Raw genomic sequence first — 124,630 nt, forward strand, 5'->3', positions numbered from 1 at the left:
GTTGAAGTCGTGCGACCCTGCTGCTGTACTGGCTTGTAGTTCCTTTATAGCATAACGTTAGCATTTCGCTTTTGGCGACTAGATTTATGATTCAGAAATTATAAAAGTAGGGTTGACATGTGGAGATTATCCAGCTGAACAAAACGTGATCCCTCTCTTAAATGTGTGTCAACCACAGACCTTATTTCGAGCTATTTTCCAAAATCCTATGGAGAATTTGCATTGGTTTTTCATGAAGGAACCGGAAGAAGTTTACTTCCGGGTTTTACGACGCGTCACTGCGGTTCTCTATGTGCTGCTTCATGAAAGGATCACATTTTTTGGAAGCTCCACCTCTTTTAAGAAGTTTCCATTATGTTGCTGGTGTAATGTGTTTGCTGAACCTCTCAATGAAAGATTTCTCTCAGCCAAAGATTGCATTATAGAGATCAGGCGGGTTAGGACATCTCTCCAGCGCCACTTCTCAGCCTCTAAAAGTGTCCTTTCAGCTTGGTCTATGGTATTTCCGGTTTGTAGATGCAGTTCAAAATCTTGAAGGTTGCCATGAGGGCTGTGTGCTCTGACTACTTTCGTGACTTTTCAGAAGCATGCCTATGTTTCTCCAGTTTGATAGTCCCTCTGTCATTAATTTGTAGTCCTTCCTTGAAAATAACTTGCAGCAAAAGCAGTAAAGGGCATCGTTTTGTCTTGAGATAAGCAGATAAGCCAGGTTCACTTTATCTTTTCCCCATTCACTAATGTTCTGTGGAAATAATGATGGTGAAAGCTCCTACCATCTTCTTCTCTTGAAAAAGTGAATGTTTTATCAACCTGAAAAGGCCCACCAACTAAATCGGTCCTAAAGGAATCGGGTACTGATGGCCAATCAGCTGGATCTGGTGGACCAAAAGCTGGCCGCTCTGCTTGTAAGTCTGCAGGAGGAGCAGATTTACCTGTGGCATGTGTGTGAGGAGGTGATGAGGAGGATGGACCTGCATGTGGCTCAAGACGTGATGAGGAGGATGGACCTGTAGCATATGGCTCTGCTTTCACAAAGTACTTGTACCTGCAAAGACAAAACTCCTTAAATTAGCAAGCAAACTTTGTTGTTGTTTATTTTTAAACAGTCATCATATAATCATTAATCATAAGCATATCACAATGTAAACTTATACAACAGTAATTAGTGACTGCAAAGGCTTTGGCTAAAGCTTATATATCCTCCTGGGACCCGAGGAAAAAAAGCGTCTTCCAATTTCCTTTTTTTTGTGATTTCCTACCTATTTAGGGTTAAAAACACATCTTGCAATTTAGACTTTTTTTATTTTATTTTATTTTAAAATGTTACAGTATGTCCACTGTAGAGGACTTCGGGACCATATTAGTTTGAAAAGACAGCCAAAATTAACAGATAGACTATGTAACGTATTATGGTTATAGAGTGATATTAATACAATAATACATTCACCTTTATTTAAAACATGAAAAAGTAATTCATCTGAACATTGCTGTTTATTTGGTCACTAAAAAACTAGTTTGGTTTTTGGTGAATCTTTCCAGATCTTCAAAGACTTTGTAGTCAATATAGTGGCGAAATTACGGCCTCGCCTGCTGATTTTAATTTAACCATATATCAGCCCGATCGTTGATTTTCTTAAATATCTGATCGGATTGGCAAAAACTTCAGAATTTGTATTGACCGCAATTCAAATGACAGTGCTGTTTTCCCCAAAAAGTGGGCGGGGCCGTAATTTTTGCCCGGAAGTTACATAGATAGCGAAGTCCTTTCCGGGGGACCTCCATGGGACCTTATTTCGGAAAAAGTATGTATTGAAGTCAATGGCGGGAGAAACATTATCTTTCGATCCCGTTTGAATTGTGCCATGAATTACACATATGATGTTTGCCAATTTAAAAGATAATTTTGCCAGTCAAAAAAATAAAAATGTGTCGTAAAACTGTGAAGTAACACTTTTTTTTTTGTGTGTGAAACCGCTCAATGAACTACATCTCGCGTCTCGCACCACACACTAAGACGGCCGTCACGTTGGCACATTTCACTTCTTTCTTTCAGAATGAAGCGAAAAGTATTAAAAGAGGTGAAAATCGCTACAAGTCTGGGCATGTTGACAGCTGTACAAACATCAATTTGTGGCACAATTCAAACGGGATCGAAATATAATCTTTCTCTCCCCATTGACTTCAATACATACTTTTTCCGAAATAAGGTCCCATGGATCGGAAGTAGATGGGCGGGACTTCGCCTCTCTTGAGAGTAATGGCGGTCAATACAAATTCTGAAGTTTTTGCCAATCCGTTCAGAAATGTTTGAAAACCGTGGTTTTTTGGATCTTGAGAGAGCCCAATTACGATGGACAGTCAGGCAAAAAAAATACATTAAATCATTTGAAAATCGACAATAGGGTTAAATAAAATCAGTTAGCCAGCTGTTACGGCGTCTGCCCATTCACTTTGAATGGGGTGACGTCACGTTTCGCCAAACTGCATTGTGGGGGCGAAGCAGTTGCTCGCTGCAAAAAGTTGAGCAATGTTCAACTTTTGAAGCTTCGGTGGAAGCATCAGCCAATCGAATCATGCCAGTAAAAGATCTCACCAATCAAACCGCTGCTTGTGTGTCCGGGGCGGGAGATTCCGATGATTGGTTGTTGGTCTAGCTTCAGACATGCCTGCTGGCAAGCGACAACGCACGCCGCTGTGTGGACGGGCCGTTACTCTCATGAGCGAGGCGTGCTGTGTCGTTTATTGCACCTCAAACATAATAAAAAAATCCAGAGTTACGTTTTTCTTTACTTCCTCTGACAGTAAGGTCCAATCCCAAACTGCCCCCAGCACCCTAACCCTACCCCTCCGTTTGCGAGTTCGCGCGAAGGGTACGCCACATTAAGTGCTGTTCCAAACCAACGAGTGTGGAGCGGTGTGAAGGGGGAGTGGGCTATCAAGCCCTCAAAAAGCGAGTCTGCAGCGGTGCTGACTGGAGACCGGTCTCTACCTGACCGGTCTCACAACACAACACAATTAAAGATGTTTGTAGTTTTATATGAGTTATTAATTTACATTTTTTTTTCAAAGAGATGCTGATTTGAAACCGTTGTTACATAGTTACGGTTACAGTTACATTTCCTGTTTCTGCCAGAGAGAGGGGAGTTTGTCCCAAAGCTTGCCGCTGTATTTACTCCCTCCATCTGACAGGAGGGAGCCTCATGTGTCACTCCACGGAGTTCACTCCGTCACGGAGGGGGAGTGTGTAGGGGTAGGGTGTAGGGCAAGGGCACCCGAAGCGGGGGGGGCCAGGGGGCCATTGCCCCCCCCACTTTACAGCCCTGCCACACATTTTCGCAGCAGCGGATGCTGCGGAACACTGTACAAATCCCGTTTCAATAATTCCCCTCTATAAAGTCGCATCTAAAACGCGATCTTATCTAGCTGTGTATATGTTGTTATTTTTTATTGTTATATTCATCTCATCTCATTATCTCATTAGCTACAAGCATTTTTTAAGCTTGTAACGGCATAATTACAAGCGGAGAACGGAGTAATTTAACGTCACAGCAGGCATAACAACAGCCGGTGTTTCTCGTGAGTGTTTTCCCCGGGAAACAAGCACAATACACACAAACGCAAAAATACACAAACACACACACGTATACACACACACTCGCGAGCTTCCCCCAGACCAGTAATCCAAACGAAAATATCTTCCCTCCGTTACTACTTTGATCATTTGCTCCGCTAATAATCAATCAGATCGATCCAGAGAAGGGGAAACTTTGAAGGCCTTTTTCTCAAAATGATGACTCGGTGACAGTCATTATGTGACATATTTTGCTTAATATTTGGAGTACAAATATAATCCTGATATCATTAGAAAGCTAGGAATCTCCTCTTTCCAGCAGTGTATACAACTCAAAATGTGTCTTCGGGTCAATGCGACTCATTTCAATGGAGCAGGTCACTTTGCATTAGGTAAAATAAAGCAGGCAGACATAATAGGAAGAATGTGTACATTGACATTGTCAAACCATTCAAATGTATCCATGTAAATTACAACCAATACAAAAGCTTAGATGTGTTTATTTGTTACGTTGTTTACATTATTTGTTACGTTGTTCTGTGTGTGTCAGCCGTTAACCTAGATAGAAAGAATATATAGCCTACACCAGTAGCGTAGGCAGAAATTTACTTTAGGGTGGGCCTGTAAAAAATAGGGTGGGCCAGATTTTTCTTCTGTGCATCTGCACCCCACATAAAAAACATCACCCGGACTGCATTCTTTGTACTGTCTTAAAACCTTTCCTTAGAATATGTTATGAATTGTAAGGTGTCCTTGGGTGCTTTGAAAGGCGCCCCTAAATAGAATGAATTATTATTATTATTATGTATTATTATTATCTGAAACGATATAATAACTTTTAAAACTTTTTCCAGTCACTTGCCCCATGCATTCAGCAGCAGCAGGCCATTCACTTTGATTTGATCCCGTTATAAATGTCATCATTTCGACAATAAAGAAATGCTACATAAACGTTATCTTGCACATTTTATCTAACCATCTCCGTTTCTAACTTTCAATATATTTTAAAAGAGATCTCTCTCTCTCATCTGCGTGCGGGGGCAGGGCCTCACAGACACGCTGCATCTCTCTCTTGCTCACAGACATGCTGCAGCGCTGTACAGTGTGCACACAGTTCTGCCGGTAATGAATATTACATTTTGTGAGGAAACTTTTCCACCAATAATTCCAATAAGTATTCCAAAATGTATTCACTTCAGGTTTACAAAAGTAACTGTAATCAGATTACTCGTTTTTCAAATGTAACGGAAGCTGAATACACTGGATTTTTGTATTCTGATTACGTAACGCCGTTACATGTATTCCGTTACCAACCCGGTATCCCGGCAAGACGTGAACATGTGACGATTTACCATGCTGGGAGACGTGAAGATGTCACGATTTCGTCCCTTCAAACGTGACAGTTACACGGTATTGTTAACCCATGTTAACCAGTGGAGAAATAACCGGAAATGCCAAGCAAATGCTACCCCGACGTAATGATTTTTTTTTTATTGGTCACACTCGATTACGCCAACTTTCTTGTTTCCCCAGCTGGTCGACACCTCTTTTATCAGAAACAAAGGCTACATTAATGTATTAAATCGATGTTAATCCATGCGTGTGATTCATAGGTGTGGATGTGGAATTAACTGACGTGACGTTGTGCAATTGAGTTGCCAGGCAACAGCTTCGGTTCATGTTAGTTTACAAACTCTTCAACTACAACCGTAGCTATATTTAAAAATATGTTAGAAGGCCTCACAAAATACTTTAATGCAAATTAAAATGTAAATGTGAAGGAATGTGTGTATAACAAAATACATCGGTGATAAACGAAACCGGAAACAGACGTAGGCAAGATCCTCAGCTCGATGATTGTATGGTTTAGCCGCAATGCATGCTGGGATTTGTGGTTTATGTGATGTGAAATCTGAAAACGTTTTTCAAAAATAAAATAATACTTTATTCCGAGTGTGCTTGCTTTTCTCTTTGAAAGTCATCACATAACGGCATTGTAATACACGGTTTGGCTGCATTAAGTATGACATATCTGCCGTAATTCTCTATTTATAGAGCCCTGCTGAGAGGACTTCTAGACAAACATGAGAACTGCCGCCAAAACTGAAAACGTGACGTGGATCATAAATATATAAGCAATTAAACAACATCTTACATTTCTTTTCACACAATACGTCTCCTCGCAGTATCAACGCTAATTCGGCTGACTTTTATATTTGATCCAATAGGTAGATAGGCTGTATTTACACCATAACGGAGCAGAGCTGATAGAAAGGGACACCTGGTGGTTGAAGAACGTTATTGAATTTTATTATTTTATTATTAGATATTAGGATCCCTATAAAGTATATTCATTACTCGTTATTCTCTACTAATAGTTAATTAAAGACTGTATATAATGACTAGTTTGTACACCCATTTCAAGATTTCAAGATGTTCTAAGCTAAGGTTTATTGACTATCATATTATACACACCTATGGTGTAGTTATGCAATGAATGAAAAACTTGGGTCGCAGGTTCCTCAACAGTGCATTACAAGACATCTATTAATATGTGTGTGCACCTCCACCATTAAACTGTCATTCTGCACATTTTTATATTATCTACATACATCTTATAAGATTATAATACATATGTATAATATCAGTTTAATAATAAACAAATAATAAACAAATAAATGCTTAAACAGTTAACATTGCAGGAAAGCAATATATTAGACGTTAAGTACTTTGTCAGGCTTAATATTTATCTGTAGAGATACAAATGTCACTGTGTGTGCTGTGTGCTCTGCATGTGTGACCATTAAATAGGGTTTCATCCCTCCAGATTCTTCTTCTATACCCCCAAAGCTTTTTTCTTATTCAAAAGAAGACCTTAACCTAAAAGAACCCTTTAATGTTTAAATTAATCCTGATTAGTTTGTATGTTTTGCACATCCTCCTATTTATAAAATATTACAATTCAATAGCGTGCTTTAACCACCAGGTGTCCCTTCCTATCATCTCTGCACCGTTATGGTGTAAATATAGCCCATCTACCAATTGGATCAAATATAAAAGTCAGCCGAATTAGTGTTGATAATGCGAGGAGACGTATTGTGTGAAAAGAAATGTAAGATGTTGTTTAATTGCTTATATATTTATGATCCATGTCACGTTTTCAGTTTTGGCGGCAGTTCTTCCTGTTTGTCTAGAAGTCTTCTCAGCAGGGCTCTATAAATAGAGAACTGCGGCATATATGTAATATTTAATGCAGCCGAACCGTGTATTACAATGCCGTTATATGATGACTTTCAAAGAGAAAAGCAAGCACACTCGGAATAAAGTATTATTTTATTTTAAAAAAACATTTTCAGATTTCACATCACATAAACACCAAATCCCAGCATGCATTGCGGCTAAACCATCCAATCATCAAGCTGAGGATCTTGCCTACGTCAGTTTCCGGTTTCGTTTATCACCGATGTATTTTGTTATACACACATTCCTTCACATTTATTTGAAGCAACGTCCGTTTGTGATGACGCCGCATAGCTGTTCGTCTGACAGCAGCCAGCTCTGTCTCCGTTGTTTTCACACACACACCCGCCTCTGTTAGTACACATGACACAAACATTTGTATCATCTGTTGTAGACCCAAATACAGTAAATAAAATAAGAGCTCATTCTCAAAAAAGATCAACGCCATTCTTAAAATGTATAAACGAAAAAAGCGATCATGAAAATGTTTCCAAAAAATGAATAAAATGATTTTTGACCGCTTTGTTGTTCAGATATATCACATATTTGTAACTAAATTATACATTAATTGAAACAAAACACAGTATAAACTGAGGAGTGAGTCCCGTGAGTTTCATGTATTTTCTTCACTCCGCTGGGAAACTGCTCTCATGTCAGCATCAGATCAGTGCATGCGCTGCATCGTCCAATCAGTGAGCGATACATAGTAATGGGGCAGGGCGAGTATCTGTGGATTTCATCGGAGGATGGTCTGGTGATTCCTCCATTATCGCTCCTCCATTATCGCTCCTCGCTCCTTGATCCTCGGTCTTCCGGCAGAAATAAGCGCCATGGGACGGTACTCAAGATGGCGCCGATTCTTCTTCTTCTTTGTTTAATGGCGAATCGCTACCACTTGGAGCATGTATCGCCCCCTACTGTTGATTTATTGAATCTTCATGTTACATCATTCCTCCTCAGACCAGTGTTTTGAGAAACTTGTTAACTTCATTTCTTGAGTTCTGGTATTTCATTTAACTGATATGTCTTGAATTCTTGTCCATTTGCAATAAGGCTTCTAGCATTCCACTACGGAATGATAGAAACCCTTAAACTATTCACTAATCTGTGAATCATCATTATTGGAGGCTGGCATATCATGTAGCATCTCAACAGTTACATCCTTTACCCCCAAAAATGCACCTGCTGCTTCCACTATTGTTTTCAGTCTGGACCTCTTTTTTGTTTGTTGCAAAGCAACATTCACCACTATTCCAATGAAGGCCATAAATGTGTACTTATTAACAATTAATGCATCCTCTTCTATCATACACTTATGTGAACACTTTGTGGAGCTTTCCTTTGCCTGTGGGAGTTTAGAAAAATCTTTTGAAGAGAATATACTTGCTGCTACTTGTGATTTCCTAACTATGTTTAGTGATACCTGTTCTGTTGCTTCAGCATATGAAACTTTGTTTTGTACTTTGTATCTCTCTACCTCCTTTGCCTTTTTCTGCACTTCGCAGCCCTGATACGCAGCACTATGTTCCCCACCACAGTCACAACATTTTAGCTTAGCACATGCAGCACAACTACCATATTCATGTTTTGATCGCCATTTAAATGACAGTTTTGTTTCCCCCAAAATGTCACTTCCGCCCGGAAGTGACATAGATGTTACTCTCATCTATGGACATCGATCGCCTACTGCCATATATCGAGCCCGATAGTCGATTTCCAATGGCTTAATGTAATTGTTTGCCTGACTGGCCATCGTAATCGGGCTCTTTGAAGATCCAAAAATCCAAGGTTTTCTTAAATGTCTGATCGGATTGGCAAAAGCTTCAGAATTTGTATAGAGAGGCGAAGTCCCTCCCCTTCCGGGGACCCCCATGGGACCTTATTTCAGAAAAAGTATGTATTGAAGTCAATGGAGAGAGAAAACGTATCTCTCGATCCCATTTGAATTGTGCCACAAATTACACATATGATGTTTGTCAATCTTAAAAAATAATTTCCATGTCAAAAAAGTCACAGTTTGTCTTAAAACTGTTGAAATATAAGACTATGAAAAATATGCAACTAGAAAGACTACAAATCCCAGAATCCCGGCCCCGCCTGCAGGCTCTTACGGAACCGACTAACTCCCCTTTTGTGTATGTACAGCTCTCAACATTCCCAGACATTTAGTGATTTTCACCTCTTTAATACTTTTCGCCTCATTCTGAAAGAAAGAAGTGAAATTACATTACATTAGATTGCATTTAGCTGACGCTTTTATCCAAAGCGACTTACAATAAGTGCGTTCGACCAACAAGATACAAACTTGAAGAAAACAGAATCATATAAGTACATCAGGTTTCATAGAGCTAAAACATTTCAAGTGCTACTCAACTGGCTTTAGATAAGCCATCCCTTTATTAGTATATAAGTGCTTTGTTAGTAATTCTATCGCTCAAAGTGGAGTCTAAAGAGATGAGTCTTCAGTCTGCGCCGGAAGATGTGCAAGCTATCTGCTGTCCTGATTTCAATGGGGAGCTCATTCCACCATTTTGGAGCCAGGATAGCAAACCCACGTGTTTTTGCTGATGGGAACTCGGGTCCCCCTCGCAATGCGGGTGCAGTGAGTTTTTTGGCTGATGCAGAGCGGAGTGCACGTGCTGGGGTGTACAGTTTAACCATGTCCTGGATGTAGGAAGGGCCAGATCCATTCGCAGAATGGTACGCAAGTACCATTGTCTTGAAGTGGATTCTAGCAGTTACCGGAAGCCAGTGAAGGGAGCGGAGGAGCGGCGTGGTGTGGGAAAATGTAGGAAGGTTGAAGACCAGACGAGCCGCTGCATTCTGGATGAGCTGCAGAGGTCGGATGGCACATGCAGGTAGACCAGCCAGGAGGGAGTTGCAGTAGTCTAGGCGTGAGATGACGAGAGCCTGGACAAGAACCTGCGTCGCTTTCTGGGTCAGCTGGGGACGTATCCTCCTGATGTTGTAAAGCATGTATCTGCAGCAGCGGGTTGTAGCAGCGATGTTTGCAGTGAAGGAAAGTTTGTAGGATCACACCCAGATTCCTTACAGTCTGAGTCAGGGAAACAATAGAGGTGCCAATGTTGATTGTCAGGTCAAGAGTGGTAAATGGACTGTACTTATATAGCGCTTTATCCAGTCTTTAAGACCCCTCAAAGCGCTTTACATATTACATGTCATTCACCCATTCACACCCATTCATACAGAGCAGTGTACCTTACTCTAGGACCTAACATTTCACACACATTCACACACCGTTGGCCATGCCATCGTGAGCAACTCAGGGTTAAGTATCTTGCCCAAGGATACATCGACATGTTGACTGCATGGGCTGGGATTGAACCCACAACCTTCTGGTTGAAAGACGACCACACTCCCTCACAGCCACAGTCGCCCAGTGGGACAATCTTTTCCCGGAAGGAAAAGCAGTTCCGTGGGCAGAAATGGGCCAACGTGACGGCTGTCTTGGTGTGTGGTGTGAGATGGGAAATGTAGTTCATTGAGCGGTTTCACAGCAAAAAAAAGTGTTACTTCACAGTTTTATGGCACTTTTTTTTTTTTTTTACTTGCAAAATTATCTTTTATATTTGACAAACATGTGTAATTCATGGCACAATTCAAAAGGGATCGAAAGGTAATGTTTCTCTCGCCATTGACTTCAATACATAATTTTTCCTAAATAAGGTCCCATGGAGGTCCACCGGAAGGGGAGGGACTTCGCCTCTCTATAGGCCGCCATTCATATGACAGCATTGTTTCCCCCCAAAAGTGGGTGGGGCCTTAATTTTGGCCCGGAAATGACGTAGGTGTTACTCTCATCTATATTAATATTTTAAAGGGCCCATGTCATGGCCATTTCTACTGATCATAATTCCATTGTTGAGGTCTACTAAAATAGATTTATACTGTGCAATTTTCCAAACTTACATTGGTTTCTCATACAGCATCTCTGTAAAGTATGTGTATTCACCGGTATTCACTCTCTGTCCTAAACGGCTTGTTGGAGCTCCTGCCCCCCCCTCCCTGTGAGCCCAGTGTGCTCCGATTGGTCGGGAAGTTGCGAGGCTCGTTGCCGAGATCTGCGAGGAGCGGACAGGCTCCGGGTCGGCGATATAGCGAGAACAAACAAAACTCATCCTGAGCACACACAAACACTCACAGCCGAAGTAAAAACAATAAGTGTTGCTTGATATTGAGTAAGAAAAAGGTTTATAATGCTGTGAGAATGGGTCTGCGGAGAGCATTTCTCCGCGATCCAAACTTAGCAGCCCGAAAAACGTTTGCCCATTTAAACAGTTGTGGTAGATGCCTTGTTGGTTTTAAACATCATGAATACACAAACAACAATGAATACTTATGTGTACCCGAATCTCCTGCTGGTCCAAACAAAGTAGGAACAGCATCGTTCTTCGGTGCCCTAGCTGTACATCAGTGGCGAACCGTCAGGGCCTTCAAGGTATTCAGAGAATACCCTGGAACACTCAGATAAAACAAACAAAAAATCGATTTAATTATATAAATAAAATGTATATAAAATGAATAAACAGGAATCGTATCTGTGTTGTTGATCTGTAATATTACAGTGTTACGTTGATTTGTTTGTCCTTCTCTGACCATGCACTACGCATTTCAGTGGTTTTGTGTTAGAAAAGAAAGCAACCAATCAGATCTTGTTCTGGGTCTCTGGGTAGAATATCCTTCAACCAAGGTATTCTACATCCTTGATAGAATGCCCTGGCCGTTGCACTGAATGAGAGCGTACGTTTGGACTGACAGTTTGATCAACCAATCATATATTGATTTGTAGCCAATGGGCGTATTCTTTCAGAGTTTCCCTCGGTTCCAGGGTACTCTAGAACAGAGGTTCTCAATTGTTTTTCAGCCAAGAACCCCTTACAAGATAGAGAATATACCAAGGACCCCCTCATTCTGATTTGTGATTTTGGGCTATAAAAATAAAAATTGACTTGACTTGACATGTATGTCCCTTGGAATAATCTGACGTAGCCTATTTTTTACACTTCTATAGTCTTAGTTATCTGAAAGAACTACACAAGAGCAATGTATTAGAAAGATATTAGATATGTATTAAAAAATATTTGCACCATCTCAACACAGAATACCCATAAAACAATCAATCAATTAGCTGCACGTAACACTGTACCTAAACAAAATATCAAAGGGAAATCAAGAGAAAAGTGATAATTTGAAGTGCATTTCAGAACACACACACACACACACACACACACACACACACACACACACACACACACACACACACACACACACACACACACACACACACACACACACACACACACACAGGGGTTAAGGTGGGCCGGAACGATTCAGAACAGCGTTCCGGCACCTTCGATTAATAAGTAAATAAATCTGATTGGCAGTTTCATACGTAATAATGTCAAGCGAGTTCACAGGGCTGCCAACTCTCACACAATTGACATTTTTCACACGCTCTCAGCCACAAGTCAATTTTCTCAAGCAGTGAAAAACAAATTCATAACTGATAATTTCATGGTACGAAAAGAGGACACTACTGCACATTGCGCAACAGCAGCACCAGGCAGCAGACCATCTGAATAGCGAGAAATGTATTATATTGTAACTTATTCCCATGCATGTTGCTCAAAGTAATCTCAGTCAGTCTCACTTCTGCGTCTCTCCCTCTCCTCTCGCGCCAGTGCGATGAGCTCCGCAGAGCCGGACACATCAGTGGACTCATCCAATTGAACCGCGAATTTAGACCCTCTCAGTCTTTCCAGCAGTTGTGATTTGATATCAGCAGACATGTCCTAAATTCGTCGTCTGTTCTTTAGCAGAAACAGACGTAACATTAACCATCCGTTGTTGTTGCTTGCGGTAGTCCTCGCCTTTCCTCTCAAAAAAAGCCCGGTCTTTTTTTTACATAATCTGGATGCTTGGTCTTGAGGTGCCTCTTCAATTTGGCAGGCTTCATCGCCTCATTGGCAAGACACCGCAGGCATATCAGACATTTTGGTTTCCCTTCCACTTCAATAAATCCATATTGGAGATACTCCTCATCGTATTTCCTATCTTTTGTTTTTTGTTTTTCATTAACTTCATTTGTAGCCGTAACCGGTCGTTTTAAATATCTGTCCATCTTCGTAGTATAGATGAGAGTAACACCTACGTCACTTCCGGGCAAAAATTACGGCCCCGCCCACTTTTGGGGGAAAATAACGTTGTCATTTGAATGGCGGTCAATACAAGTTCTGAAGTTTTTGCCCATCCGATCAATTTTTTTTGAAAATCAGTAGGCAAGGCTGTAATTTATCCAGCTGTTACTCTCATGAGTGAGGCAGAACATAATAGTTTTATCATGCCAAAAAGCTGCTGTCTCGTTTATTGCACCTCAAACATTAAAACAAATCCAGAGTTACGTGTTTCTGTACTTCCTTTAAGAAGAAAGGACAGTAACAGAAGATCCCTGTGGCTTCATGCTCGATCGCCATTCAAATGACAGCCGTTGTTTCCCCCAAAAGTGGGCGGGGCCGTAAAGTCACGTAGATGTTACTCTCATCTATGAAAATAAATAGCCTACTGCTATATTTAACCATATATCGAGCCCGATCTTCGATTTGTAATGGCTTAATGTGATTGTTTGCCTGTCTGGCCATTGGAATCGGGCTCTTTGAAGATCCAAAAACCGGTTTTCTTACATTTCTGATCGGATTGGCAAAAACTTCAGAATTTGTATTGACCGCCGTTCAACTGAAAGCTAGTGATGTGTCAGTGATGTGTCAGTCTCAAAGAGCCGGCTCTTTTAAGGGAACGACGGGAGCCGGTTCGTGCCCGCGAACGAGCCGGTTCTTCTTCTTTTTTGCGGAGAGATCGGCATGATCTATGCAATGATCATGCAATGTGCACATTATCCCGCTTATTACATGGCCACATTCTCAACAAAGTAACGACATGAATCCCAATATTAATTGAAATGCTTTTATGGATTTAGAAAATGATTCTATTGATTTAAAAAATAGTTGTATTTATTTAATTTGACATGCATCCGCTAAAGAAAAATAGTCCGTTGTTACTGTTTGAACTAACGTAGTAACGGCAGGAACTGCTTCGATAGTGTTTTTGAGGAGCTTTTTGATTACAGATTTGAAAACACCGTTGCTTGCTTTAAAAGTAGCACAATTCATTATGTCAAACCTTGGAAAGTATCTAGATATCCCTGCTCTAATGCCAAAGTAAATATAAACTGAATATGTGTCGCCGTTTGATGTCTATGTCTGGACCGCATGCGTAAAAAGGAGGGTTTCTGCCCCGTTACTTCTCTTCTTACTTCTATAAGAATAAAACACGGAGGAGGGAGATCTCTTTTTCTCCCCCTCTTCTGAGAGCCCAGCAGCTGATCTCAGAGCACGCTCCCCTCTCCTGCAGGGGGGAATGGTCAGCTGCAGCTCACAGAATCGGCCTTTTCTTTAAATATAATTTCGATGTCGATACAGTAGCCCCTTTTTTAAAATAGTTTTTATAGGTGTTGCTATCTGTTTTGTGTAGCGTGGTTCTACAAGCAAGTCAGTGCATTCATGGGGTGGTATCAGAGAGTTACAAGGGTCTGTAAATGCAATGAAAACATTTTTTTTTTACTTTTACATTTTTACTTTTGAATACTTCAGTACAAAGGATGTATTGATTAATTTAAGTGATATATGTGTACACATAGGCATATACATAATTCATTAGTCAAAATAGGGCTACATTTGATTTAATTGTAAAAGATATAATATGTGGTAAACTGAAGAGCCGTTTGGGAGCCGAAAGAGCCGGCTCTTCTTGGTGAGCCGAGCCAAATGACCCGGCTCACCAAGAAGAGCCGGAATTCCCATCACTATTGTTTTCCCCCAAAAGTGGGCGGAGCCGTTATTTTTGCCCGGAAGTGACGCATTTGTTACTCTCATCTATGATAGCCGTGTTATATCTCTATGATGCTAGCAGCGGCGCTCTCTGACTGACGTACTAGTTATCGATTTTTAAATGTATAGATTTGTTAGATTAGAACATAATCTATGAACTATTTTAGATAAAAAAAATAAAATATTATTTGTTGAACTATGAAGCCTTTTGTAAAAAAAAAAAAAAAAAAAAAAATGATATCATGATCATTTAAATGAATGAATCTGAAAACTTTTCACGGACCCCCTGGCAGAGTGCCACGGACCCCCGGGGGGTCGCGGACCCCACTTTGAGAACCACTGCTCTAGAAGGCCCGCTAGTTAACTGGCTCGAGACAGAGGAGATGAATGCGACGAAGCAATTCATGCTGTTTTATTGTTTTTAACGTTGACATGACAAGTGCAACAGGTGAAGATGAAGTTGTAGCGGAATTGTTGTGAGTACCCTTTTCAAGACGACAATTCAGTGAAAAGACGGACATTATAATGCCGCGAAAGGGGGCGGGGTGGGGTGGCGGCGTGTCTACAGAAGGTCCAGTTGTGATAGACACGGTTCGCCACTGCTGTACATATCCGGCATGGATCGGTCGCTGAAAGGTTTGTGAAACTTTGTTTCGTGAAATGCTGGCAGAGGGTGTGGCCTCTGGGCATTCACACGGTCACAGTACCCAGGAAGTAATCAATGGAAAATGAGAAATCTCCAACGAGGCGTTTTGGGGTAGCATAGACTGTGTTAGAGTTTTACTCGCTACAGGGTGTACTTTGAGGGTTTTTGACTCTGCAGACCATTTACATGCATAAAAACCTTCATAACACACAGGGGGACGGGTAATAACCGGAAAAGCATGACATGGGCCCTTTAACTTCATTTTAATAATTCTTACTTAGTTGGTTGTATTTTCCATCTTATGTTAATCATTTATCTTGTTTTGCCATAATATTCAAGTGTGTTTGAACTCTTATTTTCCATTCATTGTGGTATTCTTTATCCCTTTATAGTCTCATTCGGTCTATTAGTAAAGCACAGGGCACTTGGTGCATTTATTGTATGGATGTTGCTCCACAAAGGTTTTTTAAAGTTATTTTATTCCTTATAATGGCAGATTCTTGCTCCATAGCGTATATTGTTGTCTAAAAGCACTGACTGTATGATTGAAAAAGCCTTCTGCTCTGCGTCTTCATACTTTTCAAACTGACATTTCAAATTCAGAGTTTGAGCACAACGGTGTATTGCCTTTCAAAATAAAAGACGTATCAGGTAACTGTAACATCGACGAGACCATTTTGATAATTATTTTTGCTCTCACAGTGATACATTAATACCAAACTAAATATATGAGATCATACAATTCATGAAAACATGTCACAGACTATTTTCCTCAGCTCTTAATTTAAAAAGTGGACGAAGTTCCCTTCCCAGGGAAACTATTGTGACAGCCGTCTCGCCCTGCTGAACGCTTTTTCCGGTCCGCGGTCAAAAATACCGGAAACACTTCTTGCGGAACCACTTGGTGTCACCTCGCCTGTTGTCCGGACTGAGCCGCCTCTCTTGTCGCTGCTCAGACTCGGAGACTCCGGGGAATGCTGCCGCAGAGATGGAGTTGAATCACAAAAACAACAAAGTGTCGGACAGAGTTTGAGACAAAGGGAGCAAAGCGTCAGTTTTCCGGCTGATGGATATTTGTTGAATACAACCCAGGCGTACCATTTAAACAATTGGTTTGAAAATGAAGCTGTTGAAGCCGAGCTGGGTGAGCCACAACGGTAAGCTTGTGCAGGAATCTGTTGGACCAAGTTGGGCTTTTGTTGTCGGCAGGGGGGTGATAAGGAGGCATGATGATGATGGTGGTGGTCGAGACAAGTTGAAATTGTTTGTCACTTAATATTTGCACCCATACTAAACTTAATCCCACAGCTGCAAACACACATTTGGTGTTTTTGACACTATTCGTATCCCTCCTCACTGTTTTAAATGTATACATGTTTTCTTACATTAGCCATCTAGCTAGCTAGCGAGTTAGCCCCCTGGCTAACTCGGATGCCCAGACGCTAGCTAATTTAACGTTACCTGCCAAATGAAATGACCCATGTCAAAGTCTTAAAGTGACTTCTTGTTTAAAAGCTTTGAGGAGATTCTTTAAGCAACCGCCAATTATTTTAGTGACAGTGAACAAACTCGACCTGCAGCTTAACAAGTGATTACCCAAGCTGTCAGTGTTTGAAAGTTAAGCTTTGGGGAATTGGCCTGAATTTAGGGTGCAGCTAACGATTAATGTCATTAGAGTCAAGCTATTAACTTCTATCATTATTTTGTTCTGTAAAACATCCTAAACATTTGTAAGTGTGTATTACAATATGCCAGAAACTAATGGGCTATCTTTTATTTATTTATATATATATATATATATATATATATATATATATATATATATATATATATATATATATATATATATATATATATATATATATATATATATATTAGGGTGGTCCTTAGTGCCATGTACATTTTCAAATTCATTTATTTTAAGCTCCAACCACCGGAACTTGTTATGATAGTCAAGAAAACTCTCCTGGTGAATTTGATTGAAATTCCAACAACATTTATCCCTCCCTCATCAAAGCCACGGTGCTGTAACTGAGGCTAAACTTCAAGGCTGATGAGGGAGGGGTACATGTTGTCAGATTGAGAAAAAAATTATTGACTCATCGATTAGTCGTTACACAGATTTTTCAATTATTTTAGAATCATGTTCAACAGATACGAAACAATTATGCATTTTAATGTATTGTTTATATCTTTTGGACTAACAAACAATACATTAAAATGCGTAACCTTGGACTTGAGAATACATTGGAGTGACATCTTATAGAATCAATATAAAACTGTCCGTCACTATTTGCAGCACTACTTGCCACTATTTATTAGATCTTCTTAATGCTCATCTGGTAATTATAGTTCATATAACTTGTAACATGTTTATTTTTAAGGAACATTTAGTCTATTATCCGAGTAATGTCAGAGGATTACAAAAATCTCAAAGATTGGAAGGTTGACATATAAAATAAATACTGTACAGGAATAAAATACTGCTTAATGTCATAATACATAATGATGTGGAATGCAAACTGATGATGAATGCTTTGAAGCCATAAAAGCACTTCACAAAGTTCAGTCTTGTGGCCTGTGGGATAAAACTGTCCCTCAGCCTGATAGTTTTCAGATTCAGTAATCCTTTATTTATCCCAAAGCGACGAAATGTTCAGTCGTACAGCAAAAGTGGCATAGCAGGTAAAAAAATCTTGCAATAATAAGGAATAAACTAACTTATTAAATATAGAGAAGAAAATAAAGATAAATAAGTACACACTCATGGCCAAAAATGATGAGCAGTAACTTAAGAACGTAGTGACACATAGTACACTTACATCTCAATACATTTGAATATCGTGGGAACATTTATTAATTTCCGTAATTGAAATTATTTCAAATGTTTTAATCTTGATGATTACGGCTTACAGCTAATGAAAAGCTAAAATTCAGTATCTCAGACAATTTGAATATTGAAAAAAAATGCAATATTGTGGACGCAGTGTCATTCTAATCAGCAAATGAACTCAAAACACATGCAAAGGTTTCCTGAGCCTATAAATGGTCTCTCAATCTGGTTCAGTAGGATACACAATCATGGGCCAGACTGCTGACCTGACAGTTGTCCAGAAGACAGTCATTGACACCCTCCACAAGGAGGGTAAGCTTCAAAAGGTCATTGCTAAAGAAGCTGGCTGTTCACAGAGTGCTGTATCCAAGCATATTCATAAGTTGAGTGGAAGAAAAAAGTGTGGTAGGAAAAGGTGCACAAGCAACAGGGATAACCGCAGCCTTGAGAGGATTGTCAAGCAAAAAGCTGGGAAGCTTCACAATGAGTGGACTGAGGCTGGAGTCAGTGCATCAAGAGCCACCACGCACAGAAGTATCCAGGACATGGGCAACAAGTGTCTTCCTCGTGTCTAGCCACTCCTGAACCAGAGACAACTTCAGAAGCGTCTTACCTGGGCTGGTCAAAAGTCATCTTTTCAGATGAAAGTACATCTTTCATTTCATATTGGAATTAAAAGTCCCAGAGTCTAGAGGAAGAGTGGATAGGCACACAATCCAAGTTGCTTGAAGTCCAGTGTGAAGTTTCCACAGTCAGTGATGATTTGGGGAGCCATGTCATCTGCTGGTGTTGGTCCTGTGTTTTCTGAAGTCCGAAGTCAACGCAGCCGTTTACCAGGACATTTTGGAGCACTTCATGCTTCCTTCTTCTGACAAGCTTTATGGAGATGCTGATTTCATTTTCCAGCAAGACTTGGCACCTGCCCACACTGCCAAAAGTACAAAAACCTGGTTGTAGGATCATGGAATTACTGTGTTTGATTGGCCAGCAAACTTCCCTGACTTGAACCCTTTTGAGCAGGAGTGGGCAATCTTTTTGGCTCGGGGGCCACTATGAGTTTAAAAATTTGACAGACGGGCCGGGCCAGTAGCAGATCGGTGAAAAAATATTTAGCTGTCCACTCCTAATTATACACTCGGCACTCAATGTTGACTTTTATTTTCTTTGGTCCACTCATTGTTACAGGGTTCTTAATTCTATTAGGTCACCAATTTTGATATCTAGCTTTGGTTTATAACAGTTTATATTCATCCTTCTTTCCCTAAACCAGTCCAGACGATGTTCTACTTACCACCAGGGCAGAACCTCACTGTCTATACAAATATACACTTTCTATGGCCTATGTATTTTGTATTAATATAATCAAACTGAATTTGACACTGTTTCATTACCTATATATATATATCATAATATTCCAATGCTTATGTATTTCATGTTGTAAATAATGGTTAAGACCTCAGTAAATTAAATAAACAATGTATTTTATATTAATATTTTGCTTCAATTTTTTTATTTTCATCTAATCACAAAGCAGAGGTAAGAATATATCCATCACTTCTCTGCAGCTTCATGCCTTCTATTATGAGCCGCATGGAATACTTTCATTTCTAAGAAATAGGAAATCAGTCATGTCATTTAACATCAACAGCAGTAAAACAAATATTGTGTTTATGTGTGCAACAAGTAAAGAGAAGCCGCTGTTAGTTAATACATATTTGGAATTCAGACAGACTCAAGCAATGGTCATTAAATATATATGAAAATAAAGGACACAAATAAAACAAAATTCTGAAACTATGACGCAAAATAGTGCAAGATAAAGGGGTAAAATATATACAAACACAATTTAAATTAAATAATATAAATGTGTCAACACTGTATTGCAAATACATAAACTGTTTACAGCAATATAATAAGTATATATACAGTTGGGCAAAAAAGTATTTAGTCAGCCACCAATTGTGCAAGTTCTCCCACTTAAAAAGATGAGAGAGGCCTGTAATTTTCCTAGGTATACCTCAACTATGAGAGACAAAATGAGAAAAAAAAATCCAGAAAATCACATTGTCTGATTTTTAAAGAATTTATTTGCAAATTATGGTGGAAAATAAGTATTTGGTCACCTCCAAACAAACAAGATGTTTGGCTCTCACAGACCTGTAACTTCTTCTTTAAGAGCCTCCTCTGTCCTCCACTTGTTAACTGTATTGATGGCACCTGTTTGAGCTCGTTATCAGTATAAAAGACACCTGTCCACAACCTCAAACAGTCACACTCCAAACTCCACTATGGCCAAGACCAAAGAGCTGTCAAAGGACACCAGAAACAAAATTGTAGACCTGCACCAGGCTGGGAAGACTGAATCTGCAATAGGTAAGCAGCTTGGTGTGAAGAAATCAACTATGGGAGCAATTATTAGAAAATGGAAGACATACAAAACCACTGATAATCTCCCTCGATCTGGGGCTCCACGCAAGATCTCACCCCGTGGGGTCAAAATGATCACAAGAACGGTGAGCAAAAATCCCAGAACCACACGGGGGGACCTAGTCAATGACATGCAGAGAGCTGGGACCAAAGTAACAAAGGTTACCATCAGTAACACACTACGCCGCCAGGGACTCAAATCCTGCAGTGCCAGACGTGTCCCCCTGCTTAAGCCAGTACATGTCCAGGCCCGTCTGAAGTTTGCTAGAGAGCATTTAGATGATCCAGAAGAGGATTGGGAGAATGTCATATGGTCAGATGAAACCAAAATATAACTTTTTGGTAAAAACTCAACTAGACGTGTTTGGAGGAGAAAGAATGCTGAGTTGCATCCAAAGAACACCATACCTACTGTGAAACATGGGGGTGGAAACATCATGCTTTGGGGCTGTTTTTCTGCAAAGGGACCAGGACGACTGATCCGTGTAAAGGAAAGAATGAATGGGGCCATGTATCGTGAGATTTTGAGTGACAACCTCCTTCCATCAGCAAGGGCATTGAAGATGAAACGTGGCTGGGTCTTTCAGCATGACAATGATCCCAAACACACCGCCCGGGCAACGAAGGAGTGGCTTCGTAAGAAGCATTTCAAGGTCCTGGAGTGGCATGGAGAAATGGGCCAAAATACAAGCAACAGTGTGTGAAAACCTTGTGAAGACTTACAGAAAACGTTTGACCTCTGTCATTGCCAACAAAGGGTATATAACAAAGTATTGAGATTAGGCATGGGCGGTATCATTTTTTTCATACCGTCATACCTTGCTGACATCATACCGTGGTATACGGTATATGACGGTATCAGTCCCAATTTAAGGGGTAATTTCTCCCAAAAAAAATTGTTTTTCTCACTATATCAACAGCCCCACCAAAAATATTTTACACCAGCCGCCACTGACGGTATGACTTGGGTCGACTTGAGTGAGGTGGCGTTCGGCGGCAAATAGATGTTTCGAACGGTATATTATATGTTTTGTGTAAAATGCAGCCCGAGCCGGTAGACGCTCGCAAAGTGCCGCAACGTGCGCGCAAGTGCAAAACAAGGGCTGCATACATGACACATTGTGCAAATGGCACATTTTGAGATCGGATACAGGACGCGTTTGTAGATGTCCGACGTTGTTTCCATAGTGAGCTAAGTTAACAATATATCATCATACATAAACATTTTCCGGGAGTAAATACTTGACTTATTGAATAAAGTTTGCTATATTCACTAACTAGTTTGGCAATATTATTCCGTGCATGTGTTAAAAACCTTATTTCCATTTGATTCATTGGATTACTCGCTTGAATGTTTAGCACGTAAATGCTTTCGTTTTTAAAACCGTCCGACCTCGACTACAAAACCATCAACCAGTTGCAAAGGATTAAAAAATGTCAACACTCACTCACCCTCGTCTTAAACATTCCCAAAGAAGTGCCTCTGTCTCTCGTTGTGCTGGATGAAGTCACTGGCGACGAGTAAACCCAAAATAGTCCCAAACAGGCGCAGAGGCATTTTTCTTTTTTACTAGTTGTCCGAGTTCGGGGCCGGCAAATGCTGCCGCCATCTTGCTCAGCTCAGCTCTGTGCTGAGCTCTGAGAGCGGGAAAGACGGACTGCCCTCCCCTGCCCTCTGCTGGCGCGTGCTGTGCATTACAACCAATGTCGTCCCTGTCAAAACTCCGTGTCAGTGTAATAGAATGAAACGCATCTATGATTTGGCGCACAGTCTGTGACGTCACGGTATTGAAAATCATACCGACGGTATTTCGAAATACCCTGGTATACCGTAATACCGTCATACCGCCCAAGCCTAATTGAGATGAACTTTTGTTATTGACCAAATACTTATTTTCCACCATAATTTGCAAATAAATTCTTTAAAAATCAGACAATGTGATTTTCTGGATTTTTTTTTTTTTTTTTTTTTTTTTTTTTTTTTTTCCTTCTCATTTTGTCTCTCATAGTTGAGGTATACCTAGGATAACAATTACAGGCCTCTCATCTTTTTACGTGGGAGAATTTGCACAATTGGTGGCTGGCCAAATACTTTTTTGCCCCACTGTATATATGCATAATGAGAAGTACTGTATTGCACACAGTTGTTTAAAAAAAAATGGAAGATAAAAAAATCTTCAATTTTAAGGCTAAAGTGACAGAAGTGATTAGCTCTAGAGTTCTCTGCTGCTGAGACTGGACCGCCATTTGTTTTGAAAAAATACTCACTTCTCACGCGCGCTGTGCATCCTGGGATATGGGCCGCGAAGGATACATCAGATTTGTCTTCCAAATCCGGGAAAAGAAGGCTGCATTCATCGGAGTCTGGAATTGTCTTTGAATTGAGACAGCCTTCTCTCGACGGAAGTGACGTAAGAGAGGATCATTGCGAAAGGGAATGCAGCAAAATAATCTTTATTTCGATTACATTGTTGTCGTAATCGTTGCAAGCCAAAATCGTAATCAAGATTCAAATACGATTAATTGCAAAGCCCTACTGTACATTGAAAACCGAGTTTCATCCCTGAAGAGAACACCTCTCCAAAGTGCCAGACACCATCAAAGGTGAGCATTTGGCCACCCAAGTTGGGTACGACAACCAACTGCAGGCAGGTCAAGACCCGGTGAGGAGCATGCAGATGAGCTTCCCTTGGACGGTTTCTGACAGTTTGTGCAGAAATTCTTTGGTTATGCAAACCGATGGTTGCATCAGCTGTCCTGGTGGCTGGTCTCAGACGATCTTGCAGGTGAAGATGCCGATGTGGAGGTCCTGGGCTGATACACGTCGTCTGCGGTTGTGAGGCCTTGTGGATGCACTGTCAAATTCTCGGAAATGCCTTTTGAGACGGCTTATGATGGAGAAATGAACAAGCAATTCTCGGGCAACAGCTGTGGTGGACATAACTGCAGTCGGCATGCCAATTGCATGCTCCTCAAAACTTGCGACATCATAGAGTGCCACAGTGACGCGTCCTAAAACCCAGAAGTAAGTTAGCATTTTCCACTTCCGGTTCCTTCGACAAAAAGCAATGCAATTTCTCCATAGGATTTTGGAAAATAGCTCGAAATAAGGTCTGTGGTTGACACAAATTGAAGAGACAGATCACGTTTTGTTCAGCCGGATAATATCCACATGTCTACCCTACTTTTATAATTTTCGAATCATATATCTGATCGATAGATTTATGATTAGAAAATGTTAGGACGCGTCACTGTGGCACTCTATTGTGCTGTGTCATAAAACTGCTGTATTGTGACCAGCCTAAGGCAAGGTACACCTGTGCAATACAGTGCAGTGGATGGATTATCTCAGCAAAGGAGAAGTGCTCACTAACACAGATTTAAGCAAATTTGTGAACAATATTTGAGAGCAATAGACATTTTGTGTACATAGAAAAAGTCTTGGATCTTTGATTTCAGCTCATGAAAAATGGGAGCAAAAAAAAGTGTTGCGTTTTTATATTTTTGTTCAATTTATATTGAGCTAAGTTCAGTGGTATAAAGTAACTAAGAACATTTACTGAGGTACTGTACTTAAGTACAATTTTGAGGGACTTGTACTTTACTTAAGTTTACCATTTTATGCTACTTCGTACTTCTACTTAAGAGGTAAATACTGTACATGTATGTAATACCTTTTTGTTACTTTGCAGATTTGGATTAATGATGGGAAATATAATCAACACTTAAATCAGACTTTACTTACACCTGGATTCAATTCACATATTACCCAGCAGTAAATGAAGCAATTCAAAGTTCCAACATTAACAGCTTTGATAAACACATCCAAACATCAATAATTATCATCAAAATATATAATATAAATGATTGTGAAATTGGCAAATGTGCATAACGAGTTTGCTTGATGTACTACAAGTATATTTTGATGCCAATACTTTTGTACTTTTACTTGAGAAATATTTTTAATACAGGACTTTTACTTAAGAAGTATTCCTACACTTTGGTATTTATGATTATACTTAAGTGCTAGATGTGAGTATTTTATCCACCACTGGTTCCACATCACAACTTAATTGCTTATCTATCTACAGTTTCAGTCTAAAGTATCTGTTAAACTGTGTATGAATCTATACAAAATGTGATAAATATAATTAAATATAGACATTTGTTGTGTTTTACAGGCAAGCCCATATTTTCCGTTGACATCCACCCTGATGGGACAAAATTTGCAACCGGAGGCCAAGGTAAGACCCGTACCTGTGCACATCCTCTGGCGCTGAAGTTGACTTTTCTCTTTTAGATGGTGCCCAATACTTGTTGTAGCACTAAGGCGAAGGAAGTGTACTGTGTTGTTGAATCTGACTACATACTAAAAGTTCGCTTGCAGACTACAGTCTATACAGGATTACAAATATTAAACACAAAGATACATAAAGTCAACAATGTATGGGTTTTCATATTGGATTTGTTTTCAGGAGAGGATTCGGGCAAGGTGATGATCTGGAACATGGCGCCAGTCCTTAGAGAGGAGGATGAGAAGAATGAGAATATTCCCAAAATGCTTTGCCAGATGGACAATCACCTAGGTAACCAGCCTTACCACTATTCGCTTTCCAGATTCTAATAGAGTGGGGCCGAGTCCTAAAATCCGGAAATAACTTTGTTCTCCAACATAATAGACTGCATTAATTACGCCTCTCGCGAATATCCAAAGCTTTTATGTGTCATTTAAACGCCGGTTGCTAACAAGTGACTAAAGTACAAAACGTCATCATACAACACAACATCGCCTTTACAGGGTGCCCGCGGGGTCTTAAAAAGTATTAAAAGTTGATAAATCAATTTAGCGAAAATTAAGGCTATTAAAAAGTATTAAACGGCATTTTCCAAGGTATTAAGAAGGTCCACAGCAACGACAACATGAAACTCTCTTTAATTAGACCCTCCAGAAACACGCGGGCAAAATTCCTACAATGTGGGTTAAATTCCTTGATTATGCGATTAAACATGCGGGATTTTTATGTGATTTTATGCGGTGAAATTGCGGGGAGTTACGAAATATGCGGAAAGTTGCGAAAAATAATAGATTTTTTTTTTTAATATTGGGCTGTCCTATTTATTCTCTCTCACACATAACCTGCCACTAACTGTAAACCCCTTTCCTATTCAATTAAACACATTCAATGTTTATTTATTTTAAAAGCAATTGGGCTATTTTAATCTCTCTCTCACACACACACACACACACACACACACACACACACACACACACACACACACACACACACACACACACACACACACACACACACACACACACACACACACACACACACACTCTTCTCCGCCTCATTCTGTTTTCATTTACTCGTTCGTTATATGACCAGCTTCAATCTTGTAGGCTACTCACTTTGTTTCTTTTAGCCCTCGAAAGGGTTTTGGAGGTTGATGCCTCGGTGAACGTGAGTTGTTTGGCTTTCTTGTCCGCAGCAGCAGAAAGCATTTTCGAATGTTTGAATGAATCAAAGTGGGTCGTTACCGTCGATTTTGCAGAATAGTTTCCCCCCACTTTCGGGCAAGACATCGGGGTACTGCTTTGCCCGGTCTTTAGCAGAAATATTCGTCGGTAAATGAGATGGATCAGATGTTTTCATTTTGGTGTTTTCTCTCTCGTGTGAGTTCCATACGTTCACTCTACGGTGTTGTTTACCTTCTGTGATGACATCGCGTCATCATCATCACTACTTCACGTCAAGACGAGTTAACTTTTTTTTCTCTCAACTTTGTGTGGAAAAATGCGGGGATTATGCGCCCTTTTAATAAATATGCGCCCTTTTTAAAAATCTGCGCCATTTTGCTGATTATGCGTTAAATTATGCGATCGCATAATCGCGATTTTCTGGAGGGTCTATTCAGTAGTCTGTCTGTTTTATCTCTTGGGAACAATGCCTAAATCAAATACTACTTTCTAATGGTTTATTTTTCTAATAAACCTTGCATTAGGTTGGTCACACACTTCATTCTCTTGTGCTTTGTTCTATCTGAATTATGATAATGAGTTATCACAAGCTGTTTAGTTATGCTCTTGCAATAAATACTGTATATAGTAAATGTGAGGTAAAATGTGTCGCCAATGTAACCGGTTAGAACTCTAAGTTGCGATGAGGTCTTAAAAAATATGGAAAGGGTCTTAAAAAAGGTCTTAAAAGGAATTACATTTGACTTCAGGATTCCTGCATATACCCTGCTTTAGCTTAGCGGTGGTGATGCACACCATCCGACCGTGACTTTAAGTTTGAGAAACCGGCTCGAGATACAATTTTTTGTTATATTCCATGGAAAGCACTTAACATCCCGATAGCAATGAATATCTTAAGTGCTTTGACAAAAAATCCATTAAAAAATGTCATCTGTGGAAGCTGTGGCACTGTAAAAAGCACGACCAATCATTTTAGCCGGCCCGGCTAAAATAACTGGATGGCCTACCTACCTGTCAGCCTTCCATCTGTGCACAAACTTATCTCGTGCCCTCATTGGTCATGTGCGCGTTCGTGTGTGTTGGAGGAGGGGCTCTGTAAGGAAGTGGCAGATTTCTTCCGGCTGTGTATTTTGAAATTCTAGCGCACTCAAGCTGGTTTCCCCAAAATTACATTAAAACGGCATTGAAGTGTTTCTAAGACTCTTTGGATAAAAGTGTCAGTTAAATTACATTTAATGTAATGTAGTGTAGCTTCTGGGTCGGTCTATGAAAATAAGGCATCACACTATAAGGGTTTGAATCTTTTTCTGTTTTTATTCAGCACTGACTACTATTGCTGCTCTGAGTGCAGCAGCAGCAGCAGTAGACTGTGTTCATACTTGTGGGGTTGTGTTCCATATAAATGTGTAAGCAGTTAGATTTAATAATCGGAAATTATTGCAGGCCCTATTAATGCCCACCATAAAGGACTGCCTTGTCAGCACAAATCCCCACAAGTTAAAGGGGACCTATCATGCAAAATGCTCTTTTGTACGTCTTCCTACATGAATATGTGTCCCCGGTGCGTCATGGAACTCACCAAGTGTCAGAAAACACAACCATTTCTCTTTGCCTCCATACCCAAATCTCTAAAAACGGGGCTGCAATGGAGCTGATACAGATTTGAATTGTTCTGACGTCACAAAAGGGGTGCTCCGCCTATATGGGCAACCCTCCACCTATCAGGGGGATGGGGGGTTGGGCCACGGCCATTGCCACTCGACAGCGCTTGAGACGCTGTAGTACATATGCCAGGCCTCTAAGTGGCGCTGTAGTCTGCCACAAAAGTAGCGAAGAAGATTTTCGCATGGTTTTCCGCATGGTTGCCATGGTTGCCCTTCTGTTTATTCTCCGCTGTGGACGCTCTGGCTTTTTCTCCCTCCCCGAGGCAAGCGTTTGCGCCTCCTGCTGCTTTAATTCATTGCAATCCCTCCCTCGCTGTAATTCTCTCCGGTAGTCCACCAGCAGATGACAAACAACCACCTCTCCGCCTCTTCCAAGGGATGAGGGGACCGTGCGGCAGAGTTTAAGTTATATTTTTTTGCCGGTCAACATGTCCGTCAAAGTCTAAATCTTCCAGACAAAATTAGAAAAGTGCCGGTCAAAGGTCTTCTTTGTTATTTATTGATCTTTAAAACAAATAATAACGACTCTACATAATCAAATAAGAATAAAACACGGAGGACGGAGCCTCTCTTTTCCTCCCCCTCTTCTGAGAGCCCAGCAGCTGATTAGAGCATGCTCCCCTCTCCTGCAGGGGGGCGTGGTCAGCTGCAGCTCATTTGCACTAAAGCTACGTCACAGAATCAGCCCTTGCTAAAACAGGGCTGAAAAAGAGCAAATAGCGCGAAATGAGGCATGGCTAAAATGCATGATCTGTTTGGTATTTTGAAAAAAAAACTTCACAGACACCCTACAATACATTTGTCAAATATAGCATGATAGGTCCACTTTAAATGTACAACCCGAGTGTTTGTGTGTCTCTGCAGCTTGTGTGAACTGTGTGCGCTGGTCCAACAACGGGCTGTACCTGGCATCAGGAGGAGACGACAAGCTAGTCATGGTGTGGAAGAGAGCTGCGTATGTACACATACACACACACACACACACACACGAGTAAATACAGATGATGTTCTTGCTGTTACAGGTTCAATCTTAGATACGTTTAAAGTATTTTTTTAACCAAATACCCCCTTTTTTTGGGGAGGTAATTAAATGTTAAGACCTATGCCGTCAGTGTTTTTCAAATCAATAATATTAATAATCTATAAAGAATTGTCAATTGTTTGTTGTATTTCTCTAGGTAAATACTACCTTATCCTATAAATTGGAAGGATAAATCAAAGGATCTTTAAATTAGATGTAACGAAACGTGTAATGTATTTATCACCTTTCATAAGCGGGTTAGAAAGTGCTTCAGCAATAATACAAAAATAACCACAACCCCACCCCCATTATAAAATACACATCCAACAAAGTTAAAACAAGAAAGTGATTTCATAAAAATATGATTTTAGTAGTGATTTAAAATAAATCTGTGAGGCCATATTGACAGTGTTTTTTACTATGTAGATTCATCGGTCCGAGCACAGTGTTCGGGTCAAGCAGTAAGCTGGCCAACGTGGAGCAGTGGAGGTGTGTCACCATCCTGAGGAACCACACCGGAGGTAATACACAAAACACAATTAAATATATGTACTCGAACACAATACTTCCAAAAATGCATTAAATAATTGAAGCAAGCGGCGAAAACCCACAGTAACACAAAATACCACAGTAACACAAAATAAACCACATTAAGACACATCACAGACCTTCTGTATTACTCACTGATATCTTAACTTGTGCTGCTGCTAGATATTCCCGTCCTCTGTTAGAAGGTGTAGGTGACCGACGGATGATGAAGAATGGCTGTCCATAGTCTGTTACCAACTGTATTAATTCTTCAGTATGAAGAGTAGGAAATGAACATGTAGAATATGTGTGGTAACTGTAATGCAAAGATAAAGCAGGGGGGAATAAAATACCTTTTTATAGTAAGGGGATGGCAAGTAGCAATGTTTTGGGTTTTCCACCTCAACACACAGTAAATCTGATTGAAAAGCACAATCAGCTGGCCTATGCTGCCCTCTATTGGCCACAGGCCAATATAGAATAGCGGTGTAAATGTAGGATTACTACCCATTACCAATACCTTATTTTGGAAAAATCCTGTATTGAAGTCAATGGAGAGAGAAAGATTATCTTTTGATTCTCTTTGAATTGTGCAAAAAATTACACATATGATGTTTGTCAATTTAAAAGATAATTTTGCAAGTCAAAAAAATAAAAATGTGTCGTAAAACTGTGAAGTAACACATTTTTTTGTGTGAAGCGCTCAATTAACTACATCTCTGGTTTTGCATACGTCACCAACACCAAGATGGCCGTCACGTTAGGACATTTCACTTCTTTCTTTCAGAATGAGGTGAAAAGTATTAAAAGAGGTGAAAATCACTACAAGTCTGGGCATGTTGAGAACTGTACATACACACAAGGGGAGTTAGTCGGTTCTGTAAGAGTCAGCATGCGGACCGGCTTTACAAGGTTTCGGTGAGTAACACGAGTGTAATGTGTAACGGTAATGTACGCCACTCTGGGTTTTGTAGTCTTTCTAGTTGCGTATTTTTCATAGTCTTATATTTCAACACTTTTACGACAAACTTACTTTTTTGACGTGGAAATTATTTTTTAAGATTGACAAACATCATATGTGTAATTCGCGGCACAATTCAAACGGGATCGAAAGATACGTTTTCTCTCTCCATTGACTTCAATGCATAATTTTTCATAAATAAGGTCCCATGGGTCGGAAGTAGATGGGTGTGACTTCGCCACTCTATGGTCATTAACTCACAAGTAATCACACATAATCAAATAAGAACAATGTAGTCTATGGAATGACCAAAATCTGTGAACAAAAATTGGCCCTGCACTTAACTTAGCTATACATTATGCAAGCAAAAATAATATCACTGAACATGTTGAGTCCACTCCCCATGTTGCCTTGTGGTCTGCATGGCATGGCTAGCTTAGTGGCTGTTGCTAACTGCCATATGTTGCACAGTAAGTGCTATATATAGAACGTAAATTCACCAAAAACTCAACTGAACTGTCAATACATACTTTGCCATGAACGCAAACGCATGTCCACAAGACAAAAAACAAAGCTAGTGACTCTCAGTCAACAGTACGACTGTGCATGTATTTGCAATCCAGTACTTAACAGGTGCGGTATGGATGAGTCCGTTAATGCTTCTGGAATGGAGATAATGTGGAAAAGTCCAAGTTTCCGGAACAGCGGGGGGGTTTATACAGTGTGTGTGTTTTTGTTTATAGATGTGATGGACGTGGCGTGGTCTCCTCATGACGTGTGGCTGGCCTCCTGCAGCGTGGACAACACCATCGTCATCTGGAACGCTCGCAAATTTCCAGGTAGGACAATTCCCAGAGCTAACCTCTGCAGCCTCAAAGCTGGAAACAATTTCTTTATTTTTAGGATAATAAAAAGAAAACATGTTCCACAGAGCAGGAAGACTTTTCCCTTATTCTTGTCTGTCTTCTGTGTGTCCCCAGAGATGGTGACATGTCTGCGAGGACACACTGGGCTGGTTAAAGGTCTGACGTGGGACCCGGTGGGGAAATACATTGCCTCCCAGGCCGACGACCACAGCCTCAGAGTGTGGAGGACAATGGACTGGCAGATGGAGGCCAACATCACCAAACCCTTCAGCGAGGTACAGAAACTCGTGAGCTGTGTGTGATGGTGTTGTTGGAGCAGGTGGTTGAGTATGAAAGGTGTACCTTACAACTTATTAACTTGGTTTTTATTTCTGTTTAATTATACAAATAACTATGCCCACTTTTCGCAACAGTTTTCATTCGGCTGTATCTACAAACTAATTCATTGGATGAAAACCTCAAACTTTATTTCCCAAATATGATATTTGATAATATAGATTTTAATTTTTAAAAACAAATTAGGACAGAAAAAGAAAGCGAGCTTGCGTGTGTCCTTGTGTGAGTGCAGTGTTTCCCCTACCATTGTCTTGGAGGGGAGCTGCGCCCCGCCAACGGAGCCCCGCGCCCCCCCTGAATTCAAGGTGTTTAAATAAAAAATTATAATTTATTTTTATTTATCCTTTTTTAATATATATAGCACCAAATTGCAACTAATCTATATCTACTGTCACTTTTCACATTGAACATGTGCTCTTTTATTATATTTGTAGTGTTTTTGACCCTAAGAAACACTGATGCACCCGCCAAAAGCAGGAAACCTAGGGGAAACACTGGAGTGTGTCACTGCCAGTTTGGGAAACCAAAATCCACCCACAGCACAGTCATAATCGCTAGATTGACACCACCTTTGTGATATTTGAAGCATAAATGCATCAGAATAAAAGGCTAACACTAGCCTATAACAGAACTCTATCACAGTTGCATGGCTGCGAATCACCACTGTTAAGCTAAAGGCGGTTATTGTTCAGCATGATAAGTTTAGAAGTCTCAATCAGTTTCTTGTTAGCAACCTCTTTTTTTGATCACACGGAAGCTTCACACAATCAACGGTGGGGTATTTACTGACATATTTAATGTCGTAGAACAAAACGTGAACATTTCTACAGCTTGTGTTAAACACAGATCTTATTTCAGGTATCCAAAAACACACGTAAAAAAACAAACTAAATAATTTCCATGTTTAAGGACTCATTCCTGCACCACTCTATCACATAGAAACACACTCTATTTTTGTATGTAAGTGTTTACCCAATTTGCCTCGTCTGTGCATTCATCCACACCCACAGTTCACCAATGAGGGTTTGAATAATTTTCTTTGGTCTCTCTCTGTGTGTCAGTGTGGTGGGACGACCCACGTCCTGCGTCTGTCCTGGTCTCCAGACGGTCAGTATCTGGTGTCGGCTCACGCCATGAACAACTCCGGTCCCACCGCTCAGATCGTGGAGAGAGATGGCTGGAAAACGAATATGGACTTTGTCGGCCACCGTAAAGCTGTCACAGTGGTGGTAAGGACGTTTTAGACACATGATCAGGCTTTTAAATGTAAACCAATCGTATCTGCAATTTGAAAATATTTGGTTTCTTTCTCTGTAGAAATTTAACCCAAAGATCTTTAAGAAGAAGCAGAAAAACGGCAGCGCTCAAAAACCTGGGTGTCCGTACTGCTGCTGCGCTGTCGGCAGCAAAGACCGGTCGCTCTCCGTCTGGGTATGTTCACACTTTGGTTAATGTTATAAAATGGCAATATGTTTAAATCGGTACCAGGGATGCAGGTTCCTCAGTCAAGCTGCAGATATTTCGGCTTGCTTTTGTCTAGAGCTGCACAATTAATAGATAATTTTTTACCCAATTTGCAGTATGAACAATATTTGGCAAAGGGAAAATATGATTTTTAAATTACAACTGTGGTGTTGCAAGGAAGTCCTGGTCAAAACACAGCACTCCACAGATCCTCTTAGAAATCACACCATGTCTTGTCTTTATTTGGATCCATTAGGAGCATTGTCTACGTTTCCTTGGGTCCACACACGTTACATTTTTTTTTTACATTTACACCCTGTTGCCAGATAAACATAACAAACAATAACAAACAAAACGGCTAATGTCATGTTATTAACAGTCAAGTGTGGAAGTACGTTGCAAACATGCTAAAACGGCCCAAAACACTCCCATTAAGAGATACGCACTACAGTTTCAAAAAATGATGCAGATGGGAAAACACAAATGTGCCGAAACGCATGCAAAGCCATCCGTCAACTTGAGGAAACGTTTGCTAAAAGCGCTGCATAAACGAAACGCTGCAAGAAGACGCTAAAAAGTGACGCACACAGCTGGGACCGGAGCGCTTGTTGATGATCTGAGATTATATGCTGGGCCCACTGTCACTGTTGGCAGAGTTAGCTGTTTCGTAATTGTAAGTTTTGTCAGTATATTTAAAATGACTATGTTAGCTACGTTAGCTAGCTAGCTTACAGCAGATCTGCAATACAATCTAAAGGAATCATGCGATCACATTGTTAAACTAAGACAATTAAACTTACATTTTAGGTACCCTTGAAATGACAGGGTTTAAACAAAATGTATGGACATCCAAGAAAAAAAAAAATTAATCATTTCAATATCCATTTAATGAATAAAGCTTCAAACTATTTGGTTCAGCCGTAGTATTTTATTTAAATGATTTTGCAGTATATACATCTTAAATATGTAAAAGTAACCAGTTAGATTATAAAGCTTTCTGTCTGTTGCTCTTCCTCAGCTGACCTCTCTGAAGCGCCCTCTGGTGGTCATCCATGATCTGTTTGATAAATCGATTATGGACATATCCTGGTGAGTTGTGTTGGTGTTGGGATCAGGTTCAAACCCCACTGCAGTCAGCATGTCGTTGTGTCCCTGAGACACTTCACCCCAAATGGCTCCTGTGGGGATTGCCCACAGAAGTCGCTTTGGATAAAAGCGTCTAACAAGTGACGTGTGTGTGTGTGTGTGTGTGTGTGTGTGTGTGTGTGTGTGTGTGTGTGTGTGTGTGTGTGTGTGTGTGTGTGTGTGTGTGTGTGTGTGTGTGTGTGTGTGTGTGTGTGTGTGTGTGTGTGTGTGTGTGTGTGTGTGTGTGTGTGTGTGTGTGTGTGTGTGTGTGTGTGTGTGTGTGTGTGTGTGTGTGTGTGTGTGTGTGTGTGTGTGTGTGTGTGTCAGGACTCTGACAGGTCTGGGGATGTTGGTGTGTTCGATGGACGGCACTGTGGCCTACCTGGACTTCTCACTGGATGAACTGGGAGACCCACTCAACGAGGAGGAGAAGGTTAGACACTCATCATGGAATCACATCTGGCTGCAAACACGAACTTAGTTATTTAGCTTAACAGAGTGGTGCAGTCATGACGTATTTTTGTAGGCTGGCTCGCAAACTCATTCCCAGGTTTTAGGACTCATGCTTAACTTATAAACAAATAACTTCAATTAATCTAGATTAAGCCTTTGTGGAACTTTGCTGTTTTTTCTCTTTTTCCGTTGACTGTTATAAAAATAAAGTTAAACAAGAAAACATCTTGGTTTTGCCTTAAAATGTAAGTTTTTTTTCTATCAAGAGAAGCACCAAACCAAAGAGAAATGAAAAAAAAAATGAACCTGCCCAACCTTGGCTTTTATTTCACTTCCTTTCTTTTGTCTCTACTTTGTTGTCTTGTTGGATGCTGTCCTTTCCTCCATCCTTCTATCAAGCCCAAATAAGAACAATTTCCTGTAATTTCTCTGACATACAGAACAGCATCCATCAGAACATCTACGGTAAGAGTCTGGCCATAACCAGCACAGAGGCTCAGCTCTCCACCACCATCATCGAGAACCCTGAGATGCTCAAATACCAGCAGGAGCGCCAGAACTCAATCCAGGCCAACTCAGGACCGGGCAGCGCCGGGCCAGAATCCTCGGCCCCTAAACTCAACAGCATGATGAACGGAGAGTCTCTCGAGGACATCAGGAAGGTGGGACACTAGATTGAAACATCCCACAAGCTGCACAAAGTGTTGAGTTGGTTCAGGATACAGACTAAGATTTTCATTGAATTCATCTTTTTTTTTCTTCATTTGTGTCTGATTTTCATACAAATATTTTAGAAAAATATATATTCACAAAATCAAGTTTTAGAATCTGCAAAGATTAATAAGATTAAAAAAAAAACACTCAATTTCATCTAAATCCTATTTGTATCCAAATCTATTTATAACTTTGGGTTAAAGGGGCCCTATTACATCTTTTGGAGTTTTCTCTTTGTATGTTAATGGTCTGCAAAGACTACAATCCCAACGTTCCCTCCAGAGGGAGCTTCTCTCCCAAATGTTTATGTTTATATTTAGATAGACAATACAGAGAGATTAGATAAAGATTATAAAAACGTTTTAGAAATAAAAGATAAATATCAATGACTACTATTTCAGGACTGTATTTTCAATGGTTGGGAAAATACATATTTTTGGAGCTTACATTTTCTTGGACTTATGTTGTCGTCTTGCAGACCCTCCTGAAGAAACAGGTTGAGACGAGAACTGCAGACGGACGAAGACGAATCACACCGCTCTGCATTGCTCAGCTGGACACTGGGTAGGGAAACGATCATGTCACCTTAAAGATATATATATATATATATATATATATATATATATATATATATATATTTATATATATATATACACACACACAATTTATTGTTAAGTAAATGTAGAAACCTTAAGTGCAAAATAAACAATTTAACATCATTTCCCATTTATGCAAAAATGCCAATATTTAATAATTAAAATATATCCTTCTTTTTTTTTAAAGTGGATGATTGAGTACATTTGTTAAAAATACTAATACTATTGTGGAAATACATTGTCCATTTTGTCAAAGTTATTGTAATTATTATTGTTTAAATCCCTTATGGGCTTCCTCACTGAGAGCTCTACACTCAGCATGTTTAGAAAACATGCAGAGGAGAAAGCTCACCAAACAGTTTCTCTTTCTGTGCAGGGATTTCTCTCCCGCTCTGTTCAACAGCGCTCCCATCCTGCCGTCGGGCTCCTCCATGTCCAACCAGCTCACCTCCCAGCTCAGCTCAGACTCCAGCCCAGGGCAGGCCTCTTCTCTGGGGCTTCGGCCCATCCACGACCCCATGCTCACCTCGCCTCCACCCAACAGCGCCACAAAGGGCCTGGAGGACGGGTACAAGCTTTTTTTTCTTTTCTTGTTTTTTTTTATAGGCTTGTACAATTCCTAACTGGAAAGCTCGCTCTTTTGAACACATAAATACAACAAAACAAAACAAATTATCAGTTTATAATGTGATGCTATTGCACTATTTCTTAATGCTCTTTATGTTTTTCATGTTTGTAAAGAACTTTGAATGTACCCATATATATATATATATATATATATATATATACACAGGACTGTCTCAGAAAATTAGAATATTGTGATAAAGTTCTTTATTTTCTGTAATGCAATTAAAAAAACAAAAATGTCATACATTCTGGATTCATTACAAATCAACTGAAATATTGCAAGCCTTTTATTATTTTAATATTGCTGATTATGGCATACAGCTTAAGAAAACTCAAAAATCCTATCTCAAAAAATTAGAATAGTTCCTCAGACCAAGTAAAAAAAAAAGATTTATAACAGCAAAACACAATCAAACATTTGAAAATGTCCATTAATGCACTCAGTACTTGGTTGGGAATCCTTTTGCAAGGATTACTGCATCAATGCGGCGTGGCATGGAGGCAATCAGCCTGTGGCATTGCTGAGGTGTTATGGATGCCCAGGATGCTTCAATAGCGGCCTTTAGCTCATTAGCATTGTTGGGTCTGGTGTCTTTCAGCTTCTTCTTCACAATACCCCACATATTCTCTATGGGGTTCAGGTCAGGGGAATTTGCAGGCCAATCGAGGACAGTAATGCCATGGTCAGTACACCAGTTACTGGTGGTTTTGGCACTGTGGGCAGGTGCCAGATCATGCTGGAAAATGAATTCCTCATCTCCATAGAGCTTTTCAGCAGACGGAAGCATGTAGTGCTCTAAAATCTCTTGGTACACAGCTGCATTTACTCTGGGCTTGATGAAACACAGTGGACCAACACCAGCAGCTGACATGGCTCCCCAAACCATCGCTGACTGTGGGAACTTCACACTGGATTTCAAGCAACTTGGATTTTGCTCCTCTCCAGCCTTTCTCCAGACTCTGGCGCCTTGACTTCCAAATGAAATACAAAACTTGCTTTCGTCTGAAAAGAGGACTTTGGACCACTGTGCAACTGTCCAGTGCTTCTTTTCCTTAGCCCAAGTCAGAGGCCTCTTCCGTTGTCTTGAGTTCAGAAGTGGCTTGACCATGGGAATACGGCTATTGTAGCCCATTTCCCGGACACGTCTGTGAACAGTGACTTTTGATACCTGGACTCCAGCTTCAGTCCACTGTCTTTGAAGCTCCCCCAAATTCTGGAAGCGACTCTTCTTCACAATGCTGTTAAGGCTGCGGTCATCTCTCTTGGTTGTGCAGCGTTTCCTGCCACATTTCCCCCTTCCAACAGACTTTTTGTGGATGTGCTTTGAAACTGCACTCTGTGAACAGCTTGCTCTTTGAGAAATGTCTTTTTGTGTCTTACCCTCCTGATGGAGGGTGTCAATGACGGTCCTCTGGACAGCAGTCAGATCAGCAGTCTTCCCCATACTTGTGATTTAGTTTACTGAACCAAGCTGAGTGTTTTTCAAGGCTCAGGAAACCCTTGCAGGTGTTTCGAGTTAATTAGACGATTCAAGTGATTCGTTGAACACCCTACTAGTATACTTTTTCATGATATTCTAATATTTAGAGATAGGATATTTGAGTTTTCTTAAGCTGTATGCCATAATCAGCAATATTAAAATAATAAAAGGCTTGCAATATTTCAGTTGATTTGTAATGAATCCAGAATGTATGACATTTTTGTTTTTTTAATTGCATTACAGAAAATAAAGAACTTTATCACAATATTCTAATTTTCTGAGACAGTCCTGTATATAATTTAACTTGCCTTGCATTATATGCTGCTTTGGTTATCTCAGACACTTTTTCCTCAAGACCCAAAAGCAGAACACTCTATTCATACTTTGAGAACTGGGTTTCTGGTGGCTTCCCCAATCCAGTCTTAACCCTCTTGTCATCTTCTGGTCAAATCTGACCGATTCATTACTTCCATCAATTGTAAAGTTGTGTTTTACATTTGATTGCTTCGAGGCCTTATGATATCCTCCAAAGTAGGCATTTGAAGATAAAAACAAAATGCTGATCACAACTTTCATTGAAGTGTTTGTGTGTAGTCAACTTGTAACGCCTATGATGTTGTTTATTTCTGGTCAAAAGTGACTGCCATAGGAAATGAATTGGTAACCCTAGATGATATTCCTCCATCAGCTAGTACACACCCACATTTGACACATGTTCTGTGTATATTCTTTGTAGGTATTCGTGTAAACCTGTACTCTGAGACATTGTTTGCAGCTTATAAGTGTGTTAAATAGAATTTGGTGAAGATTAATGTTTTTTGTGCTAATGTAAGAGCAGTTAAAACAGACAAAACACCAAAGTAAGGAAGGAGAAACAAACATGACAGGAGGGTTCATGTCTGTTTCCTTGCATTCCAGTCTGAAGTCCAGTCTGCTGCTCACTTCTGCCTCCAAGATCGAGCCGATGAAAGCTTTGGACTCAAGGTTCACAGAGAGGTCAAAGGCCACAATGGGGGTCACAGCTGTCATCTCCTCCATCTCTGGACTCATGCCTCTGGACAGGTGATTGACTGAAGTGGTACAGTGTGAGGATAAAAAAAAAAAGCTCAAAGATGACGTAGAAAACAAAATCTTGACTTATTTTTATCGTCAACCAGCAGGCCCAAAGACGGCCTCTCCGCTCTGAAAGACTTGAAATCCAAAGATGACACCAGCAGCGACAGTGAAGACAAAATGGCCTCGATCAACAAAAACCTGATGTTGGGCAAGAGGAAGCCCGAGCTGCTGATAGATGTAGGAGAGGTGGTGGAGAAGAGGAAGAAGGGACGGCCCAGGAAAGACAAGATGGCTGCACCCACCGCCCAACCATTCACTCAGGTAACGAGATGGAGGGAAAGATTGAAAAGATTGAGATTACAAATGAACTTGTTAATCAATGAGAACTAAGAGAACCATTCATTTATTTTTTTATAAAAAACCATGATTAAACCTTGGAAAAGAGATAATAAACTGAGGGTTCCCTTTTCCTGTCAGATAACTCCCACAGCAGAGCGGGAGCCAAGCAGGGTGGCAGCTCCTCCACCTCCTGTAGCTGCTCTCAAACTGCCAACACCCAGTATAAAGAAGACCTTCAGTCTGCAGGTAACATGCTGTTCTGTGTGTGTGTGAGTGTGTGTGAGACAGACCTGGCTAAATTACCACTATGTTCAGATTTTAGGTTTGCAATCAGCTGTGAAAGTGCTATTTCATATCTAGTTCCTTTGAAAACAGTGTCACTTTAAACTCATTCGTAAGTCTTTGATCTGTACAAATTCTCCGCTCAGGCAATGCTTTATATATAAATGTCAGCGTTTCCATAAAGCCGGTATATATTGGAATAATCAGTAGAAGCCCGGTAAAAATAATATGCTGTAAGCACAATTCAAAGTGTATTCAAAAAAAGTATGAATGGACAAGTTGGCATCAATCAATCTATCAAAGTGTATTTAATATATCCCAACATCACAAATGTTACATTTGTCTCGGGGGGCTTTACAGGTTCAAGGTTCTTTATTTTTCACACCAACATAGCTACAGTGTAGTTATGATGACAATCTTGTCACAGGCTTCTCCCGCAGAGCAACACAAAACACAGAAACAGAAAAATATAGTGCAAGTAAATAGTAAATACAAGAAGAAAAAAGTGAAATAGTGCAATAAGAGTCTATATGCAAGTCATTGAAATATGATATATTAGGTAAATAGATACATATTTTTTAAGTAGCAGCCAGATGAATATTGTGGATGTTGTTTCAACAGTTCAGGTGTTTAACAGTCTTATGGCCTGTGGGATGAAACTGTCCCTGAGTGGTGGTTTTAGTCGTGATGCTGCGGTAACGCCTGCCAGACGGCAGCAGACAGAACAGTTTGTGGCTGGGGTGATGGGGGTCTTTGATAATCCTGAGGGCTTTCTTCCTGAGCCGCTGGGAGTAAAGGTCCTCCATGGATGGCAGCTCCGTCCTGGTGATGTTCTGTGCTGTTTTCACCACCCTCTGTAGAGTCTTACGGTTGAGGGTGTAACTACCGTACCAGGCCGTGATGCAGCCAGTCAGGATCCTCTCTATTAGGGCGTTCGATATTAAGTACGTAGGTAAATTAACTCACACGTAATTTTACAATTATTTTGCTGCTTGCTGCAAAAGGAAAACTTGCGCGGCTCTCATGTCAGGGGTACTTGAGTGGAGTGACATGCATTAATTCTCTAATGTGATAATGAAGCTTCCTATAGTTTAATGTAATACGTTTAATCTCTTGGATCCCTTCTAGACACCACTCTTCTTCATTCACAGATGAACCCCCTTATTTGAGGGTAAGCAACCTGCATTATCATGACATGTGATCATGACTTAAGGTATGATGAGTCAACCAGTTAAGATCCAGACGTCTGTGACTAAAATCCTTCATCCGGTTAAATATAGTTAAAAAAAACGCAATATATATCGCAGGGGAAAAGAATATCGCAATGTCAGTTTTTTTCAATATCGTGCAGCCCTACTCTCTATGGAGCACCTGTAGAAGGTCAGGATACTCTCTATGGTGCACCTGTAGGAGTTGCAGAGTATCCTGGAGTCCATGTTGAACCTCCTCAGCCTGCAGAGGAAGAAGAGCCGCTGTCGAGCTTTCTTGGTGATGGTGTTTGTGTGATGAGTCCATGTCAGGTCCTCAGTGATGTGGACAGCAAGGAACCTGAAGCTGCTGACTCTCTCCACCGTAGAATACGACCCCCTCTGTCCTTAGACCCTGACATGGGACAAGTTGCATATCCTTTCAAACTAGCCATAACTGGTGCCTCATAGGCGCACCTCGGTACAGATAGCACAGCACCAGTTATCAGCAGTTATGCAGGCTTAAATGTCTCTATATAAATATAAATAATATACATGCCTTGATTATGTCATTCTTTAATATCCCTTTTTATCAATTAAATAACTCAATAACGAACGCAGATAACATTCGTCCAGAGTATCTCCCATCTGTCTGGTAAATTGAATTTCTTTTGACGGAAACGCTGAAACTTGTGTGTGTGTGTGTGTGTGTGTGTGTAGGTAAGCATGGAGCCATCTATGTTCCTGGAGGTGGAGAACGAGGTGTCGGTAGTTGCGGGTTCAAAGCTCAGCCAGCTGCGATGCTCCAGAGACGGACGGGACTGGAACACACTGCTGCCCAGCTCAGTGGTCACTGCTGCAGGGAGCAGGTACGAGGCTCAGCGCGTCACACACACACACTCAGCTGTCTTTCATTGTAGTCTACTTGCCAGCATTGTGAACTGGGAAATGTTGAGTAACCCAAAGGTCTTGTGTTAGAAATGTATAATACGGGTCCCCAGCACAAATAAACTGCCTAATGTTAACTTGCATAGGTTGGCCAATTTGCACAATTGGCATAAATTGCATTAATAAGCATATGCAACTAATAGCTACAAAATGGCATGGCTGATTTGGAAAATGTTGGTGTGGTTTTGGAGGTTAATGAGGATGTTGGATCAATCTCTGACAATTCCAAGATATAGAAATGTCAGTTTTAACCAGAAAGTGGCCATGTGTGTACTCCCGAGGGGCTGATGTAGATGAATTTTGGTTTGATTTTAAAGTGTTAGGCCACTTTGATCATAATAATGATTCAACGGCTTCAATAACCTCCAAAACTACACCAACACTTTCCAAATTGGCCAAGCAATTATTTAGATATTGTCTGCAAATGGTAATTTATGCAATTTATGCTAATTGCGCAAATTGTCCAACAAGTTAGCATCTGGCAGTTTCTATCTGCTGGGCACCTGTACCAGACATTTCTTACATAAAGCTTTGGGGTACTCAACATTTCCGAGTTCGCCATAGGACTCTATAGGCTGGCAACTGGACTATTAATTGATTTTGTAAATAAATAAAACAACATCTGACTCTTCTCTCCCTCAGTGACATCCTCGCCGTTGCCTGTCAGGACAGGATGTTGTCAGTGTTCTCTTCCTGTGGGCGTCGGCTGCTTCCTGCCATTCAGCTGGCCACGCCTGTGTCAGCTCTGCACTGCTCGGCCCACTTTGTCATGGCTCTGACGGCTGGGGCTGCGCTGTCTGTCTGGTGAGCCCGGATACATTCTGTTGGAGATCACATGTGCTAGATTGTTCTAGACATTATGATGATTGTTATCCAGATGTTCATTTTTTTTCTGTCTGTTTGCAGGGATGTTCATAAACAAAAGGCTCTGGTGAAGAACGAGTCTCTGCTGAGCATTTTACCAGGTAAGACACTGCAGAATGGGATTGACACAGAGCATTCAACATTGTGGGACTCAAGGTTGACTATATCAATCTAATGCCTGTGTGATAAGTGTTGACAAATAGTTCCAGCACCCTACTTTTTTTCATTTCTGTCAAGAGTTAGTTAATTTACTGTTATAACTGCCAATTAGAGCAAAACTAAAGTAGAGGTGTTTCCTTGTATAGAACCGGGCTAACAGATCCCCTTGCTTTCAATCTACATGCTAAGCTAGGCTAACCACATCATGAACCTAGCTCTGTTTAGCTTGCATACATGAGATGGATATCAAACTTTTGTAGTTATTAAAATGTTAACCTATTGAAGTACATTCAATATGTTTTATTGGAATCTTCTTAATGAATGTAAAAAATACGTTCTTTCACATGAAGATGGCTTCAAAACCACATTTTTATTTATATGATTGAACTTTTATAAAATACAATTTCAGTGAGTATGGAAAATGCAGTCATGCTGTCTACCCTTGAACACATTTTGTTTTGTGTGTAGGTGCTGACACCACAGTGTCTCAGTCTCTGCTGACCCAGCAGGGCGTTCCAGTCGTTGGACTCTCCAACGGAAAGTCCTACTGCTTCAGCTCCTCACTGGAGACATGGTGAGATACTAAAGAGTGGACTGACAGCGCTGATTCCCAACCAGGGTTTGCTGGTAGTAAGGGTAGAAAAAACCCTTTGCTAAAAGTAAGGCTAGAAAAAACGTTTGAAATAGCTAGCTACAAGTTATAGACACACTTTTTTAACAGTTGGCTAAAAGTAATTGGTAAACAGTTGAAAAGCCAGCGAAACGCAAAGAAGAACAGTTAAAATAGCTAGCGTCCAGTAATGGATAAATGTTTTAAAAACTAGCTAAAAGCATCAACAGTTCGAAGAGTTGGCTAAATGTAATAAATAAATCTTTTTAACAGTGATGGTTAAACCGTTGAAATGGCTACCGAAACGCAATGAAGAACAGTTCAAATAGCTAGCTAAAAGTGATGGATAGCATTTATCATTTGGGAAAAGGATGCGATATTGGCATCTGCCGATGTTAGCCATATTTTCCGCCATCGGCACATCAGTAAGATGACATGTGCCAATGGCGGTAGCCAATGTTAAACTGTTTTGCTTATTATGTGACAGGAAGAGGTTCGTGTCAACGTTCAGATTTTGTCAGTCATATAAAATAAATGGTCATTTTGAATGATTAGACACTGGCTGAGGGCTATCTGCCATAACTTTATAATCCTCCATAGAGCGTCACAAACACACCACCAAGAACTCCCCAATGCCCCCTTTTCAATTCCCCCCCGAGTGAATGAGTAAACTTAAATAATTATACTGTCTCTCTTACAGGACTTTAATAGCGGATAAAGGAGACTCTATGGTCCAGTGTGCTGACTTCAGGAGCTGCCTACCTACCCAGGATGCACCTGTGTCCTCAGGGCCACTGGCTGTCATGCAGGGACGCAACCTCAAGTATGACAGCAATATTTAATCCCCCCCTTCTATCTCCAGGTGAAAGGTAATAAATGAGTAAATAAAGAACATGTCTGTGGTCCCTGCAGTGCTGGTCGGCTGGCGTCCCGCCTCTCCTCCACCCCTCACCACCTGCAACAGAGCATGACGTTAGCCTTCCTGGAGAATCAGCTGGCGTCTGCTCTGACTTTGCAGTCAGCACAGGAGTATCGCTACTGGCTGCTCATCTACACCCGTTTCCTTGTCAACGAAGGTAGCAAACTATTCCTTTTATAATGATTTCAGACTGATAAGAGTCACTAACAACCCAGTACTGACTGTACAAACCTTATGTAGCCCTTAGGGGTGTAACGGTACAAGTACCCGTACCGAAATTATTCGGGGCCCTTCGGTTTGCTACACGTGTGTACCGAAGTGTACTGAACTAATATAACGTTAAACGTAAAAAATTGAGAACGTGAACAGCTTTTTGGAAGTAATCTCAGGTGATGTGTCGCAGCATTCAGAGTAATTTGCTCACATTGGGTTCAACGCGTCATAGAGCGAGCAAGTCATTTCATTGGGCAAGAGGCATACTATGAGAGCTGGTCACAGGGATGCGTTCAAATGTAGTCAGTAATTTGAGGAAATGGCGAACGCAGATAAAGTTGAGCTCGAAAATCCTCCAGCATCATTGAAGTCTCCGGTTTGGGAACATTTTGGTTTCGCAGTTACGTACAAGGATGACGGACAAAGACAGGTGGACCGAACCAAAGCTGTTTGTCGGCATTGTTCAACTAAAATTGGTTACGCGGCTGGCAATACATCAAACTTGCACACTCATTTGAAAAGGCATCACCCGAACGTGAATATCACCGGTACCAAAAGAAAAAAGACTGAAGTGCAAACCCAACTCCCACTAGCATTTAAGCCTCCACCACTCGCAAAAAGTTCAGACCGAGCCAAAGCTATTACAAACGCCAAATATCCTTATGTTGCCATGTTAGCAAAGCGCTACCTGGCTGTATCTGCTACCTCTGTCCCTAGCGAGAAGGTGTTCTCCACAGCAGGAGACATTGTTAGTACTAGCAGATCTGCCCTTTCGGCAAGCAATGTGGACAAGTTAATTTTTCTTTAAAAAAACATGAAAATACAATGACAATCAAGTCATAATGTCAAACTGGCTGCTTAGGTACTAGTACAGTACAGTTCAAATACAGATTATTTCAGCTAATCAAAATGCTGTACCTTAATGTTTATTTTATTATATTTTGTATTTATTTGAGAGAATATTCACAGTTTAATAATAATTAAAAACCCAAAACTAATAGTTTATCTTTTGTGAGTACTAGTACAGTAAAGTTATACAGATTATTTCAGTTCATCGAAATGCTGTACCTTAATGTTTATTTTATTATATTTTGTATTTATTTGAGAGAATATTCACAGTTTAATAATAATTAAAAACCCAAAACTAATAGTTTATCTTTTGTGAGTACTAGTACAGTAAAGTTATACAGATTATTTCAGTTCATTGAAATGCTGTACCTTAATGTTTATTTTATTATATTTTGTATTTATTTGAGTGAATACATTATTCACAGTTTAATAATAATTAAAAAAAACAAAAAATATTTTGTTTTGTGATAATTTTTTCTGCTGTACCGAAAACGTACCGAATCGAACCTTGACCTAAAAACCGAGGTACGTACCAAACCGAAATGTTTGTGAACCGTTAGACCCCTAGTAGCCCTGCCACTAATTAGTAGTTCTTCTTGTTTTAAGACAACATTACAGACAATGAATTATGTTTCGGATCATTCACAGCCACACTTCAGCGATGAAATGGTTTTACAGTTCCACATCCATCCTCTTTTAGTGGCTGGCAAGTTGACATATGAAAATGGCTCAAAATCTCATATGAACACTTTTTGAATGACTTATTAGTGTCTTTTCCCTCTGAGTAACTACGAAAAGTCACTAAGCATATCGGCCAGTTGTACCCTATACTAGAGCTCATGTTGTCGGTTTACGATAACTGACTTCCAGAGGGTAGACAAAGGTCCACAGTGTTACAATGTATAAAAACAAGTTCATCCAGGAGTGTTGACTGGGTTTCGGTTTCAGTGTTGACAAAACGTTGTGTGTGATCCCTCCAGGTTCAGAGTTTCGTCTCCGAGAACTCTGCAAGGAGCTGCTCGGTCCCGTCCACAAATCAGCAGCGACAGCGTGGGAGCCCACCACTCTGGTACAACTCAACATTTTTCAAAACGTTTACCTTCCACACATACAAATGTATTGTCCTTTTTGTTCCTGCTCCCAAAGCTGCTTTGTGTCCCATCTCTCAGTTGTATTGGTGCTAGATGTTGTCCAATGATTAGGCTGTACTCATTCAGCATTAAGCCTTAAGTATATTACATATACATTAAGACATAAAGGGATGCCCCAATACATTTTTCTTTCTAACCTGGACGTTAGGAATCATAGTCACTCAACCAAAAGATCTCACAAAAAGTAGTGCGCATTGTCCTGTCCGGATGTAAAGCAGAGCTGCATCAACAGTTAGTTAATTAGCATTTATTAATTACAATGTTAACTGTTTTGTCTATAGAACATGAAAAAAACCAGTTTGTGTAATTGCGACGGAATAGTTTTTTTGCTCATTTGATTAATCTGTTATGACCTGTGCAAACAAAGCTAATAGCTAATGAGTTAGCTTGTGTTGGCTCTGGCACCACATTAAACGGTGCATGCTAGTTGCTAACGATCTGTTTTCTGTGTTAAGGGTCTACGCAAGCGCGAGTTGTTGCGGGAAGTCTTACCTGTCATCGTTGAAAACCTGCGATTCCAGAGACTGTTCACCGAATACCAGGACCAGCTGGAGCTACTGCGCAACAAATAACACACACTGCTGCCCACACACACTGACAACACACATGCCTGGACTCTCATGAAACCAGTTTGGTTCTTCCAGTTCAACTCGGGGTGAACTCTGACTGCTTATCGTCAACTGAAGAAGCTTGAAACGCTGTTTGGGCTGAAAGCTGCAAAACAGAAAAACTTCATTCACGGCGAGTCCACAACTTTCAAAGTTTGGGGACTTTCAGTGCTGTCGCTCACTGGGAAGAAGTGGCGGGTGCTTTGGATTTTTTTCTTATCACAATCTTAGTTCCAACTCACGTGTTCTGTCGTTTTCTGTTTTTTTTTAACCTATGCACCTCTCTCCTGCGCTCCTTACCATGGACTAAAAAATATTTAATTAAGAGAGGTTGTGTTACAAATGTTGCTGGTTGGATCCCTGCAGCTCGATAAATTTTTCTCAAGTCTGTTTCTCTCCTCCGAGAGAGTGAGCAGAGGTGAGACACTGAAAAAGAAAATAGAATAAATCAAAATGGATGTAAAGGAGCAATATGCTTGTACCAAAGTGATGCCTTCAAGTGTAAAAATAACCACACAACTCCACCTGCAAAGTGAAGGAAATGAAGGGCATCCTTAAAAAAAGGTTCAAATGGGTTTTTAAAGGCTGATGGGTGAAGTTTTCTGAGTGTTCTGGCTGAAAAAATGCCAATGCCAACATTTGAAGTCACAGGTCACCGCGAAGAAGATAATCAAACTTATGACACCACTGGAAATGTAACGGTATATTCAGAGATACAGGATGGACCTCGATTTTTAAGGGATGCCTTTTTTGCAGCTAATCCTAACCCATGAGAGCATTCACTCCAGTCAAAGAGCACTTCAAGCATGTGCACAAAGAGGAAGCACTGCAGAATTTACGGTGACCGACGACCGCCCAAAACGATGCAATAAAAAAAAAAACACAAATGTGCCAAAACATGCGCAAATTTAAAAAAAAATCTTCACCAAGTTGACGAAACTTGCGCAGCCTTTACTAAAAGCACTGCATAAATGAAACGCTGCAAATAAAAAACAATGTAAGAAGCTCAAAACACAACAGAAACGGGGACAGTAAAAAGTGCTGCACACAGCTGGGACCAGAGCATGTGTTGACTTTTGAGGAATATAAAGTTGGCCAACTGTGACTGGAAACTTACCTCAAATGTGCAAATGTGTATTAGCTTATTTAAAAAATGCGATCACAGGAATCCTTCTGATATTATTGCAGATCTGCTGTCAGCTAGCTAGCTAACCTAGTTATTTCATTTATACTGACAAAACACTTACAATCGTGAAACAGGCTAACTTGGCCAACAGTGACAGTTGGCCAACTTTATAATCCCTGAACATCAATAAGTGCTCAGGTCCCAGCTCTGCGTCACTTTTGAGTGTGCCTGTTTTCGTTGTGTTTTGAGCTTCTTCCCGAATTTAGTTTGAGCTGCTTTTTGAGTAAATACTGCTCATGTCTTTCTTCATTTACATGTGTTTTGGCTCATTTACCTTTTTATTTGCATAGTTTTTGAACCCCTTTCTCCTAATGGAAGTGTTTTGGGCTGTTGTAGTGTGATTGCAGAGGTCAACCACCGTAGAATTTAGACTAAAGAAACAAAACACAAGTAAGGAAATATTAACCCAGTCTGAACAAAAGTAAGAAAGCATGATGGCAGTGCAGGAATCCATTTTTAGATGTCACATTTTGATCTGCGACAAAGGTAGACAGAAGTACAATCTTTGGATGCAAGTTACCATTATTTGAAATAACTAAATGTTTCACACATTGTTATCTTTGCTTTTTACCTCAACTTTATAAGCGCCTAATCAAGATTATACATTTTGATTATTTGTCAAAGAAAAAGCATTTAACATAATGAGTGTGCATGAAAAGTCCCATTTGTATTGTGTTGGATGAATGAATGTAGATCTACAGGCTTAACCATTACTTAACCTCCATCATGAAGTCTCAGAATAAATAATATTTACTGTAGACTTAGAAAAAGAAATTAGCTGAATTGCTCAGCAAGACGGGAATGATCTTAAGTACACACAGGTTTAACAAAAGCTCGACAATGAATCTAGTAAAGTAAACTCGTGCCACCGTTACATCATTATTGTAAATATCAGCAGCTGCCTGAGGACATTTGCTGATGAGCAGGAAAAACTCATTTTTGCAGATCTTCAAGGTATATCATGTGTATGAAACAGATCTTTGGGGTAATAAAAAAGCTCTCGTGTGTCAGATTCACGAAATCTGATTTAAAAAAAAAAAGGCTAATATTATCCACTTTTTGAATGGCTGTGATCCGACATGGTGAACGGATAATGTTATATTTATATATTTTGGTCTGTTTCAATTCCTATATCTTGTAAATACACCAAGTCTAATTGCTGAACCATCGGTTTACATTTTCTCTCTGTTGCCGGGCAAGAAACACCCCAAAAATGTTTTTCAGGACAGAGGGATTTTCTTTTGTCTCACATGCATTAACTTGACATTTTTACAGGTTTCAAAAGCACAGCGGTCATGAAACCTCATTGGACTTCTCTTGGATAAAAAGTACTTGTTTAGCCTTTGGAAGTGCACTCCTCTGCCAATTCAGTGTCTATATAACACTAGAGAGTGAGCTTATGCTTGATGTATCTGACAGTGTGGAGACACGCAGACCAGAGGAAGAATTCATCTATCAATCTGTACAGCATTTATTTTTACTTTTTTTCCCGCTGTTAGTCATTTTTAAATGTTTGTACAAGCTATTTTTTTTTTCATTTTCTATAAGAAAAAAAGAAAAAGATTGAGAAGAGCTGAATTGTTGCTTTTGAGGAAAGAACGTGCAAAATAAATTAGGAACAGTTGGTTTGGTAATTTCCTGAGTGGTGTTTCTTCACTGTGAATGTGTGGTGAGAGCCATTGTTATACTAGTAAAGCGTATATATACCTGGCTCCAAATAGTTTGTCAGTTTTTATCAATTATGTTATGCAGTTTAAAGAGAAGCTTTTCTTAAATCCAGCTTCCTTTAGGCATTATTGTGCATTTGACACCTGAACAGAAGCCTGTTCCTTTTTAAAGAGGCCCGATTATGCTTTTTGCCTTCTACTGTAGTGTGTTGTATAGGTTATTGTGCATGTTAATGGTCTGCAAAGGCTAAAATCCCTCTGTTCCCTTCAGAGGGAGTTTCTCTCCCACACACTCTCCCCCTTTCTGAAACGCCCCCATTGGACTCCTTTGTTTACTTCCATAGTGAAATCCCTACATAACGCTTCTGTTGGCTAGCGTTCCACCACATTGTACTTGATTTTGTAATGGTCGGGATTTTTCCGACACATCTCTTATGCCCCTTTCACACCAACGCGTTTTCAGCTCCGGCTCGGAGCTGGAGACTGAAAAGTACAGTTTTTTCCTGTTTACACCGCAGCGGCGCCGCCTCTTAGCTCCGGAATCCGGTTCACTTCCAGCTCCAAAAAATTGTCGGTCTAGAGCAGGGGTTGGCAACCCGCGGCCCACGGGCCGCATGCGGCCCTTTAAGCCCCCCCCTCTGGCTCCCTTGAGTTTAGACAAAAATAAGAAGGAAATAAAATAAAAGTATTTGTAGGACTATTTATATTTTGTTGCATGGTTGAAAATGTTTCTTATCTTGTATTTTGAGGTGATACTGTGATACATAAATAAAAAACAAAACGGTTTTAATTAGGTCAACTAAAATATGCGTCACATCCTGCTACGGTCCCGCGCGAGCGCCTTTTTTCCTGCGGGTGAATAACCTGACCCCCGGCTCGATGAGCAAACTATGGATAAATCAAAGAAAAGTACCGGAGGAACACAGGAATTAAATTCTGTGTGGACAGAGTTATATGGTTTCACAGCAAACGATGCTGGTTTACCGGTATGTTTGATGTGTAGAGAGAAGTTGTCAACGGTGCTGCAGCCTTTACGAGGAACAACAAGGGAGAGGAAGACAGCTGACAATCTTCAGTCATAATTCAATGGGGTATGTAATTTATTTCAGAAAACTCTTTTTGTTATATTCCATGGAATGCTCTTAACGTCCCGATAGCAATGAATATATTAAATGCTTTGACAATAAATATATACAAAAATTAATCTCTGGAAGCCGTAGCGCTGTAAAAAGCACGGCATTTTAGCCGGCCCGGCTAAAATGATTGGATGGCCTACCTGCCTGTCAGCCTTCCATCTGACACAAACTTATCTCGTGGCCTCATTGATGATGCGCGTTCGTGTATGTTGGAGGAGGGACTCTGTAAGAAAGTCTGAAGGAAGAGGCATATTTTTTCCGGTTGTGTATTTTCAAATTCTAGCGCACTCGAGCTGGTTTCGCCATTCTTACCTACCCTACCTTTAACTCTTTTTAGGGTGCAGCTATATGTTTGATTTATTTCAAAGTGGGCCCATTTTAATAATATTTTTTTTCCTTCAAATGTGCAGAGGACTCCCCAAGTGCTGTGTTTAATTTATTTTAAAGTAGGCCTGTGTAATGTGTATTATTTGTAATTCTCCTTATAGGAGTTATTTGTTTCTTATTAGAGGTTAACAGTTTTATATAATGTAATAAATAGTCTAATACATGCAAAAAAAAACGTAGTTTTTGTCTGATATAGGCCAAACAATAAATACAACTTTATTAGCTATCAAGCTATGAAATATGTTTTGCGGCTCCAGACAAAAAAATGTTTTGGAAAAAGGAGCAAAATGGCTCTTTTGGTCAAAAAGGTTGCAGACCCCTGGTCTAGAGGAAAGAGCTTCGGAGCTAAGAGGCGGCGTCGCTTACGTCGAGGCGTGCAGGAAACTAAACCCACCTCCCCTGAACATGGGTCGACTGAAGAGTCTCGTCATGCCTGCCTACAAGCAGTAGTGCTGAGCAAAGTGACTAGAAGGCAACCACACATTTATAAAAAGAAACACACTTTATAAAGTCAGGCAACACTAACCAGGCTCCGTTTGATTCCGTTTATTTGTACCTTACTTTGATCATCCGTTTGCTGTTATTGATCATTGTGGAGAGCAGGCAGACGTTTTGTTTTGTATTATAGCAGCTATCGGATGGAATCAATACATGGGCTGCACAGGTTGTCGTGTCCGACTATCACAAGTACAATCATAATGAAAAATACGCCGGTAAAATGTGCCTGTAGAAAACGGCTTATGCCACAATAGGATAGCAATAGCAAGTAGTCAGTTTACCTTCGGTTGCTATGCTAACATCACCCATTTTATATCAGAGTGTAGTGCCGGTAAGAAGGAGTCGGAGGCGGAGTATTTAAGATGGAATTCCACTCTTTATTTTCCATCAAGCCATAGAGATATCAAACATGTACTCAGTGATGAGAGTCAAGTTAGAGTGCCTTGCTAGCTCTAGCTTGGCAACCTAAATACTCGGTGTTACACTAAACAAGGTCCGTGTAGGAACTGTAACCCAAAAGTGAATTATGGTTAACTAGAGTCACCACAAGAGACACTTTAATAACATCGTTGTGATGCCAAACAGCATCAATTCAGACTGACACACACTCACTTAAGGGGAATTGGGGATATGTATCAGCTGCTTGTGTGACAGTCAGACAGTGAATACTTAAGTTTAGAGAGGCCGCTCTAAAGTATTAGCTAACGGGAGAATAAACTCCCGTGAAAGAGCAGCCAGCACTGCAGCGGTCGGTAAATGCCGCTGAAACACATAAATAAACAATAAACCACGGCACTCTGGAGAAAAGCACAAGCTTGGAGAAGTCGTTCTTTTATTTAAATCTGATTTTGTGTGATTAAAAGCAACACGATCATCGACCCGACGCAGTCCCCCGTCGTTGTTGTTGTGAGCGCCGTTGGGGAGCAAATCAGCGATGTAAACGGTGACGTCATAACGCAGCAGCGGTTGCACCAGTCGGGCTCTGGGCGGTGTGAACAGAGAGGGAGCAGAAAAGGGAAACTGTAGCTGAACCAGAAAAGCTATAGCTCGGAGCTAGAAAGGGAAAAGCGCTGGTGTGAAAGCCGCATTAGTTAGACCCTCCAGAAAAACGCGATTCTGCGATCGCAGAATTGACCGCATAATCAGCAAAATGGCGCAGATCTTTAAAAGGCCGCATATTTATCAAAAGGCCGCATAATCCCCGCATTTTTCCACACAAAGTTGAGAAGAAAAAAAAGTTAACTCGTCTTGACGTGACGTCATCAGCTCGCGCATCACAGAATGTAAACAACACTGTATAGAGTGAATGTGTGGAGCTCACACGATAGAGAAAACACCAAGATGAAAACATCTAATCCATCTCATTTACCGACGAACATTTCGACTAAAGACCGAGCAAAAAGTGGGGGGAAACTATTCTGTACCCCGTGCAACTGTGTGTTGGAGCATACGTCTTAGAGAAAATCGACGGTGACGACCCACTTTGATTCATTCAAACATTCGAAAATGCTTTCTGCTGCTGCGGACAAGAAAGCCAAACGACTCACGTTCACAGAGGCATCAACCTCCAAAACCCTTTCGAGGGCTACAAGAAACTAAGTGAGTAGCCTACAAGATTGAAGCTGGTCAGATAACGAACGAGTAAATGAAAACAGAATGAGGCGGAGAAGTGTGTGTGTGTTGGGGGGGGGGCGGGGGTGTGTGTGTGTGTGTGTGTGTGTGTGAGATTAAAATAGCCCAATTGCTTTTACAATAAATAAACATTGAATGTGTTTTATTGAATAGTAAAGGGGTTTAACGTTAGTGGCAGGTTGTGTGTGAGAGAGAATAAATAAGACAGCCCAATATTTTTAAAAATTGTTATTGTTTTTCCCCGCATATTTAGCATATTTCGCAACTTTCCGCATATTTCGCAACTTCCCGCAATTTCACCGCATAAAATCACATAAAAACCCTGCATGTTTAATCGCATAATCAAGGATTTTAGCCCGCATAATCAAGGAATTTAGCCCGCATAATCAAGGATTTTTGCCTGCGTTTTTCTGGAGGGTCTAATTAGTGGTTGACCAATCACAACAGAGTGAGCCAACTAACCAATCAGAGCAGACTCTGCTAAAATGGCCTGAATCTCGAGAGCAAAAGTACCCAAAGTTGGGCCCAATAAGCATGCTCACTTACTTATTTATTTGCAGATCTTCTCTGATCCAGTCTAATGAATGATTGGCTCGTGCTCCAACACGTTGTAGGTGATAGGCTTAGGGGCAGGACATCTCTAAGTGGTCCACCAATCAAAACCGAGCTGGCCAGCTAACCACTCAGAGCAGACTGGGTTCTGGTTTCAGATAGAGGGTGAAAAGAGGTGCTTCAGCACAGGAGAAAAATAAAGAGCTTTTTGAACATTAAAGCATGGAGACATGTCACAGTAGAGATAAAAAAATACATTCGCATTGTGCTGTACAAAAAAAATGCTTTGCACAATACGTAGTATTTTTTTGGGAGTAGTTTCTACAACTGTTTTGACATGGGTGACAAAACGATATCACGAAACACTTCTTTTTCCGCACGGCATCGCCGTGACTTGCCGCCAAAGTTCACGTTCGTTCGATGCTAGGTGATCCTTCGCCAGATCGCCTATCGCCTAAACTTCACATGATGGTTAACACTTCGGCCCTGAACAGCTCCAGGTCAAATCTGATGTTACATAATGTGGCGTTACCATGGCAATGAATCCCTCGCCATAAAACACGATGTCGCTGTAACTCCAATGAACACGGTCCAATCGTCCCCCAATCTTCACTTGTATATCACCGGTCCATGCCTCAACAGCTCTACGTGGAATCTGAGATCTCACCACATGCCGTTTCCATGGCAGCGCATCCCTCGCCAAAAAACACGATGTTGTCGTAACTCAATGGAAAATGGTCCAAACGGCACCAGATGATGGCTAATGCTCCGGCCCTCAACAGCTGTATGTCCATCATGGGGTGTCATCATATACTGTTGCCATGGCGACAGATCCCTCGCCATTAAACACGGTGTTGTCGTATCTCAATGGAAAATCGTCCAAACGGCACCAGACTTCAGATGATGGTTAATGGTCCGGCCCTGAACAGCTCTGTCAATTATGGGGTGTCATCATATGCCGTTTCCATGGAAACGCATCCCTCGCCATAAAACACGATGTTGCCATAACTCTTATCAAAATGTTCAAAACAGCACCAGGCTTCAGATGATGATTAATGGTCCGGCCCTCAACAGCTCTGTCAATTATGGGGTGTCATTATATGCCGTTGCCATGGGTTGCCGTTGCGTTGCGTTAACCCTCGCCATAACGCACGATGTTGTCGTAACTCCTATGAAAATGGTCAAAACGGCACCAGACTGCAGATGACAGTTAATGGTCCGGCCCTCAACACCTCAATATGACAATAGTGAGTTTTCCTGAAAAGCTGTTGCCATGGCAACGCATCCCTCGCCGTTAAGCACGATATTGCTTTAACTTTTAATGGTCAAAAAGTGTTCAAACTTAACGTGTGCTAACGGTACAGCCCTCAAGACATATGTGTCAGTTTTGAGATTTCGTCAAATGTTGTTGCCATGGCAACACAATGGTTGCCATGAAACACGGTTTTCTCATTGAACATGCTCCAAACGGCCCAAAACTTCACAGGTTTGATAATGATGCAGCCCTCAACACATCTAGGCGTATTATGGGGTGTCATCAAATGCCGTTGCCATGGCGACAGATCCCTCGCCATCAAACACAATGTTTGTGATATTGCTGTAACTCCTATGTACGTTGTCCGATCGCCCTGAAACTTCTGAAGTTTGCCAACGGCCGAGTCCTTGAGACACCTACGTGACGCGTCGACGTGCGGACAACAGCCTGCGGAGCGTCGAAGACCCGCTCAACGCTGCTTGCAGCTTTAATTTAACATTGATATCGAAGTTCTTGTTGATGGATACAAGTAGAACATATTGATTGGTGGACGCAATTCGGACATTCGGTTACAGTTGCAGCATGTGGCAGATGTTGTGAACACTGCTGCCTCAGGAGGTCGGACCATCACCAAAATAACAAAGGAGTGTTCTGAAGAAGTGAAGGACAAAATGCACACACATTAGAAGTGCATTCAAAAGACACACAATTTGGTCTTTGCTCAACTGTGTGGTTGGTCGCAGAGCCTTGCAGTGAAACAGCTAGTTCGGTTTTGTTTCTACAGTTACCTCCCTTGCTAGCTTGCGCCGCTACATGCAGCTCTCATCTGATTGGTTGTGCGTCAAGGTCAGCAGTAAACAAGGTCAAAAATCGGAATAGATGGAACTTTGGGCGCAGTGGTCGCAATGATTTCTAACGGTGCGAGACACTGAGTGTAGCGTGTCCGCTTAGTCGAGGGTGGAACCGCTATCCCCGTAGAAACACAACGGCAACGTCAGCGCAGAGAGCTTTTATGGTGTATCATGTGATTGCAGCCTTACACAAACAGAGTCCCGGGATGGGGTGACACCATACCGCTTTTAACAAAAAATGTGTTTATAACACAGTGCCTTTATTGAGGTGACAGTGTTGAAGGGGGAGACAGAGGGGATGACACGGGCAAATGGTCAAAGGCCGGATACAAATCTGGGTCCTCTGCAGGGGAACCAAGCCCCAGTACATGGGCTGCCTGCTCTACCAACTAAGTTATTTGGCGGCCCACAAATGCGTGGCATAATGACATTACAATTGGAATTATATATTGCCATTGACTTGGGTTAGGGTTTGACAGTGTCTCCATTCCATAGTTTGTCCACCAGAGAGCAATGCTACTACTACAAATACTAGTTCTGCTGCTAATACTTCGCTTACAACTACTTACACAAACATGAATAAGAATACATTTTATTTGTACAGCAACCTCCATGCATATTATGAGTGTTTATACATTAACACAATATTTACAGTATGTTTGAATTGGTCTGGTGTTCCGGTGCCGTGCAGGTTTATTTACGTAGAAAAGCTGTGATCATTTAACAGGAAATGTAAATTGTAACACAAACACACACACACACACACACACACACACACACACACACACACACACACACACACACACACACACACACACACACACACACACACACACACACACACACACACACACACACAATGTAATAATGGGTGTAACTTAAAAACATGGAGCAGTTTCCTGATTAACATTACGTCTTCCTGATTCACCGCTCACAGCTTTCATACACCAGAGATTTTTTTTTAAACAAGTTCTCTGAAGTCATCTAGTCCTTTTACATAGAAAATAACGGGTTTTGAAAGACGATGGACTTAATTTATGCTTACAATGAGCTAATCTTTTGAATATTTGCTCATTTTTTACCAGCTAAGATGGGCATCTGTTCTCACAAACTGTACATTGCCACGTGCACAGTGATCAGCCTCTTCGGTGTGTTTTCTCATGGTGAGTTCGCCACTATTTTGCTGCTTGATTAAAGGAAAAATCGTATTTTTATGAAATGTGTTGTGGTCCATCTGGATTAGTCTTGGTAATGATATGCACTTTTTGTTGGTGTATGTCATTGTTTCAGTGTTGGAAGTAGCAATCTGATTTACTTAAAGTAATATTGAAATATAATATATATATATTATATAATACTTAATATATTATATATAAGTAATATTTGAGTAAAAGTATAAGCAGCATAATGTACTTAGCAAGCAGAAGAAAACATCCTCCCTGTGTAAAATGGGTTGTTTCAGAGGGCTTCATGATTAAGCCCTTAAAATTCAGTAAATAATCCTGGTTTAACTTGTCTACTAAACTGGCCATTTGAACCATGGGCGATGCATGAGATACATTTGAGTAAAACTGTTTAGTGATTCAAAACATGTTCTACTTGCAGGGAAGTTACATTACGTATTGGTTTAGTTAGTTAAGGTGTCCTTTCCTGAATGTAAGTCTTGCATTCTGTGTGTGTTCTGTGTGTGGCAGAGGTGACGGTGAGGGACTCTGAACTGAAGCGCTGTGAGGAGGACCAGCGGGTGTGTGTCACTGACCTCAGACACTGTGGCTCTCCAACACCTTCATCTATACAAAGTGAAAAAACACACACATTCAGCACTCAGTCAACAGTTGTAGAATGTAACGAAGAACATTTACTCAAGTGCTAGAATAGTCTTATGTATAGAACCTTTACAGTCTTCATATTTAATTATTATTACAATATATCACATCAAATTCTGTGTTCATGTCATCTTATTCTATTTTACATGTATATAATTCAATTATTTTTGCATTTGACTTGCACCATTGTGTTCCTTGCACCATGCTCTTGCTCCATTTGCTCATTTTCAGGTTCATATTTGTATTTTGTGCCTCTACTGTGACATTTTCCCATGCTTTAATGTTCAAAAAGCTCTTTTTTTTGTTCTCATACTCTTTAACCCTCTGTCTGAAACCAGAGCCGAGTTTGCAATGAACACAATACAGGAAAGGGAAAACCCACAAAACACAATACACTCTAAAAACATATTTCTGGGTTGATTTGGCTGGGTCATAATTATGGGTTATTTGGGTACTGTAAACACACTGGTGGGTTGTTCATGCTGGGTCAAAAGGGGTTCAATTGCAGTTGAACACCTGCCTGGGTTATTTTTAACCCAGAGGTTGCTTTATTCATTTTCCCACTTCTGACTCATTCTGGAACCATCTTTTTGTCATTTCTCACATCAAAACACACTGAAAAAACTGATTATGACCTCTTTTAGATGTTACATGTTTTAATCTAGCCTTTTTTAATAGACTTGAATGTGTTATTACATCCTTCTTATCTTTTTTTATTAATCTTAACATATATTGTCACTGTTTAAAATTAGCTCATTTCATTCATTTAAAAGTAGCCTAATCAGAAAAAAAGATGTACAATTTAATTAGCACATATACTGTCCTGTCTGCGCATGTGCATACACAAGCAGCCCGCCACTTTTCCCCCCATTTTCCATTCGGAATCTGAAGGACCGGACTCAGCTGCCTGCGTAGCTCCGCTGTCGTGAGGTGAACGTTCTCCACGGCTCTCCGTTTTAAGTAAGTAGCTCATTTATAGCCTTGGGTGTATTATATTATACTTAAACAGGTAGCTTTATAGCTAACATTAACGCTATCGACTGTGTGTTTTGATAGATTAACATTAGCAACCGTTAACATAGGCCTACTGCAGCTAGCTAACTGTTAGCCTACTGTTAACCTAGCTGAGTGGGTATGAATGTTTAAGTAACCTAATTGAAGTGTAACATGCATCATAAGCATTATAATATAACTTGATACTGCTTTCAAATTAAATACGTGATCAATTCAATCTTTGTCTTGTTAGACTTTCTTATTAGTTTGTGGATAATACAAGTTGAATGTTAACTGCCTGTTTCTATGCTTTTTTTTGTAGCTTCACCTTCCCCGCTGCCCTGGCTTATATGCTGGCCATTCCTACTGTGTTCCTGACCGGCTGTAAGTATGTTTCTTTTTAACTTGTTCTCACCATTGTGGTAATATTAGGACACAACTAAACATGTGAAATCACGTTGGTAAGGGTGCTTTTTGTAACATTACTCTCTGGCTGCAAGGGGTTAATGTTACCGCAGCTAACGTTCATATATAATCTTGGTTTTATAGGCGCTTTCATAGTACTTTTCCCCCCGAACTAGGCAGATAGGGGGAGATTTGGTTTCACACCAAAAAGGATCTAGAACTAGTCCCTAGTTTGCGCAAACCTTATTTTCACCCCCAGATAGTCTCTGCTAGCGAGTTAGTACTTTCCTGAGGAGGAAATGGTTCGTGGGCGTTTCGGCTCCACTACACCGCAAACAGCTTCACGGCGTATACTGCCGGCCGGAAGTCCCCGGAGTTGGGGACTGGCTTCTACTGAAGCCTTCCGAGTAAATCTTCAGACGCGCCGACACCTCCTCATCACTCCACCGCTCCCATGTATTATTTTGTGTTGCCATATGTTAGTCAGAAATTGTTAATGTGGCCGACACACCCACAAACCTTTTCTCCCCAGGAAAGTACCACCTCTCTAGCAGGACGGTCTGTTTATCGGTACTTGAGACATTTAAAAAATACATGTCATATGTATTATTGCTACTTAAACATTATATTACAGTCTTGGTTTCGCCAACACCGTTTATAATATGCAATAAGACAAAATGCGTCTATGATGTATTTTCGATCTTTCCAATCCAGACAAGAGAGATCTCTCCCCGTCTGTGTGCGAGGGGGCGCGGCAGTTTATACACACGCGGCTGCTACATGCATGCAACACGCACGCACGCACGCACGCACGCGCACACACACACACACACACAAACGGTGGAGAGAGAACTCATTTCATTTCATTTCAAACCTTTATTTAGACAGATTAGTCCCTTGAGATCATCGATCTCATTTACAAGGGAGACCTGCATCATTTAGTTCCACATGAAACATAAAAACAACATACAAACAACAGAGGATATCATATTTACATATTCAACATTTACAAATACCCAGAGTGTCAGAAAGCATTTCATTTAGACATGCCTTAAATACATTCAAAGAAATAAAAATGCTCAATTTCAATTTTGCCTGTAGACTGTTCCAAGCAAGTGGAGCTGCGCACATAAAAGCTGTCTTACCTAAGACAGTCCTTACTCTTGGCACATCTAACAAGACTATATCCTGTGATCGCAGACAATAGCTGCTTGCAACTTTCTGCTTTATCAATGAACAGATATAATACGGGAGTTTGCCCAACATAGCTTTATAGATAAAAGTGTACCAGTGACTGAGCCTCCGTACAGTGAGTGATGGTAAACCTGCCTTGGTATACAATGTACAGTGATGAGTAAGTGCTTTACAGTTAGTGACAAATCTCAGAGCACTATGATACGCAGCATCTAGTTTGCTTAGGTAGTTGGCAGGTGCATTCATATACAGCAGATCACCATAGTCCAGCACAGGTAAAAAGGTCACAGTGACTAGCCTTTTCCTGGCCTCAAGCGAGAAACAGGACTTATTCCTGAAAAAGAAACCTAGCCTAACCCTCAGTTTTTTAAGCAGGTTATTGACATGAAGTTTAAAAGAGAGACAGTCATCAAGCAAGATACCAAGGTATTTGTAACAGGCAACAACTTCAAGTTTTGTTCCTTGCGTTGATACAATATCTAAAACAGGCTCTGGTGACTTTTTAGCTTTTGAAAAGAGCATTATCTTGGTTTTATCCACATTTAAAAGAAGCTTTAGTTCAGAGAGCTGAGTCTGAATAATGTTAAAAACAGCCTGTAATTTAACAACCGCCTCCTGAATGGAGGGACCTGCACAATACATCACGGTATCGTCCGCATAAAAATGTAAAGTAGCTTCATCCACATTTTCACCTAAACTGTTGATATATATGGAGAATAAAAGTGGACCTAAAACAGAACCTTGAGGAACACCATTAGCAATGTTTAACCACTCAGAAGACAGCCCATCAAAGTGAACACATTGGGACCTTTCAGAGAGGTAGTTCACAAACCACCCCACTGCATGGCTGGATATGCCAGTACTGAGTAGCCTCTGTTTTAAGACACGATGATCAACGGTGTCAAACGCTTTGGAAAGGTCAATAAACAGAGCTGCACAACTCTGTTTATTATCTAGCATACTAGTAATATCATTTACCACTTTCATTGTTGCAGTGATGGTGCTATGTTTCTTCCTGAAGCCTGACTGATGTTTAGACAGGATATCATTTATACATAAAAACTCCTTTACTTGTTCACTCACAAGTCGTTCGAGCACCTTAGCCAAAACTGACAATTTAGAGATTGGCCTATAGTTATTTAAAATAGTTGCCTCCCCTCCTTTCAGTAGAGGCAGGACATAAGCAGACTTCCATACTTTAGGAATTGTATTTGTGCTGAGGGAGAGGTTAAAAAGAGAAGTAAGAGGTGGAGCAATAAAATCTGCAGCTATCTTTAAAAAGAAAGGATCTACGTTGTCCGGGCCAGCCGGTTTCTTAGGATCTAACTTGGATAAAGCTTCATGGACAATACCAACAGTTAAAGGAGTAAAACTGAAAGGGTTTTCCAGACCACATTGTTCAGAGTCAAGGACTGGAGCGTTCACAGAAGCAGAAGCACAGTCAGTGACAGAATCAAACAGAGAGCCACAAGAGACAAAATGCTTATTAAAGCAATTTAGCATGGTGGCCCTGTCTGATATAATGCCAGATGCTGTGGTGAGGTACGGAGGTAGCTCATTTGGGATATCACCAGTGGAAATCGATTTTATGGCTTTCCAAAATTTACTAGGATTATTCAGGTTTTCTGTGGTAACTGACAAATAGTACTTTGACTTAGCACTTTTGACATGTGAAGTAAAGCTATTCCTTAGCTGCCTAAAGCGTAGCCATTCTACCTCTGAGCCTGATTTCCTAGCCTTTGCCCAGGCATTGTTTCTCTCATGAAGGAGACTGGACATTTCAGCAGAAAACCAGGGATTGTTTCGTCCCTTCACTCTAAATTTACGCAGAGGTGCATGTTTATCTATAATTTTTATAAAACCAAGATAAAAATAAGACCATGCAGTTTCTACATCAGCACACAGATCGATTTTTCCCCAATCAAAATCAAACAGATCATGTAAAAAACCCTGCTCCACTAAGTGTTTTTTATCTCTCTTTGTGATGATGCGTGGTTTAACTTTTTGGACCTTAGTGTCCCTAATTGTGGCTACAACACAGTGGTCACTCACATCATTAGCAAATACTCCCACAGATGAGTATTTATATGGAACATTTGTTAAAATTAGATCAATTAAGGAGGATTTATTTGGGGACTTAATATTTGGGCGAGTAGGACTGTCTATAATCTGAGTAATGTTCAAAGAGGTACACAGGTTTTTAAAATCCTCTGACACAGAAGTTAACCAATCCCAATTAAAATCACCAAGCAGCACTATTTCCTTGTAGGAAAGTTGAGATAACAGTTTTGCCAATGAAGATAAGGAGTCCTTGACAGCCGAGGGGGCCCTGTAGCAACCCACCACCATGACCTGTTGACCCTTTGTTACTTCGACATTCACAGCTAAAAATTCTAGTTGTTTACTAACAGATTTGGAAACCATTTTTGTTACACAAAACTTATTTTTGACATAAATGGCAACGCCACCACCTTTTTTAGGACGGTCAGTGCGATATACATTGTAACCATTTATGTAAATGTCAGAGGCCAAGATCGATTTGTCTAGCCACGTTTCTGATAAGACAATGACATCAGCATCAGTTGAACTCGCCCAAATACGGACAAAATCTAATTTAGGTAACAGACTGCGCACATTTAAATGAATTAAACCTAACCCCGATCTAGAACTAAAATCAGCAGGAGTAGCTATTTGACTAAAACTACCAGGTGGACCCGGATTTGGCTGTACATTTCCTGATAGTAACAACAATAAAAATACCAAGCACCTTTTCCTCTTAATCAACACACATACATTTTCAGCTGTTCTAGAGTCACCAGCAAACTTCGCAAAAGTGAGATTAGAGTTCAAAAAACAATTCTGAAGGACCATTGTGGCAGGCATGTGAGAAAGACAGACATTTGACGAAATGAATGTCCGCGACAGTGCAACTAGCAATTGTTTGTGCAACCCATCCGAACCTGTACAGGGGATGTCCACTGCGGGCGGCAGAACGGACCCGCATCCAGCAGAATTGTCAGGATGACTAGCGAACTTCTCCTTGTCCAGCACAGTCAAAAAAAGGCACAGCAGAAACACGACATTTGCCATTTTCCCAGTCCAGCTCAACAGCATCCACGATGTTCCCGAAGCAAAACCACGTCAGGACAGCAGCAAGGAAATAGGCAATCAGCAGTGTGGCAACACTCCGGTTTCTCCGCGGTATCTCCAGACCAGGCCTCCCCCGCACAGTAGCACCCAACAGGTGGGAGTAGGCCTCTAACAGCAGGTGGATAGCGGCCTTCAGCCGTGGGAACCACCACCAGCAGAAGCAGAAATGGGTGGACGGCAGGCCCTCAAACCGCGGCAGATCCTCCACAGATCAATGGCGTTAAAGATGGAACATAGATGGACATAGATGGAGCCTAAGCCGGAGAGCTAGATCTATGCTAACAGATGCCAAGATCTATGCTAACAGATGCCAACTAAGCGCTCCGAGGTGTGGTTAAATGTTACCCGTCTTGAGGTGGACAATGCTCTTTGCCAAAAGAGCATTATTGCTTTTTGCTATAGAATAGAATATAATCATTTAATGTCATTATACATGTACAATGAAAGAATTAAGAAAAGCTTCTCCCTTTTTAAAAGGTTCCATCAAGTGCAATAACAGTGGACCATGTTGAGCACACAAGCAATTTGTCTAAACATTTAGCAAAAGTGCACCACATCCAGTCATATTTAGGCTGTTTAAAAAAAAAAAACGTTACATTGTTTGTCACAAAGGAGTTTGTATGATTTTGAGTCATTGGCCTAACACAAGTTAGTAATCATTGGCAATCAATTACCTTTTTTCATTTACCATTATTATTAGTTTTAATTTCTGCTTATCTTTATTTTTATTGCAAGTTTTGCTATCTGGTGTTGGTGTGATGTGGAACAGAACCTTACTCACAATACTCCATATTGATGATGTAAGTTATATATTTCACATGGTGAATGTATGGTGAAATGCCTATTTACTGTAAACATCGAGCTGATACAGAGCAACATAATCATACATTTGAAATGGTGTTTCTGTCCATCTGATAAGTCCAATATTCACTAACTTTTAGCTCTGTTTATGCTCTGCACCAACTCCTTAGTAAAGTTTTTGGCTCTTTAGCTGCTCAATGTTCCGCTTTCTTCACCAGCTATTCTCTAACTGTCTGTTTGATTGTCTGAAGAAAACAGCTGCTGTTAGAATTGGGGTTTTCACTTTATAACTCAACATTTTACCCATTGTCAATTAAAAAAAGTATTAGCAAGGTTTAAACAACCATACAGCTTACAAGTCTAGTTTTGATTCCTTGCAATTACCTTAGATTAATAGAAATACTGGTTAGAACACACTGTACACCAATACACATCTTATCATGGACTTGGTTATTGAGGAGGTCAAAATTAGAATCTATCCTTTAATTATATAGTACAGGGGTCGGCAACCCCTGGCACGCGTGCCAGCTTTGGCACGCGGCACCGTAACCAGTGGCACACTAGGAATAAGTGGAATAAGTGTGCAAAAATATTTAAATTGTATTTTCGGATCCTGAACGACACCGCCGCCAGAGCACGTCTCCCCGTTACCTGCAGAAGGAAGCCATGCACGCAACGCAGCCCCGCCCTCTTTATCTCCAGGTGACTTTCTGCCGCTTTCCTCCGTGGTGCAGTGCTGATCGTTTCACCACGGAGGAAAGCACTTCACAAATTGCAGTACCCATAAGGAGCTGTACAAATCCCGCAGTTGTTGCGTGGCTGTGTGTTTCTTTGGTTGAATGCACAGTGGCGATCTGCTCATCTCTCATCGAAATAATATGCTACAAAGGGGCGGACTGGCCATCTGTGTGTTGAACGTTCCTGTCGGCTCCCAGACCGTAGTCGAGGAGGGCAGAAGCAACAAGTTTCAGGTTCAATAACCCACTTTAGCTTAAATGACTGGAGAGAGGCTAGCTCTTCTTGGGAGGCCGTTGCATTTATTTAGCTGTTCTTCTGTTTCACAAAATACATCACAGACCTCTGTTTTTCTGCTGCCTCGTTTCACTTCAAGAAACAACATACACACGTTCCCTCACTGTCGCTGTACCATCCACAAACACACATGCACAAGCCACACCTCTCTCTCTCTCTCTCTCTCTCTCTCTCTCTCTCTCTCTCTCTCTCTCTCTCTCTCTCTTTTAAAGGGCCAACGATCTCATCTCATTCTGCATGACCCTAAGATCATAACATGTGTGCTCTGGAGAATCACAGAATGGGCGATCGTCCTTATTATTATGCCGTTTAAACTAATTATTTAAATGTATTCGTTAAATTCGGCATCATGTAAGTTGCGCTGACAGGTCCACACACTGCTTCCCCGCAGCGAGATCCTAGTGTCAGGCATCAATTTTACATAATTATATTTGACCTTATAAGGAGCATGAAGGTTGAGAATATTTATATGAATGTTGATATTCCTCAACAGACTAAAGCATTTTGAACCATCAGCTTGGTTCTTTATACGATGAGGTTGGCTTTATTCATTATTTTTCTTATTGTCCAATGGAAAGACCATAATCAACAATGTCTTAGTCCATCTGTCAATCCTCTCTGACTTCTGACACTCAGCACCAAGCTTATTGGTTCCTACGTAAATCTTTAAAAACACCTCACACATATTTAGTTTGATTCAGAAATATATACAATATGACCAGCTTTGTTTTAAGGGATTAATAGGTATGTGAGCAATATTACAAAAAATTTATACGATAAAGTATGTCATTAAAATTACATATATTGAATAAATGCATGTTTTTTCTTTAAATATACAGGACATCGAAGGAGATGACGTCACCAGAGACCTGCAGAAATATACCCTGGGCATATATGTCATCAACAAGGAGGGTGGAGAACCTGGACATTATGACGACGTTGGGATTTTTGTTGAAGGACTAATCATTCTGGACAACATTGGATCTGTAGCCCGAGCTTGTGCCATCATGCTGGGAGTCACTGAAAATGGCTTACCCCAAAGAGCTAAGGTACTACTATGAATTCATTCAGAAAGTGCTCTTGCAAATGGATTGTGAAAGGCTTTCCCCCAAAGTCCTTGGACTGAAGAACAAGATACATGCCGGACTGTAGGATTTCTTCAGCCACTCCTGTGAACCGATGCCATTTTAAAAAAAAACACCAGTCAAACCTCAAAGGTTGGGAGAAGAATGTTGAAATGTTGAAGGACTTGGAAGACATGTTTCATGTATTAATGTGAGGAAGGTTACATCCTCCTCAGCTGTTTAAGTCACATGCTTCATGTTACCTGAATTTGTATTGTGCTAAAATGCATTGTTCTTTTATAGTGGAAATGGAATGTTAGCGATTTGCCAAAGCTGTTCAAATTATCAATAAATGCATTTTTTATTTATATACGGTGTGTTTGGAGATAATTCATTACACTATTATACATTATTATTATTATATTCTATTTAGCCCAACAATATAGTTCATTTCAATCAATATCTTGGGTCAAATGAATAACCCAATGTATGGTTTATATTTAACCCAGTGATATAGTTAATTTCAATCACTAGCTTGGGTCAAATAAACAACCCAGCACATTGGTTAAAAGGATCCAGCCCAGCACATGGGTTGAGACAACCCAGCGTGTGTACTGTCCTATAGTGACTCAGCAGCTGGGTTATGATTGGGTTATTTTTTAACCCAGTAGTTTTATGAGTGTAGGGCCCCTCTATTTCTATTTTTCTTGCACTATTATTACCTCTGAAGAATATTCTACTGTGGGTTGCATTGTTGGAGTGGACTAGGACCTTCATAGCCAAAACTATGCTGTTACTATTGTGCAAATGGCCATAAAACCTTTGAATCTCTAAGTGAAGATGGGGAGAACTAAAGCAATGTAACAATGTCAGTTCAGCTTTGCAGTGCATTTAATGTTCATGTCACCACCATAAGCCCTCTGTTGTTTTCCTACAGAGACACTGAACATGTCCTGTTACTACCAGATATCACAAAGATCTATGACATGTGAGTTGAAGCAAGATTCAGACAGTTACATTGAGCCTGACGTCTCTCTCCTCTTCAGCAGGTAAACACTGATTAAAGAAGGCGGTTTAATAAAAAATAAAAATGTTGGAAGCTGTACTCCAGTTTCAGGCTCTGTATATGTGGCTACCAATGTTATTGGAAGTACGTTTACTTAAGTGAAAGTTGCAATTCCAAAGTGTATAAATACTCAGTTAGAAGTATTAGTCCCGCATTCCAAATTGTACTTCATTAAAAGTACACAATTATTAACATCAAAATATACTTAAGGTAAAAAAAAGTGCCCATAATGTAATATGGCCAAATTCAGAATTGTTGTATAATATTATCAATGTATAAATGTGTTCACTATGATGGCTGACAGGGGGCAGGGGGGGAAGTAACACGCAGCAGTTTCAACAACGATTAAGAAAACATAATGTGCCAAAACAAAAGCAAATAAAGAAACCTCTTCACAAACTTGACAACACATGCAGCATTTAGATGCAGCATTTACAGCTGGGACCGGAGCACTTGGTGAGGTTTGGGGATTATAAAGTTGATCAACTATAACTGGAAACCTAAAATGTAATTTTCATTGGCTTATTTTAACAATGTTATCGCATGATTATTTTCCTTTATTGCAGATCTTCTGTTAACTAGCTAGCTAGCAAAGCTAACCTAGTCATTTCTACAGTGGCCCTGAAGTGCAAGACACCACAGCATTTCAGAAAACACTACAGCATTTCAGAAAACACCACAGCAATTCACATTGGACAGAAAGGGTATTCCTTTAGGGAGAACACTTCTTGTTTGTGATTGGCCAGACAGAGCCAGACAGAGAAGCACTGCTGTGATTGGTTGTTTTTGCTGCCAGTCAAGAAATGACGCTTCGTGATTGGTCAGCACCCAACAGCGCAATATCACCCAACACATCAGCCGTAATTAGCACACACTCAGAGCTCACAGCTCCTCATATCTGTTCAGAAACTGGACAAAAGTTAAACATGTACAAACCACAGACTGTCTATGGCCCTTTCTCATTTCATCAAATCTCCCTCCTCGACTCCTCGGTCCTCCGGTAGTGACCCGGAAATGAATTTCAGCGCGCCATGTTGAAGGACATCTAATTTCTCTAAATGCACTTCGAGGATCGAGCGTCGAGGAGGCTCTCTGGAGGAGCTATAACCGAGGATACATTGATGGGTCCTCCACGGCTCCTTCGTGGATGCATTTCCGGGAACAGGTGTTTCAAAGAATCGTGACGCACGGCCGGACTTGTCTCAGCCAATGACAGCTCTGCATGCATCCCCTGGATATTATTTTATTAACTGCTTTCATCGCGACGCGATGTTTACAGTGAGAACAGCTGTGAGGTCCGTGCAGAAAGCAGAGCAGTGTGTATAATATATATCACTCAGTATAACAGGACTACTCTCTTTATTTGCTTTAGTTTAGTAGATATCTACAAACAAAGAGTCGATATTTTTCTAAAACCATTTAGTGCTTCACATAATAAAATACACAACGGCTGTAGCCTGTTTTAGGAGCTATAGGTGCGTGTGTGTGGTGTAGGTGTGTGTGGTACAGTGTGTGTGTAGATGCAGCGGACAGACAGGTCTCAGTTGGTTTGGTGTCCTCTGCTTACTTTTAATACTTGTAAATAAAACTTTTGGCCCGTAATTTATTTTCCTCATTGTAGCGACCAGAGAGGGGAGAGGGGGGGGATATCCAGTCTCTGATAGTGTTACGTTATTATGAGAGTGCTCTGTTTGATTCTGAAATTGTATATATTTATATAAATATATAGGCCTACATATTTGTGTGTGTGTGTGTGTCCGCACCTGTAGCCTGTTATTGTCTCATTATACCGCACTGTGAATGAATTAAATGTAAATATATAAGTGGTCATGAACACATCTGTCCATCAGACAGAGTGCTGCTGTGCCTCCTGTCATCATTAATGGACGTCTCTTTAAAATGACCGCTCAGAGGAGAGGAGTTCTCATTTCTCTAACCGCCTGCTGCTTCCCCTCCTTTCTCCTCGGTTCCCCTCCTCGGCTCCTCCGCTCGCATCTCCTGTGGGCGGGACTAAGTCTCGAGGATAGGAGTCGAGGAGGGGAGTTAGAGAAATGAGAAAGGGCCTATGTCATGGTGAATACAGTCGCTGCTTTATTTAAGTCTGTATGACGTTGTTGTGAGTGTGGATGGAGCAGCTACAGGTTAGTTTAGCCTAATGGATCCGATTCCATTCAGAAAACACGAATTTTAAAAGCTTTTCGCCTGCCGTCTTGTCTGCAGACTTGTCAAAGCATTAATTCATGATTTTTACTAACCGTTATCAGTATGTAGTTACTTCGGCATCACTTTGAAACGTGCATTACAATTAAATCACGGTCAAATATGTTCATTTTGTTGTAGTTGGTATCTCCCATAGGATTTACATAGAGATACGCCCCGCCCCCTCTCCAGCGCGTCTTGTTTGAATGACAGGAGCAAACACAGCTGACAGCCGCGGTGAAACTCGAGCGATTAGAGCGATGCGAATATTGGGTAGTCTACAATAGTATTTAAATGGAGATAAGCCTCTTAAAAACCATGAATTAATAAAGCATTAATTATGTGTTTACTCCTGTCATTCAAACAAGACGCTGGAGAGGGGGCGGAATCGGATTAGGATCGATCAGTCTAACCTGTAGCTACTCCGTCCACACTCACAACAACGTCATACAGACATAAATAAACCAGCGACTGTATTCGCCATGACACAGACAGTCTGTGGTTTGTTCATGTTTAACTTTTGTCCATTTTCTGAACAGATATGAGGAGCAGGGAGCTCTGAGTGTGTGCTAACAGCTGACGGATGATGTGTTGGGCCAATCACGAAGCGTCATTTCTTGCTTCTCTGTCTGGCTCTGTCCAATCACAAACAAGAAGTGTTCTCCCTAAACTGGAATACCCTTTCCGTCCGATGTGAAATGCTGTTGTGTTTTCTGAAATGCTGTGGTGTCTTGCACTTCAGGGCCATCGTACATTTCATTTATAATGTTAAAAACCTAGGTTGCGTTCGGATAGTTTAAAAATCAGCTCCTAAGTTCTAACCCTATCTCCTATTCCTTGACCTCTGAGTGAAACGTCACGGGGTTAAGGGATAGTGGATAGGAGAATTCAAAAGGATTTAGGAGAAGAGACTGCGGTACTTAGAGAATCCGAATGCACTTTCACTATCCGGCTTGTTTATGATGTTCCAGCGGATGTCATTTTGTGCGTCTGCTGCTTTGGGGAAACTATGGAAACTACAGTTTTCTATACAGCGGACTACAACATGGATGTATAATAAGAACGACGGACTCATCTAGAGACTGCACCGTGCTCTGATGCTGTTGCTTTATGCTTTATGAACAACAGAAAAACATATTCTTCATGACCAAAGTTGGAATTGAAATTAAAAAGGGAAACTTATTCTCATCACCCTCTCCCTCCAGTCCACATTAATACAAATGATCCCAATACGTATGATTGTATGAACTATGAAAAGATCTTAAAACCAATACAAATGTATTTATTATAAAGGTTAGTCTTTAACACCTATATCACCATTCAAACACCTTTTTAAAAGTTGAACAAACCCCACACAGCTCAGTGAAATGTTCACTTTATTTGATAATTTCAGTAAAAACTAACGTTCATATTTCTCTTTTTGATTATAATACTGATGAACGTTAAAAAAAAAAGCACTTTGGCAACTTACCACATACGTTTTAAAATGCTTAATAAGCAACGTAACTTTCATGATATAATTTCTCCGTCATAATCGTTTGTGTCCGTGAACGGCCGACTGTTCTGTGATGTCAAATGCTGCGGCTGCAAGGCATTGTGGGGCAGCATTTTCTCCTCTCCTTTCGGTTAGGGAGGTCCAGTGGTTCCTAAGCTAAAGGAGGTTATAAAGGAAGTTTGAAACCTCCTTTCCTATCATTCTAGAGAATTCGAACGGCACTTATCATGGCTGCCACTGAGGGACTTCCGGGTCATTTCACTCGGTTAGGAAGGTTCCTAAGCTAAATGGACTATTCGACTGCAGCCCAACTTTGCAAGAGTAACAGTTGGCCAACTTTATAATCCCAGCACGCCAACTGGCACTTTAAGCTTGTTGCAGCTTTTTATATTTGCATAAACATTTTGTTTATGCAACACTTTAAGTAAACGCTGCACATGTTCCGCTAAGTTGGATACTTTTTTATTAGTGCTGCAGTTGTTGTCAGGTTGTTGAAGATGTTTCATAATGTATGTGTTTTCGCGCATTTCTGTTTTTATATTTACATCATTTTTGAAAGTGAGCACTTCCATTCTCCTGATGGAAGTGTTTGGGCTGTTGTAGCGGGCTTGCACAGATTGGCCAACTTAGTTCTGTACTTTAGTATTGCAGCAGGTAGACTTGGGGTCTATTTCTAAGTGTTTGATATACTATTGGGTATTTTACCTTATGATAATACACGTTAATGTACAAAATAATTTATATTATGTATTAATTACCTAAATCTGCAATGTAGCTAGTAAAATAAATGTAGTGGAGTCAAAAGCAAATGTTCCTTCAAAATGCAGTGACTTAGAAGTTTAATGTGAAAACACAAGTGAAGTACCTCAATTAAGTGTAGTATTTGAGTAAATGTTGTTGGAATTAAGTTTAAGATTACAAATGTGTATTCAAAAACAAGGTCTTATTCTCCATTTATTCCCCTTCTCCCTCTCCTTTTCTTCTTCAGCGTACATACAATCATCTCCTGTCAGGGAATATTCACACCAGCAGCGGTCCTCTCCGTAATCGCCAGGATCAAAAACTACATGATGATGAAGGAGATCTGGACCCGACCTCACACTGTGTTTCTTAACGATTCAAGTGAGTGGCAAAGATAGTTCATCACTTCTCAACCCAGTAGCAATGAAGGAAGATGAACTCAAATATTTTATTGAAAGAGGCTCCATTACTGTATGTTTGATTCATTGGACTCCTTTGTTTTCTTCCTGAATAAGTGACATCACTGTGTAGCACGCGCTCTTCAATTGGCTAGCGTTCTTACACATAGTATGTGATAGGCTAAGGAGGGGGGGAATTTTCGACACATCTCTTAGTGGTTGACCAATCCCAACAGAGCAGGACAGTTTACAAATCAGAGCAGACTTGGCTAACATGGCCTGACTCTCGATAGCAAAAGTACCGTATCTGGGCCCATAGAGGATGCTCACTTACGTTTAGCTTAAGCCCTGTCAGAGGCTACCCCGTATCAGTCAAATGAATCGCTCCAACACATTGTACATGATAGGCTTAGGGGCAGGACACTTAATTGGTTGACCAATCACTACAGAGCCGGCCAGCTAACCAATCAGAGCAGACTGGGCTCTGGTTTCAGACAGAGGGTGAAAAGAGGTGCTGCAGCACAGGCAGTATGAGAAACGTAAAGAGCTTTTTGAACATTAAAGCATGGAGACATGTCCCAGTAGAGGCACAACACACTAATATGAACCTGAAATTAGCATAATAAGGCCCCTTTAGGTATAAGTAATACCACACTGTAGAAATACCCTTTCATAAGTCAAGTACTTATTATGCAGATTTGCCATTTCGGAATAATATTTTTTGTACTACTAGATTATAATTAGTGATCCATTCATTTTTTCATTTTCTTATTTCTTACTTTATCCATAATAATAAATCATCATTTATGAGTTGTTGTATTCACAAAATGAAACTTACTAGTGTTATCAAATAAATGTAGTGGAATAAGTCAATCAAAATACCATAAAAATGTTCCCTAAGTACAGTACTTGAGTAAATGTACTTTTTTTGCTCTCCACCACTACCTAGTTATGACTGTGAAACAAGCTAACTTTAATCTTCAACTGCTGTTAAGTCATGTAAATATACTTGTTTTGTTTGTTTGTTTCCTCTCCTCAGTCAAACCCTCTCCGCCTGTATTAACTGTACTTGGCTCCACTGAGGACTCTGTTGTTGTGTCATGGAGAAGCAGCAGTTACGGCAGCTGTCGGCTTCGCTACAGAACGAACAATACTCACATATGGACCCTGGTTAGTTAACACTCTTGTCACTCAATGTATGAGAACATTTAAATAATAATAATAATAATAATAATAGATTAAATGTGTATAGTGCCTTTCAAGGGACCCAAGGCCAATTTACATGGTGAACAAACAAACAAACAAACAAACGAAAAAAGGGGCAAATAATAGGTATGGCATTAAATAAATAGCGGTAGAGTGTAAGCAGGGGGACTGTGATGGGTTAGGGGTCAACTGAATTTTACTCAGTACATTCAATAAATTGCCGTATCTAAGTACAGTCGAGATACTTTAACTTGGGTATTTCAAGTCTATGCACCTTCATTCTTTCATCTCAGATACAAATAATATACTTTTACACCACTCCCTTTGTTAGACGTCTTTAGCTGCTTTTCAGATTACAGTTCAGTGAAAACCATTTATTTCCAGATGTGTTGATTTTGAATGTTAAGCTGCATTCACATGATACCTGATTTTCTGTTTGCTGACTTTGAGGTTTGGCGCAGAGCCTTATGGTGAAAACAACCAGTTAGGTTTCGTCTTTATGGTTACATCCTCTGCTAGCTTGCGCCGCTTCATACAGCTGTTATCTGATTTGTAACACTGATAACATTTTAACTGATAGCAATGCTCCTCGAAAATTCAAGTGGTGCGCAACACTGAGGGTAGCGCTTCCACTTAATCAGGCGGCACCACTCAGTCCATGGTAACACAACAGCAACCCCAGTGCAGAGCCGCTATATGCGTATCATGTTAATGCAGTTTTCGGGTTAGGGTTAGGTATGTGATAAACTACAACAGGGTTGTTATTCTGAGAAACTCAGAATAATTAAGTACACCCTTCTAAGAACAAGCTTGTCCCCAGATGCAGTCAGTCCCCAAAATGTGAGTGTGTCAACTAGCTAAATTCCCTATTAAGAAGTTAGGAACACATGAACAAATTCAAAAGAAACCTGTTAGTGCCTTTGAGATTTTGGCCCACTGTTCTTCTAAACCCCTTCTTTTGTCTCAGTGTTGCCCTTTGGTTTTCCTTCTAGGCCATTTTTCCTTGGCTACAGGTGTTATTTACTGCGTTACGACCAAACTGGTTCCAGATCCATTTCTGAGCTAGTACTCGATTGCGAATCAGTTCTACCTGTTTCCACCGCAGCAGGCAGAAAACTGCTGGTTAAGAACCAACAACCGAACACGTCTGGCTTACGTCAGGGGAGGCAGGGTGTCCGCGGGGTCTTAAAAAGTATTAAAAGTTGATAAATCAATTTAGCGAAAATTAAGGCTATTAAAAAGTATTAAACGGCATTTTCCAAGGTATTAAGAAGGTTCACAGCAACGACAACATGAAACATCCTTTAATTTACTGAAACGACATGTCGGGAAACCCCACAAGGCGGCCCCATGCATAGCGCGCCGTAAAATGCTGCTTATTATTTTAAGTTTCATTGCCTTGCTCCGCTCTGTGTGTGTGTGTGTGGGGGGGGGGGGGGGAGAATAAATGACTACGGTAACGGGTCCCAAGGTGGGTAGACCGGCATACGCAACGCTCTGGGGGTCCAACGGCTCCGTGTGTGCCCTATATGATCATTTTCTGATAACAATGAAAGAGCCCGCCTCCCTCTCCCCACGTCTCCTGCTGCTGCTGGTCTGTCAGAAGAGGGGGAGAAAAAGAGAGGCAGTCACCGTTTATTAAATATTCTTATATTATTATACAGAGAACAGAGTCGTTGTCAATTTGTTTTAAAGCTCAATAAATAACAAAGAAGACTTCTGACCGGCACTTTCCTAATTTTGTACGGAAGATTTAAACTTTAACGGACATGTTGACCGGCGGAACATTTTTTTTACGGAAACTGCCGCACGGTCCCCTCGTTCCTTGGAAGAGGCGGAGAGGTGGGTGTTTTTCATCTGCTGGTGGACTACCTGAGAGATACAGCAGGACAACACGCCGTCCACCGCGGAGAATAAACAGAAGGGCAACTATGGCAACCATGGCAACCATGCTCCGGGGTCTTCTTCGCTGCTTTTGGTGTATTTCGTGCGGCAGCAGCGCCACTTACAGGCCTGACATATGTACTACATCGTTTCCAGCATTTCCAGCGGTCTAGTGTGAACGGACACGTTAATGAATCGAATGCGTGTGAACGGAAGCCTTTTTTGCGCTTGCGTATGCGTTTTACCGTGTGGGGCCGGGGTCTTAGCCAAACTATATCCGGTCACAGAGATCAGCTATTTTAAAGTCAACACATATAGACCCTAAATATAGTCTACATTAAGAACGAGAAAAGTCTTAACATATATCCTTTTTTGTAAACATATGACAAATGTGTGAGGGTGATGACGTCAGAGCATCGTCTTATGTGCCAGGGCTTAGCCCCGGACAGCCCCAGCCCAATTTAACCCCTGGGTATTTGTGAGGGAGCTCCTATATGGCATTACCCCGCTGAAGCTTACCAAAGTTTAACATATTTCATAGTTCAAAGTTTTGTCAATTGTTTTGTTTATTGGTCAAATACTGGTTTCTAATGTTTTCTGAGGAGTTTTACTGGAATGAAAGAGCACAGAGTCTACAGAAGCAAAAAAGCAGCATACTGCATTAAACCTGACCTTCACAGAGAGGTTGAAGTTCATGTGGAAAGGAGGCTTCAGTAGTCTGTCTGCACTCTGTTTAGTTTTGCTATCTTACAATCAATATAGTAAATGTGAGGTAAAGTGTGTTGCCAATGTAACCGGTTAGAACTCAAAGTTGCGATGAGGTCTTAAAATGTATTGAAAGGGTCTCAAAAAAGGTCTTAAAAGGTATTCAATTTGACTTCAGGATTCCTGCATATACCCTGGGGAGGGAATATCCTGATCAACAACAACAAAAACCTGCAAGACGTAGATCCATTGATGCTAGCAAACTTAAACAGCAGTGGCGGGCGGAGAAGAAGAGCTACCTCCTTGGTAGCTTGGTGGCTGTAGAGATACAATTGGGAATCACTTTTAATGATATACCATCTTAATTGATGCTGGAAAGCTAGGTATTTTGAGATGTATAAAGCAGGGACGTAAACGGTTACGTCATGATGCAAGATGACGCAGCTCCAGTCGGGCACCGGGCGGTGGCAAAGGAACTGGGAACAATTTTTTTCATGGTAAAAGGGGTAATTTTATACCCTGACCCTAACAAGCTGAAATCCCCAAAGGCTATGAGCACAGGTACACAAATATTAACAAATTGAAAAAAGAAACCTGGAAGAACCTTTAAGATTTTGGCCCATTACTCATCTGAAACCCTTTATTTTGTCTCAGTGTTGCCCTTTGGTTTGGACTTTTTGGCAATCTTTCCTTAAGCTAAAGGTGTTATTGTGTAATAATATAATGGGAAACCCCCAAAAATTTGAATTCAACTGGTAACTCAAAATGTTTGCATACTTTTATTTTGAAAATACCTTCAGAATGCCCTAGATCAGTGGTTCTCAACTGGTGGTACGCGAGCTCCTGCTAGCTGGTACGCGGAGGAATCTGAAATATAAAAAAAAAAAAGTATTATTTTTTTTAAATTATTTTATTTTACCTTAACCTTTATCTTACACATAACACAGACATAAAAAATACAGAAAACACAACTAAGTAAACAAAAAGACGAAAAGCTGTCACCAGATTGTGCACATTAGGACAGTAAGAAAGGTGCACTACTTATTACTGCAAGAGCAGTTGGTGGTAAGGACCTCAGACAACTTTAATTTAAAACAGGCTATAGATGAGAGTAACAAATGCATCACTTCCGGGCAAAAATAACGGCTCCGCCCACTTTCCGGAGAAAACAACGCTGTCAGTTGAACAGCGGTCAATACAAATTCTGAAGTTTTTGCCAATCCGATCAGAAATGTACCAAAGATTTTTGGATCTTAAAGAGCCCGATTCCAATGGCCAGACAGGCAAACAATTGCATTAAGCCATTAGAAATCGGCGACCGGGCTCGATATATGGTTAAATATAGCAGTAGGCTATCGATTTTCATAGATGAGAGTAACATCTATGTGACTTTACGGCCCCGCCCACTTTTGGGGGAAACAATGCTGTCATTTGAATGGCGATCAAGCCTGAAGCCACAGAGCTCTTCTTTTACTGTCCTTTCTTCTTAGAGGAAGTACAGAAACACTGAACTCTTGATTATTTTTAATGTTTGAGGTGCAATAAACGACACAGCAGCTTTTTGGCATGATAAAACTATTATGTTCTGCCTCGCTCAAGAGAGTAACAGCTGGAGAAATTACAGCCTCGCCTACTGATTTTAATTTAACCAAAAATCAAGACCGATTGTCGATTTCCAATGATCAAATGTAATTGTTTGCCTGACTGGCCATCGTAATCGAGCTCTTTGAAGATCCAAAAATCCACGGTTTTCAAAGATTTTTAATCGGATTGGCAAAAACTTCAGAATTTGTATTGACCGCCATTCAATCATACTATCAAAATACTACAACGAATGAAAATAAGATTGAGATAATTGAAACTGTGGTTTGAATTAGTTCTAAATAGGCTATTGTTGTTTTTAGATTTAGAAACGAAATAAATGTTTTTATTTATTTTTGCCGTTGCTATGACGACCATACTACCCGCGAAAGATTAGAACGTTGCAAGCAAGCTATGAAAGAAAGAAGAAAGCTGAATTATGCTAAAAACGTGGCTCAAAACGGGAGGTATACGGAAGAGAGGTACAGAGGAGAACATTACCAGCGAAAGGGAACAAGTGAATGAGGAGGAGGACAGTCAAGCGAGCGCAAGCGCAGGCTCCGCCAGCAACGCAACAGTGATATGCGCAGCCACAACGCCGCCCAGTGCTAACGCTGCTAACATAGCTGCGAGTAGGGATGGGTACCGAGAACCGGTACTAATACCGGTACCTGATTAGACGGTATCGGTATACTGTTAAGCCGCTGGACAAACGGTGCTGCTATCGATATATCTGTTACGTCTACTTCCTTAGTTGAACTTTAAACCATTCTGGTTGGTTGGGAACCCTCATCTCGTGTGATGTATCCGGTTTGAGACCCCTCTGATTGGCCATTGTAAATGCCACTCCTCATCTCTCTCAACAGCGCTCTTATTATTGTTGTGAGACTCCCGCAGGCATGGCGGACAGAGCGAAGCGATCCAAGGTCTAGGTGCACTTTAAAAAAATGTAGTGGCGATAGTGCAAGGTGCAATCTATGTACTCAATTTGTTTGCTTGTAAAGGGGGTGACACAAGCAACTTAATGAAGCATTTGCAAACGAGACACTCATTGAATCTTAAACGGTGCTAGCGATACTGCTAGTGCTAATAGTGCTAATAGTGCTAGCGGGCTTCAGCCGCGCCGTGTGTAAATGTGACCTGAGCGAAGGCTCACAGGCAGGTTAGCTGCTGCGCACGGGTAATATGTTTTGTTTACCTGGGTGCAGTCTTGCAGGCACATCGCCTTGTCTTTTTTTAGTTTATTAACACCAAATTATTGAAAAGTATATAAGAGTATCGAAAAATACCGATACCGATAAGCAGTACCGTTACCGGTATCGATAAAATCCTAACGATACCCATCCCTAGCTGCGAGTGACTCCATCAGCAGCAGCGCAAGTGATTCCATAAAAAAGAGACACAAACCAGTTCGGAAATACAACCAGGGTTACATACAATTTGGATTCAGCTGCAGTGGGACAGATAATGAGCCCAGACCACAGTGCGTGATTTGTGGTGAAGTTTTAAGTAATAATTCTATGAAACCATCGCACCTCCAACAGCACCTTACAACTAAACACGCCCACCTGCAAGACAAGCCAGCGGAATTCTTTACAAGAAAATGTGATCTACTGAATAATTGCAAGTCAAGATCCAATCCAGCTGTACACCTATAGCCAAGGCCCAGGAAGCCTCGTATCGTGCCAGCCTCCGCATTGCAAAAGCCGGTAAGCCGCACACAATTGGCGAAAAACTTTGTCTCCCACTCGCAAAAGAAATGACAGAAATCATGTGTGGCGAGAAGGTTGCCAGTTCAATTTGGTGTCACTTTCAAATGACACTGTGTCACGGAGAATAGTAGAGATGGCAGAGGATGTTAAAAATATATTGATTGAGCGCATTAAAAGTAGTAGCTATTATTCCATCCAGCTGGACGAGACTACTGATGTTGCAGATTTGGCCAATTTGATGGTTTATGTCAGATATGAACATGATGATGCAGCTCAGGAAGACTTTCTGTTCTGTCAACCACTGGAGAACAGGGGCCGTATTCACAAAGCATCTTATCTTACCGCTAGGAGTGCTCCTAACTCGCGCTAAAACCTTTTACGTAGGAGTTTTTTCTTAAAAGTTATTCACAAAGCCGCTGAGACCTACTCATACTAAGGATAAATCACTAAGAGTGAACTAAGAGTGACGCGCCGTTGCTATGGATTACATCGATTCTCGTGCATGAGTTTAGAAGCGGTCAGTACGGTGATTGGTTGTTCAGAGCAGGCGGTCTCGGTGAAACTCATCCGCAACATCCCACAAACGAGCCCACTAAAACAAGGAAATAGCCTAGGCTAGAAATGTATTCCTATCAAATAGTTATGGACAGTGCAGTTAGCAGAATACACGCATGATGACAAGTTTGTGCAGACCACGATAATGACGTTGTATATGCACGTTAAAGAGAGAGAGCAAACAATAAAAATACGTAAATTGCATTAAATCAAGGAGGCAATTAAAAGCACCCCGCAAACTATTATCCAATGAGCATATTTCCAGCACTTAAACACTTTCAATAACAGCCCATACCGCCGTTAAAGCCCCCCTATCATGATGAATGAAAACAATCTGCGTGTTGATGGAATGTACTTTATATATATTATATATCGTAGTGTTGCCAAACATTTTATTTCCGGACTAATCGGGTTATTCCTGTTAGTCGGGGATGTTATTGCATCCTGCACTAATTCCACAACAAGTTTGATACCCTCACGATTTTGCCTATATCTCTTGATCAATTCACAGTCTTCCATTGTCTCCAAAACATTTAGTCTCGCAGCCATTTTCAGATTCTTTGTGAATAGGTCTTACTGAGTTAGGAGTCCTCTCGAGGACTTTTAAGCTCTCCTAAACTTAGGTGCTACTTTTAGGCCTAAGATACTTTGTGAATTGCTCTTAGTGAATAAAATTAGGAGCCCTAAATTTAAGACTGACACGTCCATTATGTTTAGGAGTTTCTCCTAAATTCGCCAGTTAGGAGCTACTTTTAGCCCTAAGATCCTTTGTAAATACGGCCCCAGAACAACAGCTGAGCACATATTCCAGCTCCTAGACGCGTTTGTGCAAGAGAATGGACTTGAATGGAAAAAGTGTGTTGGAGTCTGCACAGACGGCGCGAGGGCTATGACTGGTCGCCACAGCGGAGTAGTAGCTCGGATCAAAGAGGTCACACAGGAGATGCGATGGACACACTGCAGCATCCACCGGGAGGCGCTGGCGGTGAAGAGGATGCCCGATGCCTTGAAGTCTGTGCTGGACTCTGCTGTGAAGAGTGTGAACTTCATAAAGGCCCGACCGATCCAGTCTCGCCTATTCCAAGTGCTCTGTGATGAGGTGTGCAGCGAGCATGTCCAACTTCTGCTCCATACAGAAGTAAGATGGCTATCAAGAGGGAAGTGCTTTCAAGGCTTTTTGAATTGCAAAGAGAAGTCCAAGTCTTCTTACAGGACAAAAACTTCCCCTTATCAGATGTGTTTGATGATACAGTGTGGCTCAGCCAGTTGGCATACTTCTCAGACATTTTCTCCTGTTTAAAAGACCTGAATTTGGGACTACAGGGACTCTCCATCAATGTGTTTGATGTGCAGGACAAAATCAACGCAATGCTGAAAAAGTTGGAGTTATTCGAAATCAAAGTCAAGGCAGGTGATGTTTCAGCTTTCCCTGCTTTAGAGAGTTTTCTGTCGGAGAACGAGTTGACCCTTGATGAAGGAGTGAGGGACAACATGGTTGCACACCTTATCTCGCTCAGACAACAGTTCCGCCAGTATTTCCCAGTGAAGACCGAAGACAACAGCTGGATGAGAAGCCCGTTCAGCATGGAAGCCTCTGGACTGCCAAATAACTTAACTGTGGCTGAGCAGGAGAGTTTAATAGAGTTGACTTTTGGATAAAGCAACACAGAGAATACCCCGCCCTGTCTGACAAACCTGTGCACTTTCTCCTTCCTTTTGTGACCACATATCTGTGCGAGAAAGGCTTTTCTTCCCTTGCTGTTATTAAAACCAGATACAGAAGCAGGCTGAATGCTGAGCCAGACCTGAGACTGAAGCTCACCTCGATTGCCCCAGACATCAGAGGACTGTGTTCACGGAGACAGGCACAACCTTCTCATTAGATTTAGGCGACTTGTCAATGGACACCAACATGTGGCAGAGAGAGAGTGAGAGTGTGTGTATGAATGAAGTACTGTACAGTTGTCATTTGTTATTATTTGGTTGTGTGTGTGTGTGTGTGTGTGTGTGTGTGTGTGTGTGTGTGTGTGTGTGTGTGTGTGTGTGTGTGTGTGTGTGTGTGTGTGTGTGTGTGTGTGTGTGTGTGTGTGTGTGTGTGTGTGTGTGTGTGTGTGTGTGTGTGTGTGTGTGTGTGTGTGTGTGTGTGTGTGTGTGTGTGTGTGTGTGTGTGTGTGTGTGTGTGTGTGTGTGTGGGGGGGGGGGGGGTTGTCTCTGCCTGCCACAGTTTGAGGGAATCAAACTGAGCTGATACTCCACATTCTAAGCAGTTGGTTTATAACTGTATATTTGTATGTATATGTTGCAACTTAGAGCTTTGGCAATATATGTCACTATGGTCATGCTAATAAAGCTATTGCATTTAATTGAGTGTGTGTGTATGTATGATTGAAGTACTGTACAGTTGTCATTTGTTGTGTGAGAATAAGTTATTATTTTGTTCTTTATGTTCTCACTTTTGGTGTGTGAGTGAGTGAGTGATGAGGGAGAGGGACTGCCCGTTGTACAAGTAGCTGTTGCTGACAATAAATAATGTTATTATGAATGCATTTGCCTCTGAGTCCTGCATGAACTGTACATAGACTGTATTTTAACATTGGTCATATGGTGGTACTTGGAGAGTCAACTATTTTCTCAGGTGGTACTTGGTGGATAAAGGTTTAGAACCACTGCCCTAGATAATCAGCTACCAAATACCACATACAATCAGTTTGTCTTTGCTGTCTGCGTTTTGTTTCCAGGCTCCTGATTCTGTCCCGTCACATCAGGATCAGACATTGAACTACAGGATGAAAGACCTCCTGACCTTTACCTTCTACCAGGCTGGCGTGGCCTGCAGAGAGGAACCCGGCTTCTGGAGCGACTGGAGTTCTGACGTCAGCGTGAGGACGCTGGAACGGGGTAAAAGTTTACATTCAAATAGAAATGCAATTATAGTCTGAAACTCAGAAGAAGTGTTTCCATAAAATGATTGAAATAGTGTCTCAGCATAACCTGTTATAGAGTGGTGCTAATGCTCGCTAAAGAGTAAGGACATCAGCACTTTTTTTGTCTCGAAGTGTATGTGTTTTTTAGCATGTTTGTGCTTAGTTGCCTGAAATATAGTCTGTGGTTTACATGAAATTAACACATTTTGATATACGACATAAAATCCTTCAGTAAATACCCCACTCAAGAATGTTCAAAGTTTCCATGTGTCATTTAAACAGCAGCTGCTAATGAGACTAATTTAGACTGCTTAACGCCATTGTGTCAATACTAGTCCGCCTTAAGCGTAAAGTTGTTAATGTGCAGCCTTGCAACCATGATGGTATTGGTTTTTAGCATAAAGATAACTTTTTACTCCTGCCAGGGACATTTATTCTTCAAAAATCACAAAGTGGTGTTAATATGTGGAGATTATCCTGCGGAACAAAATGGGTTAAGTATCTTAAATGTTTGTTTGACCCAGAGCTTTCTGTCTGCAATATTCCAAAATCCAATGGAACAATCCCATCCCGTCATAACTGCACGACTATATAGTTTATACCAATTACAGAAATATGTTTTTTTACAAGAGCAGTCAAATCAGCTTGGAATGCTTTGCTTTTTCTTTGCCAGCGCTGTCCAGGCCTCCAGAGGTGTGTTATAGAGTGGAGGAAACTTTGAAAGACTCTGATGGATCCTATCTGCTTTATCTCATGTGGAAGGTATTTCAGAATACCTTTTAAGTCATCTAAAAATTGGTTTCCCTTTTCAGCCTAAAAAATAAACAAGTAATATAAAAATATGAAAGACAAACAACTGAACTTATTACTGGTTGAATGCAAAGTCGTATTGAATAACCTTCTTGGATTTGTTTAATAGTAGCTAATTCTGAGGCGACTCGAGCGTCAAATTTGCGTGACGCTTTCTCGCGAAAGACAATCAGAGTAAACAAAACAAAAAGCCGCGGCCCAACTCGCGCGAGTAATTCGATGCGATGCAAATCATTGCGCCATGTCCAGTAGGAACGCACCATTACACAGTATAAGACAGGAGGCATGTATAAAAGTGTAAACAAAAAGTAACCTTTATTAAATAAAGCTGATACAAATTGCGGGGACCAGAGAAGGTAAAATAAAACAACAAAAACAAAGAAAAACTAAACAAGAACAGACCCGAGAGCAGGGACACAGGCAGGAACTGCGAACCGAGAAGGAACATACAAGAAAAACCATGAGAGACAAGACACAGCTGGAGATGAGATGAATCACAGGGGCAGCAGGTGAACACACATCAGACAATCACACAGGCGGGAAAACACAAAGAAAGGAAGTAAAAACAGACAAGACACAAGGAGGAAATACATATCAAAATAAAACAGTATAGGAGTTTACACCTGAGGCCTGTACTACGAAGCAGGATTTGGGGTCAGTGAGGTAACTTCAGGGTTAACTCAAAGTTCATATTCCTACAACGCTGGTTCACTACGTATGAGTGAACAATACATAGGATGACTCCTTGGTGTTATGTTGAACACCAAACCTGCACCAGAGCAGGTAATGTTTGAGATAAAAGATCAACTCTGTAGAAGCACCACCTGCTGACCAACTAATTTTTAACTGCTGTATGCAGGAAAGACGGCCGGCAAAAGTCGACGACTGTGTGAACATGTAAATTAGTAGAATATCATTGCCCATCTTTAGAACTATCTGACTATTATAACATTTGCTATAAGCAAGCGTACTGAAATATCAGCGAGAACATAAGTAACCGGAGCAAAGTGATGCACTGTAAGTGCATGTCCCCGACATGTCGCACTTATCAATCGGTGGTGGCGAAGTCCATGGGGACTTGGCTTGGCAACTGGAAGGTCACCAGTTCAAGTCCCGGAAAGACCAAGTGCTAACAAGGTGTCCCTGAGCAAGGCACCGTTCCCTACACTGCTCCCCGGGCGGCGTACATAATAATGGCAGCCCACTGCTCCTAACACTAGGTTGGGTCAAATGCAGAGAAACCGTTTCGTTACTAGGACCTGTATTATGCAATGACAATAAAGTTGGATCTTCTTCTTCTTTATAACATATCATATAATCATTTATCTGTGTCAGCTTCTTGAGCCGTGCAACACACCAGAGTCTTGCACTCACAGTCACAGCCAAGGCCGGATTAGTACCTCCAGGGGCCCCTGGGCACTGAGTGTTCATGGGCCCCCCCCACAACCCACGTACCAACAAGTAACACCACGCCTACCCAAACCTACCAACATGACCAATATTTAGAATTTTCAATCCAGCATGTCAAATCGCACACCTATTTGTCAAAAGCAGGGACGCAGCCACATAGTTCAACCAAAGTAGGTCTAGCCTTTTGCCCTTTTAGTCAAAAATCACAAGACAAAGATACAATGGATAAGATCCCAAGACAGTGTATGGCTCAGGAATACCTAGGTAATATCAATCAAAACCTCAGAGTAGCACCCCACTTAATGCCAACATATGACTGGCTGGCTGTACACAAGGAGTTTTATTAGTTACAAACATTGAGAGTTACAAAGTAAAATATGTAGTGAAATGGTGTGGTTGCTCAACTAAGTGATCAGTATATGTGATGGAAGATAGTGTGTGTGTATATGTGAGAGGGAGAGTGTGTGTGAGACTTACCTTTTTAGAAGTGTTTCTTCCTTGCCTTTCTCTTTGAAAAGTCTGTGATTAGGTCATCAAAATCCAGATCCCTCACAAGATCAGACTCGATGGCCATCAAAGAAAGGGCTGAAAGTCTCTTCTGAGCCATGGTTGTCCTAAGTTCATTATTGATGCGTTTAAGCTGTGAAAACTACCTCTCACCCTCGCAGTTGGTTCCAGGCAGTGTGAGAAAAATCCTGAGCGCAACAAAAACATTGGGGAATGTTGTCTGTAGTCCATGTTTAAGCACCAACTGTCTGTTTGCAGGAGTTTTATCTGGCTCTGTGCTGAAAAAAGCCCCAAACTGTATCAGCTCATCTCCTAATGATCCTTATCCAAGTCAGTAGGATTAGATGAGGAGAGAATATTGGCCCGTCTGCGGAGATCAGTGTCATCACAGCACATGTCAAATAGGACTCCAAAGTGATCATTTATGTCTTTGTATGCATCCAGGCATTTGCTAAGTCCTGGGAGCAACCTGTCAATAATTAAATTGAATGTCTCAACATGGAATCTTTTACTGCCACTCAGTACCACCTCATGCTCCACTGTCTCGTCATCAAATACTCGTCTTTTACCAACACGGTGAGTCTCATGCTGGTATGTCTGTGTCACGCCGGTGACGGCCCGGGCAGATGTCTCAAAGTCCGAAAATGTGATGCAACATAAGTGCGCAGCGATTCCAAAAGTAGCACAACGGTCATTAGGTCAATGTCTTTCTTTTGCAAGCCAGTGCTCGTAAGCTTGAATTGGTGCAGTACAGTGACCCAAAAATATTGTCAGCAGAGCAGTCTCTAGTTTCCCAAGTTTGCCACGAAGCGCAGAGGCCTCTCGCCGTGTGTCCTGTCGCTCTTCGTCATCACCCGCCAACATTTGTAAAGCCCCTCTAATTGCAGTGTAATTCTCACAAAGAGCTCTTGTGGAGTCTGCTCTGCAGCTCCATCTTGTACAGGAGAGAGATGTTAGCGTCAGTGTGACGTTTTGAGTGAACACTTTATTTCATCGGTGGGTAGAAGCAGAGCAAAAAGCATAAAGTGCTTGACGACAACTATTTTCAACACAGTTGTCCACAACCAAATTCAAGGAGTGTGCTGCACACGGAATGTAATGTATGAGTGAGTTGCTTTTCTTGAGATGAGCTTGCAGCCCATTATATTTTCCTGACATGTTGGATGCGTTGTCATGCGTTGCCACGGCAGTTTGAGAGATCCAGCCCCATATCAATGACCATCTTCATCACACAGTCAGCCAAACTTGACCCAGTGTGACTATGAATGGGTTCAAATCCAATAAATCTCTCAATAACTTTTCCTTTCTCACTCACAAATCGGAAAACAAAAGTTAATTGGTCGACGTGAGATATGTCAGGTGTAGAAACTACGATGACAGCCGCTATTCTCTCTTCTCTGTATTTCTTTTCGCAGCCCCACTGGGCGTTTGGCTACCGGCACCATACATTTTTTCTGCTCACGTGACAAAATGTGACATGAGTGAGGGTGGGGCTGTGACTCAGCTATACACCACCGCGTAGTAATAAAGTTGAGCGCATACATAGTGAGACCTACAATACAGAGACGGTTTAGAAAATATATTAATTTGACCCTTTAATTAAAAAAAAAAAAAAATGTCATCTATTCACTGAAGGCCCTCTTTGCTCAAGGCCTTGGTCACAGCATACTGTGAGAAGTGTTATTTCAAGCAACAATTAAAGTCAGATCCAGTGGGGCAGTGATATTATGAACGCATTCACAGTTTGAAACATCTATTCTTTCTGCTCTTTGCAGCTGCCTGTTGCTTTTATCCTGGATTAAGTGTTGAAGTCATGGATGTTTAAAGTTTAACTTTTCATATTTGTCTCATGTGATAGATTACTCTTCATTCATGACGCGAGGTCAGTACATATCTCCATATCAAATGTTGCTAACCCCGCCCCTTTCACGTGAACGCGCTCTTAGCCGGACAGAGAAACCCTGGGTTCACTTGCCGAGTTGATAACCAGCGTCGTAAGACCGCTTAGCGAGATTGTTTTTGTTAGGGTTAGTTAAGCCATGTAACTCATATCTAGGGTCTGTTGAACTGGCTTCGTCGTACCACATTACATTACATGTCACTCGTGACACATGTCACTTTATCCAAAGTGGCTTAATAATAATACTAATAATAATAACTTAAATGTATATAGCGCCTTTCATATACTCAAGGATGCTTTTACAAAGAGGGGGGGGGGGACTAAATACACTCTAGGAGAGAACACAATGGGACTACAAAGAAAACAGACAAGAAGACTACAATGTGTGATGTAGTTTCTGAGGGCAGGGGGATAAGTAACTAAGGTTGGAATGCTATTTTAAAAGACTAGTTTTCAGGGTTCCCTTGAAGATGTCCAGAGAAGGGGCATCACAGATTTCAGCGGGGAGGGAGTTCCAGAGGGTTGGGGCAGCAACACTGAAAGCACGGTCCCCGAAAGTGTGGAGGCGTGAATGGGGAATGGAAAGCAGGCCAGAGTCTGAGGATGGAAGAGTACGGGACGGAATGTATGGGCGGAGAAGATCTATGAGGTACTGAGGGGAAAGGGAATGGAGGGACTGATGGTGATGAGGAGGAGTTTATATTATGTGATGCAGGACTTGACCGGGAGCCAGTGGAGGTGACGTAGGGTTACATACATTCAATACTGTGGGCAATCCCCACAGGAGCCATTTTGGGGTGAAGTGTCTTGCTCAGGGACACAACGACATGCTGACTGCAGCGGGACTCAAATTTGCTCTCCCCTGATACGAGTGCACCATCCCACTGAGCCACAGCATCCCCTGTGTTTGTCAGTATCTGTCAGTAATGTTAGTAAATGTTGCTAGTTATTGCAAAGAAAAACAGGCAGATTGATTGACTAATTTGAAATGCATGACACATAAGAAATGTATAAAGTTTGGTTGACTAACAGAAATATAACCCTAACTTACAATATCTAATATGTTGAAGTGTACTTACAATATACTGACTTGTCAACTCTCTAAACAAATGTGGCATAACATGTCTTGTGCTTACGCCCCTTCTCTCTGCAGCATCTCGAACTCCCTGGTACCAGAGTTCGTATCCATGGATACCAGGTGAGCTACAAGCTGGTGAAGAATCAGCAGGCGCAGGACAGATTCACTCAAAATGTCACCGGGTCAATGGCGCTCCTGGTGGTGAAGGAGGGGAACTACAGAGTCACAGTTTCAGCTTTCAACACGGCTGGCTATGGACCTGCTGCTCATCTTAGCACTGACACACAAAGACAAAATGGTGAGCACCACAAGGGTTATTTCATGTAAATAATTAGTTTTTTATATAAGGTTCATGTTGAGGTACACAAAGAAGCAAAGGATTCTGTAATTTAAGTGAAATCTGCATAAAGTTGCATACACGATCAGATATAAAGATTGCGGCTTTCCACTTTTGCAATATCCTGTCAGTGAGTGTATATTTTTGAGTTTTCTTGCAGAGAAGGAAGCAACAGAGCAGCGTCATGATGTTCAGATACATCTTATTGCAACACAACACTTATCTAGTCAAATGGTCTCTGTCATCATGAACCTGTCAAGAGATATTTGTTGTTTGTTTCAAATGTGTTTTTAAATTCCTGAGCTGTGCAAGGCACGAGACTGGATAAGATGCCAGTAAACTCTTATACGCATGGTTACAAATTGAATTTTGAATATTTAGTTTGCTAAATATTGAGATTATTGATTTACAGACAACCTGTCCAGGAATTACTCCGCTGCTCACAGTGAGCGTGCACAAACTCACTTTTACACCAACGCCTAAATGCATTAATGATGATTTGCAACATATCCTACTACAACAGAATCTTTGTTTTCTCCATCACTTATAATCCTTTGGTGGATTTCTGCAGCTCTCCCGCCAGTCAGCAGCTTGTGGGTTTCCAGTTCTCTCCCGGTTATGAAAGGCCTTCTTGTCCAATGGGAGAACCCCAAGGTCCTGCCCTCCGTCCCGCCAGTCAGTCATCTTGCCATTCACTGGCGTTCCGAGACTCGTCCATCTACTAGCCGTGGGACCACAGTGGGCAACTTCACCACCTCCACTGTCATACAAGGTGTAATCAAATCCTGGTCTTCCTCTGTTCCATGTAAATCTATTGTTGCACAAAAACAGATCAGTGAGCCTCACTGTTACACTAGGTAACACGTTCCTTTGTTACCATGAACACACACACTGGAATTGATTATTATTCCTGCTGCCACTAAACACTCACAAGAGCACCAAATGTGGATAATCCACCACTGAAAGTAGTCCCAAAGAAAAGTACCATTTTGTGTTTGTTTGATAAAAAAACTATAGTTACAAGCTTTTTTAGGATCACCGACATGCATTAAAGGTCCCTTGTCATGGCCATTTCTACTGATCATCATTCCATTGTTGAGGTCTTCTAGAATAGATTTACATTGTTCAATGTTCCAAACTCACATTGGTTTCTCATACAGCATCTCTGTATAGTATGTGTATTCACTCTCTGTCCTAAACGGCTTGTTGGAGCTCCTGCCCCCCCCCTCCCTATGAACCCACTGTGCTCTGATTAGTCAGCTCGCCCACTCTGTTCTGATTAGTCAACCACCGTTACAGTGGAACATCATTATGTGTTACAATGGCGTTAGCAACCAGAAAATTACACCAGTAATGACAAACAGATGAGAATGCTGCGTGGGGTCAGGGTGCCGTGTTGGCGGGAAGTTGCGGGGCTCGCTGGTCCGCCCTGTGGGGCTCGAGGAGCGGACAGTGAGAGCTGGATTACTGGTATTGTTTCCTGGTTGCTGCGTGGGGTCTGAGCTCAGGCTGTGTGTGTGTGAGCTCCGCGGTGCTGGCTGAGTGTGTGAGGATTGGTCCATTTGGAGTCAATTGGTTCTTTTGGACTTAGTGACGTCAACCTGCCCCGGAAGTATAAAAATGGAAAAAGACAAATCTCCAACGAGGCGTTCTGGGGCAGCATAGACACATCTTTTCTGTGTTAGAGTTTTACTCGCTACAGGGTGTACTTTGAGGGTTTGTGACTTTGCAGACCGTTTACATGCAGAAAAAGCTACAAAACAAGGGGAGGGGTAATAACCAGAAAAGCATGATGGGACCTTTAATGTTTTCGTTTTTGTGCATGTAAATGGTCTGCAAAGGCTAAAATCCCGAAGTACCATCCAGAGGGAGTTTCTCTCCCACACACTCCCTCCTGCCTGAAACACCTCCATTGGACGCTTTTGTTAACTTATGTAACATAGTGACATCGCTACGTAATACTTGCACTTCTATTGGCTCGCGCTCCAACACATTGTACGTGATAGTCTAAGGGGTGGGATATCCCTAAGCAGTTGACCAATGACAACAGAGCCGGCCAGTTAACCAATCAGGGCAGACTGGGCTCTGGTTTCAGACAGAGGGTGAAAAGAGGTACTGCAGCACAGGCAGTATGAGAAAAATAAAGAGCTTTTTGAACATTAAAGCATGTCACAGCACTAAACCTGGAAATGTGCATAATAGCTCCCTTTAAGGTTAAGAATACCATAAACCGTTTGTTCTCTGTACAGTATGTCAACTAACAGTGTGTGGTGTGTTTACAGATGTTAACCCTGAGGACTCCTACCTGATTACTGTGTTCCCCGTCTATAACCAGCAGTGTGGATCTCCTCAGTCGCTGCCTGCCAGTCTGCAGCAGGGAGGTGAACATGGTGGTCATGATGATTGCATCCACTCTTTGGAACAAAGCAACATAATAATAAATGTGTTTTCTCAGCTCTTGTGGAGGCGGTCCAACTGAAGGTGGTGGGCGTGACCAAGACGACAGTAAAGGTGGAGTGGGTGTGGCAAAGGAAGGCTGGAACAGTCACAGAGAACAGATACAGAGTGATGCTGAGGAGAGACTCAGAGAGACAAAGTAGGTGTTCTTCTAAAATAATTAATGATATTATAAGGCGCTCAAAGTAGAAGATGGTGAATTCAGACAAAGCAATATATTTCCTCACTGCTGTTTGGAAGCTAAAAGTAAATCCGTTGGTTCATTATTTTAAAACCTCGACTGAATGTTTCTCAAGTCATATTTCCAAGTTGTTTGACGACCCATCAGTAGATAATAGCATGCTTTGCTTTCTCCTTTTCAGCTCTGTCTCTGTGGCCGGACCAATGGCAGCTCACCTTCATCAACCTGAAACCCAACACTGAGTATTCTCTTCTCCTATTGGTTGATAATGCAACTAGAAACATCATCCCTGTGAAAACAAACGTTGGTGAGTGTTACTTGTTTTCTAAAAGCAGAATGCCATTTATAAGTCCCAGTGTATTTGAACTGTTGGATATTAAGAAGAAATCTCCTTTCCTAACACAGGAATAAGGATAATATATGATTTGTTGTTTAGAGAAGGATGTTAGGTCTGACCTTTTTTGCTATATGTGGTAGATTTTCTTTCCATCATGATCAAAGGGCTGATATAATATATCATTATTGGGATATAAGACATCGTCTTAGATTTTGGATATCTTAATATAGCATTATGGTTTTCTTTTCCTGGTTTTAAAGCCCGCATTAAGTTAAATTGAATGTGAATATGCCAAACTGTTCTATATTTTCAACTTCAATCAGTCATTATATTATTATACGATTCATTTCCCCAAATCTCATTGGGTAAAAAAATATTTTATATTTTATAAAGCACCAATAGTCAACCCTGTAATTCATTTGATAAAAACAGATCAGTTACGATACCAGAACAAAATGTTCTCCCTAGTAGCAGTCCTACAAGCTTACAGGCAATACTTAAACTGATATCTAAAATGCAACACTTAACATTTGTATTCAACATTCTAGCACCTAAATTAAAACGGACAAATGTATTCTAAGGGCCAAGAAACAATTTCAATAATTTAATTGAGTAAGTAAGATATCATCTAGCACTCAAATAATAAAATCACTTTTTTGTGTGCATTGCTATAATACTTTTAGACTTAAAGAATTGGCAAGGCCTGGAAAATAATTTCTGAAAACTGAATTTTCTACAGTGGCCGACAGGTGCTAACACGCTACAACGTCGCAAAACACTTCCCTTTGGAGAAATGCGCTGCACTTTCAAACAAACGATGCAAATATAAAAACACACATGGGCCAAAACACATGCAAATAAAGAAACATCTTCACCGACTTGACAACACATGCACAGCATTTAGAAAACATTCACCAACTTGAGGAAAGTGTGCAAAGTTTACTAAAAGCGCTGGATAAACAATGCACTGCAAATGAAAAATGCTGCAAGAACGTCAAAAGTCAACGGTGGGACACTAAGAAGGGATGCACACAGCTCAGCGCACTGGTTGACGTTCAGGGATTAGAAAGTTGGCCAACTGTCATTGTCCTTGTTTGTTGTATTTTGAGCATCTTGCAGCGTTTTGTATTTGCGGGGCTTTTAGTAAATCTTATTCAGACAAGACATCCAGGATGAAATATATTAATAAAATGACACACAATTTAATAAATATGTGCTACGATCCAAGCGTTTCTTCTTTACTGTGGTATCTACAGTGTGATGTCATTAGAGGAATACAAACATTTACACATAAGCCCTTTCTAATTTTTCAAATGTTTGCCTCGTTGACTCCTCGACTAAACTGTAGTGACTCGGAAATAGATTTCAGCGCGCCATCTTGAAGGACATCTGATTTCTCTAAATGAACATCGAGGATTGAGCATTGATGAGGCTCTCTGGATCAATCAATTATATATATATATGGCCTAAATTACACTCTTTTAATTGTAGGCTTTAGTAGACAAATAAAGAGTAGATATTTTTCATAAAACCATATAGTGCTTCACATAATAAAATATACAACGGCTGTGGCATTATATTATATGCTTTAGGAGCTCTCTCCTAGGTTCCCCTCCTCGACTCCTCCGCTCGCATCACCTGTGGGCGGGACTAAGACATGAGGCTAGGAGTCGAGGAGGGGAACATTGAGAAATTAGAAAGGGCTATAGTAATCCTTTGATTCTGACCTTACCATGAATGTTTAATTTCAGATGAGGTGCCAGCGGTGGCTACAGCAACGCCTCTGCTGCTGCTGGCTTTTACTGTATTCATCATTTCAATCCTGTCCAGGACTATGTAAGTCAACACACACACACGGTCACATCTGAGGGTTCCAATAAATAAAATGTGAATACACTTACTGGTTTGTTGCTGGTGATTGGTTGGATGCATTACTTTAACATCATTATGTGCGCTTCATCAGCATCTTTATCATTTGGTCTGTCAATCAGTAATGGAAAGATTGGTAAAAATGCTGATACAACATAGTCAATCATATTATAATAATAGTGTTTACTATGATGACGTGTTTGGATTATTATTATATTCTGCTTTATAAATGTGTATGCTGCATTACACTGCTGTAGATGTTTAATGTGCTTTTATATTCTGTTGGGTATAAGCTACCGCAATGTATCATATACTTTAACATTATCACATGTTGGGAGCTTTGCCACTATCTTGTGAGAACTATATACAGTGGGGCAAAAAAGTATTTAGTCAGCCACCAATTGTGCAAGTTCTCCCACTTAAAAAGATGAGAGGCCTGTAATTTTCATCCTAGGTAAACCTCAACTATGAGAGACAAAATGAGAAGGAAATAAATCCAGAAAATCACATTGTCTGATTTTTAAAGAATTTATTTGTAAATTATGGTGGAAAATAAGTATTTGGTCAATAACAAACAAACAAGATTTCTGGCTCTCACAGACCTGTAACTTCTTCTTTAACGGCCCCTACACACGGCGGCGTGCGTTGCCGCTTCAACGCTTCTGCCCATTCACTTTGAATGGGGTGACGTCACGATTCGCCGAACTGCATTGTGGGTGCAAAGCGTAGCTTCTCTTGCGGTGCTCGCTGCAAAAGTAGAGCAATGTTCTACTTTTGACGCCTCGACGGAGGCGTCAGTCAATCGAATCATATGCCAGTACAAGCTCTAGCCAATCAAACCGCGTGCTTGTGTGTCTGGGGCGGGAGATTCATGTGATCGGTTGTTGGTCGAGTTTCAGCCCCCCCCGCCGGCAAGCGACAACGCACGCCGCTGTGTGTAGGGGCCGTAAGAGCCTCCTCTGTCCTCCAGTTGTTAACTGTATTAATGGCACCTGTTTGAACTCATTATCAGTATAAAAGACACCTGTCCACAACCTCAAACAGTCACACTCCAAACTCCACTATGGCCAAGACCAAAGAGCTGTCAAAGGACACCAGAAACAAAATTGTAGACCTGCACCAGGCTGGGAAGACTGAATCTGCAATAGGTAAGCAGCTTGTGTGAAGAAATCAACTGTGGGAGCAATTATTAGAAAATGGAAGACATACAAGACCACTGATAATCTCCCTCGATCTGGGGCTCCATGCAAGATCTCTCCCTGTGGGGTCAAAATGATCACAAGAACGGTGAGCAAAAATCCCAGAACCACACGGGGGGACCTAGTCAATGACCTGCAGAGAGCTGGGACCAAAGTAACAAAGGCTACCATCAGTAACACACTACGCCGCCAGGGACTCAAATCCTGCAGTGCCAGACGTGTCCCCCTGCTTAAGCCAGTACATGTCCAGGCCCGTCTGAAGTTTGCTAGAGAGCATTTAGATAATCCAGAAGAGGATTGGGAGAATGTCATATGGTCAGATGAAACCAAAATAGAACTTTTTGGTAAAAACTCAACTAGACGTGTTTGGAGGAGAAAGAATGCTGAGTTGCATCCAAAGAACACCATACCTACTGTGAAACATGGGGGTGGAAACATCATGCTTTGGGGCTGTTTTTCTGCAAAGGGACCAGAACGACTGATCCGTGTAAAGGAAAGAATGAATGGGGCCATGTATCGTGAGATTTTGAGTGACAACCTCCTTCCATCAGCAAGGGCATTGAAGATGAAACGTGACTGGGTCTTTCAGCATGACAATGATCCCAAACACACCGCCCGGGCAACGAAGGAGTGGCTTCATAAGAAGCATTTCAAGGTCCTGGAGTGGCCTAGCCAGTCTCCAGATCTCAACCCCATAGAAAATCTTTGGAGGGAGTTGAAAGTCTGTGTTGCCCAGCGACAGCCCCAAAACATCACTGCTCTAGAGGAGATCTGCATGGAGGAATGGGCCAAAATACCAGCAACAGTGTGAAAACCTTGTGAAGACTTACAGAAAACGTTTGACCTCTGTCATTGCCAACAAAGGGTATATAACAAAGTATTGAAAGGAACTTTTGTTATTGACCAAATACTTATTTTCCACCATAATTTGCAAATAAATTCTTTAAAAATCAGACAATGTGATTTTCTGGATTTTTTTTTTCTCGTTTTGTCTCTCATAGTTGAGGTATACCTAGGATGAAAATTACTGGCCTCTCATCTTTTTAAGTGGGAGAACTTGCACAATTGGTGGCTGACTAAATACTTTTTTGCCCCACTGTATCTCAGGAAAGTCAACTTTTCATAAGCTCAGAAATGATGGCAGTTTCAGCTTTGTTACATTGCATTTTCCCACTGATCATGAAAGATTTTAAAGTAGTTTATTACATTTCAAAACTAGGATTATATTTCTCTTCCTCTTTAACCCCTTTACTCTGCAGGTACAAGTCGTATTTCTTTCCGCCCATCCCCAGCCCTCGGGGCAGTACGACAGGCCAGTGGCTGATGGACCCTAATCACCATGTGAGTTATTAAAACTGCTGTGTTAATGTCTTTTTGATTCAGATCCAAACACGAAAAGGTCACAGAAACAATCCTGTTGTCTATGTTTCTCATATTCAGTTTAAAAGTTGTAAAGATATATTAATTTCCCCTCAATGTTTTTCTGAACATAGAAATAAGACAGATTAATGCAAATGTTTAACATCTGTTTCGAACATTTTTCATTTTTGCGAAGTGTTATTCTTGTAATTTGTTTATTGTAAAAGTTGATTTTATGTTTTTTGAAATTGACCGACATTATTAAGCTCTTGATTTTCGTTACATTTACAACTCTTCACTGACAATTTATGATGTCCTATTGAAATATTTAATCATTCGAGAAATCAGATAAAAAAACTGAAATACAAGACTTTTTTTTTTGGAAAAACTATAATATGTCTTTCCTGATTAAAATCCAATCAATTGTTCCACTCAACAGAAAACTGCAGAGAGAAACATCCTTCATATTGAGGACTTCCAGGTGATGGGTGTACTTGGTGAGAATGGTCTCATCACGATTGGACCAAACTTCAAGTCCTCCTATGAAGAGGACCTAAATGAAAACAACTCTCCGCTGTCAATCAGCCAACTCAGCACTAAACCGTCAGCCCTGGAAGTGGACACAGACTATATTCCTGATGCTCCAGTGACAACAGAACACCCACTCATTCCTCTCCAGTCCTATGAAGCTGACTATGGATTGAACTATCGAAAATGTGACAGAGTTTTCACATCTGAGGAGAGACGAGAGGCCGATGCTGCTCAACTGAGTCCAAAAAAGGAAGCCAACGTCTGCTTTCCAGGGGTAGAGCACCGACCAGACGACTTTTCTGAGAGAGCCCATCAGACAGAAGCCGCTCTAAAATTAAATGTTCTGGAATTAATGGCAAACAGCTGTGTTAATCAGATAACATGCGAGGCAGATTACATGGTCAAGTCTTCCTTTCTGGGGAAAACGGATGTGTGGCCTGATTATACAGAAAACTGTTGCTTAACTTCAAAAACTGCTGATGAAGACTGAATAAACAACATCAGTGCTGCATGCTGAGTCAAAGGCAAAGAGGACTAGTAAGAGATGAAGGTTAAACACATGCTGGTGCCTCCTAGTGGCTGTCATTTCCATTACACAGCAAAACCAAAAGCTAACCTTGAAAGTTGATTAGGCAGTACAATCCTAATTTTAAACTACAGAGCAAAGCACAATGGTCCTGTGCGATAAGGACAAGGGTTTGAGTACATTTGAGGCTCTAGCATGTTAGCTATCTGGGCTTTTAAAAAAATTGTATAAGTAGTTGAGACTTCTAGAATTCTCAGCCTTTTTTATAAAAAAGTGGCTAGCACTGTCTCAAAAGTAGGGCTGCTCGATTATGGCAAAAATCATAATCTCGATTATTTGGGTCAATAATTGATATCACGATTATTAAAAACGATTATCCCTTTACTTTGAAAACATCCATTTATTGAAAAAAAATATGAACAGCATGAACTTTAAGTATAATTCAACTGAAAAACCAATACAAAATAAATTGGCAACGTTTGTATGCAATTACACATTTTTACAGATTGCTCAATCAACCCTGTTAAATTAATCGGAATAGTTTTATATCCCAGTATCGCTTTTTTTGTCTAATTATAGATTAAAATGTTTTGCAAAAGTGTCCTTAACTTTGTACAGTTGCGTTTCATTCAAACCATCATCACATCCTGAGTCAAAGCTCAAAGCTGAGAATCGGAAATCTAAAGGTTTATTGTTGATCATCTTTTCCATCTTGAAAAGTTCTGTCTTCGCCTTTATCTGCAAGTGATGTACAGACTACAGTTCTCCACATAGGAGCGGTGCGTTTCAATGATTTGGACTTAATGGTGAAAACAAACCACATTAACATACTGTGTTCTGTACAGCCCTCAGAATCTGGCTGTTACCTCAGCGGTAGTGTTCCTGGTTTGTCGTAATAGAGTAGCAACAGTTCTGACAGCTGCTGGTTCATAGATCCACCTTATGCTCTGGAGTTTCAGCGCTAAAGGATGGAGGTTAGAGGTTAGAAGTCATGCCGATCCAGTGTCGGACCAGCTGGTGGGCGATGGTCTGCCTGGGAGGAACAGTGAAGGCTGGACGGGTTCCTCTGAAAGAGTCAATCACCTAAGCCAGGAACAAATGGATTTATAGTCAAACAGCAGTATTTTCAAAAAGAAAATATGTTCTATTCTTTTGCTCAGAAAACAGCAATATTGTTAACTGTAAACCTCTCCTCAGACTCCCCATCATCACTTCTACTCTGCTTTCACACATAAATACTCAACTTCCACCACATCATTCTGCATGACAGTCCAAGAAGAAAAATGTTTTGTCATATTTTCCAAGCAGTGTTGACGATTCAGAAGAAGATTCATTTTGTATCTATAAACATTTTATTCACGTTATTCTTTTGTAACTGTGATGTGTGTATTATTATTATTAAATATTCTAAATTATTTGTATTATGTCCTGTAAATGTAATACAAATCCATTTCAATTTAAAAGTTCTCTCTAATATGTGCCACACATTTTTTTTTATTACAAATAATGTCATTATTATCAGTGACAACAGCTGAACCATATAAATGACAGTCTGAGTCATAACAATTATTATTATTATCTCAGTATTGTTATTAGTAGTAGCATCAGCAGTATTTATAAAAGTAGTAGAATTTGTAATGTTTGAACCTGTTGCCGTGGAAACCACCGAGCTTCCTCGATCTCTTTCTCGTCCACTTTGATGTCAGTCGATATGGCAACAGACAGGCAGCCAATCATGAGACTGGAAGGCATCGGCCAGGGCTGGCAGGAGATGTACTGAACGGGCCCGACCTTCACTCCGCTCTCCTCCTCAACTTCCCTCCTGACCGCCTCCTCCAGCGTCTCCCCTGCAGGAAGGGGTCAATGTAAGCTTCTGTACGGTGGCCGACTGGTGCAAATGCGCTACAACAGCCCACAACATTTATATTACGGGAAACACATTGCAGTTAAAAAAATCAAGCAAATATAAAAGCACAAATGTCCCCAAAGACATGAGAATCAAGAAACAGCTTCACCAACCAGACAAAACATGCACAGTATTTAGAAAAACATTCACCAATTTAGCTAAGTGATGCACTCGGCTGGGACTGGAACGCTTGTGATAACAGGATTCCTTCTGATACTATTGCAGATCTGCTGTAAGCTAGCTAGCTAACGTAGCTAACCTAGTGATTTAAAATATACTGACAAACACTTACAAGTATGAAACAGACTAACTGCCAACAGTGACTGATGGACAACTTTATGATCCCTGAGCGTCAACAAGCGGTCCCAGCTGTGTGCGTCACTTTTTAATGTACCCTGGTTTCCATTGTGTTTTGAGATTATTCCGTTTTTTTTTCAATGCAGTGCTTTTAGTAAACCCTGCATATTTTTTCTTAAGTTGTTGAATGTTATTCTAAATGCTGCGCATGTGTTGTCAAGTTGGTGAAAATGTTTCTTCAGTCCGATGTGTTTTGGCACATTTGTGTTTTTTCTATATTTACAATGAGTTTGAAAGTGCAGCGTGCAGTGTTTTGGGTTGTTGGAGCATGTTTGCACGGGTCGGCCGTCCGCTGGTTAGTAGCTTTTAGGGAGTAGATGTTACTGTTAAGGTTTGTGTAAGTCAATGTAATGTGATGTTTACCAGGCTCTATGAATCCAGCCAGACAGGAGAACATGCCCACAGGGAAAATCGTCTTTCTTCCCAGTAAACACTGGTTTCCATCAGGGTGGATCACCAGCATGATGACCACTGGGTCTGAAAACACACACAGTAAAGAGGAGCACAATTTACATCTAATAATCTATTCAGCAATCTTGTGAAAGCTAATTTGCAAGCTACCAAATGCATTAAAGAAAAGGTGTGCCCATCATTTGACTTATCTATTGTGCACACTGGATTTGCTATGAAACTTGAGAATCTGTACTTTGATTAGTCACTATCAAACATGAGACTCTTTCTATTTATAATGCCAAGTCATTTTTTTTGTTTGAGTAATGCAAAAGTAGTATTATCAGAAATGCATTACTCTACAGACAATAATATTGATTGTAATTTACAATCTCCAATTAAAGTTATATTTAACATTACATTTACATATGAACTTGCCAAACACTAACTACAGTATATACCTTTTCAGTCATCGCTAATCATAAAGTATGTAAGCAGGTGTTAGGGCACATTTCTTGTGATGTTAATGTTGATTTTCAGGTAAGATAATTGTACTCAGGTTTAGGTGTTCAACTAACTCAGATAATCTAATAATGGAATGTAGGAAAATAGTGAAATATCCCCTTACAAGTTCTCAGAGAGTTTAAATATGTTTGTCCCATTTTTTAACCCAAAGTGTTCACTTTACTTTCATGAAGTCCAAGAAATCGAGCAAATATAATTATTTAAGAAGCTATTTTTGTCATGTTTGCTTATATTACTAATCTGATCATTGAAATTAAATACTAAATAATAAATACTGGATTAATTGACTTAATGTTTTGGCTTCGTTCAGGTTCAAACTGCACTCAGATCTGTGATATTAGTTCCCTGACTACAGTCACAACATCCTAGAGCAGAAAAGCTTGATTTTTAACCACTTACAAAAAAAAAAAATCATAAAATATGAAAAATCCTGCATTTATAGGTGAAAGTGTTTTCAACCACACATGACCTGCACATTGTACATGCTCCCTCCTGTACATCAGCCTAAATGCATGTGTCGATGGAATCTAGATGTGTGCCCTACACAACATAATCTGCAGCCTACACTCAGTTTAAAGCATTCATTAAAGCTGATTAGGTTTGGAGCTCCGTACCGACGCGTGGGTAGCAGGTGTTATGAACCCCCTTGAGGCTCCTGCAGTCTGAGTTCAGGCAGCTCCTCTTGTATCCTCCCTCCTTCGACCGGGTGCTGCTGCCACATGTCGGACAGAAGCTGTAGCGGCTGTGCCAGGCCAACACCGATCGAGCTTGAGCCACAACTCCTGCACGAACAAGAGAGGGGACAGGGATTATTCAGTTAGTTCAGTCATGGTAAGTCTAGGGGGCCAATCTAGGCCTTTGGTCAGTTTTGATATGGTCCACAGATTCAGTTTTATAATGTATTATTTATGGCCCGTCAGCGCTGTCAAACAGACTACATATGTAATACATGTTAAAAATGCAATTTCTCTTGTCACAAGGTGACTGTAGCTAAAATAAGGAGAGCTGATAACCGGTTTCAGGACAGATGGAACTTGAAGCTACCTTACCTCAAAGCTATACAATAGCATATAATGAACATAGTCAGATAAAGTACAAGTGCCCTGAGATAGAAGTACAGTCCATGAGTAAATGCACTACAATTTGTGGCTAAAGCTTGCAGGCCGATTACCTTAAATTAAATTCCCATTTAAAGGTACATTTAAAAACGGATAAAAACCACGTGATTTTTTTGCAACTAATCGTAAGTGGAAATCATGTGTATGTTTGCCATTAGATATTTTAATTGAATGTAAGCCCGAATTTGTATATAGCTTTTATGGTTCAGAAGATATCTTTGGTAAAGAAAAAGAGACTGCATCTTCCTCACCTGCCTCTTCCTCGCTGAACTTCAACAGGTCTCTGTTGAGCGTCTTTGGGAAGCAGCAGTTCTTTTCTCTGCAGCGTTTTAGAAGTTCAGCAGTGTCTTCGTCAGTGTTGATGGCAAACCAAGCAGGAGGCTCCCGGACACCATCCACTATCTGAGAGGAGGGCTTCTTCCTCCTCTCCACCCCCAGGAAGATGAGCACAGTGGCAGGTTTCTGGAGAAGATCTTTAACTGTCTCATATCTGAACCGACACAGCTGGTTCTCACCCTGTTGGAATCACAATCATTAGAACATTTTTTTGAATCTTTGAAAAACACAAACAGACTAAAACTGTCACGTCATCTACAGTAGCTATTGACTGCATGCAACAAACATAACACCACTGAAATGACAGGAAAGCGAGGAATGTGTACATTGAGAAGAGAACAATCAGGATGAATTAAGGATTGATCCAGGCTGGACTTCTTCAAGGCGTCTGAAATATTGGATCTTGACATTATTTTACATGTACGCATCTTGATTGAAATGTCGGTCTTTTGTCAATAAATTAATTTCCTTATCAACCACAAATACAAGGCTACTTCTTTACAGAGATGCTATGGTATTTTACTGGGCAATCCATTTTCTGAGCGGTCCAAAAACCTAAGTTTGACCATAAGAACTCATACTAAATCCATCTGAATCTACTCCATTTTAGAAAATGGCAAAGTTGTTTCACTATATAGGGCAAACACAAATAAACCATGTAGACTGGAAATAGCTTCTTGTAGAGGCATCCTCTACTTCTATGTTAAACTAAAGGAACGTTTTCCTTAATGCTTTAAGGCCTAATCTACTTCTTATTACCTAATAAAGATAGCTTCTGTATTCATAAAAATGACTTTTTGAACATTAAAGCATGGAGACATGTCATAGTAGAGGCACTAAATACAAATATGAACCTGAAAATGAGCATAATAGGGCCCCTTTAATAAGCCTTTGTGTGATTTGTACTTGGGATACTTAACAACAAACCATGATTGTTTTCAGATGCGTACAGCTGAATGCTTTACCAGCTAAATCTGCATTCACATGAAACACGGTAAAAGCTTAACAGATCACCAGAACTATTTTTCAAACCTAATGGTTCATCAGCTTCAACTAAAACAGATTACCAACATTTGCCTCAGGTACAGTAACATACCCCTGCATTGTGGTCCTCCAGTGGGCTGCTGACCATGGGGCTGCAGTTGGAGAACAGGAGGTAGACTGTGTTTGGGTCGCTCTGTTTATCCTCCAGCCATCCCTTGTCGGTCCTCTTGGCACTGAGCCGGTCCAGCGTCTCTCTGCTGAAGTAGTTCTCCTGCTGGTGGAGGTCAGCCCCCGGCAGCACCCGCTGGCACCTGTCATCAGTATGGCCCAGCAGGTTGGAGATGTGTCTGTGGCCCCAGAACTTGGCGATATCGTATGCAGTCTGTGACGAGCTGTTCACGGAGAACTTGTCACAGCTTTATGGAACAAAAACAGAGATAGAGATTTTAGGTGAAGTAATGCATCTGTAGTGTTTTGTGTTCCTAAGTGAAGTGGAACACAAAATATTTGGAAATGTGCTGCACTTTCACGGAAAACGATGTCATTTAATCAAAACAGATACAGTACATAGGGATGAAGATAAACGTGTTATTTACTGTTTACTCGAGTATTTCCATTTCCTGTCGAAAGTTATGTACTTTTATTGCACCACATTCATAACTTAAACTGCTTTGTAGATTCTCATTAACTGTAAAAAATATGACCAAAAAAAAGAATTATGATAACCCTAGCCCAAACATTCTACACGTTTTTGATCCCTGGTTGAAAATTCACAAGCTACCCTTCGGTATATAAATTAAAGTCAGCTCGGGCTTTACCAGCTGCAACATTAGAGGGATTCATCCATTAACGCAGTGGTTCTCAAAGTGGGGGGCGGGCCCCCCCTGGGGGGCGCAGAGGCATGACAGGGGGGGCGCGAGAGACCAGGAGGAAAAAGAAAAATTATTTATTCGAAAATAATATGATACAGTACAGTACTATTACGTCTGGGTCTCTGTGTTTCATTAAAGCTCAGCTCTGTGTGTGTGTGGAACGAACCATTTTGTGTGCGTGCACGAGCGAGAGAGAGAGAGCGCACCGGTACCGGAGATCGTTGTTGTTAGCTTCTGGTGCTAGCGAGCTACGCTAACGGATATAAGGAGTTTTTTCAACAACAAGGTGGAGGAGAGTCCTCTCCTGTCAGACTGAGAGACTCAGTGAGCTAAAGGACTCTCTCAGTGTTATCTCAGTGGTTCTCAAACGTTTTGGTCACCATTAATGTAAACAATTATTTCCGAGGCACACCTTTATATGATCATTATAGTTATAAAAAAATAAGAGATTAAATTAAAAACAGGTATGAAATACTATATGACAGTAAAAAAATAACAAAGTTTAAAAGGGTGATTTGTAAAATATCCATAAAGAAAAAGTAAATCTGTTTACAGTTCTGTTTCAAATGGGTGTTGAGCATGCCCCCGGACCCCCCGGTCTAGGTGGTGTGAGGTCCACACACCACCTATAAAAATAGCACTTTACCCCTTCTTACACCTATGCCGTGAGCTGATTATCAAGCCTTAATTGTAACAGCCGTGGGTACACTGTGTATATGCGTGGGGATTGTTGTAGTTTCAAATTCAACTGTGGCGACCGGTACATTAATGGGAAACCCTAAATGTTTGAGCACCCTCTATGAAACGTCAAGCTACCCCACAGCACCCCGACTATTTGTGTTGGCCACTGAGCCTGACTATTTGTGTTGGGGGGGCCCGACATTTTTTTTTCTCCAAATGGGGGGCCTGACAGAAAAAGTTTGAGAACCACTGCATTAACGCATCAATAATTATACTTTTAATAATCTAATTTTATAATTCGCAATGAGAACTTTTATATTTGATACTTCAAACACTTTTAAATGTAAATCATTATGGGCTTTATTTTTTAATGCAGGACTTTTTTTTATTGTTACAGATTATTTCTACATTTTGGTATTGCTACTTTTAGTTCAATACCAAATCTATTCTCGTACGGTGGCTGACAGGGGCAAATGCGCTACTGCCCAAAACACTAATAGGCGCTTTCACACCAAGTACTTTTCCCAGGAATAGTTCCCGGAACTTAGTTCCCCAGAAATCTTCAGTTCCGGAACTATCCAGTAGATCGCGTTCACACCGGAATAAGTCCCTGAGGGAGGATTACGCAAATGAAGCCGCTGACGTCACTTCTTCTTCTTCTGCTTTGGGTTTACTGGCAGGCCGCAAACAACTTCACGGCGTATACTGTCACCCGTAGCCCCCGGCTGCTGGTAGTCTTCCCAGCAGCTTCTACTGAAGCCTTCCGAGTATATCGCCAGAAGCACCGACACCTCCTCATCACTCCACCACTCCCATGTTTTCTTTTGTGTTGCCATAAGTTAGTCTCTCTCCGTTGGTGCCTTGGGCTAATGCTATTAATGCGAATGCGAGTAAATAAAATGGCGGCTTCACAAAACTTTTCAGAGTTTTACGGGCTATGGTTTGCAATCCGCCCAGCCAATCAGAAATTGGAACCTTTTCCTCCCCAGGAAAGTACCACCTCTCTAGCAGGGACTGAAAAGGGGTGAAAAGGTTCCCGACTACTCGCGCTTTCACACCGGCGAATTGCAAACCGCGCCCCATAAAACCCCGAAAAGTGTTGTGAAGCCGGCATTTTATTTGCTCGCATTAGCACTAGCATTAGCCCAGCGCATCAACGGAGAGAGACTAACTTATGGCAACACAAAAGAAAACATGGGAGCAGTGGAGTGATAAGTAGGTGTCGGCGCTTCTGGCGCTCCGGGGACTTCCGGCCAGGGACTTCGGGTGGCAGTATACCCCGTGAAGTTGTTTGCGGCCTGCCAGTAAACCCAAAGCAGAAGAAGAAGAAGTGACGTCAGCGGCTCCCTCAGGGACTTCAATCAATCAATCAATGTTTATTTATATAGCCCAATATCACAAATGTTACATTTGTCTCAGTGGACTTCACAGTTTGTACAGAATATCAGTATGACAATACGACACCCTCTGTCCTTAGACCCTCACATCGTACAAGGAAAAACTTCCAGAGAAAACCCATGACTTATGTGAACGCGTGTGAACGCTATCTAATAGATATTTCCAGAACTAAAGATTTCTGGGGAACTAAGTTCCGGGAACTATTCCTGGGAAAAGTACTTGGTGCGAAAGCGCCTATTAAGAGAAACACACTGCAGTTTTTAAAAACAATGCAAATAAAAAAACACAAATGTGCCAGTTAAAATTACTAGGTCAGCTAAATTTGCTAGTTAGCTTACAGCAGATCTGCATTAATATCGGAAGGAATCATGCGATCAAATTGTTAAAATAAGACAATTAAACTTAAAATGTAGGTTTCCAGTGACAGTTTGCCAACTTTATAAATGTATGAATACTGCCAAATGTATCTCCGAATTTCAACAAGTGGTCTGGTCCCAGCTGTGCACATTACTTTTGAGTAGGGCTGCCCCCCGATTAGTCGACCAAAGGTTAGTCGGCCAAAGAGTCTTTGGTTGGTCAAGATTTAATTGGTCGTTGGTCGCCGAAAAAAAAAAAAAAAAGATTGAGAAAAACAACAACAAAAAAAAACGGGAAACAGGAGGTGATAGTGAGTCACTTGTTTTCACGTCAGATAAGCTGATAGTTTTAACCATGTCAGGCCTAAAATCAAGAGCTTGGGAGTGTTTAGAAAAAGTAACAGACAACCCGAAGAAGGTGATATGCAAACTTTGCAAGCAAATATTCTCCTATCATTCATCAACTACAAACATGACTTATCACCTGAAACATGTAAGTACTGTTCAAGCCATTAAAAGATGGACGCTCTGCGGCTCTAGCTTTAATAAAAAGCCTGTTAGATAAAATGTATTGTCATATTATGGGCTATTAGGCTTAGTGTAAACTTAAATTAATGTGCATTTCTCTCAATAGGCTCATCCACTATACGTTGATAGGGCCACCGCATCTACCTCAACTTCATCTTCGCAGCCGCCATTGAAACTCTCACAGACAACACTCGTTTTGAAGCCCCCTCTTTCCGAGAAAAGGAAGAGAGACATCACCGACAAAATTGCAAATTTTGTGGCACTGGACATGAGACCTGTAAACATTGTCGAGGGGGAAGGGTTCAAACAGATGATGAAGTTCATCGAACCGGGTTACACTGTACCCAAACGTGACACCGTAATGCACGCCATTAAAAACAAATATAACACGACCAAACAGGTACTTTTGGAGAAACTTAAAGCCTGCACAGCAGTCAGCTTCACTACTGACACATGGACCTCCAACCAAATGGATGGTTACATGACTGTGACGGCACACTTTATTTCCCAAAAATGGTAATTACATTCATTCGTGTTGGAGACTAAAGTGCTGGAGGTGAGCCACACAGCTGCCAACATAGCAGAGCGACTCAGCGAAGTGATGGAGGAGTTTGGGATTCCGCCAGAAAAGAGGGTCGCTGTGGTACAGGACAATGCCGCTAATATGGTGTTGTGCGCTAAACAGCTATCTCAAAACCCGTGCTGGGGTAATGTCCAGGGAATTCGTTGTGCGGGGCACACCTTGCAGTTGTGCATAAACGCGGCTGTTAAATTAGATCCCATCTGCCGAGTGATTGCTGCTGCCAGACGCCTTGTGGAACACTTCAAAAAAAGTGCCAAGGCAACAGCAGCTCTCACTTTGAAACAGAAGCAACAGAATGTGGCTGAACACAATCTGATACAAGATGTGTCCACACGATGGAACTCCACTTATTCAATGCTGGAGCGTCTTCTGGAACAGAGATGTCCGGTTACAGCTGTGCTTTCAGAACCCGGGACCACCCACCAGTCTGAGTGACCGAGATCTGGATCTCACAACTGCCCAATGGAGGACAGCGGAGGACATTGTCTCCGTGCTGAGGCCCATGATCACCCTCACCGAGCTGCTCTCACAAGATATGAACGCATCTCTGTCTGCTACGCTGCCAATGCTCGTCAACATGAAGAGGCGCCACTTGTTGAGTCGTGATGATGACAGCACGACCGTGAAGGCAGTTAAGAAAAAAATCACAGAGGAAATCGACAAAAGGTGGGAGCTCACAGGGAGTCTGGAGGGCAGCATATATATTCAAGCTGCAGTCCTTGACCCACGGTTCAAGAGCTTGTCATTCCTCGGTGCAGAGAAACGGGACGATGCATACACAACGGTGTGGGATCTGGCTGAGAGTTTATCTCCAGCAGAAGAAGCTACTGCTCAGAGAGAGGACAGCAGCGGCGCAGAGGAAAGTGAGCCCACACCAAAGAGGCAAAGGGAAAAGCAGCAGGACATATCAATGCTGATGGCCTTTGATGAAGATCAACAGACGGAAGAAGAGAAAAATTAAATGAAGACATACTTGGAGGACCGAACCAAGGTTGACAAGGGATCACTGATTTGGTGGAAAATGAATGAGGAACGCTATCCCAAGCTTGCCAGAGCAGCTAAGCGCATCCACTCCATCCCTTCCACATCCACGCCATCGGAGCGCATATTTTCCAAAGCCGGCTTCATTGTGAGTAAGACACGGAGCTCACTTCTCTCGGACAACACAGACAAACTCGTGTTCTTGTCTCATAATATGAGAAGACTAAGATCGGAGGGAAACCCTGAAAGTCAGGTAGTGGCCTAGCCTAATATAACACCATAGTTTTGTAGTTTATAGTTTTCGTTCTTCGTTCGTTCAACTGAAGTGTTTAAGTTAAGTTTTGCGGTATATTTATAATTTTAGTTTGCATTCCGACCTCAGGAAAAAACTGAAAGTTTTATTTTCATGTTGAGAATACTTCTCTGTAGGCCTGTTTACTTTTGCACTGATATTTAAATATTTAAGTTGGCTTGAGCCTATATTTATTTATTCGTTTGTTTATATAATTTATATTTATTTTACATGTTTAAAAGAAACGAAAAATATAGTTTAAATTTAGTTTTTTAACAGAAGACTGTTTTTTGTTTGTTTTATAAAGTTATTGTGTTGGTTTTAAAAGTTCATAAGTTGTGTGATGTTTTTATATGGTGTGTTGTGTTGAAATAAATTAACTAAATGTTAAGACAGTCTCCTTGTTGATTTTTCCAACACATTCAGAATCATAATTTAATTACTTGCCGGTTGCGCGAAAAAGGCGGTTTGTCTCTGTGTGCGCTTTCATTCGCGCCACTGGTCGATCAGTGGTCGACCAGTGGCCTTACCTGACGACCAGTGGTCGACCAGGAAAATCTTTGGTCGGGGGCAGCCCTACTTTTGAGTGTCCCTGTTTTCGCTCCCCGTGTTTTGAGCTTATTGTAGCGTGTTTTCATTTGCAGCATTTTTTTTATTTGCATTGTTTTGTTCATTCAGCACTTTTAGTAATGTGTCATATTTCTTAATTTGCAAGTGCTTTAGCACATTTGTTATTTTTTCTTTTGCGTCGTTTTTGAAACGGCATTCAGAAACAAATCACGGTTTCTGTGACCACTGTTTACATTACTAACGGCAAGCAAAACATTTCTAATCTATTAAGTAATTGTATTATTAAAGTACAAAATATTAAGCTTATCTTAATAATTTAGCTTTCAATGTGGTGAAGCAGCATTTGAGTGATGTACCCAATATCTTTTTTGGGAGTAATTATTTTCAGTTTTTCTCTTCATCTCAGCTCTGTAGGCCTACCCATGTGACAACAGCACTTCCACCACAGGGTAATGCCCGTTGCGAGCGCCGAGCATCAGCGCTGACCAGCCGCTGTACCCTGTCTGGTTGATGAGCGAGGGGCTCTGGGACAGCATCGTGGACACCTGGATCATGTCTCCTCTGGCAGCAGCATCCAGAAACCTCTCCACCATCTCCTCCTTCGCACTCAGCTGGAGGCTCGTCATTCCGGCTGCCTGGGTGACTAACAAAAAAAACTCCCTTAAACATGAAATCAGAATGTATTACATGTTGATTCAGTTATCTAAACTACAATGTGTAGGATTTAAACGGTGGTTGTATGTTGACAAAAATAAAACTTTAAAAAAAGAGCACATTTTGCCAAATAAATGTTCACTGTCAGTGTTTTTACTATACGATGTTTTTGGAATAATATTACTGGTGAATAATCTGTAGATTTGATTAGATTAAATTCAACAACATTTTGACACAACGGGCTTCGGAACACTTGAAAAGGAGTTATATAAACATATACATTTTAACATACTTTTTTGACAAATTTGAAAATGTTGTTTTAGAAAAGCTAAACACATATTAAATGAAGCAAAACGATTCCGTTGACCGCTACCTATAATACTTACATTAAAAAATGAAAATGTTAACATTAAAATGACTGTGCTTTTAAATATTTGTTCTCTTTCACCCTTACTGGTGCAAACAGCTGTCAATCAAGTGTTACTTCACAGTTTTACGACACATTTAAAAAATGTTGACTTTGCAAAATTATCTTTTAAATTAACAAACATTATATGTGTAATTCGTGGCACAATTTGAACAGGATCGATCTCTCCCCATTGACTTCAATACATCATTTTTTCGAAATAAGGTCCCATGGAGCTCCCCCGGAAAGGGAGGGACTTCACCTCTCTATGACATAACATTGTTACAAAATGCATCAAACATGAACAGCTTGCAAAACAGTCTACACGTGTTTTGGCTTTAATATTCACATAATGAATAAGGCGAATCAATGGTTACAGTGTTCACTACAGAATAATGATATCTAAAGCGATACAGCACTCACGACAGGTAAATCAGTGTGACTGTAACCTACGGTATGTTACGTGTGAGGACGGTTATGATATTACGGTAATGTATTTTTCACAGCTGGAAATCACACTGACATCAGCCTGTGTGTTTGATTACCGAAAACTCAAGAGGGCAGAACACGTTAGTTTAAGTCTTCCGTTCTGTCTGATCCGTCTATGTCCTGGAAATAACATTACGGTTTATTCCTAACATCAGTGAACACAGCATTTTTAATATTAATAATAAAATAAGTCTCACCTTCTTTAAGCTCAGCTCCTGTGTCTCTTTTGTCCAGAGAGTAGTTTCACTGTTATGTTGAATAAAGGTCACGAGCTGCGTTCAAGAGCGACACCGACGTTGTACAACTGTGCTGCCTTCAGGTGACCCTTAAACTACCGTATTTATCAAACTTAGAGCAACAATTTGCCACTTTGTTTTTCTAACAAAAACGCTTAAGAGTTAGAAATTCTAACTCTTAATAAGAAATGTACTGTTTGTTTGGTTGTATGTTTTTATTACCATTAAGTTATTTTTTTTATGAGAATAATGTAAAATAAACCTCTAATACTGTATATGAAAGGTGATTTTTATTATTTGTATATGTAATTGTAACTTTTTCAAGCTGTTGTTCATACAATGATATTTTTGGGTAAAACTTTGAAAGTTGCTCTTTTCCAAGGGGTCTCTAAATGCAGCACATTTTGCACTTTGCACCGGCTTTCCGCCCTTTTTCTGCTGCATACTCTCATTTATTATTTTACCACACTTTTGGGTAGGTTGTGTATAAAATCAATGGATCTAATTTAAGTTCTTCACCATAATCATTCGTGATTCATTGTCTGTTTATATTATTGTACTTTGTAACAGAATCTAAATCTTCAAAGTAACTCATATTATCAAATCAATGAGGTTCAGAGTCAAATCTTTGCCTCTGAAATGTAGTGAAGTATTAAAGAGCCTGTGACACGAACCCAACAACTGTTGTGCAATGAAATAGTGGGCTACTAGTAATCTCCAACCGTCAGTTTAAAAAAGAAAAAGCGATACCGTTCCGATAAATATCAATAATTTCGAGCATCGCGGGAAAATTCCTTCGACTCATTTTGAGGTTTTGGGGGAAGCCGGAAGTGACGTCAATGCGGGAACGCTACACTGTGCGGCGAGAGAGCCAAACACGGACAAAGTGTGTTGTCATGCGTAGAAATTGTGAATTACTGAGTTTAGGCACGTTAATAACGTTTTAATGAAGTTGACTATAGTATATTCATATTTGTCAGTGCTTTCATGTCAATTCGGCGAACATAAACATAAATGATCGTGGTGAAGATGATGATTAAATTAGGATAAAAAATCGGTAGTGAGAGCTGCTGAATTTCCTCCCGTCGGATGTGATATAAAAACAAATCGATTATTTTTGTAGTTGTAAACTCAAGTGGATGAAACTACATTTATTAGTGCTTTCATGTCAATTCGGCGAACATATGATACATTAAATGATCGTGAGGATGATGATTTAAAAATCTTTTGTTTGAGCCGGTCTGCATTTCCTGATGAGAAAACAAACCCTAGCTTTTTGTAGTTGCAGTCAGTGGTGTAGTGGGCGTTGGACGCGGGGGTACGCCGTACCCCCACTTATTTGAGGCATGATTTCTTTTTTTAATAGTCTAATACATCTAAAATCATTGCCAGTGTTATCAGTTGCAAGTGTGTGTTTGTTGTAATAATGACGAAAACATAATAGGCAGATTTCACAGTAATTATAATAAAAACGAAGCTCAAGCATTTATGCAACTTGATTTGAAGCGTGTGTGTGTGAGGGGCAGAACTGTGTGTGTAGGGTGACCAGGTGTCCCGCACTGTGCGGGACTGCACACACAGCATTTTTATTATTTGTCCCGCGTCCCACACATTGAGACTATGTCCCTCATTTGAGTGATAGTCGCGCAGAAAGGCCGGATCGGTTCGCTGACAGCCGGCACCGCCCTTTATTATTATATTGTCTAAACGGCATCATGTAAGTTGCGCTGACAGGCGACACAGAGGTCCCCAAGCCCCCCCCCCCCCCCCCCCCCCGTTGACAGTTCACGAGCGCGTCCATAGTGTCTCCCGTCCACCCACCACCCCGTCCACCCAGTAAAAACATCCCCACTACACCACTGGTTGTAGTAGTACACCAACATGGATTAAACGTGTGGTTTTTTTACCACAATGTTGGGGAAATTAATGGATAAAATGCACGGATTATTATTATTATTATTATTATTATTCCCACTCCGATCGGGACACTAGGTCCACCGTTTCCCCGCAGCGAGGCTCCCCCCGTTGACAGTTTACGTGGGCTGGGCTGGGTGCAGTGGCGGACTGGCCATCGGGATGAATCCCGATGGGCCGGTACCGAAGTGGGCCGGTCGGATAAATCACTAGCACATCCCCCACTCCCCCCGTTGACAATTTACTAGTGGTACCGAAGTGGGCCGGTCGAGAGTCCCGGGCTGATTTTTAGTCCCAGTCCACCACTGGCTACATGACCGTATGATCGCCCATATTGACGCACCTAATTCCTAAACTTCTAACAGATACAACATAAACCGATCCTTCAGCCTCATATGAGCTCTCAGACACGTTCAAAATTAAACTGTCATCGCTGTCTGAGCTTGCTGCTGTGTGCCCCATCGTGCGTTTACATGCAGATGCTGGGATCCTGAACGGTGCAGCTGGAGCGCTGTGCCCGCAATGACGTCACACATAATTTGGCGGGACTTGAAGAATCCCTGAGAAGATCTAGAAAATTGTCAACATTGAAGGGCAGATTAATGGTTATCAAAGTACAAATATCCAAAATCAGTTCAGTAACGGTTTTCAAGGGGACAATATTTACTCAAATTGATGGGTTTGGATGATGGGGGAAACTCGTGTCACAGGCTCTTTAAGGAGCATGCACGGAAGTACATCATTGTACAGTACTTCTATAGATGTACTTAATATAGAATAGTACTTAGAATATAAGTAATATGAGAAATATGTATGAGGATTATTGTTATGTTGTGCATTTATTATTATAATTACAACTTTTAATAAATGTATTAAAACTTCAGAACAAAGTATTAGGTAAATATAACAATAATGAAAGTGAAATATGATGATGAAATATTCAAAACAGAAACATCCATACTTGTTGTATATGTATTTATATATTTAAAACAACAGTAATAATAACAACAACAACAATTCTTACAATATGTATAGTAAAGTGTAAAATAAAACTATACAATAAAAACAATGCAAAATATAACAAAGTGAACAAGTTGCACCGGCTCACAACATTTGGTGATTTAAGGTGCATGCCCTCTCTTTTTTCCCATACCCTCTTTGCTCCAGCACAGCCCTCCAGTTCTCATTGGACTGGGTCTCTGATTCTTTACAGTACTAATTGCCAAAGTGGGCTGGTGGCTTCCTGCTTTTGTTGCACTTTTTGCAAATGATGGCGTCTGTCTTTTTGACATATTTTCTTTTGCCTGATCTAGATTGCTCCCTCTCCTCTTTTCTTTTCCTGTACTGCTGTGTGGTGTGCGGCACGTTACTCTGACCGGATGTTAGCTCCTGAGTAGCTGATGGCAATGGCATGTTGAGAAGCATCATCTGAGAGCTTCCAGGCACTTGAGGAAGCTGCACAGATGGTACCATGTATGGCAGCCAACCCCAATTAGCGGCCAAGGCAAATGCATGGCCCGCGCTGATCTACTGGCATTCACTTGTTATAACATAAAAACATAAAATAAAATGTCTGCGGTTTCGGTTTATTTTGACCTCCGTCGACACTCGTAAACCTGACCCATGACCTTATCGCGTGCATATGCAAGACGTGCTTCGCGCGCTTGACTTACTCATCACCACCTGGAATAGCGGCAAACACATATAAACCATAGCTCGCCAGCTAGCCGCCTGTCATCCCAGCCCAGAGATTGACCAACATGACACTAACGGGCCGTGGATAACTCAAACCCAGGATGGAATTCGCTAAGAAGAGGAAGGTAGACCAGGAGAACCGTCAGTTCAAAACTGACTGGACTGAGAAGTATTGTTTTTTTTTACCGGACCACGTCAATGCTAAATCGACTTGTTTGATTTGCATGCAGAATGTAGCTGTAATCAAATCAGACAACCTGAAGCGGCACTTCACCTCTGTTCATGCTGTCAGTTTTAATGCTAACTATCCAGAGAAATCTGACCAGCGCACACAAAAGATAGCAGGTTTGCTTGCATCATACAAGCACTCTGTTTCCACAATGTCGAAAACAACATCGGCACAAGAGAGCGCATCAGCTGCCTCATTGCACGTCTCTTGGACGCTCGCTAGAGCCAAGAAGCCGTTTGCTGATGCTGAGTTAATTAAACGGTGTGCGATAGACATGGCTCATGAAGTTTTAAATCCTGATGAAAAACAACAAAAAAAGGTTGTAGAGCTATTAAAGCAGGTGCCGCGGTCGGCTAACACGGCAACCAGGAGAGTAGAGGTTTTAGCGGAGGAGTGTTTTTCCAGTCTACTCACGGATTTGAAGAAAACAGAGGCTATATCCTTAGCCATAGACTCGTCCTGTGACCGAACCGACATGGAACAGCTGTCTGTGTTCGTACGATTTTTTGATGGGAAGATATTCCGGGAAGAGCTGCTGTGTTTGCTTACTCTGCCCGGGAGCACGACCGGGGAAATAATCTTCCACGAGCTGACACAGTTCTTCGAAAAGAATGGTTTGAATGCGAGTCAAATCGTCTCTGTTGTAACCGACGGGGCTCCGTCGATGGTTGGAAAGCACAAAGGCTTGGTAAGCAGGCTTTCCGCCGTTAACCCGGCGCTTCTGACATTTCACTGCATCATTCACAAATCAGTGTTGTGCGCAAAACTGTGTGGAAAAATGAAAGAAACGATGGATACTGTGACGAGACTGGTTAACTTTGTGCGTAAGAGCTCTAGTCTGCAGCATCGCCTTTTTAGATCGTTGCTAGAGGAAATGTCATCTGAACACAAGGATTTCTTACTACACAACGATGTTCGCTGGCTGAGCAAGGGCCGTGTGTTGGAGAGGGTGTGCGACCTGCGTGATGAACTGGTGTTGTTCTTATCAAGCCTGCAGAGCCAAAAAGCCCATGAGTTTTTGAGCTTTTTAACTGACACCAAGGTGATAGCAGATGTTAATTTTTTGTGTGACCTCATGTCTCATCTAAATCACCTTAACCTGCAGCTGCAAGGCAAGAACCACACTGTTGCTGAGATGTACGAGGCGGCAGAGGCGTCAATTGGGTATGGCAAGGTATGGCAGCTGCCACACCTTGGCTCCAGGGGAAAATGTAAATGTTCGTTTTAAAAAAATAAATTTATGGAATTACTCTGTGTCAATTTGTATTGATTATTCTATTATTTAATACATATAAATTAAATACAAATGAAAATCAGAACAACACAATCGATTTCTCTAGTCTAGATATTATCTTTCCCAATACTTATCGTAACGTATCCCCCCTCCCTATCTTGAAATGTGGTATCTCCTGACGAGAAGCCGCCGGAGGTCAGAGCGGGTCATGTTATCGCGGTTTTTTTTCTTTTTTCGGCTAAGCTAATTAACTAAAATGAAAAGAAAGCAAAGAACTTTAGAATCTTTTTTTATCAAAAAAAAGGCAGGTGAAGGTGATGGCTCCAATGTTGCCCCAGCAGCAGAGGGAGAAGGACCAGGTAGTGAAGGTGGGATTCAAGCTGTTAACGAGGCTGTTAGCCACTCCAGCACCTGCGCCGGGGATGCAGATGCTAACAGGGAGACGGAGACTACATGCATGGAGGCTGAGAACTCGTCCACACCGACTTCTCGAATTGAATCCGAGTCTGAGTCCCCACCAATTTCTCAGATTGAAAGAGCTGGATCAGACGTGGACAGCGATAAGGAAGGTCAAGGCCCGGGTGCAGCAGCAGTAGCAGCCTCTGGGTCAACTGGAGCAGAGAAGAAGGATATTAGTGGATGTAAAACAGACGGACTCAGGCGTCCTCGTTTGACCCACTTCCCAACTAGAAATGGAAGACGCTTTAATGTCAGTGTGTATCAGGAATATGACTGGGTTGAATATTCTGCGCAAGAAGATGCAGTTTATTGCTTTGCATGCCGTCATTTTGGAGGAGCCTCAACTTTAACAGGTGACAGGCATGGACTGCGTGTGTTCATAGACACTGGATACACATGTTGGAAGAACATGAAAAAAAATCTCCTGGATCATCAAGGGAGCAGTAGACACAATTGTGCTGCATTAGCGTGGTCTAACTTTAAGGCTGTGATCAGCGGACATAAGGAATCCATCGCAAGTCGGATTGACGCAAACAGGACAGATGAGGTGCAGGAGAACCGGGCTCACGTCAAATCCTTGTTCAAAATCACGTCATTTCTGGGAAGACAGGCCCTCCCTCTCCGTGGCCACAACGAGAGAGATGAGGATGAAAATAAAGGAAATTTCCTTGAACTTTTGGACGTTATTGCAACAGATGACAGGAACGTGAAAAGCAAACAGGAACGCAGGTATGCGCACTATTCTTCCCCAGAAGCCCAGAATGATATGGTGAGAGTTATTGGGGAAAATATCAGAAGTATAATCATAAATGAAGTAGGAGAAGCACGGTACTTTTCAGTGTTAGTGGATGAAACGAAAGACCTGTCTAAGAAGGAGCAGCTGGCCATTTTGATCCGTTATGTACATGACGGGATTATAAAGGAAAGAGCCATTGGAACCTATCACATGAAGGACCTGACTGCTGAATCCCTGGCCCAGAAAATAATAAAGGAATTATCGAGTTTAGATATTCAGCTGTGTGTTGCACAATGCTACGATGGTGCAAGTGTTATGCGGGGTAATGTGCGTGGAGTGCAGGCTTTAATACGTGAAAAAGTGCCGCATGCAGCGTATATACACTGTCATGCACATAGACTAAATCTTGTGCTTGTGAGCTCGATAACTGAAATACCAGAGATGGCAGAGTTTTTTGGTGTTGTTCAAACACTATATACTTGTATTGCAAATAGCAATACCAGACACATGCTTTTCATTGAGGCTCAAAAGAAGTTGGGACACAACAAAATACTGCACTTGGAGCGCACCTGTCCCACTCGGTGGCTGTATTGGTATAGGGCTCTACAGAAGATAAAACTGCGCTACGAGGCTATACTAGCTGTGTTAGATGCCACTATTGACGCTCATGCAGAGGGTTCAACTGAAGCTGCTGGACTTCGGACAAATATGCTGACAGTCACTTTTGTTGTGCGTCTTCATGTCCTAGAAAAAATCTTAAATCTCACTTATGGACTGTCTGAACAGCTTCAGACAAAAGACATTGCAATCACGATGGCTTCCAACCTCATACGGAGTACTAAGGCCCAGCTGGAAAAGATGAGGTCAGATAAAGAGTACCAGGACACACTGAGCAGAGCCAAGGCATTTTCCACAGAGCTCGGCCTCCCAAGCAGCGACACTGCCCCTCTGCGACCAGCAAGAGCACGGAGTGTGTCCAAAGCCTTGGCAGGGTTTATTGTCGGATCATCCAGTGGCCAGAGACAAACAGGAGATGACCAAGAAAAAAGACTATACTTTGAAACACTGGACCGCTTCATCTCTGAGTTAGATCGCCGATTTACAGATAATGATGAGCTACTTAATGCTATCCAGGCATTTGATTGTTCATCTCCCCATTTCATGGATGTAGTTAAAATGAAACAGTTTGCACAACTCTATGATGAACTGATCGACACCACCCTTCTCAGTTCCCAGTGTCACACAGCAAAAGCTTTCCTTGAACTTGAGATGAAGGAGGACGTGGAGGAGGAGAAAAACATAATGCTGGCTTTGACACGACTGAAGACCATGTCTGTCGCTTTTTCAGAGGTCATCAAGCTATTCAAGATCGCAGCAACAATTCCTGTCTCCACTGCATCCAACGAAAGATTCTTTTCCGTTTTAAAAAGAGTCAAGACTTACCTGCGGACCACCATGAGCGATGACAGGCTCACAAACCTCATGTTGATGGCTGTTGAGCCTGCTGTCGTAAAATCCCTGGACGCAGATGAACTCGTCAATAACTTTGCTGCTTTGAGGACCCGCCGTTATCCACTTGTGGAATAATTAATAAAGTTCATCTCAAAGTAAGATACCCAAACATCTTATTAATATGATTTCTCTTTCTCTTTTCTTCTCCCTCCCTCCCTCTCCTCTCTCCCTCCCTCCCTCCCTCCCTCTCCTCTTTATATTTGGACTTTAACAGTTTACAGCAGTTTACCTGGTATGTTCACGTGATATTGTTGCAATTACATAGTGAATGAAGTGAACAGAAAGAGTGAAATTGTGTCAGAAAGGCTATTACTGCTGTCTAACCCTGCCGCTTGCTATCCATGGTGCTGAAAACGGATGCGTAACGGCGCATTTGACTGAATTGATTGATTGACGTGCGTAGTTAAGTGTTTGTGTCCATAGTTACTTGCGCTAGCGGGATGTGAGTGAGGCTGCATTTGAAAAAGTTCAAATTTTCCTAACCACACAGAAAAGCTACATAGCAGACTTGTCACTTTTGTTATGATTATTTGCTGGGCATGTATATTGATTGATACTGTAGTTAAGTCATGTGACTAGTAACCTTGCCATACCTTAGCTTTGGCTGAATTGACGCCACTGCGAGGCGGTTGAAGCTTTTCGGTCAAAGCTGCACCTTTTGGAGAGAGATATTCATGGGAGGAAGCTGCACTTTCCACATCTGCGTGAGCACTGCGAGAAGATTGAAATGCCGGAAGATCCAGTAATGAAGGATTTTGTGTCAAAACTGGCAGAAAACTTCAATGAGCGATTTGAAAGCTCCCCTAAAATCTCACGTGACATCCTCCTCTTCCTCAGACAGCCGTTCTCTGTGTCAGCAGACGGGCAGTGGACTGGAGAGGCCAAAAGGCTGGTGCCTTCCATAGAAGAGGGAGCTCTTCAGATGGAGGTCTTAGAGATGGGAAGCTCTGAGTTGCTGAAAGCTCAACAAAAGGATGCACCAGTGTGTGACTTTTGGATCAACGTGGTTCCCCAAGCTCGTTTCAAAAACACCAGAGCTATTGCTATGTTCCTACTCACAATGTTCCCCTCAACATACATCTGCGAATCAGGATTTTCTTCAATGAATGCTATCAAAAGCCAGGACAGGAACAGACTCTCCAGTGCACATCTTGGACAATGCCTCAGGATTGCCACAACAGAATACAAGCCCAACATCAGACAGGTTGCCTCATCCCGCCGCTCTCACTTCTCTCACTGATTGGTGAGTGAACAACATCAATTTATTTTTGCAATTTGTCAATTCTATTGTGGTATAATAATTATTAAGACAAAAATAACCATTTTATAGTTATATTTTATATGTACATTCATTTCCTAAATAAAATGCTACGCAGCGTAATTAAAAACAAATTATTAATATGATAGAGAAAAAACCTTGGATAATGCAGGGCTTTTAACAACAGCCCACAAACTGGTTAAATTGAATACAACATTAAAATAATATATTAAAAATAAAGTTAAAAAAAAACAATACTATTTGTTATTTACAGCCTGATATTATTTGGTACACATATTTAAAAATGTTAAAACTAATAATGTGGTGTATTTTGGTACGACATTATAAAAGTAACTAACTGAAACTCTCTCTCTGTCTTCCTGTCTTTCCCAGTGTGTGTGTGTTACAGTGTTTGCTGAATTGGATGTGGACCTGTCTGACTATTTGATCAGAGTTCACTCTGTTGTTTTTTATTTTTGTTTTATTGTTATGCCCCATCAGACCACAGCAAAATCATTTGTATTTGTTAAAGCATGTATTTATTATTATTGTTAATAAATGTTTGATTTCGGTCTAATTTTGTTTCAAGGATGCATTTTTCCTTTACTCTCAACACAGGGTTTGTTTAATTACTACTGCCACTACTACAACAATTATAATAGAGGTAACATCTGCACATAGTGTAAAACAACTTTTAGTGATACATAACATTTTGGCCCTTAGCTTGTCATGCTTGAAAAAAATTGGCCCTTTGGTAAATATAATTGGGGAACCCTGATGTATGGGGTTGAGAAGGGTGGAGTCGGTGCAAGGAAGGGAAGAGCATAGTATGGAGGTGGTGGTGGGACCTGGGAGATGGCCACTGGTTGGGATCTGTTCTGGAGCTTTGCCTCACTAGCAGTGTTTGGTGGCAGAACAAAGGTGTGAGGCTCAGCCAAACTGCAAGGAAACAGAGATGTCCCTTTCTGCATTGCCACAAAAAGCTTCTCAGGTCCTGCCATGGGAGCGTCAGGAGCGGGGATACCCTGCTTCAGGATCTGCTGTTCCTGAGACCTGCAACGCCTGCTGAACCAATCAATATTAGGAGGCGTGCAGTGGGTTGAGCGTTGGTGTTCGGATCAGGTGGTTAAAACCCCACTGCAGTCAGCATGTCGTTGTGTTCCTGAGACACTTCACCCCAAATTGCTCCTGTGGGGATTGCCCACAGGATTGAGTATGTAAGTCGCTTTGGATAAAAGCGTCTAACAAGTAACATTTCATGTATTAATGAACAAAAGGGAATATTTGAAATGAAAAAGAGTTGGGATTATTTTTAACAGTAAATCATTTTAAGTAAGTATACATGTCTTGCAGTATATCTAATATGCTTATTTACTCACCATTGTGTGACAGTTGCAACATTCACTTCTGGAGCTGGATGGTGGTCTCAGTCATCACCTTGGGGTGGAAAGCTGGTCTTCTTTTTGGCGATGCCCTTCCTTCACACTGGAGCCAGTTTGTGCGTAGAACTTCTTGACCTTTGTTGCTTCCAAAGTGTCTGTCAAGTTGAGAATACCGTCCCGTTTTCGAAAGCGTGGTTCCATCTTCTAGAGAATAAGAAAATAGTCATATTTCAAAAAACTGAGAAATATGTAATTTATAATACATATTTAATAAACAAGCTGTAAAAGATTACATATTGATTCAAAGAAAAACTGATGACTACATACAATACAAATTAAAGATGAATAAAAACAAGTACAAATGCAGATTATGCAATTAAATGTAATCAATCAATCAATCGAAATGTATAAATAGCCTATATTTTGTATGAAAAACTCGACCTTCATACTAACTATTTAATAATTTCCTCTCAATAATAGTGTATTAAAGTACCTTACAATGGAAACAGGCCTGCCTACTCAAGTACAAGTATTTCATAATATAAGGTGGAGTTAACTGCATGTAACTTCCCTTCACTGTCCCCCCCGGACTTTCATTGTTTACAGGTGAGGTTTAGTATTTAAATTAATGGTAAAATAAAAACAGGTGTCCGGTTAGAGTCAAGGGCAAGATTTGTTTTGCTCTTATTTTATTTGTATATCATATCATGCTGTTAAAGCTCGCGTTAAAGACTAAATTCACTTTTAAAACACGTCGGCCGCTGCACCGGTGACGGAGAAAAAAAAGACAATAAAAGAAGCTCCGCTCGCTCCCGTCCGATCCCGTCCGAGATTCTCTCTAGCTCGTAGTTATGTTAGTCCTTAACTTAAACTGGGTAATTTCATAAACAGGCATGTTATTTAGCCAGATATGTCAACATTAAATTGACGATACATGTACATAATAATCCGCTACAGGTAGGTAAACATCACATACATGGAACGGTTATGGCGGGACATGTCCGGTTCGCTAGTCATTAGTAAAATGTCCCTGTGCAACATGTTGTTTAGTTAAAATATATCTATACATCTAATATGACAGTTTATAAACCTTGAGAACATAGTTAAAGGATGATGTACTTACTTTCGTGATGTTGGGAAAAAGTGAATCTCTAGCTCGCGGCGTCCGCAGAGTAGCCCCGCCTACGGAGACGCTGATTGGTCAATTCTTGGTTGCTGCGGGAGCAATTCTCGGTATCAATACGGGCGCTGATTGGCCAGAGCTCTCAATTCTTGGTAGAATCTTGGTAGCAGACGTGAACGTGATTGGCTGTCGCTACCAAGAATGAGCTCGACTCACAGGCGACCAGGAGGCTCGGGAGATAGTTTGCTGGACTTCGAATCAGGGGATAGCAAGTTCGAGTCCCACTGCAGTCAGCATGTCGTTCCTGGGCAAGACACTTCACCCCAAATTGCTCCTGTGGGGATTGTCCACAGTATGTAAGTCGCTTTGGATAAAAGCGTCTAACAAATGACATTTAGGCTAATGTAATGTATAGAAATACTCGCATTGTGTAATACAACACAATTGCTTATGTCATAATAATATAGTGGATTACAATTATTGATACCTTAAAGGTGGGGTAGGTAATTCACTTCAGAAACACTTTTTGTCATATTCCATGGAATGCTCTTATAGGTAGGGTAGGTAAGAATGGAGAAAACAGCTCGAATGCGCTAGAATTTGAAAGTACACAACCGAAAAAAATCTGCCCCTTCCTTCAGACTTCCTTTCAGAGCCCCTCCTCCAACACACATGAACGCGCACATGACCAATGAGTGCACAAAATAAGTTTGTGCACGAGATGGAAGGCTGACAGGCAGGTATATTGGCTCAGAACAGTCTCATAATACACACATGCAGTGGCGGATTTAGGATTGTAGCAGATCCGGGGCTTAGCCCAGGAGTTGTTGGGGGGTGTAGGGGTAGAGTGCTATTTTTTTTACAACTGGGGGGTGGACCGAACATCCTTCAGGGGGGTCGTCGCCTCCTCTAGGGGGGTCCGGGGGCATGCTCCCCCGGGAAGATTTCTTTTTTAAATATTGAAGTTAAAAGCATCAATCTGGTGCACTTTGAGAGCAACATTAACCCTACCTTAATAATACCTTAAAGCGGACAAAAGGCACTGGAGAACACTTATTCATTAACATCCTTTAATGAAGCAAACTAATGCCTTAACTCACTCAAATACAGTCGTTTACTTATTTCGGTGAAACGAATGTGTGTAGAGTTTTAAAGGATGCGGATAGTCTCACCTTGATTCTGGCGCATTGCTTATTATTTATACATCTATTCTCATGCAGCCACAGCCAATCGGAGTCTGATTCAGAGGGTTGCCTGTCAGTTCCGTTCCCTGTCAGTTCCGTTGCTATGGTTCCGTTGTTAAGTGTACTGAAACGAGAGAGGGTATAATACCAAAACAATATAAAAATTGGAATACGTTATTTTAGTGTCTTAAAGGTAGACTGAGGTATGAAGGGTTAACATTACATCTTAGGGTAATTTTTAGTCATGTTCTGTATACATACTAACATATAAGGGTATAATTAGTGTGGTTACTCCATGTTTACTAGCTATAACATTAACGTTACATCACTCTTTTTCACTTCTTACTCAGTCAGCCAGACTGCAGATATCACCACAAGATTCACAAACTTGAAACATCATCCATTTCTTCACTGCTGGTGATGATATTGTTGTCAGCTGCTGATACTGCTGCTGCTGCAGCTTGTGGCGCCTTTTTCAATGAAAAATAACTTTCTCATATCCATAACTTTATAGGCTATTAGCTT

The 124,630-nt window shown here is 41.0% G+C and overlaps 3 protein-coding genes across 4 annotated transcripts; 2 read left to right on the forward strand and 1 right to left on the reverse strand.

Annotated features, from left to right (window-relative positions):
• The first annotated feature begins 16,251 nt into the window (after positions 1 to 16,251).
• On the forward strand, positions 16,252 to 49,941 carry hira (histone cell cycle regulator a). Of its 2 annotated transcripts, none has more exons than XM_079688937.1 (25): positions 16,252 to 16,518; positions 24,803 to 24,865; positions 25,097 to 25,207; positions 28,629 to 28,719; positions 29,212 to 29,306; positions 31,018 to 31,113; positions 31,255 to 31,415; positions 32,538 to 32,705; positions 32,794 to 32,907; positions 33,959 to 34,029; positions 34,393 to 34,498; positions 34,959 to 35,180; positions 35,711 to 35,796; positions 36,205 to 36,396; positions 38,855 to 38,998; positions 39,097 to 39,313; positions 39,470 to 39,577; positions 41,521 to 41,669; positions 42,391 to 42,552; positions 42,655 to 42,713; positions 43,240 to 43,345; positions 44,082 to 44,204; positions 44,294 to 44,457; positions 46,343 to 46,431; positions 46,969 to 49,941. In XM_079688937.1, exons 1-25 carry the CDS (start codon positions 16,482 to 16,484, stop codon positions 47,083 to 47,085), a joined length of 3,051 nt encoding a protein of 1,016 aa, XP_079545063.1. In that variant the 5' UTR covers positions 16,252 to 16,481; the 3' UTR covers positions 47,086 to 49,941. The 2 variants fall into 2 exon arrangements, with proteins under 2 accessions (XP_079545063.1, XP_079545062.1); XM_079688936.1 differs by having other exon boundaries at positions 16,253 to 16,518; positions 39,094 to 39,313.
• A 3,635-nt stretch (positions 49,942 to 53,576) lies between these two features.
• On the forward strand, positions 53,577 to 99,286 carry LOC307043158 (interleukin-6 receptor subunit beta). Its single transcript, XM_079687440.1, has 16 exons — positions 53,577 to 53,594; positions 57,371 to 57,448; positions 57,980 to 58,084; positions 67,688 to 67,799; positions 72,499 to 72,632; positions 73,689 to 73,819; positions 83,031 to 83,190; positions 83,890 to 83,978; positions 88,997 to 89,219; positions 89,830 to 90,030; positions 91,541 to 91,639; positions 91,714 to 91,854; positions 92,078 to 92,203; positions 93,985 to 94,069; positions 96,561 to 96,642; positions 97,100 to 99,286. Exons 2-16 carry the CDS (start codon positions 57,376 to 57,378, stop codon positions 97,679 to 97,681), a joined length of 2,343 nt encoding a protein of 780 aa, XP_079543566.1. The 5' UTR covers positions 53,577 to 53,594; positions 57,371 to 57,375; the 3' UTR covers positions 97,682 to 99,286.
• Positions 98,098 to 111,479, reverse strand: nudt12 (nudix (nucleoside diphosphate linked moiety X)-type motif 12). The gene is made up of 8 exons (XM_079687441.1): positions 111,341 to 111,479; positions 110,015 to 110,237; positions 103,446 to 103,749; positions 102,265 to 102,529; positions 101,510 to 101,677; positions 100,344 to 100,457; positions 99,365 to 99,564; positions 98,098 to 98,800 (listed from the first exon to the last, which is right to left on the reverse strand). Exons 2-8 carry the CDS (start codon positions 110,218 to 110,220, stop codon positions 98,693 to 98,695), a joined length of 1,365 nt encoding a protein of 454 aa, XP_079543567.1. The 5' UTR covers positions 110,221 to 110,237; positions 111,341 to 111,479; the 3' UTR covers positions 98,098 to 98,692.
• Positions 111,480 to 124,630: the final 13,151 nt, after the last annotated feature.

This window comes from Notothenia rossii (genome assembly GCF_949606895.1).
Source record: "Notothenia rossii genome assembly, chromosome: 6".
Classification (NCBI taxonomy): domain Eukaryota; kingdom Metazoa; phylum Chordata; class Actinopteri; order Perciformes; family Nototheniidae; genus Notothenia; species Notothenia rossii.

Excerpts from the sequence above, each read along its gene's own strand:
- hira (XM_079688936.1), top strand. The coding sequence starts at position 16,482 with ATGAAGCTGTTGAAGCCGAGCTGGGTGAGCCACAACG. Across the intron at positions 16,519-24,802 it reads GAGCTGGGTGAGCCACAACG|GCAAGCCCATATTTTCCGTT; the intron begins GTAAGCTTGTGC and ends TGTGTTTTACAG. Across the intron at positions 35,181-35,710 it reads CTCTCGAGGACATCAGGAAG|ACCCTCCTGAAGAAACAGGT; the intron begins GTGGGACACTAG and ends GTCGTCTTGCAG.
- LOC307043158 (XM_079687440.1), top strand. The coding sequence starts at position 57,376 with ATGGGCATCTGTTCTCACAAACTGTACATTGCCACGTGCACAGTGATC. Across the intron at positions 83,191-83,889 it reads CGTGAGGACGCTGGAACGGG|CGCTGTCCAGGCCTCCAGAG; the intron begins GTAAAAGTTTAC and ends TTTCTTTGCCAG. Across the intron at positions 89,220-89,829 it reads TGACACACAAAGACAAAATG|CTCTCCCGCCAGTCAGCAGC; the intron begins GTGAGCACCACA and ends GGATTTCTGCAG.
- nudt12 (XM_079687441.1), bottom strand. The coding sequence starts at position 110,220 with ATGACGAGCCTCCAGCTGAGTGCGAAGGAGGAGATGGTGGAGAGGTTT. Across the intron at positions 103,750-110,014 it reads GAAGTGCTGTTGTCACATGG|CTGTGACAAGTTCTCCGTGA; the intron begins GTAGGCCTACAG and ends TGTTCCATAAAG. Across the intron at positions 98,801-99,364 it reads GGTGGTTTCCACGGCAACAG|GTGATTGACTCTTTCAGAGG; the intron begins GTTCAAACATTA and ends TTCCTGGCTTAG.